The sequence below is a fragment of the Nerophis ophidion genome, linkage group LG13 (genome assembly GCF_033978795.1).
Source record: "Nerophis ophidion isolate RoL-2023_Sa linkage group LG13, RoL_Noph_v1.0, whole genome shotgun sequence".
NCBI classification, from domain to species: Eukaryota; Metazoa; Chordata; class Actinopteri; order Syngnathiformes; family Syngnathidae; genus Nerophis; species Nerophis ophidion.
Genome location: NC_084623.1, coordinates 13,174,109 through 13,318,287, shown reverse-complemented (window position 1 = coordinate 13,318,287; position 144,179 = coordinate 13,174,109). Strand labels below are relative to the sequence as shown.

The 144,179-nt window shown below is 39.3% G+C and overlaps 2 protein-coding genes across 6 annotated transcripts; one reads left to right on the top strand and one right to left on the bottom strand.

Moving 5' to 3' along the window:
• The first annotated feature begins 1,627 nt into the window (after window positions 1-1,627).
• Window positions 1,628-32,863, top strand: LOC133564249 (uncharacterized). Its single transcript, XM_061918433.1, has 6 exons — window positions 1,628-3,952; window positions 7,856-7,957; window positions 22,787-22,843; window positions 24,919-25,011; window positions 28,457-28,642; window positions 28,721-32,863. Exons 1-6 carry the CDS (start codon window positions 1,886-1,888, stop codon window positions 28,847-28,849), a joined length of 2,634 nt encoding a protein of 877 aa, XP_061774417.1. The 5' UTR covers window positions 1,628-1,885; the 3' UTR covers window positions 28,850-32,863.
• A 13,693-nt stretch (window positions 32,864-46,556) lies between these two features.
• Window positions 46,557-140,548, bottom strand: LOC133564247 (obscurin-like protein 1). Of its 5 annotated transcripts, XM_061918428.1 has the most exons (25): window positions 140,240-140,548; window positions 135,567-135,600; window positions 130,941-132,036; window positions 119,368-119,637; window positions 116,860-117,120; window positions 116,460-116,771; window positions 116,123-116,389; window positions 114,819-115,094; window positions 114,393-114,668; window positions 82,400-82,675; window positions 82,015-82,287; window positions 79,891-80,166; window positions 79,538-79,813; window positions 79,116-79,391; window positions 78,761-79,036; window positions 75,973-76,242; window positions 75,588-75,854; window positions 75,194-75,463; window positions 71,700-71,966; window positions 64,946-65,212; window positions 57,553-57,665; window positions 54,370-54,523; window positions 48,883-49,044; window positions 47,771-47,875; window positions 46,557-47,692 (listed from the first exon to the last, which is right to left on the bottom strand). In XM_061918428.1, exons 3-25 carry the CDS (start codon window positions 131,953-131,955, stop codon window positions 47,406-47,408), a joined length of 6,492 nt encoding a protein of 2,163 aa, XP_061774412.1. In that variant the 5' UTR covers window positions 131,956-132,036; window positions 135,567-135,600; window positions 140,240-140,548; the 3' UTR covers window positions 46,557-47,405. The 5 variants fall into 5 exon arrangements, with proteins under 5 accessions (XP_061774412.1, XP_061774411.1, XP_061774413.1 ...); XM_061918427.1 differs by lacking the exon at window positions 135,567-135,600; XM_061918429.1 differs by lacking the exons at window positions 114,393-114,668; window positions 114,819-115,094; window positions 116,123-116,389; ... (4 more) ...; window positions 135,567-135,600; window positions 140,240-140,548 and adding exons at window positions 82,950-83,228; window positions 83,982-84,257; window positions 84,369-84,644; ... (2 more) ...; window positions 89,781-90,056; window positions 91,636-91,905.
• Window positions 140,549-144,179: the final 3,631 nt, after the last annotated feature.

Below are 144,179 nucleotides of genomic sequence, written 5' to 3'. Positions count from 1 at the left end.
CCAAAATCCTTTGTGCAAAACCACTTTTTCAGTCCGACGTGATGTTCCCCAACTTTTTTTTTTTTATTGACATCCAGCATCAGACATTTGTAACATATAATATAAACAAAAACATAATTTTTTTTGTCACCGATAGATTAAAACATTTTTTTTGTTTATATCCAGACAATGCCACCACTCCCCCCCAAAAAAGAAAGAGAAAAACAGCAAAAAAAATAAAAAAATAAAAAAACAACTAAAATAATAATACTAAGAAAAAATAAATAAACAGAATTTAAAAATAATAATGATAAATAAAATAAAAAAAATAAATAAAAGAAAGTGTATAAGCAGATAGTAAATAAATAAATAGAAAAAAACCATAAACATATAGGGGGTAATCTTTTTTTACAGAGTACAATCACTAATTTCGAGAAAGTAAAATCAGACCTACGGGGCTTTTTTCCAGTATGAAGTAAATTTCTCCAATTTACAATTAATAAAAGCCATTATTTTTTTCCATTCTATAAATGTCCATTGTGATTTCCATCCATAGCTTCAAAGCTGGGTTCTCCAGTGAGAGCCCCAAAAAGTGATCTTGTGTGGGGCAGACTGGCTTGTACATGCACCTGCATACTCACGCTGTGGCCATTTCTCATGCAAAGTAGTGTATAGTTCTGACTTAGACTCGCTAAAAACTACAACAAACCACGTAAAAAAGACCGCCCACAAAACATCGGAAAGCAGCTTTAAAACAGTCTGTAAAACATAATCTATGCAAAATTTTGACCAAAGAACCACCATTACATGTTATGTAGACCAGTGGTCCCCAACCACCGGGTTGCAGCCCGATACCGATTGGTACCGGGCCGCAGAATAATTTTTTATTCATTTTTATTTTAAAAAAAAATATATATATTTTTTTCTTTTAATTAAATCAACATAAAAAAACACAATATACACTTACAATTAGTGCACCAACCACAAAAACCTCCCTCTTTCATGACAAAAACCTCCCTTTTTCATGACAAAGAAAAAAAAATAAAAATAAATAAATAGGATAGGATCCCCCCCCACCGGGCCGCAGGACAAATTATTAAGCGTTGACCGGTCTACGGATACAAAAAGGTTGGGGACCACTGATGTAGACCACACGGGTGTATTTTAAATATGGGAAAAAAACATAATATGACACCTTGAAGAAACATTTTCATGACTACCGGTATTCCAAATGTGATTTTTTTAAAAATTGTCATTACTTTACAGGGCCCTGAAAGTCCATTTTAAAATTTCATGACTTTTCAGTTTTTATATGCCCTAAAAAAATGCCTAAGGAATGTCAACAGTGCTCAAAACTGTAAGTCCCATGGTTACTTAAACTCGCCTGTCACCCATGGATTCAACCAAACCTCTGCTACGAACTGTTCTATCATTTGGGAGTGGTTTGTTTGTGAACAACATCATAGGTAGCCAAGAAGTCCCAAGTTGTCATCTTCAGATTTATTTAATAGTAAAAACTTATATAGAGATGTGATATTTCAAAAGATATTCGTCACTTCTTTCCAAGCCCCCAAAATAAATGGCTCAGTCTAGTAAAAGTGGGGGTGGAGTCAAAGGCTCAGTTTTGGTTTGGAGAAGCCGTCATGTCCATGTGCACGGTGCTCCTGTTTCCCAGGGGAGCTGAGGTCTCACTCATCCCCTCCCACCATTGCTGAGGATATCCACTCTGCACGGACGCTTCACCAGCAAGTCATTTGGACTTTGAAAGTGCGGCAAGACCCCGATGCATTGGTTGGACCGTAAAGTCTGCGCAATTTTCATTTTTGTTAAACGAAACTGCTGATGTATCTGGAAAAAATCAGAGCAGACTGAAGTCTCTGGTGGAGGGACACCATCGACTGACAGCATGCTTGCGGTACAATTCCAGATTCCTGACTTAACAGAAGATTTAATCAACTCCTCACACGGAAGTGCTGACTTTGACTTAAGGGTCCTTGCAGAATTCTCTGGACAGATGATTGCCAGACAAGAAATGAACTCATCCAAACTTTGTATGGAACAATGTAGCGACTATGAAGATTTTACAGATGCCAGTAAACTCTGCACTTATTGCAAAGGAGACAGGTTTGGCCAGTATTCAGATATTGACACAATTTTGGAACACAACACAATCCTTGACAAAGCTTTAAGGTTAAATCGGCAAATAGAAGGAAGTGCTAAACTTTGTGAATGTTCTAAACCCTCTGTAACCTCTGAGCAGTGTGTTAATCACAGTTTAGCTCGGAATGACAGTTCTTGCCGCGAACACTGCACACAACAACAACCTGAGCCCACAGATTTCCCATCTGGATCTTTGGATTTAGTGGTAGGTAAATCCGATGTGAGGTGTGACGGTTTTAAGCAGGATGAAACCATTAATTGTAGGTCTGACAACACTGAGCACATGGCGTTGTCACAACAATACAAGCCCTCTGGTATGCGGTTGAAGTTCCTTGAGTCTTTGCCAGACTCATCAACTGAGGATGATGAGAAATACGAGACGGCCGGTTTCGCGCCTAACACTTTGGAGTCAGTGGATGATTCGGACCGTGGTGCTGAAATTTGTAAGTGTGATGACATCCAAAATCGTAGTATCACAGAGGACGATGTTGAGAGCTATTCAACAGATGGTTTCCAAGATGAGGATAATAGCAAAGAGAGGCGTACTTTATCAGAATATGTCAACTGTTTGCACTTACAAAAAGCACAGATGAAAGTTTATTATGACGAAAGGGAGGGACATGTGGACACTGACAGAACTTTTGAGTGGACTAGTCAGGCAGACGTGCCCAAAGATCACTATGATCTAAGGGGATATGAGGACTCCAACCAAGAGTATGAAACAAGCTGTAGGACATCAGAGCGGAACCACTCAGACAAAAACTTCAAAGGGTTTTTTGTCGAAGAAGATAGCTCCTCTGACTGCTCATCCTCTGAAAGTAAATCATTCAAGACTTGCCCTGAGGACTTTGAAAACTCCCTGGATTCATCGGGGGAATCCGAAAAAGCCCAGGAAGATTCAAGCGACGAACAGACCCAGTGGGAGTCCTTTGAGGAAGATGACGACATAGCACAGGGAAATGTGCGACGGCTTATGAATAACGAAAACAAAACCTCCACTTTTGATTTTGTTGTCGAAGACTACTTTGATTTTTTTGACATGGGGGACGATCGCCGCCCCGCTTTTACCCAACGGCATTACATCTCTTGCTTCGACGGCGGAGATATCCATGAGCGCCTGCGAGAGGAACAACTAAAAGAACACAAACACACGCCGAAGACGTTTAACGTGGAAGAAATCAATTCACGAGTGACTAATATGTGCTTTTGTTTTTCTGACAAGGCATGCGATGATATGTATGGTTGTCTGAGAAGGGACACCAAATGCAGGTTTTGCGAGTCAGAGCCCCGAGGTGAAGAACAGAAAACAAAACTTGATGATGATCTTTACAATGGGAATCATGTGAATAAGGACATAACTTCTGATGCCATACCATGTGAGTCTGCTACACTAAATGCATCTGAGATCTGCCCGACCCCCAAGGATGAAAACCATGCATGTGTGGACGGGGTTGAAGAATACTATGTCTATCAGATTCAAAGAATTCAGACATCACCAAAACAATCCCTAAATGAAGAGAAAACCATTACAAGATCATCACGGAGTGAAGATCCATTGGTTTCATCCCGGAACGAGTGTGTTGAAGTCCAAACTACCTGCTCCGCAAGAGAACAACGCCAAGACGCAAATGGAGATTCTGCGTCCAATGAAATTCCTAAAGAAGTGAGAGCAGATATTATTCACAGTGTGGTGTCAGAAGATCACAAAATTGAGGAAGGAGACACTTGGACCGAGGACTCAGATGAGGAAAACAGTGATAACGACTACTATGAACTCTGTGAATGCGAGTACTGCATACCACCGACAAAGCAGGTAAATACCCCTTTTTGACTTCAACAGCTTGTTTAATGAAAATCGCACTTACATCCTCCCCACTAGGACACCTTCACACCTTTAGTGTGAGTGCTGTGATATGTGTTCACGTTCAGCACACTTCCATTTCAAGGCATACGGTTGGAACAATCGGGCCAGAGCACTTTGCACAGGCACATGGGTGGAAAATTGGATTATTACAGCAGGATATAAGTTATTGGCCTAAATGCTCTGTATAAGTGTAGGTTAGCACGAATTAGGAGACGAAGCAGCACACTATAAATGGACTGCCGTTATTTTCGGACAATTAAAAGGCGCACTGCCGATGAGGGGGTCTGTTCAGGTCTATTTTCATACATAAGGTGCACCGGATTATAAGGCACATTAAAGAAGTCATATTATGATTTTTTTCTAAATTTAAAACACTATATTGTGGTTTACATTATATGTAATGGTGTTGTATAGATTATGTTTTAGAAACCATCCCCAAACCGCTTTCTGAGCGTCTCTTCAGGATGCGCCGTTTTTTGGGCTGTCTTACCAATGTCATGGTCATCTTTGTTGTAGCGGTGTAGCGTGCAAGGACGGGAGTGGAAGAAGTGGCAAAAAAGATGGAGCTTACTGTTTTAATTTACATTCAGACTTTTCTTAAATCCATAACTGAGCAACATTTCCTCATCCGTGGCTCAATAATACAACATCAATGCTCGGAAATGCGTCCCGTGGAAAAAATGTCCGACCGGGACCCTCTAATAACTAAAGTTCCGTGGGTGAATTCAGTAAAACCACAACAGTTTTTAGCTTTGATAGTTAGTCTACTGACAGATATAAATAAGAACTTGACGCTACTTTATATTACAAGTGGCAAAAGTGTAGAAGGTAGAGAAAAGGAAGAAGCTTATGACTACAATGGCGGACGCGCTCACACTTTCAGAACTTATGCAGATCCCAAATACACATCAGCAGGTACCAGAAGGAAACAAAATTTGGTTATGCATAATATTGCAAAACAAAATGCCTGATAATATGTCTGCTAAGAGGCGCCATTTTGGTGTGACAATACATCAAGCCGTGCAGCTTCAGAGCTTACCAAAGTCGTACTAAAAACATTTTGACAGATTTTTGAGCGCCGTGTGTAATGTTCTATATTTTCCAAGAGAACATTCAAAGTTTTGGTGTTGTTTACTGGCGTCATCTTACAGTTTACACATATCTCTTATGTATGACTGCCATCTACTGGTCACACTTATCATTAGACTATGTACGAAATGAAATAGTTTCGAGGTCGGTAAGCACAACCGAAATTATGCCGCACATTAGACGCACCGAGTTATTTGAGAACAGTAAATGATTTTAAGTGCGCCTTATATTCCGAAAAATACGGTACTTACACTTTAAATTGAACTATAAACACTGCTTCGTACATTACATGGCAGGGGTGTCCAAACTTTTTCCACTGAGGCACGCACACGTAAAAATTTAAGCATACGGTACCGTTTTAATATTTTTCATTTTTTCAAACCATAACAAAATATATGGATTTTGTTTGTTGTTTTACCTTTAGGGCTCCCGGGGACCATAAAAGGTCTAAGTCATTAAAATGTTAAAAACAAGTCAAAGTTTTAGTATCTTTTTTTATTTAACGCTTACAGTAAATCTCTACAGTATATCAACTTCAGGTTGATATAAAGTTAAAAAAAAAACAAAGTTTTTATGTCTTTTCTGCCTTTGTTTATTAATAATAAAACTGAAATATGCAGTATTTCCCCCACTGCCCAAAGCATTCAGAAAGCAATATTTGATGTGAATTAGATAAATAATGCAGGACACCGCTTATTTTAATGTATTATTATTTTTTAGGTATTACAGTGAAAAAATGAATAAAATCCCACTAAATATATTCGTTTTTTGTTTTTTTTAAACTTTCAACACTTAAGTGACGAGATTAACTTTAAATATATCTATTGATTTTATGTTTGAACAATAATTTTGCCTGTTTTATGCTCTTTTGTCAAAGAAAATGTTGGTGTATTTGTATGGAAAACACAATATATGTCACGCCTGTAAGTTATGTTTTGGTTTTGGTCATGCTATGTTTAGTTTTTGGACATTCAGTCACGTTTTGCACTTCCTGGTTTTGTTTGTTTCCATGCCAACTCATTAGTTTTCACCTGTCACGTCCCTGTTCTCAGCCTCACTCCTGTTTTCACTAATGATCATAGCTATTTAAGTCACTCTTTTTCTTGTCTTCGTCCTGGGATCTTCACACTCGCACACACGCTACCCATGCTGCACCTTCGTCACGCCCTCGTTTATCTGCTTCATGCCTTGCTACGCTGTTCATTTTGATCCACGTAAGTTTTGTATTTATGCCACAGTGCACTCTTTTGTTTCATGTCTTTAGTCTTGCCATCGTGCTGGTTAAGTTTATAGTTAAATTGTCTTTCATGCCATTGAGCAAGTGTTTTTGTTTTCCCTGTTTTGCATATATTATATAATTAAAACATGTACTCACGTCCACGCCTCGGTCGTGCTGATTCTCATCTGCGTCGAAGAAACAATCCATGTCCAAGCCAATTTATGAAAATATATGCAATATTTTTCAATCTATCAATCAATCAATGTTTATTTATATAGCCCCAAATCACAAATGTCTCAAAGGACTGCACAAATCATTACGACTACAACATCCTCGGAAGAACCCACAAAAGGGCAAGGAAAACTCACACCCAGTGGGCAGGGAGAATTCACATCCAGTGGGACGCCAGTGACAATGCTGACTATGAGAAACCTTGGAGAGGACCTCAGATGTGGGCAACCCCCCCCCTCTAGGGGACCGAAAGCAATGGATGTCGAGCGGGTCTAACATGATACTGTGAAAGTTCAATCCATAGTGGCTCCAACACAGCCGCAAGAGTTCAGTTCAAGCGGATCCAAGACAGCAGCCAGAGTCCCGTCCACAGGAAACCATCTCAAGCGGAGGCGGATCAGCAGCGTAGAGATGTCCCCAACCGATACAGGCGAGCGGTCCATCCTGGGTCTCGACTCTGGACAGCCAGTACTTCATCCATGGTCATCGGACCGGACCCCCTCCACAAGGGAGGGGGGGGACATAGGAGAAAGAAAAGAAGCGGCAGATCAACTGGTCTAAAAAGGAGGTCTATTTAAAGGCTAGAGTATACAGAAAACAGAAAACATTTTTTAAAGTGAAATATTTTAAATAATTAGAGCTTTGAATAGGTGAATAATTCATTATAACATTGTTTTTTTGTTAGTTTTTTTGGAGCAACGGCAAAAAAAAGAAAAAGAAAAATGTGAAGTGAATTATATTTATATAGCGCTTTTCTCTAGTGACTCATAGTGAAACCCAATATCTAAGTTACATTTCAACCAGTGTGGGTGGCACTGGGAGCAGGTGGGTAAAGTGTCTTGCCCAAGGACACAACGGCAGTAACTAGGATGATTGAAGCGGGAATCGAACCTGCAACCCTCAAGTTGCTGACACGGCCACTCTACCAACCGAGCTATGCCGCCCAAAATAGACAAAAGGAAAAAAAAAAACTTCCCTGCATGGCAGCTTTGTGTCAACATTGCAACTTTTTATCGTTAGATTTCACCTCATTCCACTTTTTGTAATGTTTTTTTTTTATTTTTTATTTTTGCAATTGCATTTTCAAAATGTGTAGCGGGCCGCAAATGGCCCCCCGGGCCGCGGTTTAGACACCCATGTTATATGGTATTACTTTCAATCTGTAGAGCATGTAACCGTTTTGACCATTTTGCTGACAAGTTAAGAAATGGAATAAAGTACCATTTTGCTTTTTTCTGGAAAAATCATGTGCATGTTTAAAATCTGTAATATTTTCCTGTCTAACATCTTGCGGTGTTGTTGTCCCCCCCTAGATATCAACAAAGCCACTGCTCCCACAGATGAAATCCAATGATACAGGGAAGATATGCGTAGTCATTGATTTGGATGAAACCTTAGTGCACAGCTCATTTACGGTAAGTCTTACTTTTCTGTTTATATTGTATCTGTGTTCATCGAACTCAAGGAATTTTATAGTGCATTACGATATCCTGAAGGTTGAGCATTTAATGTGTATAAATGAATGAATCATTCATGGAAAGTATGCCATGAATGAACTAAAAAAGGATTTGGAGAGTGCAGACCTCTGCCAGGCCCTATCTCCGAATAAACTCCGAAATGGGATTCCTTATCGTAGTTCTGATATATCTTAAATTAAATCCAGCCACAACTTTTTGAGCTATCTACAGTGTAATGGAATGAGAGAAATGCAGTGAAGCCTCTTGCCAGTCATCCACAAGTTGTAACGTAAAAGTAAAGTAATGTAATAAAAATTGTTCTGAGCCCTAGTTCCTAACTTATTCCATTTCTGACATTTCCTGAAAAGTTGATTTAGAATTCCCCCATAACTTTTTGAGCTATTATAGCAGAATTTGAGAAACTTGATTTGTCCCTGTGGGTGGAGGCGGAATCTCGAGCATACGTAGCCACTTGTTCCTTCTTTGACTGCGGACATTTCCTGGAAGGTGATTTACAATTTCCCCCATAACTTTTTGAGCTATCTATAACAAAAGTAAAGGAACACAGTTAAGCCTCTTGTGAGCCACTTGATTTGTCTCTGTGGGTGGAGGCGGAATCTCGAGCATAGGTAGCCACTTGTTCCTACTTTGATTGCCGACATTTCCTGGAAGTTGATTTACAGTTTCCCCCATAACTTTTTGAGCTATCTATAACAAAATTAAAAGAACACAGTTAAGCCTCTTGTGAGCCACTTGATTTGTCTCTGTGGGTGGAGGCAGAATCTCGAGCATACGTAGCCACTTGTTCCTTCTTTGACTGCGGACATTCCCTGGAAGTTGATTTATAATTTCCCCAACAACTTTTTGAGCTATCTATAACAAAATTAAAGGATCAAAGTTAAGCCTCTTGTGAGCCACTTGATTCGTCTCCGTGGGTGGAGGCGGAATCTCGAGCATACGTAGCCACTTGTTCCTCTTTTGATTGCGGACATTTCCTGGAAGTTGATTTATAATTTCCCCCATAACTTTTTGAGTTATCTGTAATATAATTAAAGGAACACAGTTAAGCCTCTTGTGAGCCACTTGATTTGTCTCTGTGGGTGGAGGCAGAATCTCGAGCATACGTACCCAATTGTTCCTTCTTTGACTGTGGACATTTCCTGGAAGTTGATTTAGAATTTCCCCCGTAACTTTTTGAGCTATCCATAATAAAATTAAAGGAACACAGTTAAGCCTCTTGTGAGCCACATGATTTGTCTCTGTGGGTGGAGGCGGAATCTCGAGCATACGTAGCCACTTGTTCCTACTTTGATTGCGGACATTTCCTGGAAGTTGATTTATAATTTCCCCAATAACTTTTTGAGCTATCTATAACAAAATTAAAGGAACACAGTTAAGCCACTTGTGAACCACTTGATTTGTCTCTGTGGGTGGAGGCGGAATCTCGAGCATACGTAGCCACTTGTTCCTACTTTGATTGCGGGCATTTCCTGGAAGGTGATTTATAATTTCCCCGATAACTTTTTGAGCTATGTATAACAAAATTAAAGGAACACAGTTAAGCTTCTTGTGAGCCACTTGATTTGTCTCTGTGGGTGGAGGCGGAATCTCGAGCATACGTAGCCACTTGTTCCTACTTTGATTGCCGACATTTCCTGGAAGTTGATTTAGAATTTCCCCCATAACTTTTTGAGCTATCTATAACAAAATTAAAGGAACACAGTTAAGCCTCTTGTGAGCCACTTGATTTGTCTCTGTGGGTGGAGGCGGAATCTCGAGCATATGTAGCCACTTGTTCCTACTTTGATTGCGGGCATTTCCTGGAAGTTGATTTACAATTTCCCCCATAACTTTTTGAGCTATCTATAACAAAATTAAAGGAACACAGTTAAGCCTCTTGTGAGCCACTTGATTTGTCTCTGTGGGTGGGGGCGGAATCTCGAGCATACGTACCCACTTGTTCCTACTTTGATTGCGGGCATTTCCTGGAAGTTGATTTATAATTTCCCCCATAACTTTTTGAGCTATCTATAACAAAATTAAAGGAACACAGTTAAGCCTCTTGTGAGCCACTTGATTTGTCTCTATGGGTGGAGGCGGAATCTCGAGCATATGTAGCCACTTGTTCCTACTTTGATTGACGACATTTCCTGGAAGTTGATTTATAATTTCCCCCATAAATTTTTGAGCTATCTATAACAAAATTAAAGGAACACAATTAAGCCTCTTGTGAGCCACTTGATCTGTCCCTGTGGGTGGAGGCGGAATCTCGAGCATACGTAGCCACTTGTTCCTTCTTTGACTGCGGACATTTCCTGGAAGTTGATTTACAATTTCCCCCATAACTTTTTGAGCTATCTATAACAGAATTAAAGAAACACAGTTAAGCCTCTTGTGAACCACTTGATTAGTCCCTGTGGGTGGAGGCGGAATCTCGAGCATACGTAGCCACTTGTTCCTTCTTTGATTGCCGACATTTCCTGGAAGTTGATTTACAATTTCCCCCATAACTTTTTGAGCTATCTATAACAAAATTAAAGGAACACAGTTAAGCCTCTTGTGAGCCACTTGATTTGTCTCTGTGGGTGGGGGCGGAATCTCGAGCATACGTAGCCACTTGTTCCTACTTTGATTGCGGGCATTTCCTGGAAGTTGATTTATAATTTCCCCCATAACTTTTTGAGCTATCTATAACAAAATTAAAGGAACACAGTTAAGCCTCTTGTGAGCCACTTGATTTGTCTCTGTGGGTGGAGGCGGAATCTCGAGCATATGTAGCCACTTGTTCCTACTTTGATTGACGACATTTCCTGGAAGTTGATTTATAATTTCCCCCATAAATTTTTGAGCTATCTATAACAAAATTAAAGGAACACAATTAAGCCTCTTGTGAGCCACTTGATCTGTCCCTGTGGGTGGAGGCGGAATCTCGAGCATACGTAGCCACTTGTTCCTTCTTTGACTGCGGACATTTCCTGGAAGTTGATTTACAATTTCCCCCATAACTTTTTGAGCTATCTATAACAAAATTAAAAGAACACAGTCAAGCCTCTTGTGAGCCACTTGATTTGTCTCTGTGGGTGGAGGTGGAATCTCGAGCATACGTAGCCACTTGTTCCTACTTTGATTGCCGACATTTCCTGGAAGTTGATTTATAATTTCCCCCATAACTTTTTGAGCTATCTATAACAAAATTAAAGGAACACAGTTAAGCCTCTTGTGAGCCACTTGATTTGTCTCTGTGGGTGGAGGCGGAATCTCGAGCATACGTAGCCACTTGTTCCTACTTTGACTGCGGACATTTCCTGGAAGGTGATTTATAATTTCCCCTATAACTTTTTGAGCTATCTATAACAAAATTAAAGGAACATAGTTAAGCCTCTTGTGAGCCACTTGATTTGTCTCTGTGGGTGGAGGCGGAATCTCGAGCATACGTAGCCACTTGGTCCTACTTTGATTGCGGGCATTTCCTGGAAGATGATTTATAATTTCCCCCATAACTTTTTGAGCTATCTATAGCAAAATTAAAGGAACACAGTTAAGCCTCTTGTGAGCCACTTGATTTGTCTCTGTGGGTGGAGGCGGAATCTTGACCATATGTAGCCACTTGTTCCTTCTTTGATTGCGGACATTTCCTGGAAGTTGATTTATAATTTTCCCAATAACTCTTTGAGCTATCTATAGCAGAATTAAAACAACACAGTCAAGCCTTTTGTGAGCCACTTGATTTGTCTCCGTGGGTGGAGGCGCAGTCTCGAGCATACGTAGCCACTTGTTCCTACTTTGGTTGCAGACATTTCCTGGAAGTTGATTTAGAATTTCCCACATAACTTTTTGAGCTATCCATAGCAGAATTAAAACAACACAGTGAAGCCTCTTGTGAGCCACTTGATTTGTCTCTGTGGGTGGAGGCGGAATCTTGAGCATAAGTAGCCACTTGTTCCTTCTTTGATCGCGGACATTTCCTGGAAGTTGATTTAGAATTTCCCCCATAACTTTGTGAGCTATCTATAACAAAATTAAAGGAACACAGTTAAGCCTCTTGTGAGCCACTTGATTTGTCTCTGTGGGTGGAGGCGGAATCTCGAGCATACGTAGCCACTTGTTCCTACTTTGAGTGCCGATATTTCCTGAAATCCGCCTATGACGTTTTGAGCTATTTACAGCAGAATGAAAGAAATTGAGTGTTTGGTGTGTTTTTAACACTATCTCACCTATGAAGGGTAATTTCTGTGTTCATACGAAAGCTATTTTTGGACATCCATTTATATAACTGAAGATTTTGCGTTGGAATTTTGTGAACTGGATTTTTTTTTTTTTACATCAAATTATACTGAAAATTTCATTGAATAAACATACATGAGCAAAACTTCAGTTTGTTAAAATACAGTGTTTAAAAATTCCGCGTGTAAAAAAAACTGAATTTCAGACACTGAATTTTTACATACTCATTGTTTTTGTATTGAATTTTTATACACACAACATTTTTTCTACACTGAATTATTTTTACAAAAATTTTTTACACTATGGATTTGTAAGCACACCAATTTTGCTTACAAATGTTTTGGGGGGCGTGCTTAAAAGGGGAGGAGTATATTTACAGCTATCCATCCATCCATTTCCTACCACTTATTCCCTTTGGGGTCGCGGGGGGCGCTGGTGCCTATCTCAGCTACAATCGGGCGGAAGGCGGTGTACACCCTGGACAAGTCCCCACCTCATTACAGTATGTGTAGAAATGTTTATTTATAATTGAATCACTTGTTTGTTTTTCAATAACTTTTTAGTTATTTTTATATCTTTTTTTCCCAAATAGTCCAAGAAAGACCACTACAAATGAGCAATATTGTGCACTGTTATACAATTTAATAAATCAGAAACTGATGACATAGTGCTGTATTTTACTTTTTTATCTTTTTTTTCCCAACCAAAAATGCTTTGCTCTGATCAGGGGGTACTTGAATTAAAAAAAAAATGTTCACAGGGGGTACATCTCTGGAAAAAATGATGAGAACCACTGCTCTAAAAGTCGTAGATGTTATTGTCACATATGGATGCACAGTATTGTCCTGTTTAAGAGTGTCACAACATTGCTGTTTACGGCAGACGAACTGCTTGACGGTCGACGAAAACGTGACTGCTGTTGTTGTGTGTTGTTGCCGCGCTGGGAGGACGTTAATGAAACTGCCTAACAATAAACCCACATAAGAAACCAAGAACTCGCCCTCGATCATTCTACAGTTATAACGTCATTGGGCAGGCACTCTGTTTGTATTGTGGGAAAGCCAACGCGAAAACAGGCTGTCGACACGTCACTCGGGTCCGCATGGAGCTGGAGGGGGCGTGGCCTCCAGCTCGGCCTGAATTTCAGGAGAAAATTTGTCCCTGGAGGTTTTCGGGAGAGTCTCCCGGAAAATCAGGGAGGGTTGGCAAGTATGACATGCGTTCATTCATAGTTTTAATGCCTTCATTGACAATCTACAATATAAATAGTCATGAAAATAAAGAAACCCCATTGAATGAGAAGGTGTGTCCAAACTTTTCTTGTACTGTAAATATCACTGATTTTTACTGTACTTCAGTGGGAAATACAACACAATAGAAACACAAAACTCCAGAAAGAAACTGCGGTATGTTTAAGCAAATGAAAGTGCAAACTCACCTGGAAGTTTGAAGCACTCCATTTATTTACCATATTCTTATTTAAATTGATGAGGGACTGGAGCCTAGCCTCAGACCTCTTCAGATTTTGAGTAGCCAGGCACAACGTGAGTTATTGCCAGCTGGCTTTGCTACATTATAGCTCAGATTAGTGACCCGACTTCTGTCTTGCTGACTCTGCAAATGAGACATCCAATCAATAACCCAATATTGATTCACAGTTGTGCAATCTAATTTCTAAATGGCAAACACCGCGCCATCCGAACAAATAACGGTGCCACTTCACATCGCTCGATGCCGAGCATCAGACAACAAATGTTGATGAATTATAAAAATGGTTTTAAAACAACTAGTAATTAACGCAATACAATGACCACAGGACAAGGGAGTGAATGCAATACGCCAACATGACATTTTGACTGCTTATACACAAGATAGTCAAAACCACAAGTTCTACTTTGCTTTAAAGGCCTACTGAAATGATATTTTCTTATTTAAACGGGGATAGCAGGTCCATTCTATGTGTCATACTTGATCATTTCGCGATATTGCCATATTTTTGATGAAAGGATTTAGTATAGAACATTGACAATACATTTTGCAACTTTTGGTGGCTAATAAAAAAGGCTTGCCTGTACCGGAAGTAGCAGACGCTGTGCGCGTGACGTCACGGGTTGCGGAGCTCCTCACATCTGAACATTGTTTACAATCATGGCCACCAGCAGCGAGAGCGATTCGGACCGAGAAAGCGACGATTTCCCCATTAATTTGAGCGAGGATGAAAGCTTCGTGGATGAGGAAAGTGAGAGTGAAGGACTAGAAAAAAAAAAAAAAGACGAGGGCAGTGGGAGCGATTCAGATGTTATTAGACACATTTACGAGTGAAGTGAATGATATTTATATAGCGCTTTTCTCAAGTGACTCATAGCGCTTTACATAGTGACACCCAATATCTAAGTTACATTTTTAAACCAGTGTGGGTGGCACTGGGAGCAGGTGGGTAAAGTGTATTGCCCAAGGACACAACGGCAGTGACTAGGATGGCACAAGCGGGAATCGAACCTGCAACCCTCAAGTTGCTGGCACGGCCACTCTACCAACCGAGCTATGCTGCCCCAGGATACTAGGATAATTCTGGAAAATCCCTTATCTGCTTATTGTGTTACTAGTGTTTTAGTGATATTATATGGTCGTACCTGTACAACCTGAAGGTAGGCCCTGCACCTTTCTTCAGCACCAGTCGACAAGTGGTGGCGATGCCCATCTCTGCCTTTCGCAAGGGACCCTCTTCGAAACACGATCTTTCGAAATGATCGCTACATAATACATTGTACTTTGTGTGTGTGTGTGTTTCAAACCAACCGTGTTCGCTTGATATCTCCGTTCCATAGTGAAGCTTGACTGTCATCTTTCGGGAATGTAAACCATGAAACACCGGCTGTGTTTGTGTTGCTAAAGCCGGCCGCAATACACCGCTTCCCACCTACAGCTTTCTTCTTTGATGTCTCCATTGTCCATTGAACAAATTGCAAAAGATTCAGCAACACAGATGTCCGGAATACTGTGGAATTTCGCAATGAAAACAGATGAGCTATTAGCTAGGAACGATGCTGGAACAAACTGTCCTCTACAATCCGTGACGTCACACGCACGCCTCATCATACCGAGACGTTTCAGCCAGATATTTCGGCGCGAAATTTAAAATTGCAATTTAGTAAAGTGGCATGTGTTGCAATGTTAATATTTCATCATTGATATATAAACTATCAGACTGCGTGGTCGGTAGTAGCGACTTTCAGTAGGCCTTTAATCAGAACTAGGGCTGTAAAAGATAATGCAATAATAATGTGTTAATTATAAGTTCCTTTAATGGCACTACTTCGCTTTCTCACCCTCGGGCCATTCCTTAGCATGGTACAATGTTGCTGTGTTGAAACCGATACCCATAACTTCCGATGTTACATTTTAAAGCATTTATCGTCCGATAATATCGGCAGTCCGATATTATCGACCATCTCTATTCACCATATGTAGGACATAATATGATTTAATTCATTGACTTCATTAGCAGTCCACATTGTGTGTTATTGCGTGAAACTGGCATCTAAACTTATTGTAGCTCCTCTTCTCTAAGCAAGTGCTCCAACAGCAGGAATACACATTCTGTATTCCTACAATATACATTGTTTTTTTTTTTTGTTTTTTTTTTTACAATTGTCATTAAAATCGTGTTTATGTCCTTTTTTTGTTGCGCTGTTTAAAAAAAAAAGTATATTGTTTAAAAAACATTTCATTAAAACAGTACACTGCAAAAACTGAAATCTAAGTAAGATTAAATATCTCAACTAAGGAGGATATTTGCTTATTTTCTGTCTGATAAGATAATTCCTCTCACAAATAGATTTTATGTTAAAGCAGGGGTCGGGAACCTTTTTTGGCTAAGAGAGCCAATAAGCCAAATATTTTCAAATGTATTTCCCTAAGAGCCATATAATATTTTTTTTAACGCTGAACACAACTAAACGCTTACATTTTTAAGTAGAACCAACATTTCCAGAGTATAATAGGGCTCTTATTCTTTGTAATGACATTGTTATTCTGTAGCTAACTGTGGAGGGGGCGTGGCCTGCGGGCCTGCAGCAAAGCAGGATGTTGCCAGGACCGGCCTCGAAATCAGCGACAGGTGCCTAGATGGCCCACCTGGGCCTTGTTATCTAATCACCTGTCGCTCTGTTATAAGCAGCAGCCAGGAGGAAAGACGGGGTTGGGGCTGGAGCCAGAGGGCGAACGAGGACGAAAGAGAAAAAGACAATTGCTAGAAAGCAACTGAGGGACTAATTGAAAAAAAATACAATATTTTAACCCTAAAACAGGCTCTCATGTCGGTGCTTGGTGGTCTGAAGAACCCCCAGGAGGGCAAGCCCAACACTAACCAATAATAAATAAATAACTTCTTACCATTAACGCAAGTTCTTGAACATAAAAATGCATGAGAATGTTTTATATTTTGAATGTTATTTTTAACACTGTGGAATTATTCATTACTTATCGTGTTAAGCAATGTCAGCTCAGATTCATCCGAGAGCCAGATGCAGTCATTAAAAGAGCCACATCTGGCTTTAGAGCCATAGGTTCCCTACCCCTGTGTTAGAGTGTTTTACTTGTTTTAAGGGTTTTGGTACTAAATGATCTCAGTAAGATATTACAGCTTGTTGCTGAGATTTGACGACCTATATTGAGTAAAACATGCTTGAAACTAGCATATCAATTGTTGCAAAGCTTTGTAATCAACACTCACAAGTATAAAACTACTTTTTTAAAGCAATATGTTTTTATTTCAAGCATGAAAAAAAAAAATCATGACTTTGACACAATTTTGTCTCATAATTAATACAGACGACAGCCAAATGGACTTTTGCTGTTTTATTTTCAATGAAAAAAATAGAAAATACATACTCGTATAGTAGTAAAGTTGTAAAGGGGCGGCATAACTCGGTTGGTAGAGCGGCCGTGCCAGCAACTTGAGGGTTGCAGGTTCGATTCCCGCTTCCGTCATCCTAGTCACTGCCGTTGTGTCCTTGGGCAAGACACTTTACCCACCTGCTCCCAGTGCCACCCACACTGGTTTAAATGTAACTTTAGATATTGGGTTTCACTATGTAAAAGTGCTTTGAGTCACTAGAGAAAAGCACTATATAAATATAATTCACATTAGTGAGAATATACTTATTTTAAGGTATTTTTGGGTTCATTGAGGTTAGCTAATTTTACTTGTTTTGGAAAGTCTTGACAAGCCACATTTTTTTGTTCTATTGGCAGATAATTATGGTTCGTTCAGATAAAATACCCCTAATTTTTGTATTTTTTTTTCTTGTTTTTGAACACTGACTTATTGCAGTGTTGTATAGGTATTAAAAATGTTTAAATTATCCGTCAAGGGTACACTTGTTAAAGGTGAAAAATTATATCTATCTGCAAATCTCGATTCATTTTGATTTAAAGTATGGACAAAATGTGATTAATTGTGAAAAAATGTTTTACTCGTTTGACAGCCCTAATCATAACCACACTGCAAAAAGTCAGTGTTTAAAAACAAGAAAAAAAAATACAAAAATGAGGGGTATTTTATTTGAACCAAGCAAAATTATCTGCCAATAGAACAAGAAAATTGGGCTTGTCAAGACTTTCCAAAACAATTAATTAAGTGCACTTTTCTTGGTAGAAAAAAAAAGACCGTTTTGCTCAATATGCTGAAAAATATTCTTAAATTAAGTAAATGCTAGTGTCATTATCTTGACATGATATGCGCTCGGCATCATGATTTTTTTTTCATGCTTGAAGTAAGAAAATATTACTTTAAAAAAGTAGTTTTATACTTGTGTTTGAGACAGTTTTGCAACAGTTGATATTCAAGTTTCAATCATGTTTTACACAATATAGGTCATAACATTTTGCTAGTTTTGGAAAGTCTTGACAAGCCCAATTTTCTTGTTATATTGGCAGATAATGTTGCTTGGTTCAAATAAAATACCCTTTTGTATTTGTATTTCTTGTTTTTGAACACCGACTTTTTGCAGTGTTGTATAGGTATTGAAAATGTTTAAATTATCCATCAAGGGTACACTTGTTAAAGGTGAAAAATTATATCTATCTGCAAATAATATCGATTCATTTTTATTTAAATTATGGACCAAATGTGATTAATTGTGAAAAAATGTTTTACTCGTTTGACAGCCATAATCATAAGTCAAAAAAAAAGTCTGTGTTCAAAAACAAGAAAAAAATACAAAAATTAGGGGTATTTTATTTGGACTTTGCAAAATTATCTGCTAATTGAACAAGAAAATTGGGCTTGTCAAGACTTTCCAAAACAATTAACATTAACTAACCTCAATGAACCCGAAAATACCTTAAAATAAGTATATTTTTAGTAATAACAAGTGCACTTTTCTTGGTAGAAAAAAAACACCTTTTTGCTCAATATGTTGAAAAATATTCTTAAATTAAGTAAATGCTGGTGTCATTATCTTGACATAAAGATATGCGCTCGGCATCATGATTTTTTTTTCATGCTTGAAGTAAGAAAATGTTACTTTAAAAAAGTAGTTTTATACTTGTGTTTGAGACAGTTTTGCAACAGTTGATATTCTAGTTTCAAGCATGTTTTACACAATATAGGTCATAACATTTTTGCTAGTTTTGGAAAGTCTTGACAAGCCAAATGTTCTTGTTATTTTGGCAGATAATGTTGCTTGGTTCAAATAAAATACCCTTTTGTATTTGTATTTCTTGTTTTTGAACACTTACTTTTTGCAGTGTTGTATAGGTATTAAAAATGTTTAAATTATCCGTCAAGGGTACACTTGTTAAAGGTGAAAAATTGTATCCATCTGCAAATAATATCGGTTCATTTTGATTTAAATTATGGAAAAAATGTTTTACTTGTTTGACAGCCATAATCATAAGTCAAAAAAAAAAAAAAAAGTCAGTGTTCAAAAACAAGAAAAAAAATACAAAAATTAGGGGTATTTTATTTGACCTTTGCAAAATTATCTGCTAATTGAACAAGAAAATTGGGCTTGTCAAGACTTTCCAAAACAATTAACATTAGCTAACCTCAATGAACCCCAAAATACCTTAAAATAAGTATATTCTCACTAATAACAAGTGCACTTTTCTTGGTAGAAAAAAAATGCCTTTTTGCTCAATATGCTGAAAAATATTCTCAAATTAAGTAAATGCTAGTGTCATTATCTTGACATAATGATATGCGCTCGGCATCATGATTTTTTTTTCATGCTTGAAGTAAGAAAATATTACTTTAAAAAAGTAGTTTTATACTTTGCAACAGTTGATATTCGAGTTTCAAGCATGTTTTACTCAATATAGGTCGTAAAATCTCAGCTACAAGCTGTAATATCTTAGATCATGTTGGACCAAAAGCCTTAAAACAAGTAAAACACTAATATAAAATATGCTTAGTGAGAAGAATTATCTTATCAGACAGAAAATAAGCAAATATCACCTTTATTTGAGATATTTAATCTTACTTAGATGTCACTTTTTGCAGTGCATGCATGCAGCTATAATATAACCCATTCTGACATTCACATCATTTGGTAAACTGGTTTATTCTTAATGTGTTGGTGTAAATATATGTAAGACCTTTGCATGAACCAAAGAGGTGTATCTTTTCATGCCATGATTTACCAAGCGAAGACATCAATTCTAAAAGTGAAGTCTGTGTCCCGTGAAATTATGTCATGGATTCCAAGTGAAATGTGGTTTAGATGTCACTGGATATATCTAAGACTGAGCCACGTGTGTGTTTACATGTGGCTTTAGACAAAGTAACTCACGTAACAACATTAATGGAGCAGTCAAACACAAATAAAAAAATACCAAAATCCGTCAAAATGTAACGCAACATTAACTCTGTTAGTTTTTTAAATCGCATCTCTGAGGAGATTATGGATTGCAAAAACAATTTAAAATGAGTGAAGTAGCAGTTTCCATGTGGTATATTGCTCCACACCAGCTACAAAGTTCCATGTATAGTTTTCAGGGTAATAAATTATCCATACTGGAATATGAATGTGAGGCCGATATCAACCCTTCGAGCTTGGTGGAATAAACTGATTAGACATTAAAAAAAAATCAGTTGACTTAGACGCATTTTTATGTAGGGTTTTTCACCATTTCCTGTTGTGGTTCATGACCAACGCACAGCATTTGTTTTATACGACATTGAACTGTAAATAATGGTACAATGTACAACAAAAGTTGAATTAATTATATTTCAAATAAATTGAAATCAATTTATCTGTGCTTATCTCCCACAAAACCATCATTTTAAAATATGACGTATGTCTTTTAAGAAGAAAAACATAAAATATATATATTTCAATAAAAAACAGTACATATATATATATACATGTCTTTCTCAAAGTCCTTTAATTCCTTGACTGTGGGTGTGTTTTTGGTAGATTCGAATCCGTAAGTTTCCTTTTGCCTTCCTTTTTGTTTCAGGGTGGAGGAAAAAAGGTGCTTTCCACCGCATCCTTCTTAGGAAGTGTTCCGTCTTTTCTATGAGTCTTTGCCTGTAGTCCTTCTGCGCGGGTATGGGAATGTTCTTCGTGGAGTATTCGATGCTGAATTTTTCCTTTTCGGATCGTCGTACAGTGCTTAACAAATGTAAATTTGGAGCGGGATATGTCTTGATTGGATTATCCAGAGAATAGTGCTCGATACCGTGGTAGAGCGTAAAAAGAGCAGAAAACGAAACATCATCTGGTACAACCCCCCATTCAGCAAAAACGTCTCAACCAATATCGGCCACAAGTTCCTCACTCTGATCGACAAACACTTCCCCAAAGGTAACACCCTAAGAAAAATATTCAACAAGAACAACATTAAATTGAGCTACAGCTGTATGAATAACATACAGCAAATCATTTCAAACCACAACAAAGCAATTGCAAAAGGACTGCCTACCCCCAGACTAAACGACTCTGAAACCAATAAGGAATGCAACTGTCGCAAGAAACCTGATTGCCCTCTCAACGGGGGATGCATACAAACATTAGTCGTTTAGCAAGCAAAGGTAACACGCAAAGACATTAACACATCCGACACGTGCGTAGGATTAACCGAAGGAGCGTTTAAAACCAGATGGAATAATCACAAGGCCTCCTTTAGAAACCAGACTTTGCGGAATTCTACAGAACTCAGCAAGCACATTTGGAACCTCAAAGACAATAATGTTGAATATTCAATAACATGGCAAATTCTTGCATCCAGCACACCTTACAACAGTGGTAATAAAAGATGCAACCTATGCTTAAAAGAGAAACTGTTTATTATATATCATCCAGACCTGTCATCCCTCAACAAGCGCAGTGAAATCATATCAACATGCCGTCACATGTAACACATGAGCCAATCACCATGCCCCTACGCCTGCCTGTACCCACCCACTCTGTGCCCTATATAAACCATTGTATGTGAATGCTTACATTAAAATCTCCTGATGATTGAGGGAACCCCTCATGAAACAGTTCTGTTGAGATGTAGTCTTGTTATTTTTCTCACACATACATATATATACACACACACACACACACATATATATATATATATATATATATATATATATATATATATATATATAAAATGCATGGTACAACAAAAAAAAAAAAACATGACTTTCTGTAGAAGTTAAGGAATTAGATTAATCAAGAAATTGATTCCTAAATGCAAAGTGCTAGTGTTAGCTAACTAACCCTGCTTTTTCAATCTGGGCAATCCCAAATATTATTTGTCGATCTTTAAGATGGAAACTGTAGCTGCCATTATGATGTGCAGTGATGTTTTGAAATGACCGTAATTCTTGAAATATAAAGAGTATTTTAATGGTTGGAATCTGCGCTTTTAGATTATATACTAGTTACTATGGTAATTTGATTAATTACTATGGCAATCTAAGTCACAGCAGTTCAGACGAGGCACCAAGCGGAGCGTTTCCACAGACTGTTTTCAGATCGGCCCGCCTGAAATACGGGTGTCAGGGACAGACGCGGAAGGAGATTTTTACAAAGTTCCAAAGCTTAGTGATATATCAGATTGTAGGTGGGGTTTTTTTTTACCCTTTACGTTCATATTTTGCCGTGTTTGTTGCATGTTTGTTGCGTTTGCTCGATTGAAAAATGTCAATCAAGAGGGGGTGCGACGTTCATTTGTTGTCAATATTCAGTGTTTTATCGTTCATAGTTAATATTGTAAATCCCACATTCTTTATTTTCGTGGATATTCTGGGTGTTTCATTTAGTAAAAAAAAGTAAAATTCCATTCCCTCTTTAAAGGCAGTCCGTCATAACGTTTTTAGCGGTCAATCAGACATCATAAACAGGGCCAGAGACACATTTTTTCTCTAAATTTGGACCTCTGAGTCAAAATAATTCCCCAGCCCTGGTCTAACATATACATAATCATATGGTGAGTTATTTAACAAATAAACATATTCACCACTGATTTGTTACCTCTGCTTGTTTTAAATATCTAATGAACAGTACTATATTTTAATCTCCATTAAAATGAATCAACACTTTTGTTTTTTTTCTTCAACAGCCAGTAAACAATGCAGATTTCATCACTCCAATTGACATTGATGGAGAAGTTCACCAGGTATGGTCCTTATTAACATATACATATATATGTATATGTATATATGTGTGTGTGTGTGTGTATATATATGTGTATGTATATGTATATATATGTGTGTGTGTATGTATATATATATGTATATGTATGTATATATGTGTATATGTATGTATGTATATATATGTGTGTGTATATATATATGTGTATATATATATATATGTGTGTATATGTATATGTATGTGTGTGTATATGTATGTGTGTGTGTATATGTATATATATGTGTGTGTATATGTATATATATGTGTGTGTATGTATATATATATGTGTGTATATGTATATATATGTGTGTGTATATATATGTGCATATATATATACATATGTTTATATATATATGTATATGTGTCTTGTGTCCAAATAAATGATTGCTTCAGTTTAGCAAAGAATAAGCCTGAGTCTTTGGATGGTTGTAAACAGCGTGCAGCTATTTCAGTGGCTAATGCCGCATGAAGTCCCACAGACATCACTGGCCATAAATCTCACACTGTGGTGTATATTATTCCCTAATTTGTACTGAGGAATTATATTGCATCACGGTAAATAGTCCCCATACAGCAGGGGTGTCTAAATCATTTTCGTCGGGGGTCACATCATAGTTACGACTGCCCTCAGAAGGATGCTTGGAACTGTAAAAAATAGATAAAATATATAATAATATATGTTATCATGTCACCCTCTACGCCTTAAAAATATAAAATGCTTATATTTACATTTAACAATCTACATCAACATTTTAAGAGTTTTTTTAAGTTAGTTTTTTCGAAAACAACAACAAAGTGCCACGTTTTGGATGAAATCAAACCAATTTATTGCACATGAACACTTGTGCTTTTCTGACTTATTTTATGACAAATATCAAGTTTTTTTCAGTAGTTTGTCGTTAAGTGTACAAACGAACAACATTTAGCGACAGTTTATGCTAAACAAAAATGTTTTTGTAACATTGTTAATCTATGACACTGCTAATACTAACTCAGGATTCTTATTTACACATCGATTCAGAATGTTCAAAAATCAATGTTTTTGTATTTTTTATACTATATATTCATATATTATATATATGTATACATATATAATTAATACATATATTTGTATATGTATGTAAATATATGTATATATATACATATATATGTATATATATGTATGTGTATATATATGTATGTATATATATATGTATATACATGCATATATACACTTATATATATATGTATATGTATATGTATATATATATATGTATATACATTTATATATAAATAAATACAGGGGCTATTTCATCCATATAAGCCTGTTTTGCAGGTTTCCCTGCTGTTCAGGGGAGTTTTCCTGACCTAACGTATATTCCGCTCTACCCTGGTATTGAGCACTGTATAACGGCTGAACCATAGTTACCTCGACTTTATATATATATATATATATGTATATGTATATGTATATGTATATGTATATATATGTATATGTATATATATATATATATATATGTATATATATGTATATAGGTATATATATATATATATATGTATATATATATATAGGTATATATATGTATATATATGTATGTATTTTATTTATTTATTTTTTTTTTTTCAAGACTACTTTTTAAAAAATACTTTGTCCAGGCCACGCCCTGCGATGAGGTAGCGACTTGTCCAGGGTGTACCCCGCCTTCCGCCCGATTGTAGCTGAGATAAGCGCCAGCGCCCCCCGCGACCCCAAAAGGGAATAAGCGGTAGAAAATGGATGGATGTCTAGGCCACCCCTATGCAATCCAAAACAGCTTTTCTAACCTGTAACCTCGTTTGAAAAAGTTTTATCGTAAATATTTTACAAAATGGCACATTGTGAAAATCGATTTGAATCGAGTTGCCACCCAAGGATTGGAATCGGATTGGATCGTTAGGTGCCCAAAGATTCACACCACTAATGTTAATGCATATCTTAAATAAAAAGTATTCAAGATGGTCAATTAGTACTGTTTGTCTGTATCAATAATGCTACAGACTGACGTTTTCACTTATTCCTCATCTTTTTGTCTTTCTACCCAGGTGTATGTGTCGAAGAGACCCCATGTTGATGAATTCCTCAAGCGGATGGGGGAGATGTTCGAATGCGTTTTATTCACCGCAAGCCTCTCAAAGGTTAGTTGGCTCTGAAACTGAGCTGTACAAAGTTGACTGGAAGGTGCGCGGCTAAGAACGTGGTCCACACCGTGAGGAATTCGGCAGCTGCTGTCGTAAAATCCGATGTTCAGAATTACTGGGGGTCCGTTTTGCGTGTTGGGGGGTTGTTGACTTACCATAAAACACCTCGCACACAAAGGGTACGGCTTACATAAATAATTCCAGGTCCAATTTTACAGTCAAGGGCAACGCTATAGGGCGCAAATAGCACTGAGAGCTGTTCAAAACATGTAGCCTTTTAAAAGATACTAAAGATAATTACTAATTGAACTTGTCAGAGAAATATTTATTGACTGCCGCTAAGTGCTGTCACTGATATGTTTGATGCCTTTAACTACGTGAGGGAAGCAAAACAGGGGCAGAACTTACTAAAGTTATTTTCATTTAATAGCAAAAATATCCAAATAAAATACTTTACAAAAAGACACTACATAATAATGGAATCTTCATCGATTGGAGCTTGTAGTTGGCTTATAAAAATGTAAAATAAAATGTGTCGATACTGAATTCGGCTCCACTTTTCCAAACACGCTAACTCAATGCTCATTTTCATGCTATCGATAAGATATTAGCGATTTCAACACCTGTAAATTTGGTAATGAAAAATACAACTAAGATGGTGTGCGCTAAGGACAATACTTATAGAACAAACACTTTTTAGAGCGCAACAAAAAACAAGACTGGCACCTCCAGCTTCATGCACTGCAAAAAGTCAGTGTTCAAAAACAAGAAAAAGAAATACAAAAATTTGTAGTATTTTATTTGAACTAAGCAAAATTATCTGCCAGTAGTGTGACGCTTGGGTGGCATCGTGGTGATGTTTTGTTCTCTCGTGGGTGCAGCGGAGATGGAACGCAGCGTGAAGGTAGGAATGATAACTTATTTGTACACTAAAGAACACTATAAAAGAAACTAAGAACAAAGGCACTTGCACAAAGGCACTTAGACAAAACAAACAGAAGGCATGTAAACTAGGGACATAAACAGTCTCAAAAGTAGATTACCACAATGCGGGAAGAGCGACGTCATCTGTTGCGTGGAAGCAAATAAGAGTCCGAGAACGAATGGCAAACAAAGGCAGTCTTAAATAAGGAGATAATCACAAATCAGGTGCGCGTAAGAAACAGAAAGCAAGTGACACTAATTGGGCAATTATGACAACGGAACAAAACGGGAAGTGCCACCAGGAACTAAGGACATCAAATAACAGAATGTGATGTACGAACAGAACAAAAACAGAACATGGCATGATCCAAGTCGTGGATCATGACAAATAGAACAAGAACATTTGGCTTGTCAAGACTTTCCAAAACAAGTAAAATTAGCTAACCTCAATGAACCCAAAAATACCTTAAAATAAGTATATTCTCACTAATAACAAGTGCACTTTTCTTGATAGAAAAAAAGTGACCATTTCGCTTTATGTTGAAAAATATTCTTGAATTAAGTAAATGCTAGTGCCATTATCTTGACATCATTGTTTTATTTTCCATGCTTGAAGTAAGAAATTATTACTTTAAAAAGTAGTTTTATACTTGTGAGTGTTAATGACACAGCTTTGCAACAGTTGATATTCTAGTTTCAAGCATGTTTTACTCAATATAGGCCAAAGCCCTTAAAACAAGTAAAACACTCCAACATAAAATCTGCTTTGTAAAAAGAATCTTCCCATCAGACCAAAAATAAGCAAATATCACTCTTATTTGGAATATTTCATTTTATTTGAATTCAGTTTTTGCAGAGTGGCTACTTCCAAGCAATGGCAACACACTCTAGCTTTTGCACCACTGCCATCTAATGTCTTGGAATTGCTACTGCGTGCAAAGCCTAGAATACAATACTCGCAAATGAAACTCAGAAGTTTAAGAAAACAACATAACTATAATGCTCACATAAAATGTTTTCCCCCTCAAAACTCAACAGTGCACTTTAATACCCGAGTCTTTGATTGATTGATTGATTGATTAATTGATTGAAACTTTTATTACAGTACATATTCCATACAATAGAGCAGGGGTAGGGAACCTATGGCTCTAGAGCCAGATGTGGCTCTTTTGATGACTGCATCTGGCTCTCAGATAAATCCTAGCTGGCATTGCTTAACACGATAAGTCAGTGTTTTTCAACCTTTTTTGAGCCAAAACACTTTTTTTTCATTAAAAAAATTCTGAGGCGCACCACCAGCAGAAAACATTAAAAAAAATTGTTCTCGCAATAGCTCTTGTCTCTATGTAGGTGTACTGTCAAGCCGTAACTTATTTTGAGTTTTTTCGGTGTTTTCTTGTGTGAGTTGCGCTCCTATTTTGGTGGCTTTTCTTCTTTTGTTGGTATTTTCCTGTCGCAGTTTCATGTCCTCCTTGAATGCTATTCATCGCGCGTGCTTTGTTTTTACAATCAAGACTATTTAAGTTGTGCGGACGCACTTCTTCTTTGTGTGGACATTGTTGATTGTCATGCCATGTACGGATGTACTTTGTGGACGCCGTCTGCTCCGCACACTGTAAGTCTTTGCTGTCGTCCAGCATTCTGTTTTTGTTTACTTTGCAGCCAGTTCGGTTTTAGTTTTGTTTTGCTTCAATGCCTTTTCTTAGCGGCACTCGCCTTTTTGTTTATTTTTAGTTTAAGTGTTGGATACCTTTTTACCTACATGCAGCCTCCCGCATTTTGTAATCACGACATACCATGTTCCCGACATCTACAAAAGCAATTAGCCACCTACTGACATGGAAGAGTATTACACATTTACTCTGCCGAGCACTACACAGCACAGACACTCAATAACAGCACATTTTTGAATTATAGTTATGGGTTTGCAAAAAATATTATCAACCCAATTAGGTGAATTTACATAAACTCTCACAGCGATAAGTAATGAATAATTCCGCTGGTAATCACAGTGTTAAAAATAACGTTCAAAATATAAAACATTATCATGCATTTTAATCCATCCCTCCGTTTTCAAGAAATCGCATTAATGGTAAGAACTATTTTATTAATTAGCTTCAGAATGACAATGTTATTAAAAGAAGAAGATACCTATTATATTCTTAAAATGTTGGTCTTACTTAAAAATGCACACATTTATTTGTATTCAGTGTTAAAAATTATTATATGGCTCTCTCGGACATACATTTTATAATATTTGGCTTTCATGGCTCTCTCAGCCAAAAAGGTTCCCGACCCCCGCAATAGACCAATAAATGGTAACACCCGAATACATTTTTCAATTTGTTTAAGTCGGGGTTAATCAATTCATGATAAAGGCGCCTAATGTACGGAACATTTCTGGTTTTGCTTACCGACCTCGAAGCTATTTTAGTTGGTATGTGGTGTAATGATAAGTGTGACCAGTAGGGTTGCCAACCCCCTGAAATAACCGGTAAGTTTCTTTCTGTGGCAACAGTACGCGGACCCCGTGTCGGACATCCTGGATAGATGCGGCGCTTTCCGGAGCCGTCTCTTCAGGGAGGCCTGCGTCTTTCACAAAGGGAACTATGTCAAAGACCTGAGTCACTTAGGGAGAGACCTCAACAAAGTCATCATCATCGACAATTCCCCGGCCTCCTACGTCTTCCACCCGGACAACGCGGTACGCTCTCCCCGAATTCCTTCTCTGCCATAAAGTTTTTCTCAACGTTTGCTTCCACCGTGTTGCTGAATCCTACAGGTTCCGGTGGGCTCCTGGTTTGATGACACGTCAGATAGCGAGCTCCTTGACCTCATCCCCTTCTTCGAAAGACTAAGCAGCGCCGACGACATTTACGATCTTCTCAAGGAACAGAAAGCTCTCGGATGAAAGAGGAATCGTGTGCAAGTTTTAACGCCGTGTCATTTGAGTGACATGGAAAGTTGAACAAGAATTTGTTTGCCTGCAACTTGCACCGGAGCGTGCGTATCTCAAGTTCTCTTTTCCGAGAAACTGGGAATCGAGTACAGACACGAGCCGAGAAAGCCCGAGGCAAGATGGTTATGCACCGGAAATTCCGGACTATAAGCCGCTACTTTATTCCTACACTTTGCAGACCGCGGCTTACAAAAATGGCGCAGCTGATTTATGGACTTTTCTCCACTGAAAGGCCACAATTCAAATAGTTAAAAAAAAAATTAAACAAGCTTCATCGTTTCTACTGGTACGGATTCTTTATTCATATCTCCAAGCAATGTTTGTAAGTTTTACAATATAACTAAAACAATTCATATTCACTAAAACGTCCCATTTGTGATGTCTGTCTCTCTTCTAAGAAACTGGAAATTGAGTACGAACACGGACCGAGAAAGCCCGAGGCGAGATGGTTGCATACCGGAAATTTTGGATTATAAGCTACAACTTTATTCCTACGCTTTGTACACTGCCGCCTACAAAACGGCGTGGCCGATTTATGGATTGTTCTTGACCGAAAGACCACAATACAAATAGTTTAAAAAATGTAAACGATCAAAGACAGGAGTGTTATTTCATTTGAAACGAGTTTTCTATTGCAGATGCTAAACTACCTTTCTGGTTAGACTGAACTTTCAACCGGAAGTAGAAGTGCCATTCCTTCTTTTAGTCATCCACACTATAGCTTCATCGTTTCTATTGGTTCGTATTCTTCACTTAAAACTCCAAGAAATGTTTAAGTTTTCCAATATAACTAAAACAATTCATACTTACTAAACCATCACACGTGTGATGTCTGTCTCTTTTCGAAGAAACTGGGAATCGAGTACAAACACGGACCGAGAAAGCCCGAGGCGAGATGGTTGCGTACCGGAAATTTCGGACTATAAGCTGCTACTTTATTCCTACGCTTTGTACACCGCGGCTTACAAAACGGCGTGGCCGATTTATGGATTGTTCTTGACCGAAAGACCACAATGCAAATAGTTTAAAACATTTAAACGATCAAAGACAGGAGTGTTATTTCATTTGATCTATTGCAGATGCTAAACTACCTTTCTGGTTAGACTGAACTTTCAACCGGAAGTAGAAGTGCCATTCCCTCTTTTAGTCATCCACACTATAGCTTCATCGTTTCTACTGGTTCGGGTTCTTCACTTATAACTCCAAGCAATGCTTGTAAGTTTTAAAATATAACTAAAACAATTCATACTTACTGAACCATCACATATGTGAGGTCTGTCTCTTTTCGAAGAAACTGGGAATCGAGTATAAACACGGACCGAGAAAGCCCGAAACTGGATATTGAGTACAAACACGGACCGAGAAAGCCCGAGGCGAGATGGTTGCGTACCGGAAATTTCGGACTATAAGCTGCTACTTTATTCCTACGCTTTGTACACTGCCGCCTACAAAACGGCGTGGCCGATTTATGGATTGTTCTTGACCGAAAGACCACAATACAAATAGTTTAAAAAATGTAAACGATCAAAGACAGGAGTGTTATTTCATTTAAAACAAGTTTTCTATTGCAGATGCTAAACTACCTTTCTGGTTAAACTGAACTTTCAACCGGAAGTAGAAGTGCCATTCCTTCTTTTAGTCATCCACACTATAGCTTCATAGTTTCTACTGGTTCGGGTTCTTCACTTATAACTCCAAGCAATGCTTGTAAGTTTTACAATATAACTAAAACAATTCATACTTACTAAACCATCACACGTGTGATGTCTGTCTCTTTTCGAAGAAACTGGGAATCGAGTACAAACACGGACCGAGAAAGCCCGAGGCGAGATGGTTGCGTACCGGAAATTTCGGACTATAAGCTGCTACTTTATTCCTACGCTTTGTACACCGCGGCTTACAAAACGGCGTGGCCGATTTATGGATTGTTCTTGACCGAAAGACCACAATGCAAATAGTTTAAAACATTTAAACGATCAAAGACAGGAGTGTTATTTCATTTGATCTATTGCAGATGCTAAACTACCTTTCTGGTTAGACTGAACTTTCAACCGGAAGTAGAAGTGCCATTCCCTCTTTTAGTCATCCACACTATAGCTTCATCGTTTCTACTGGTTCGGGTTCTTCACTTATAACTCCAAGCAATGCTTGTAAGTTTTAAAATATAACTAAAACAATTCATACTTACTGAACCATCACATATGTGATTTCTGTCTCTTTTCGAAGGAACTGGGAATCGAGTACAAACACGGACCGAGAAAGCCCGAGGCAAGATGGTTACGTACCGGAAATTCCACACTATAAGCCGCAACTTTATTCCTACGCGTCACACACCGTGGCTTACAAAAATGGCACGGCTGATTTACGGATTTTTCTCCACTGAAAGGCCAAAATTCAAATAGTTTTAAAAAAATCAAAGAAGCTTCATAGTTTCTACTGGTACGGATTCTTGACTTATAACTCCAAGCAATGTTTGTGAGTTTTACAATATAACTAAAACAATTCATACTTACTTAACCGTCACATGTGTGATGTCTGTCTCTTTTCGAAGAAACTGGGAATCGAGTACAAACATGGACCGAGAAAGTCTGAGGCAATATGTTACATACACAGAATTCCGGACTATAAGCTGCTACTTTATTCCTACGCTTTGTACACTGCCGCCTACAAAACGGCGTGGCAGATTTATGGATTGTTCTGCACCGAAAGACCACAATACAAATAGTTTAAAAAATGTAAACGATCAAAGACAGGAGTGTTATTTCATTTAAAACGAGTTTTCTATTGCAGATGCTAAACTACCTTTCTGGTTAGACTGAACTTTCAACCGGAAGTAGAAGTGCCATTCCTTTTTTTAGTCATCCACACTATAGCTTCATCGTTTCTACTGGTTCGGGTTCTTCACTTATAACTCCAAGCAATGCTTGTAAGTTTTACAATATAACTAAAACAATTCACACTTACTGAACCTTCACATATGTGAGGTCTGTCTCTTTTCGAAGAAACTGGGAATCGAGTACAAACACGGACCGAGAAAGCCCGAGGCAAGATGGTTGCGTACCGGAAATTTCGGACTATAAGCTGCTACTTCATTCCTACGCTTTGTACACTGCCGCCTACAAAACGGCGTGGCCGATTTATGGATTGTTCTTGACCGAAAGACCACAATGCAAATAGTTTAAAACATTTAAACGATCAAAGACAGGAGTGTTATTTCATTTAAAACAAGTTTTCTATTGCAAATGCTAAACTACCTTTCTGGTTAGACTGAACTTTCAACCGGAAGTAGAAGTGCCATTCCTTCTTCTAGTCATCCACACTATAGCTTCATCGTTTCTACTGGTTCGGGTTCTTCACTTATAACTCCAAGCAATGCTTGTAAGTTTTACAATATAACTAAAACAATTCACACTTACTGAACCTTCACATATGTGAGGTCTGTCTCTTTTCGAAGAAACTGGGAATCGAGTACAAACACGGACCGAGAAAGACCGAGGCAAGATGTTACGTAGCGGAAATTCTCGACTATGAGCCGCTACTTTATTCCTACGCTGCCCTTCTGTTTAGACTGAACTTTCAACCGGAGGTAGAAGTGCCATTCCCTCTTCTAGTCATCTACACTATATTTTCTTGTAATCAGACCATATTTACGGTATATTAGATGGAAATTTTACCTGACTTGACGGGTCTGCCTGGTTAACTTGAGCGAGGATGAAAGATTTCTGGATGAGGAAAATGAGAGTGAAGGGTTAGAAAAAAAGAAAAAGACTAGAGGGCAGTGGGAGCAATTCAGATGTTATTAGACTATTTTACTAGGATAATTCTGGAAAAATCCATTATCTGCTTATTGTGTTACTAGTGTTTTAGTGAGATTATATGGTCGTACCTGTACAACCTGAAGGTAGGCCCCGTAACTTTCTTCAGGTGGTGGCGATGCCCATCTCTGCCCTTCGCAAGGGACCCTCTTCGAAACACGATCTTTCGATATGATCGCTGCATAATACACTGTATTTTGTGTGTGTGGTCCAGTCCAACCGTGTTCGCTTGACCGCTCTGTTCCATAGTAAAGCTTGACTGTCATCTTTCCGGAATGTAAACAATGAAACACCGCCTGTGTTTGTGTTGCTAAAGCCGGCCGCAATGCACCGCTTCCCACCTACAGCTTTCTTCTTTGATGTCTCCATTGTTCATTGAACAAATTGCAAAAGATTCAGCAACACAGATGTCTAGAATGATGTGGAATTTCGCGATGAAAACAGACAAGCTAATAGCTGGGAACATCATACCGAGACGTTTCAGCCGGATATTTCGGCGCGAAATGTACAATTGCAATTTAGTAAACTGAAAAGGCCGTATTGGCATGTGTTACAATGTTAATATTTCATCATTGATATATAAACTATCAGACTGCGTGGTTGGTAGTAGTGGGTTTCAGTAGGCCTCTTAACAAACACAATAAAAAAAACAAAGAACTTAAACAATGAATGAGCTAAACAAGATAGTGAAAAAGCAATACGGTAGAAGGAGTCGAAAATAAAAAAAATAAATTACAAATTAAAATAATAAAAATAAAAGTTTGACACATTAAAAAAAAAAAAAAAAGAACGTCACTTTTTGCTACCAATCTGATACAAAAACCAGATTGAAAAAATGTATTGTCATTTTTTGTAACTCATTTATGTTTGCTCGGGGGTCAAGTGGGATACTGACAGGTATTGCAGATGGTAAAAATAAAAGTGAAAAATGTATGCGGCTCTTGACGGAGTTATTGCAATGCTTTATAGCAGTGGTCCCCAACCACCGGGCCGCAGAAGAATTTTTTATATAAAAAAAATAATAATAAAATGTTTTTCTTTTTTCTTTTATTAAATCAACATAAAAAACAAAATATACACTTACAATTCGTGCAAAAACCACAAAAACCTCCCTTTTTTCATGACAAAAACGTCCCTTTTTTATGACAAAGAAGGACACCACCCGCGGCCGCGGGAAAAATTATTAAGCGTTGACCGGTCCGCGGATACAAAAAGATTGGGGACCAACTGCTTTATAGTGCAAAAACTTTAAAAAAATATGTATTTTTGGAGCAGTTTGCGGTGTGGCAGTAGTTTATTTTTGTGACAATGAAGTGTATGTAAGAACTCGTTTGTGCATGTGGCTTTTAATACAAGCTGTAAAATAACTCCCAGCTGTTTGAATAAATCTTTGTAATTTGACATTCTTGATGCCTTGTTTTGTATTGGTTTTCTTTGTGACTTATTATATTCTTAATAGTGAAAATAGCGATATTAAGTGCATATTTCATTTAAAAGTTAAACTTTTTTTAAATTTTATTTTGTAGTTTTGAGGTTGTCCTTTGCTGTTAAATATCATTTGTTTTTTAGTATTTTGTTAATGGCTTCATTGAGAAACGTTTGCCATGTAGCACTCTGGTCTGATTTATTATCGGCCTTATTTGTGAATAATGCATTTTTGTGAACAATGACTACATTTTAAGTGAAGTATATACATGTGAGAATGTTATTACTTTTGTCATGATTAAAGTTTGTATCAATAAAACAAAAGTATCTTGGTCAGTGAATTCCTTTTTAAAATGATTATCATCATAATTGTATTCACAGCAATAATGTATAACATACAAACTATCATGACCTGGTAAAATTAAACTTAAAGTATGGACAATTGTCACACACACACCAGGTGTGGTGAAATTATTCCCTGAATTTGACCCATCCCCTTGTTCCACCCCCTGGGAGGTGAGGGGAGCAGTGAGCAGCGGCAGTGACCACGCCCGGGAATACTTTTTTAGTGATTTAACCCCCAATTCCAACTCCTTGATGCTGAGTGTCAATCAGGGAGATAATGGGTCCCATTTTTATATTTACTGCAGGACATTCCTTCTTTTTCTATGTTTAGTTGTTATTTCTTTCCTCCTTTTGGTTGCCACTTGTTGCTGAGTGAGCACACTTGTTGGTGTTCAGGACGCTCTAGTCAGAGAGCTTTATATACCAATCACAGCGTTCATTAGGCGCTGGATCGTTGCTTGCTACATGCAAAATGTTTTGTGTTGTTTACTTAGATTATGCCATTCGTAGAGGTTGCCCTCTAGTGGGTTCCTCGGACCAGCACACGCTGCCACGAGAGCCCAGATTTCCAGAAAAATGTTTTTCTGCTTCTGTCTCTCACTCCAACTTCAAACCCCATGTCTCATGCTGGCTGCTGCTAATAAAGGCGACAGGTGATTAGATAACAAGGCCCACCTGGGCCATCCACTCACCTGTCGCTGTCTTCGAGGCCGGTCCTGGCACACGCCGTTCCGCGGCAGGCTCGCAGGCCACACCCCCTCCACAGCCATGCTTAAGGACATGAATTGCTTTCGCTGTCATTGAAGTCAGTCTATTTGTTGCGATCCGTTACTCGGATCTTCACATTGTTTATTTTTCCATCTTTTTTTTGTTCTCCTTCTGACCCACTTACTTCCTGTTTAGTCCGTCACCGTGGTACTCATCAGCCCACCTGCTAGTCTCGGTCCCCGCACACCTGATACTAATTATCACCCTTCTATATAAGCCAGGCTTCTTTGTTTATTCTTTCTGGGTTCATAGTTTGCTCTCACGCAACTGTACGTTTGATCATTTGCTTTCACGCAATTATTTAAACTCATTTGTATACTCTAGCCTTTAAATAGACTCCCTTTTTAGACCAGTTGATCTGCCGTTTCTTTTCTTTTTCTTCTATGTCCCACTCTCCCTTGTGGAAGGGGTCCGGTCCGATCCGGTGGCCATGTACTGCTCGCCTGTGTATCGGCTGGGGACATCTCTGTGCTGCTGATCCGCCTCCGCTTGGGATGGTTTCCTGCTGGCTCCGCTGTGAACGGGACTCTCGCTGCTGTGTTGGATCCGCTTTGGACTGGACTCTCGCGACTGTGTTGTATCCATTGTGGATTGAACTTTCACAGTATCATGTTAGACCCGCTCGACATCCATTGCTTTCCTCCTCTCCAAGGTTCTCATAGTCATCATTGTCACCGATGTCCCACTGGGTGTGAGTTTTCCTTGCCCTTATGTGGGCCTACCGAGGATGTCGTAGTGGTTGGTGCAGCCCTTTGAGACACTAGTGATTTAGGGCTATATAAATAAACATTGATTGATTGATTGATTTATATTCCCGCTAGCTTCTCACGCTAAGCCCTTGAGTGTTTTTTCCAGTCCACACACTGATGATTTGTTTTTTTCCTTTTGTGCCTACGTGCCATTTTAGTTTGTCTATTTGTACCTCCTAGTTTTCCTACTAGCGTTTTTTGGTTTGCCTTTTTATTAGCTCCAGTGTTTCTGTTCAGAGCTCCTTTTCGTTATTAAGAATAAATTCGTTATTTCTTACCTCTTGCTGTATTCATGTCCATGCATCCACGAAGGGACATTTCCGGCAGTCTTTACACTATTCTTCAATTTAAGACTCTTTGTACCTGCACATGGTTTCCCCCGCTCTGCACTCTGGGATCACAAACACTGCCGTAATACTGTTAAACAAACAATTTAAACTGGTTCATATGTTTTGCTTTAAGTCATTATAGGATGTTTATTTATGCAGCATGAAATATATAACACACCAATCATACATCAGTTTGCTGATTCCAACGTATGTATAATTAAGTGTCAAAATAAAAGCCTCAGCATAAGCTCATGTTTTAATCACATTGTCACTATGGCTCGTGGTTCAAATATAACCTCTTTGACGATTATGCCCAATTAACTATCTACTTGTGCTTTGCTGAAAATTGAAAAAAAAAAAAAAAGGGAAAGTACGTTGACCAAAAGTACATTTATTTGTCGATATTTTTTAAATGACTCATTTTCAATCATTTGTGTATACCAGGGGTCTCAAACATGCGGCCCGCACTTTGATATGACAATTTAATGTAGGTGCGGCACGCGAGTTTAATATGAACGGAGCTTGACGACTCATACTTGCCAACGTTCCCAACGTCTCCATTGTCCAAACTGCAAAAGATTCAGCAACACAGACGTCCAAAATACTGTGGAATTTCGCGAAATTTAAAATTGCAATTTAGTAAACTAACCCGGCCGTATTGGCATGTGTTGCAATGTTAATATTTCATCATTGATATATAAACTATCAGACTGCCTGGTCGGTAGTAGTGGGTTTCAGTAGGCCTTTAGTGAATACTTAGGCCTACTACGCTACTGTATTCTAATGTAGGCCATTACGGTGGTACTTGCAGAGCCAAGCTTTTATCTAATCTTTGGGGGGGAAAAAAAGTTTGAGAACCACTGTACTAAACCATCCGTAAACATAACTCAGAGCTAACATTTATTCTCCCTTTAAATTTGACCTGTGATGATTTAAATCTACATTTTACACACTTCTTTGAGTGCACAGGACATACTTCGGTGTAAATTTTGCGTACATTTTTTTTTCTAGACACATTTATTGACGACAGCCAATTGACGGGCAACAATTTGAATGTCATCAGTCCGCAAGTTTGACCTTATTCTGCCAAAATAAACACTTTGCTAACAGTTTGAAAAAAACATCCAAATGGTCACAATCTATTGTTTATAAATTGTGATTTTTTTTTCCACAATAAATTAATGCTTGACGACAAACACTATTTTAGTAATCGATCTAAAGTTGAACGTCCAAAAGCTTTATTAACTAAGCCAGGTGATTACTGAATAGTCAAATAAAAAAAATAAAAATAAATACTCTCCCGCACGTTTCTATAGATCACATGTGCTCTTTCCAACCTGACCTACATACCTTTAACTCCCCGTACATTTTGGAAAATGTCACACTCTCCGTGCCAAAATGTTTACCCTATTTTTAAGTACTGCATGTAAGGCCAGATCACGCTTGACACCTTTTCACTATTTTCTGCCATTTTTACTAAGTATTCGCGTGACGTTTCTTCCCACATTGGAGTCAGCAAATAATCCTGCAAGACGTGTGGGATCCAACATGAACTGTATGATTATTGTGAATATAACTGGTTTTCATTGAGGGCCACATCTCAGTTACGGTTTGCCTCAGAGGGCCGTATTTAACAATAATTATTTTTTGAATATACATGTATAAATATATAGTAGATTAACAATATATTTTTTTGACATATGCTACAAAAAGAAAAAAAAAGAAAACATTTTACTTTAAAAATTGGCAGCTCAGTCACCAGAATTTTACAGTAAAAGCAGTGTTTTATTTTTATTTACAGCATATAGAAACATTGAATAAATGGAATGGAATGGAGAAACAAGACCACTGTTTTTAGCGGTAAAATTCATGCAAAAGAGCTGCTGTTTTTTTTTTTTTACCGTGAAATCTTGTTGTTTCAAAATTGTTTTAGTTTTTTTTTAATGCTTTAGTGCAGGGGTCCCCAAAATTTTGACTCGGGGGCCGCATTGGGTTACAAAAATGTGGTCAGGGGGCCGGGCTGTGTGTTATATATATATGTATATTCACATATATCTATACATATATATGTGTGTAAATGTATATGCATGAATATATATATATAGACACTATATATATATATATATATATATATATATATATGCATATATAGTCAAGGTTTCTGTGGTTTTATCCGTTATACAGTGCTCAATACCGGGGTAGAGCAGAATATACGTTAGATAAGGAAAAAACACAAGAGGCTATATCATCCCTACAAGCCTGTTAAATCCCCTGACGAGCAGGGAAACCTGCAAAACAGGCTTGTAGGGATGATATAGCCTCTTGTGTTTTTTTCCTGGCCTAATGTATATATATATATATATATATATATATGTGTGTATACAAAAAAAAAATATATATATATATATATAAATATATATATATATATATATGTGTGTATACAAAAAAAAAATATATATATATGTATGTATATGTATATATATATATATATATATATATATATATATATGTATGCATTCCAAGTGCAATGGGTAAATGCATCTTTAGACAATATGCTAGGAGACACCGAGAGTAACAAGCGGTACAAAATGAAAAAGAAAGGACAGATTGGAAAAAAATATTAATCCTAAAAAAAATATTTGTATCATTTTTTTAAAACTTGGGACTTCCCGCGTGCCGGATTTTGGACGCTATGGGGCGGTAATTTGGGGGACCCCTGATCTAAATCGTTTCACATAAATTTTTAAATGTACAAAAATAAATATTTTTGACACAAGTGGGCCTTCAAATAAATTCTGCTTGGGGCTCTAATTTAGTCAGGGACAATATATAATAAATAATAAATATAACTTCAAATGTTTAACGTTGTCAGTCTATCTGTGTTGGCCCTGCGATGTGGAAGCGACTTGTCCAGGGTGTACACGCTGAGATAGGCACCAGCGCCCCCCGCCACCCCAAAAGGGAATAAGCGGTAGGAAATGGATGGATGGATATACATATATATATATATATATATAGAGAGAGAGAGAGAGAAAATGTAATGATGTAATGTAAGGATTTTAAGTGCGCCTTAGTGCCTGAAAATTATGGTACATTAAAAAAATCATATTCCGACAATAAATATGCAATATTGCCTGAATATTTAGCTCATTTTAGAAAAGTTATTTTGCAAGTGGATAATATCCGGGGATTAACCCTGATTAAAAGTATCAATAAGTCAACAGCACTAGATGAAAAATAAGTCTATAAGCTACTGTATTCAAAATGTATGCAATTGTCCCTCATGCCAATTGTATTCTATTATTTTTAAGTACGTACTTATTTTCTTCCTAAAAATTTGTTCATAGTCACCCTAATCACGCATGAAAAGATTCATTTGCAGGAGGGTAAAGAAGGTCGTCATTTCTCAGTCTGCCGTTGCCATGGTGATTCGTACGATGAAGGCTCCAATGGCGATGGCTTTTTATTGTGGTCGACAACTCAGTATTGATTGAGCTTGACGAGTCGAAATTGAAGAGTTAAGGAACAGACTTTGGTGGCTGTGGATCGTTCTTTTGATGCCAAAGCAACTCCAAATATAATAATATTGTACGAACTCCGTTTCCATATGAGTTGGGAAATTGTGTTGGATGTAAATATAAATGGAATACAATGATTTGCAAATCATTTTCAACCCATATTCAGTTGAATATGCCACAAAGACAACATATTTGATGTTCAAACTGATAAACATTTTGTTGTTGTTGCAAATAATTATTAATTTTAGAATTTGATGCCAGCAACACGTGACAAAGAAGTTGGGAAAGGTGGCGATAAATACTGATAAAGTTGAGGAATGCTCATCAAACACTTATTTGGAACATCCCACAGGTGTGCAGGCTAATTGGGAACAGGTGGGTGCCATGATTGGGTATAAAAACAGCTTCCCAAAAAATGCTCAGTCTTTCACAAGAAAGGATGGGGCGAGGTACACCCCTTTGTCCACAACTGCGTGAGCAAATAGTCAAACAGTTTAAGAACAACGTTTCTCAAAGTGCAATTGCAAGAAATTTTGGGATTTCAACATCTACGGTCCATAATATCATCAAAAGGTTCAGAGAATCTGGAGAAATCACTCCACGTAAGCGGCATGGCCAGAAAACAACATTGAATGACCGTGACCTTTGATCCCTCAGACGGCACTGATTAAAAAAACGACATCAATCTCTAAAGGATATCACCACATGGGCTGAGGAACACTTCAGAAAACCACTGTCACTAAATACAGTTGGTCGCTACATCTGTAAGTGCAAGTTAAAGCTCTACTATGCAAAGCAAAAGCCATTTATCAACAACACCCGGAAACGGCGCCGGCTTCTCTGTGCCTGAAATCATCTAAGATGGACTGATGCAAAGTGGAAAAGTGTTCTGTGGTCTGACGAGTGCACATTTAAAATGATAAATGGGTTGTACTTGTATAGCGCTTTTCTACCTTCAAGGTACTCAAAGCGCTTTGACACTACTTCCACATTTACCCATTCACACACACATTCGCACACTGATGGAGGGAGCTGCCATGCAAGGCGCCAACCAGCACCCATCAGGAGCAAGGGTGAAGTGTCTTGCTCAGGACAACGGACGTGACGAGGTTGGTTCCAGGTGGGATTTGAACCAGTGACCCTCGGGTTGCGTACGGCCACTCTTCCACTGTGCCATGCCGTCCCTATTTCAAATTGTTTTTGGAAATGTTCGACATCATGTCATTTGGACCAAAGGGGAAGCGAACCATCCAGACTGTTATCGACGCAAGAATCCAAAGCCAGCATCTGTGATGGTATGGGGGTGCATTAGTGTCCAAGGCATGGGTAACTTACACATCTGTGAAGGCACCATTAATGCTGAAAGGTACATACAGGTTTTGGAACCACATATGCTGCCATCTAAGCGCTGTCTTTTTCATGGACGCCCCTGCTTATTTCAGCAAGACAACGCCAAGCCCCAATCAGCACGTGTTACAATAGCGTGGCTTTGTAAAAAAAGAATGCGGGTACTTTCCTGGCCCGCCTGCAGTCCAGACCTGTCTCCCATCGAAAATGTGTGGCGCATTATTAAAGCTTAAAATACGACTGAAGCTCTACATAAAACAAGAATGGGAAAGGATTCCACTTTCAAAGTTTCGACAATTAGTTTCCTCAGTTCCCAAACGTTTATTGAGTGTTGTTAAAAGAAAAGGTGATGTAACACAGTGGTGAACATGCCCTTTCCCAACTACTTTGGCACGTGTTGCAACCATGAAATTCTAAGTTAATCATTATTTGCAAAAAAAAAAATCTAGTTTATGAGTTTGAACATCAAATATCTTGTCTTTGTAGTGCATTCAACTGAATATGGGTTGAAAAGGATTTGCCAATCGTTGTATTCGGTTTATATTTACATCTAACACAATTTCCCAACTCATATGGAAACGAGGTTTGTAGATTCCTACTACAACAGGTCTGTCAGCTATGAAAGCCAGAATAGTTTATCATTTCACCCTGCAGGACTGTATATTGTACAATATTGTTGATTGTAGTGCGGACACAGTACCTCTTTATAAGAAATAGAGTAAAAAATCTCCTTCACTTACCCCTTAGATGCATCAAAATGACCCCACGGGTTCTTGTTCTTCAAAGTCTTTAAAACAAAGACTTGTAATATTTTCATATTCCAGGTATATTCCACATGACTACTTGTGTTTGGTGGCCATGTTGGAAAGAGAGTCACATGACTACTTGTGTTTGGTGGCCATGTTGGCAGGAGAGTCACATGAAATTTGACTCACACAAATACCGAAACATACAACACAAAACTTAACCAACCAGTATCATGCACCTGCCATTGTTTTTACATCAATAGAGTCAACCATAAGAATGTAAAATCTTCTAGATGTTACAGTATTTGGAATTACTGCATTAGTTTTATGTCGTCCTACAGTCTTTAGTGCAGGGGTCACCAACGCAGTGCCCGCGGGCACCAGGTCGCCCGTAAGGACCAGATGAGTCGCCCGCTGGCCTGTTCTAAAAATAGCTCAAATAGCAGCACTTACCAGTGAGCTGCCTCTATTTTGTAAATTGTATTTATTTACTAGCAAGCTGGTCTCGCTTTGCTTGACATTTTTAATTCTAAGAGAGAGAAAACTCAAATAGAATTTGAAAATCCAAGAAAATATTTTAAAGACTTGGTCTTCACTTGTTTGAATAAATTCTTTTTTTTTTTTTTTTTTTATAACTTTCAGACAATTTTAGAGAAAAAAATACAACCTTAAAAATGATTTTAGGATTTTTAAACACATATACCTTTTTACCTTTTAAATTCCTTCCTCTTCTTTCCTGACAATTTAAATCAATGTTCAAGTATTTATTTTTTATTGTAAAGAATAATTGATACATTTTAATTTAATTCTTCATTTTAGCTTTTGTTTTTTCGACGAAGAATATTTGTGAAATATGTATTCAAATTTGTGATTAAAATTCAAAAAAATGATTCTGGCAAATCTAGAAAATCTGTAGAATCAAATTTGGATCTTATTTCAAAGTATTTAGAATTTTATTTTAAATTTTTGTTCTGGAAAATCTAGAAGAAATAATGATTTGGTTTTTTTAGAAATATAGCTTGGTCCAATTTGTTATACATTTTAATAAAGTGCAAATTGGATTTTAACCTATTTAAAACATGTCATCAAAATTTTAAAATTAATCTTAATCAGGGAAAATGACTAATGAAGTTCCATAAATTTTTTTTTAAATTTTTTTCCAAAAAGATTCGAATTAGCTAGTTTTTCTCTTCATTTTTTTCGGTTGAATTTCGAATTTTAAAGAGTCGAAATTGAAGATAAACTGTGTTTCAAAATTTAATTTTAATTTTGTTTGTGTTTTCTCCTCTTTTAAACCGTTCAATTAAGTGTTTTTTTTCATAATTTATTCTCTACAAAAAAAAACCTTCCGTAAAAGGTAAAAAAAAATGTACAATGGAATGTCAGACAGCAAGACCCATTTTTTTTTATATATGTAGATTTATTAATTAAAGGTAAATTGAGCGAATTGGCTCTTTTTGGCAATTTATTTAAGTGTGTATCAAACTGGTAGCCCTTCGCATTAGTCAGTACCCAAGAAGTAGCTCTTGGTTTCAAAAAGGTTGGTGACCCCTGCTTTAGCGGATCAGATATTACCCTTTCCTGGGTGGCGATGAGGTGGCGACTTGTCCAGGGTGTACCCCGCCTACTGCCCGAATGCAGCTGAGATAGGCGCCAGCGACCCCAAGCGGTAGAAAAATGGATGGATGGATGGGTGGTGAGACTGCTGACATCAGATGTGTAAGTGGGACATTATTGACAGTCAAAGTTGCATCAGATGTGAAAGATGAAATCAAATGTGTAAGTGGGACATTATTGACAGTCACAGTGGCTCAGTGGCCTTGTGGTTAGAGTGTACTCCCTGTGATTGGTAGATCGTGAGTTCAAATCCTGTCCGAGTCATACCAAAGACTATAAAAATGCGACCTCATTTACTCAGCATCGAGGATTGGAATTGGGGGTTAAATCACCAAAATGATCCTCAAGTGCAGCAACCGCTGCTGCTCACTGCTCCCCTCAGCTCCCTGGGGGTGGAACAAGGGGATGGGTCAAATGCAGAGGGTAATTTCACCATACCTAGTGTGTGTGTGTGACTATCAATGGTACTGGACTTTTTTTTTAATTGACAGTCAAAGTTGCATCAGATGTGAAAGATGACTATAGGTGTATAAGTGGGACAGTATTGACAGTCAAAGTTGCATCAGGTATAAAAGATGACATCAGATGTGTAAGTGGGACATTATTGACAGTCAAAGTTGCATCAGATATAAAAGATGACATCAGATGTGTAAGTGGGACAGTATTGACAGTCAAAGTTGCATCAGATATAAAAGATGACATCAGATGTGTAAGTGGGACATTATTGACAGTCAAAGTTGCATCAGATGTAAAAGATGACATCAGATGTGTAAGTGGGACAGTATTGACAGTCAAAGTTGCATCAGATGTGAAAGATGACTTCAGGTGTGTAAGTGGGACATTATTGACAGTCAAAGTTGCATCAGATGTGAAAGATGACTTCAGGTGTGTGTAAGTGGGACATTATTGACAGTCAAAGTTGCATCATATGTGAAAGATGACTTCAGGTGTGTAAGTGGGACATTATTGACAGTCAAAGTTGCACCAGATGTAAAAGATGACATTAGATGTGTAAGTGGGACATTATTGACAGTAAAAGTTGCATCAGATGTGAAAGATGACTTTAGGTGTGTAAGTGGGACATTATTGACAGTCAAAGTTGCATCTGATGTAAAAGATGACATCAGATAAGTAAGAGGGACAGTCAGAGTTTCAAAGTATTAAAGGTTCTTAGAAGATTCCATAGGAACTGCTTGATGTCACTATTGACCCCACTTGTGGAAGAGTGGGGTAGTGATACAAAAACTTTGTTAAAATTAATGAAAAAATTCATAAAAATGCAAAATGGCCTCATGACACTAACATGTTTTATGAGGAATACATGAAATATAAGAATATCCCAACTCTTGGTTTTAATGGTTTTGAAAATTAACAACCCATTTTATTGCAAAACACATTGTAGTGTAGGTATTGGTAGCTTCATGGAATGCCACATCCTCCACATTTTGCATCTTTCTCCACATCAGCAAACATTGAGCTGTGTTATGTCAGGGAAGGAGAAGCATTGTGTATAGTTTTAATAGCTCATAAGTTAACAGTTCCATTTCAGCACAGCCACGCTACACAAATAAAACCTTTGATAAGGCTGACATCTAGTGGTTTACAAAAGAATAGTCTTGCAGCTATGGAACATAAAGTCCATGCATCACTTTGCTATCCAACGTTTTACCATACCACAAGTAGAAAATTAGGAAAACTTGGAATTATAAAAGTGTATACTTACAATATATATATATGTTTTAAAGTTTTTTAGTATTTTTTTTTTTAATGGTGGCTATGATGATGGAGAACCCTCCGTTTTTCTAACATTGTAAAAATTTGCAGAATAAATATCATATTTCAACATTTCTGTTAACGAAGATTTGCGTCAACCTGTGACTCACAGTCATTTTGATAGTAGGCTAATATTTACATCATGTGTTGCCTTTGTTATAAGGCTTATATTGTTGCGGCACACGCGCAGTCAGCGTCTTCCTCCGCTGCGGGACCACCTAGAGGACCCGCTGACAGCGCCCCCGCTCACGCTGAGCGCAGCACGCCCATCCAGCGACAAGCCTGCGCTCACTCACCAATCTGCTCACCTGGTACTGATGAGGGCAAGCTCAATAAAGGACCAGTGGACCCAAGGATCGGCACAGGAACTAAATTCTCATATGGTGAACCATAAGCGAAGCTTGATGCTCTATTTTTGTTTCCTCTCCGTGGCTTGATGTGTCCTTTGTCTTCTCCCGTGTTTCAGCAGTGTTTTCCTTCCGTTCCCCTGGATTTTCGACTGCCTCCCTCGTTCCTCGACTCCTCGCTCGCCCCTGGGCTCTGACGTCTCTCTCTCGCCCCTGATCCTGCCTCCCCCATGGACTTCCTCGTTCCTTCGCTCTCGTCAACACTTTGGTAACACACACTTCAGTTAATTTACACACTTAGTCTTACACCATACACTCTTGAGTTTTTGTCACACTCCATTATATAGTTCAGTAGTATTGTTTAGTATTCTTATATATACATTGACTATATATATAATACATTTATGAACATTACTGCCATCTGGTGTCCGTTTGCCGTCACTCCCTTTGTTAAACCATAACATATATAAATGTTAGACCCCTGCTCTAACATTTAACAATGTAGAATACAATTTACTTAAATTTAAAGGACAACAATGAATATTCAAAAGAAGAAAGGTCATATGCAGTTCCATTCAATAATTACCATCTTTTTAAACTCCCTTCGTATCCATCCATACCGCTTGTCCCATTTGGGTTCACTGGAGACTATCTCAGCTGCATTCGAGCGGAATATCTCTCCCCTATTCCTTTCTCCTACGGCGTAATTATGCAAATGAGGCGATGATGTCATTTAGCGACTTTTAGGACGGCCAATAGCTACTTTCCTTATTGAGGAGTTGGCAACACTGGCCATGAAATTGTAAAATAAATATGTATTAGGGGGATGGCATATATTTCTAGAATGACTCTTTTCATCAAAAATGTTGGAACAATGAGATTGTATAAAAAAAAGTATTTATTTTTTGTCAATAAACCACTTGTTACACTTCCTCCAAATTGGCGTATCAGCGTTTGGGGACGTTCCAAACTCCCATCCGCCCACGAAATGAAAGAAAATACAGTGAAGCCAACATATTTTACATTCGACTTAACATTGTACTGAAATGTGTGTAAATATTTGGCTCTTCATAATATAATAATGCAATTTAATTTTTCCACGATGACATAGTGGCCCGTGTAAAAGGCTGTTAGGCTCTTTATATACGGTATGCACATATTTGTATCAATGTATATAAGACAACTACTGAGTTCATGTTAAATGTCTAAAGAAGGCGGGGCAATGTTATTTCTAACAGTATGTTCGTCCCAGTTTCAAAGTCGGTAGCAAACATGGCGTCCTGTTCTCACGTGAAGAGCTTTTGACCAATCATAGAGAGTTTGGTCAGAGGATCTCCTAAATGATTGGTCCAAAAGCCCCTAATGTGACTATAGGCGTCATGTTAGCTACTAACTTTAAATCTGAGTTGACCATACTCGCTCTACACGGCTCTGATTTCTAACTTTGACCACGTTATTTTCATATTTCATGTGTTACTTCAACAGAGAAAGCAATGCTGTGTTATTTGGAGGAATTCAGAGTACACCAGTATAGTACAGTAACAACTATTTCAACATGCACAGGCCCCTTCGGTAGGTACACCCACACAATGCCAAAAATACTCTTTAAAGGAACTAAATAAAGAAACAAATATATTACAGACATATGTCAGTATTCTATAGTGCAGTTACACTGTGTATGTATATATATATATATATATATATATATATATATATATATATACATCAATTAATCATGATTAGTCTTACGTTCCACGGTAAGTTTTGCAGAACATGTATATTCCCCGACCTGCATACTGTAGGTGCCTTCGTCAGCTACCGCCACCTGTTGGATGATTAGCTTGCGATAGCCTCCCTCGCTGCTGATCTCGAAGCGTTCCGAAGGCAAGATGACGTTACTCCCTTTGTACCATCGAATACTACATCTCGGGTTGGACACGGTGCAGTCCAAGACCACTCGGCTCGTCTCCGGAACGGTCTTATCCTGCAGGGGTTTCACAATGCTGACGGGAATCTCTGGAAAAAGACGGCGCTGCGTTTAGACATTTTGAAGCTACAAAAGCTGGGGTAGGACTGAGAGTTGTATTGTTTTACCTGTTACTTTCAGCTGAGCCACAGAGTGCACATGTCTGGCCACAAATTTAATCTCACCACAGTCCTCGGGCCGCACATTGCACATTAGGAGAAAGTGTTTGGTCCCTGAAAACATACAATAATCACTTGTACTGTTAGTAATTAACCCTATCACAGACGTGATGACACAAAAATGCCCAATGGTGGTTCCCAGATTTCATGGACCAATCGCGTATAGCTTCACAAGGCATATCAAATGTGGTGTTACTCCTATTTCCTTGATGACAATTTTACATCATATTGTTCGAAGGAAACAATTGAGATATATTGGTAAATAGGCTATTGTTTATTTATTCAGCTTTTTTCTGTTTCCCTCACCCTAACTCTAACCAACTCCTAACTTGGACAACCATTCTTTAGATCATGCCAGGGTAATTAGTTTGACTTGAGGGGCTAACTTTTACGAAAAAAGGGTGCTGTGGGCTATATCTGATTTTTAGGAACACGAATACAAAGCCTCACAATAATGTCTGATTGAATGCTAAAAACGTGGACAGACCGCCTGAAAAAACAGACAGTTTTTTGTTTTTTTTACTGAATGAGAATGTACATGTAGATAAAGAATGTGGGATTTACAATATTAACTATGAACGATAAAACATTGAATATTGACAACACATGAACATCACACACCCTCTTGATCGAAATATTTTACAATCAAGCGAAACGCAACGAAAATGCAACAAACACAGCAAAATATGAACACAAATGGTAAAAAAGCCACACCTACAATCTGATACATCTGATACATCACTAAGCTTTAGAACTTTCTTGTAAAAATCTCCTTCCGCGTCTGTCTCTGAAACCCTCATTTCAAGCTGGCCGCTCTGGAAACACTCTGTGGAAACGCTCCCCGCCCGCACTGCTTGGTGCCTCGTCTGAGCTGCTGTGACTGTAACTAATTAGATTACCATAGTAACTAGTATATCATGCAAAAGCACAGATTCTAACCATTGAAATACTTTGTATAGTTCAAAGACTTATGGTCATTAGAAAACATCACTGCACATCATAATGGCAGCTACAGTTTCCATCTTAAAGATCTAAAATAATGAACCAAAATGTACACAAACCTTCCTGGCGGATCTTGATGGTACTAGTTTGTTGTATCATCTCCCTGTTCTTGTACCATTCCCCCGGCACATCATCCAGAGAGATCTCACATACAAATACAGCATTCTGATCTTCCAGGATGCTGACGTCCTCCAGGGCTTGCAGGATCTCCAGCTCTCGTTCTGTCAATACATATGTCGAACACTCATTTACGGTTATAATGAAAATGTGTGGTTCCTGTTCAATTCCCTGAAATGCATGTGCTATATTTGCAGTTTGCAAACCACAATAGCCCTTGACTTACACATGACTGATCAGCGTTACTGTGATGATTGTAAATTCCCAGCAGATGGCAGTGTTGGGCTGCATTGCAACGTTCAAGTTTTGTTAGCATTGACACAACACACCCAAGTGTACCGTATTTTTCGGATTATAAATCACAGTTTTTTTCATAGTCTGGCCGGGGGTGCGACATATACTCGGGAGCGACTTATATGTGAAATTATATACACATTACCGTAAAATATTAAATAATATTATTTATCTCATTCGCAGAAGAGACGAAGAAAATGTCAGCAATCGTCACACACGTCAGCAACCGTCACACACACGTCAACCAATAAGAATTCGGCGGGGGAGGGTCATGGCAGAAGTGCATTGTGGGTCATGGAATGCTAACTGCTATATGCTACTGCCGTAGCTATTAAAATGGATAATTTCAATGTTGGCGGTAACTTATAAAAACTGAGAAGGGCTGAACAAAAATGGCACTGAAAATGAGATCATGTACTGCAGATTACAAGCTGGACATAGTGAAATATGCAGCAGAAAACGACAAGAGGAAGCGGCGCATACCTTTTGGAGTTGGCAGAGTTGTTTAGAAGCGACATCGAGGAAGAAGATTTCATGGGGTTTATCGATTAGGAGTGGCAGATTGTTTGGTAAACGTATAGCATGTTCTATACGTTATAGTTATTTGAATGACTCTTACCATAATATGTTACGTAAACATACCAGGCACCTTCTCAGTTGGTTATTTATGCGTTGGTTATTCAGCCTGTTGTTCACTATTCTTTATTTATTTCAAATTGCCTTTCAAATGTCTATTCTTGGTGATGGATTTTATCAAATAAATTTCCCCCAAAAATGCGACGTATATATGTTTTTTTCCTTCTTTATGATACATTTTCGGCCGGTGCGACATATACTCGATTTATAATCCGAAAAAACGGTATATTGTTTGTAAATACTTTTTGAAAACATCGTTCTAACAAAACATTGCATTTAGAAGAAAGTTTCACTCAAAGTTGACTTCAATAACTTGCAAAAATGTACCTTTAATCATATGAGTTTGGAACGCAATATTTGGCGGCAATGTCAACTACTACTTTAATTAAATTTCTATCTCTGTCTAGGCGAGGACTCGAACTCGCTTTTCCACGGCAGATGGAGCTGCTGGCAGCACGCTTGGACATGCCCCTGCTCGAGCTGGGCGCAGCACGCCCACACAGCGACAAGGCTGCAGACAATTGATCATCAGCACACCTGGTCTTGACAAGAGGGATTGGCCTAAAAGCCAGCGGACCCAAGACACTTTCACCAGAACGTCGCCAAGCTCCCTGAGTAAGCATCACGTCTGGCACCCCTCCCTCGTTTCTTGCTCGCCGTCTTTGTGTTCTTCCTCGCTCCCGTTTTGATGTCCTTTGTGTCTTCCTCAGTGTCTTCCCAGTTGCCTGTGATCGTGTCTCGCCTCACGACTTCCTTCCGGATCTCTGCTTGCCTCCTTCGATCCACGACCCCTGCTTTGACACGGACATCGTTGCCTCTCTCCAGCCCCCGACTGCTTGCTTCCCCGCTGACTGCCTCTTCGCCTTGTCCCTTGGATTCGGCACGCGCCGACAACATCCTCTGGTAAAAATCACATTAATTCCACACATCGTCCGCACCCATTCACTTGTAGTAGCATACACACCCCACACATTCATCAAAGGTTTAAATAAACCTGGTAAACTGCAGTTCCGCCTTGGTGTTGCCTCCTTCCCTTTGACACATACACAACAATCTCATCCATAATCACCTCTATATATCTGTGTTGTTGAATTTGTTTGTTGGTCTTTGTTGATGGCGAAATTTAATCGGTCAACAAGCTCATTGATTTGCAATTTACATCAGAGGTTGTACCTTCACCATTTATGGTGGGAAGTGGGTATGTAGTGGGATATGAGGCGGACCTTGCATATTGCAGGTGAAGAGTGTACGCAGGTTTGGGAATGCATGTTGTTAATTAGTCTGAATAATTTTGTGCATTCACTATTTTCGGGTTACGTGTGTGGACAAGTATTCCAATGCACATTTTTATAAATCAAACATCTGATGTATTATTATGTCAATATGTTCATGTCCTTTGAATTGGACTGGTCAGAGGTCACTTGTAAAAAAAACACACCTGCAGATAGCAGAATGCCATTATAGCCCATGTACTGTAAACTACATCTGATGCTTGAAATATATTGATACAGTACATTAGTACATCACTTTCGCCCCATTTTTCGTTTTTTGACATTTGCCTCTTATGGCATAAAGTTAAAGTAGTCTGTCAACATGCCTTTGGGTGTTTTACTGTGTCTCTGGATATTAATCTTGGTTTCTATGGCTGTTGGATCAGACAGTATTTACGGGGGGCGATTTATATTGCATCCAATTATGCTCTGAAGCTCAAAGAGTTTCATTAGGTCTTCTTGTCGAACAGTCAGACGCGTTGTCTGACTGGAAGAAACTGAAAAGTACATCTGTAAGATGCCAATAGTCATTAAGTCAAACTAGAACCTGAACAAAGTTGTTTCTGGTGAAGGCACGATACACCGGCAAGAAATCTGCGTTCAAAGGACTCCGGCTTATTAGTGATTCCCAAAGCCCAAAAAAAGTCTGCGGGCTATAGAGCTTTTTCATTTCGGGCTCCAGTACTCTGGAATGCCTTCCCGGTAACAGTTCGAGATGCCACCTCAGTAGAAGCATTTAAGTCTCACCTTAAAACTCATTTGTATACTCTAGCCTTTAAATAGACTCCCTTTTTAGACCAGTTGATCTGCCGTTTCTTTTATTTTTCTTCTATGTCCCACTCTCCCTTGTGGAAGGGGTCCGGTCCGATCCGGTGGCCATGTACTGCTTGCCTGTGTATCGGCTGGGGACATCTCTGCGCTGCTGATCCGCCTCCGCTTGGGATGGTTTCCTGCTGGCTCCGCCGTGAACGGGACTCTCGCTGCTGTGTTGGATCCGCTTTGGACTAGACTCTCGCGACTGTGTTGGATCCATTATAGATTGAACTTTCACAGTATCATGTTAGACCCGCTCGACATCCATTGCTTTCCTCCTCTCCAAGGTTCTCATAGTCATCATTGTCACCGATGTCCCACTGGGTGTGAGTTTTCCTTGCCCTTATGTGGGCCTACCGAGGATGTCGTAGTGGTTTGTGCAGCCCTTTGAGACACTAGTGATTTAGGGCTATATAAGTAAACATTGATTGATTGATTGATTGAACTATCCAGGGAAGCTCTGGTCCTACAGTATTCTTCTTGATTATCAGAAATCAAGATATTCAGGTTTCCCCTCTTTTTAGCCTCCCGGCAGCCTTTTGGCCGATGGAGACCGGCTGCTGGGTCTCTGCCACACCAGAGTCCATTTGGAGAGACTGGAGGAGATGCAGATGAAGAGACAGGGCTGCGGAGCTAGCATTGAGCACCAGGACGGACAGGCTTCACAGTGTCTTGGCTGAATGAGCAGGTATCGGACACTTGAGTTTTCTAAGACGCATCCTCGCTCATCCATGCGGACTGGATACTGGCCGAGTTAGTGAGCGGCCGAGAGTGGAGTCGGCTCTTTTAGTTGCTTTGTTGGGTCTGCTCCTGTCTCTGGCCATGCGCCCTCCACCCCAGCAGACGATGGCGTGGTACACCGCAGAGTCCAACACAGTGTATATGTTTCTTTTACTTTTTATTCATAGCTGTATGTATGGAATACAGAGCACTGGTGGAGGACTTTGTCACATGGTGTGGAAAGAACCACCTCCAGCTCAATATGACGAAGACCAAGGAGCTGGTTGTGGACCTGGGAAGGAGGAGGAGTACTCCGGCAATCCCTGTTTCGATCAGGGGGGTCGATGTGGACATGGTTGAGGATTATAAATACCTCGGAGTACACATCGACAACAAGCTGAATGGGTCAAAACACGCTGAGGCCCTCTACAAGAAGGGACAGAGCCGCCTCTACTTCCTCAGGAGGCTAGGCTCCTTCAACGTCTGTACAAAGATGTTGAAGATGTTCTACGAGTCGGTGGTGGCGGGCGCCTTCTTGTACGCCGTAGCCTGCTGGGGCGGCGGGCTGAGAGCGAGGGACGCTAACAGACTGGACAAGCTGGTAGAGAAGGCCAGTAACGTGGTGGGAGTGAAGCTGGACTCTGGCGGTGGTGTCAGAGAGGAGAAATCTAGCAAAACTCCTCGCTATTATGGACAACACCAACCACCCACTACACTCGGACTTTGCGGAGAGAATGAGCATGTTCAGTGGAAGGCTCAGACTCCCAAAATGTAACACGGAAAAACACAGGCGGTCCTTCATACCGACAGCCATCAGACTGTATAATGTATATGTTCCTTCTTAACTGCACTTAAATGTAGAACATATGTAGAATATATTTATATTATTGTGAGCGAACTGTGGTGCTGAATTTCCCCCAGGGATCAATAAAGTACTTTCTATTCTATTCTATTCTATTCTATTCTATTCTATTGTATGTAGAAGTGGCTGGTTGCATCAGCTCTGCTCCTTTAATGTCTTTAATGTCCTTTGATGTTTGATGCTCTTACATGTGTGTTTACCTGTAGCTCAGCTTTTCTGTAAGTTGGCAGACCCGTCAGCGATCCTGTTTCTGTCTCCCTGTAATGTTTGTCTGATCTTGAATGGGATTGTGCTGAAAATGTTTATTTCCCTTCTGGGATTAATAAAATATTTCTGATTTTGTTATACTTTCGAGTCCGTTGGTGTTTGTTGAATTTACATCGGCAGTTTTTTTAAGAAATAGTGTTATTGTTAGTGTGTAATGATGGGTTGGTAGATGTTAACATTGTCACCTCACGAGGAGATGGTTCTGTTTAATCCACCCTTCTGTGTAGAGTTCACAAGTGTAAACTCATTGCCTGCATGTTCTAAGTTAATCCTCAGAACCAAAACAAGCAAGTTGGTTAATTTTAGACAACATGCTCTATGTCGAGGGTGAAGTGTGAAAGGGAAGGCTGTCATCATTTTATAATGGCCCCATCATTGCCTGGTACTGTATTATTTCTGGGTTTTAACCTTGTCTCTCAGATTTATCAACTGGAATAGGCTCTTGCCTGCACAGGAGAAGCGATATAGATCCTGGAGGGATGGAGATTGGTTTCCAATTTTTTGTAAATCAACCGGATACCTTCTTGACAATACCTAATTGGTTATTTAACAACAGCAGGCTTTACCATAGACCTCCACTGTGCAGCATGTCGTCACGTCTCCGGTGTCACAGGTGTACACGCCAGAATCACAGACATGGCATTTTGTAATCTGAAGAAATCGCTTCCGTCCAACTGAATAAATGCGTACGTTTTTGCCGGGCTTCACCTCGCTGCCATTCTGAAGAAGAAAACAAAACAACAGTTAATAAAATGAAATGGAATTGTTCACCAACAACTTCAGGGCATATGTGACTGAACAGCGATGACTTTGTAGAATAACCCTAATGACTTTTTTTTTCATTGCTCCAATTTAACTCATCTTGAGGGATACGACATGATTTGATTCAAGAACTTTAAATATCAAAACAGTAACTTTTTTCTTATTTTTATTTTTTTATCCAAAACTGCAGCCCATTGACTGTGTGAAATAAACATATGGTTAGCAAACAATAGAACTTAATTCATTTATGGGTTTATTTCTGGCAGAAAAAAATCGAGGATAAGTATATGGAAACAAGTTGATTCTAAATACAATTTCAATTTCTCAAAAATAAAAGCAGTTCTATAACATTGACCTAAACCTTTTCTCCGTTTCTATAGGTAGTAAATAATAATAACCATCTTGTACTGTGTTCAAGTTAAATTGGAAATAGTTAAACCTGGTAGGTTTCTTTCTGGCACTCATCAAAGGCAGACACTTTTCCATTCCCCTCTCCCTGATCTTTCCTGCTTGCTCTTTTGTTTTGTCTTGTCTTAACTTTCTTCTATCGTCTTTTTGCACTGCTCTCTAAAATATTCCCTGGAGGACAGTGCAGCGAAGACGCAACAAACTCCTGCCCTGTCCACACCTTTGACACACAATGTATGTTTGCATACTGTTGTGCGTTGGGAAAGGTTTTTTTCCTGGTCTCTAACAAAAAAATACTTTGTTGTACTTTTTAAGCGCAATGACAATAAAGTGATGTCCTATCCTATCCTATTCTGAAAAATACAAAACCTAAATACGTCCACCCCATTAAAAAAACACCATAATGTGGGCCAGTCAATATAAATGTGTAGTTATTACAAATTCATATTACTAACCCACAAAAGTAGGCCAAATAGCATGCTGGCAAAAGCTGAGGGTTTTCACACAGCTCTACTCCTGCAGGAATGCTGCAAGAAATAATGGGGCATTTGGCATTTAGTCAGTAACCTATCAAGGACATCCGTTTTGCCAAAAGCCAAAGTGTTTAGCTGGACCACAAATGTGGGCTGCGAATTGTAAGTCGAGGAACGGTCTTACCTCCTTGTAGCTGTTTTGGACTCTTATTTGCTTTTTCCCTGTGTGTGGTAGTTTGGGTCCTGTCATGTGCTTTTATTTTGTAAGTTTCACATCCTCGTGCCGTGCCGCCTGATTAGCAACTGAAACACACCTTTGCCCGGTTGCCAATCCGTCTCCTATTTGTTATGCCTAATCCTCTGCTGTGCGAAAGCTCTGTTTTTCCTTTTGTTGCTGTTTGATCAGTACGAGAAGATCTGTCTTGTCCTTCTCTTTTTGCACTCGCCTTCTTGTGTTCCGATCTCTCACTCGCTCCTGAGTGTGTTTCTTTAGTTTATTAAATAGTTTTATTTTAGTTACCATCGTGCTTCAACTTGGGGTCACATCATTAAAGATGCCTCCATACTCCTGACAAATGGTTTGCATTTAATTAGTATTAAACATGCTAAACAAGAAAATTGATATGAACCTTATAATACTGGCACTGCAAATTATTTATATCTACAGAAAATAGTAGGGGGTTTTCTAAGTGGGAGTTAGGCTGCCAGTAGGAGGTGCCAGAGGACTTCAGCAGAGACACAAAAACTTGAGGAAAAATGAAGAACATACCCTGCACAGTCCCTTCAGTTACCGTAGTTTACGGACTATAAGGCACACCTAAAATCATTTTTTTCCCCAAAACTCGACAGTGTGCCTTATAATTCGGTGCGCCTAATGTACGGAATAATTCTGATTTTGCTTACCGACCTCGAAACAATTTTATTTGGTACATTGTGTAATGATAAGTGTGACCAGTAGATGGCTGTCAAACATAAGCGATATGTGTAGACTGCACTATGATGGCAATATGACTCAAGTAAACAACACCAACATTTTATACGTTCCGTCTATAACTTGTTTTAGTACGACTTTGGTAAGCTATGAAGCCGCACCGCTTGATGGATTGTCGGCGCATTAAACATTTGAGTATTATTATGGTGTGTGTATAAGGTAAGAAATATTATCTGGTGTTTTGAATCGCAATATTATGTAAACGCAACTTTTCTCACGTTCTGGTACCTGCTGATCTGTATTTGGGATCTGCATAAATCCTGAAAAATTGCGCACGTCTGCCTTTGATGTCCGTGGCGACTCCGTAGTCGATAAGCTTCTTCTTTTTCTCTATCATCTTGTTATGGGACATCATCCTCCGCTGTTGCCATTTGTAATATAAAGTAATGTAAAGGTCTTACTTATATCTGTCAGTAAACTCGCCATGAAAATGCTAAACAAATACCGGTGTAGTGAGATTACATTATTCACCCAAGCGACTTTAGTTAGAGAATTCCGGTTGGACGTTTTTTCACGGGACACATTTCCTTGTTGTTGTTTCCGGATGAGGAGATGCTGCTCTGTTATTGATTTAAGTAAAGTCTGAATGTCATTAAAACAGTTTGCTCCATCTTACCTTTACATGTTATGTAGACCACAAGAAAGTGTTATCAATTTAGCAAAAAATAGATAATAATATGACACCTTTAATGCGCCCTATAATCCGGTGCACCTTATATATGAAAAAACATCAACAATAGACCATTCATCGACAGTGCGATTTATAATCCGGTGCGCCCTGTGGTACGGAAAATACAATACTTGTCAATATGCCCAATCCAAAGTAAATCAAATTCCGGTGTGAAAAGAGACCTTCACAAAATATGCTTTAGAAAATATTTTTGTAATAAGAAGGGCAGACCCCAAGTGCATTTTATAATATATGTGTGGCAGAGTGAGCCTGCCCACTGTGCCACACTTTGATAACCTGCAATACCTTTGCAAACATGATTTGATGTTGAGAAATGTCCACCAGAAGGGACAACTTGCTAAGGAGTTAATCAATGAAGTTTGATCTAGGACTAAAAATGGATACGTAATTTAACAATTATTTACGCTCCTAAGTATGGACTTGCCTTCATCCATTTCACGTCCACATTGTGCCTTGAAAGCTCACACTCGATGGAGAGTGTTGATGCCGCAGGGAATTTCTGGTCCTCTAGTTTTCTCAAAATTGTCACTGGATGCTCTGGCAGGGAAAAGACAGGTAAAGTGAGGCAAATGAAAATAATTGATGTTTTTTGTCCTCCACAAATTCAAAAATGAAAAATGTTCAACTCTGCTGGTCGACAGGGGTGGACAATGCTAAAGCTTAACCTATTTTACTATAACACTCTATAAGGTTACTATAGACCCAAACCTGGGGGAACTTGGGAGAAACGTGGAACACTGCTAAAGCTTAACCTATTTTCTTATAACAATCTATAAGGTTACTATACATAAGGTCTGTATGGTTCGCTTCCCCTTTGGTCCGGATGACACAATGCGAAATATTTTCAAAAACAATTTGAAATGTGGACTCGTCAGACCACAAAACACTTTTCCACTTTGCATCAGTCCATCTTAGATGATCCCTGGCCCAGAGAAGCCGGTGGCGTTTCTGGATGTTGTTGATAAATGGCTTTCGCTTTGCATACTAGAGCTTTAACTTGCACTTAAAAATGTAGCGACGAACTGTATTTAGTGACACGGATTTTCTGAAGTGTTCCTGAGCCCATGTGGTGATATCCTTTAGAGATTGATGCCGGTTTTGATACAGTGCCGTCTGAGGGATCGAAGGTCACGGTCATTCAATGTTGGTTTCCCGCTATGCCGCTTACGTGGAGTGATTTCTGCAGATTCTCTGAACCATTTGATGATATTATGGACCGTCGATGTTGAAATCCCTAAATTTCTTGTAATTGCATATGGGGAAATGTTGTTCTTAAACTGTTTGACTATTTGCTCACGCAGTTGTGGACAAAGGGGTGTACCTCGCCCCATTCTTTATTGTGAAAGACTGAGCATTTTTTGGGAAGCTGTTTTTATACCCAATCATGGCACCCACCTGTTCCCAATCAGCCTGCACACCTGTGGGATGTTCCATATAAGTGTTTGATGAGCATTCCTCAACTTTATCAGTATTAATTGCCACCTTTTTCCAACTTCTTTGTCACGTGTTGCTGGGATCAAATTCTAAAGTTAATGATTATTTGCAACAAAAAAAATGTTTATCAGTTTGAACATCAAATATGTTGTCTTTGTAGCATATTCAACTGAATATGGGTTGAAAATGATTTGCAAATCCTTGTATTCCGTTTATATTTACATCTAACACAATTTCCCAACTCATATGGAAACAGGGTTCGTATAACAATCTATAAGGTTACTATAGACCCCCATCCCTCCCACCACCACCACCACCGCAGACACACACTATCTGCTTTCCTTTGTAGTTCACGTATTCATTCACATTTATGTATTGTTGTATTGTATTACTGAAGTTATTATTGCTCATCAATAGTTTTTTTATTGGAATTTGTATTGCTCCATTTGTAGTGCAATAATGCTCATTGACAGTGATGTGTTATTAATATCTACTTCATTAACTGGTTTGTTGTTAGAATTTTCATTATTAAATTTGAATATATTGTATTTGATGATGTTGCTGTTTTTGTCGTAGTTGTCCTTCTGTCTCTTCCCCTTTCATCTGCGCAATTTCTATCCGTCTTCTTTCTATCCCCTCCTGGCTGTGCCAAACATTAATATTAATTAATTCAATAAAGTAAAATACAAATAAGGCAACAAGAGCAGTATCCCACACTTCTATTTTGAAAAATAAATCTTTATAGCATATCAACATCAACAATATGATTTGCCTAAGTGTCTGGATTATTGCAGTTGAAACTAATTTATGCATTACAGCAACCATTGCTTGTATTGATCAAAAGTTGAGTATGGCAGAGGTAGACTGTATGCCAGGGTTATTCAACTAGCATCCCGTGTGCCAAATCTGGCCCGAAAATGACACCATATCAGCCCCTGACTTTTACTCAAAACTTGGTAGACAAATATTTTTGCATCAAATTCCTAAAAACTCTAGACTCCCTTCATGTATAGAGGAACTTGGGTCACTTTAAACACATTGGCAGATCTTTGGATTGATATTTTAACTTTTCTAGCAAACATATACAGTAACACGGGGCGGTATAGCTCGGTTGGTAGAGTGGCCATGCCAGCAACTTGAGGGTTGCAGGTTCGATTCCCGCTTCCGCCATCCTAGTCACTGCCGTTGTGTCCTTGGGCAAGACACTTTACCCACCTGCTCCCAGTGCCACCCACACTGGTTTAAATGTAACTTAGATATTGGGTTTCACTATGTAAAGCGCTTTGAGTCACTAGAGAAAAGCGCTGTATAAATATAATTCACACTCACAACACTGGGGTCCAAACTTGTGATTTACATAACTGAGGTGTTGCTCAGGGCACCCCTTCAAGTCCTCTCCTTTTTGGCTAAGACACATTTTTTTTTCATAATGTGATTTACAGTATGGAACTAAGGTGTCCCTGCACCTTGTTTACTTCAGATACAGTCAGTAGTCATTTGTTCAACTTATGCCAGTGGTGTTCCTCAAGGTTCAATTTTAAGTCCTCTCTTCTTCATCATTTTGGCTACTTAACTGGTGGCCCGTGAGTTCAGCACAAACAAACTTGTGACCTGCGGTGATATCCTTTACACACTGATGTTAGTTTTTGATGCAGTACTGCCTGACGGATCGAAGGTCACAGGCATTTAATGTTGGTTTTTGGCCTTGTCGCTTACGTGCAGTGATTTCTCCAAATTTTCTGAACTTTTTGATGATATTACGGACCGTAGATGGTGAAATCCCTAAATTCCTTGCAATAGCTCGTTGAGAAATGTTCTTCTTAAACTCATCGGCAATTTGCTTGTTTGTGAGTGACTAGGTATTTCATGGAAGCTGCTTTTATACTCAATCATGGCACCCACCTGTTCCCAATTAGCCTGTTCATGTGTGGGATGTTCCAAGTAAGTGTTTGGTGAGCATTTCTCAACTTTCTTAGTCGTTTTTGCTACTTCTACCATCTTTTTTGAAACATGCTGCAGGCATCAAATTCCAAATGAGCTAATATTCACAAAAAAATAACAAAGTTTATCAGTTCAAACGTTAAGTATCTTGTATTTGCAGTCTATTCAACTGAAAATAGGTTGAAAAGGATTTGCAAATCATTGTATTCTGTTTTTATTCACGATTTACACAATGTGCCAACTTCACTGGTTTTGGGTTTTGTATATATAAACACACAATTTTATCTTTTTTGTTGTTTATCCTTGTTTTCTTATTTTTGTTTATCTTTGCAGTGGTATGTCTTAATACCAGCCCTAGCATGAGAGTTACCATTTTTACCAGAGCATGGAACAGCAAAAAATTAACTAAAATACAGCTTTTTAATCAGCATTATCAATAAGCATACTAGGACAATTCCCTGCTGACCAAAATATATCTATTCAGTTAAGTTATACATTCTTGACTCTGGTGACATTGTGATTCTGTTGTCATCATCTGGATGAAATTCTGAACCCCGAGCTCACAAGAATGAATACCGAGTGACCTGGCAGTGAGCTGATTATTTTTACAGCATGAGGTTAAACTAACAGCTGACAGAGAAGACTGAGCAAAGCTTCTGTTTTACATTGGGTCATGCAAGGCTATTTTGTGTTGGGACCGTGAGCCGGGATAAAGGCAACAGTAGCCGGGCCAAAGTGCCACTCCATTCTGTTATCACGCCCCCGTCGTCTGTCATTTGATACGCTCTGTGTGGACGACTTTTGTCGCCAATATAAGTTATCGAGACCTATTTATTTACCCCCACCATTGATATATTTTTAATTATGCAGCGTGTGCTCATTCATTACGTTTAATTTACATGTAACTTTTGCTATAGTGAGAAAAATAAAATAACGTTGACCACACGGGGGCAGCACGGCGGAACAGGGGTTGGTGCATCTTCCTCACAATACGAAGGTCCTGAGTAGTCCTGGGTTCAATCCCGAGCTCGGGATCTTTCTGTGTGGAGTTTGCATGGGGATAGGTTGATTGGCAACACTAAATTGACCCTAGTGTGTGAGTGTGAATGTTGTCTGTCTATCTGTGTTGACACAGCGATGAGGTGGCAACTTGTCCAGGGTGTACGCCGCCTTCCGCCCGAATGCAGCTGAGATAGGCTTCAGCGACCCCAAAAGGGACAAGCGGTAGAAAAATGGATGGATGGATGACCACACGGACAGACCAACATTTTTTGACTAATAATATGCGGTTTTATGCTGATATATTGATACCGTTTATACTATATCTTTATGTTCTAATATTGATGCCTCAATCAAAATATTGATACCTTAGTAATCGTATTTCCTTGAATTAGTGCCGGGGCGGTAATTAATTTAAAACCTCTTCTCACTCCGGCGCTTATCAAAGGCATGTGGTAAATTTAGGCCTCCGCTGATAAATTTGAGTGTGATGTAAGGATACCATCATGAAAAGCACATTTAATAAAAAAAACATTATGTAGCATAAAAAATGCTACAACACTCAGTCACCGTATGTAAGTACCCAAAATAAAGACTAGACATACATAGAAATTCAATCGGATCAGAAACATTGGAGGAAATGAGATTAACACCCAATGCTAACCGCCCATAGAAAATACATGGGTACGGCTAGTAGCTACTATGAGCAAACAAATTCACTTACCAACTCGGTTTAATATCTTAACATCGCCACACTCTCTCATCGCAACTCGGCCCTGATGGTCGGCACCTATAAGTTTACATTAGTTGTAAACTGTTGGACGGTTGTTTTTACGATATGCAGGCAAACGACATCTTTAAAACATACCGGCTTCAGATGTCCCCAGGCTTAGCCACCGCACCTTGCAGCCATTTTGGAACACTGGATTATATAGAGCGAGTCACGTGAGCGCCTGTGTTATGCTCGCGAGATTAGACGTGGAAACGGCACAGGTAATATGAGGGGATGCCACTAGAGGAATAATGGCTTATTTCCCACCCGTGTTACACACTCGTGACGTGACGAGTTTGACCCAGCGGTAAAACTATGCATATGCTAATTATTCTGCAAAACGAGTTTGACCCGGCGGTTAACCGAGGCAAGCGCTAATTATTTTGCTAAACAAGTTTGACCTGGCAGTAATTCTAACAATGCGCTAATTCTAAGCCTGCGCAAATTATTTAGCAAAACGAGTTTGACCCGGCGGTAAAACGAGGCATGCGGATAATTTATACCCGGCGGCAATTCAAGGAAATACGGTATTTGAAATAACGTCCATTATTAACAGGAACACAGTGTAAAGTAACTAAATCTTCCATCTGTCCGGATAGAAAGGGAACCAGAGGGTGTCTTCCAACTGCCGTGGGATCACACGCCCCAGCCTTCTCGGTAAGGTCTATTTAGGTGTACTGGAGAAGAGGCTACGTCGGATAGTCGAACCCTCGGATTCAGGAGGAACAGTGTGGTTTTTGTCTTGTTCGTGGAACTGTGAACCAACTCTACACTGTCTGCAGGATCCTTGAGGGCGTATGGAAGTAAGTCCATACATATGGACTTGGAGAAGGCATTCGACCATGTCCTGCAGGGAAGAACTGTGGAGAGTGCTCAAAGAGTATGGGGTATTAGACCGCCTGTACTTGATGGTCCGCTCCCTGTATGATCGGTGTCAAAGCTTAGTCCGCATTGCCGGCAGTAATTCAACACGTTTCCAGTGAGGGTTGAACTCTGCCAGAGGGTATGGGGGTATTGGACCGCCTGTACGTAATGGTCCGCTCCCTGTATGATCAGTGTCAAAGCTTAGTCTGCATTGCCGGCAGTAATTCAAGCCGTTGACCAGTGAGTGTTGGACTCTGCCAGAGTGTATGGGGGTATTGGACCGCCTGTACGTGATGGTCCGCTCCCTGTATGATCAATGTCAAAGCTTAGTCCGCATTGCCGGCAGTAATTCAAGCCATTTCCAGTAAGGGTTGGACTCTGCCAGGGCTGCACTTTATCACCGGTTCCTTTTTTATTCTATAGTGTTTTTATTCATACATGTATTTATTTGACAGGGACAGTACAATTAAACATTGCTAGCTATAGGTAACCAACGTCAAAGTACATAATACTTATAGCCACGGGCTAATTTGGAACCCTTGTACCTAGTTAGGGTTTTAAAAAAAGATGAGAGAAGTGTAAAACATACAAAAGGATTAAGACAAGTATAAAAATAAAAACACTTTGAAATTAATTGGCCCCATTTGTCCATGCTACACCCAGTTCTAGTGCTCACACTTCTGATTTTCTTTAAGCCACTTATTCAGTTTTGTGGAGAAAAGTTTAATATCCGACTGTGACTTTGACTCTAACTGAGAACGCAGACTGACCCAGAGTCATCCGGCACTTTTTCACTCTACAGCTCCCACCCACTGCAGGCCCGAGTCTGCACACCTTCACAACTGTATGTTTGTATTTCTTGACACATTACATCAGGGGCTAATCCATTATGACACTTAAATATAGCTTTTAAAAATGACAAATGTATAAAATTATCAAAACTCATCATGTTATATTTTTGGGTAATATGGCAGTGACGATGCTTCATTGGTTTTTGGTCAAATATCTTTACTGTTTTGTTTATTTTGTTTATATAATGACAACAGAGGCTTCACTACACATCTCGTGGTCTGTCCCCAGACCATGGCACAATAAGACATATGGGATACAATCATTGCACGCATGTAAACTTGTGCAGCTTGAACAGATAAACAAGTTCTAATAAGCTTAGGGTCCAAAATAACACCCAAATATTAAAATTCCTTTACCTGCTCTATTTTATTTTGATTAATGTTGACCTGAATGTTATTCAATGATTGTTTCTTCAATGAGGAGAACATTGAGACTGATTTGTTATGATTTAGGGGCTAAACAGTTATTTTGAAGCCATGTTGATATTTACAGTCCAATAAAACTGCTTACGAGGAAACTTGTTATAAGCCCCACCCACAGGCACCTGCCCCTCATGCTAAAACAGTCATTATTTAGATACCGTAAAAAAAAAACAGTACTGAAACCGGAAAAAAAATAAAACAAAATTGTAAAAAAGTGAAGCAATCATAAAACACTTTGAAACAAATAAAAACAATAAAAGCGTACAAACATATAAATAAAGTAAAATTCATAGTTTGTGAACCCGTTCTCAAACAATGGCAATAAAAACTAATCTGATTCTGAATATTGCCATCGAAAACATCCACCAGATACATTGTATTTTGTCAATGTTATTCGTTCACAAAATGTCATATGCATAGGTGGATTATTAACATTTTGTGAGTGCAAACATACAACAGCAAACTTAATTTAGAGTTTTACTGAAAATTTGAGAAAATAAAACATTGATGAGGTATATCTAGAAATGACTTACCCTTGACGACAAGCTTTGCTGATGTCCTCAGATTATCCACACAGCACATGAAGGTGGCAGTGTCTTCCACTGAGAGGTTTGAAATAGTCAAGCTGTGGACTTGTCCCTTGGCGCTCATTCGAAAGTGATTTGATGGCTTAAGCTGGATTCCATTTCTCCACCAGGTGCTGGGCACGCTGGGATGTGACAGTTCAACTTCAAAGGAGATGGTTTCTCTCTCCATGGTTTTTACGTCAGTCAAGCCTTTCTTGATTGTGATTTTTCGACCTGTATGGAAAAGTTGAAACGTCAAATACCATCAGAGAACCGTAGTATGCACAAAGTAGTAAAACAAAAGGTACGTTTAAAGTTGCAAAGACTGATTTTATTGGTAAGCGTGAGCAGGCACTGTGGCTATAGTGAGCAGTATTTATACTGAACAAAAACATAAACACAACACTTTTGTTTTAGCTCCCATTTTTCAGGAGTTGAACTCAAATACCTCTCAGAAATATTTGTTGATGAGCATTTCTACTTTGCCAAGATAATCCATCCCACGTCAGAGGTGTGGCATATCAAGATGCTGATTAAACAGCATTATTGCACAGGTGTGCCAAAGGCTACCCACAATAAAAAAAAAAAGACTCTGAAATGTCTAGTTTTTCTTTACTGGGGTTTAGGGCATACTTGCCAACCCTCCCGGATTTTCCGGGAGACTCCCGAAATTCAGCGCCTCTCCCGGAAACCTCCCGGGACAAATTTTCTGCGGAAAATCTCCCGAAATTCAGGCGGAGCTGGAGGCCACGCCTCCTCCAGCTCCATGCGGACCTGAGTGACGTCCGCTTTCCCACAATATAAACAGAGAGCCTGCCCAATGACGCTATAACTGTAGAATGATCGATGGCGAGTTCTTGGTTTCTTATGTGGGTTTATTGTTAGGCAGTTTCATTAACGTCCTCCCAGCGCAGTAACAACACACAACAACAGCAGTCACGTTTCCGTCTACCATAAAGCAGTTCGTCTGCCGTAAACAGCAATGTTATGACACTCTTAAACAGGACAATACTGCCATCTACTGCACATGCATATGTGACAGTATAATCTACGGCAGGGGTCACCAACCGTTTTGAAACCAAGAGCTTACTTCTCGGGTACTGATTAATGCGAAGGGCTACCAGTTTGATACACACTTAAATAAATTGCCAGAAATAGTCATTTTGCTCAATTTACCTTTACTCTATGTTATCATTAATAATTAATGCTATTTATCTTTGTGGAAACACTGATCAACCAAATCATTTCTCACAATAAATATATATTTTTGATGTCATGTTTTAACTTTTCTAGCTGTAAATATCCTCCTCCCCTCTTAACCACGCCCCCAACCACACCACGCCCCCACCCCCACCTCCTGGAATCGGAGGTCTCAAGGTTGGCAAGTATGGTTTAGGTTTGAGATCAGAAAAGCAGTTTGTATCTGGTGTGACCATCCTTTGCATCAAACAGTGCAACACATCTCCTTCGCATAGAGTTGCTCAGGTGGCCGGTGGAATGTTCGTCCACTCATTTTCAATGGATCCACGGCATCCCTAACATGCTTAATGGGTGTTGTGTCCGGTGAGTGTGCTGGCCATGCAAGAACAGGGATGTTTTCAGATTCTAGGAATTGTGTAGTCTTGCAACATGGGGCCGTGTATTGTCAAGTTGCAACATGAGGTGATGGTCCAGGGTGAATGGCAAAACAATGGGCCTCAGGATCTCGTCCCGGTATCAAAATGCCATAAATATAATGCACTTGCATTCGTTGTCCATAACATACGCCTGCCCGAACCATAACTCCAACCCCACAATCGGCCACTTGATTCACAACGTTGACATTAGCAAACTACTCTCCCAAACATCTGCCCTGAACAGTGAAAACCGGGATTCAGCCGGGAAGAAAACACCTCTTCAACGTGCCAGACACCATCGAATGTGAGCATTTGTCCACTCAAGTCAGTTACAACAACAAACTGCAGTCAGGTCGGGACCCCAATGAGGAAGATGAGCATGCAGTTTCTGACAGTTGTGCAGAAATTATTTGGTTATGCAAACCAATTGTTGAAGCAGCTATCCGGGTGGCTATTCTCAGACGATCATTAAGGAGCACATGCTGGATGTGGAGGTCCTGGGCTGGTGTGGTTACACATTTGTGAGGCCGGTTGGATGTGCTGCCAAATTTTCGGCTTATGGTCGAGAAGTGAACATTCAATTCACAGACAACAGCTCTGGAGGACATTCCTGCTGACTGCATGCTCTCTCAAAACTTGCGACATCTGTGGCATTGTGCTGTGTGATAAAACTGCACATTTCAGAGGGACCTTTTATTGTGCGCAGCCTAAGGCGAACCTGTGCAATAATCGTGTTGTTTATTCAACGTCTTGATATGCTACACCCGTGAGGTGGGATGGATTATCTTGCTAAATAAGAAGTGCTCAGTAACACAGATTTGTGAACAATATTTAAGAGGAATAGGTCTTTTAAGTAATAGTAAACGTTTTAGATGTTGAGTTCAACTCATGAAAAATGGAAGCAAAAACAAAAGTGTTATGTTTATAGTTTTCTTCAGTGTTTCCACACACAAAAGTAGTCTGATTTATCCAATAATTCGACTCACAATAAGCATTCTACAACCAATGGAAACACCTTAATCTAATTGTGTTTGGCTTTTAAAAAATTGGACTAACACACTATATTATGCGATTGAAAAACAGTTCTCTCGAGTGGGTGTGTGCCGCTGGCAGGGACCCTTTGTATCGCGCATGTGCCAGTCGCAACGTGGGGAATACAACCCGGAAGCAGATCCCATTCCTTCAAAATTTAGTCAACCACTGGAATGAAAAGGATTCTGTATGTTTGCTTGACAAATTGTTTAAAAATGTAACTCTTTGAGAAACCAGACTGTAGGACATTCGATTATGGCGATTGACATAAAAGTCAACTTTGAAACTGTCAACATTTTCAATTACTTCAAACATATACAAACTCCGTTTCCATATGAGTTGGGAAATTGTGTTAGATGTAAATATAAACAGAATCCAATTGAATGCACTATAAAGACAAGATATTTGATGTTCAAACTCATTAACTTTATTTTTTTTTTTGCAAATAATAATTAAATTAGAATTTCATGGCTGCAACACTTGTCAAAGTAGTTGGGAAAGGGCATGTTCACCACTGTGTTACATCACCTTTTCTTTTAACAACACTCAATAAACGTTTGGGAACTGAGGAAACTAATTATTGAAGCTTTGAAAGTGGAATTCTTTCCCATTCTTGTTTTATGTAGAGCTTCAGTCGTTCAACAGTCCAGGTTCTCCGCTGTCGTATTTTACGCTCTATAATGCGCCACACATTTTTGATGGGAGACACGTCTGGACTGCAGGCAGGCCAGGAAAGTACCCGCACTCTTATTTTACGAAGCCATGCTGTTGTAACACTTTTCTTGCTGAAATAAGCATGATAACGTTGCTTGGATGACAACATATGTTGCTCCAGAACCTGTATGGACCTTTCAGCATTAATGGTGCCTTCACAGATGTGTAAGTTACCCATGCCTTGGGCACTAATACACCCCCATATCATCAGATGCTGGCTTTTGAACTTTGCGCCTATAACAATCCAAATGGTTATTTTCCTCTTTGTTCTAGAGGACAACACGTCCTCTGTTTTCAAATATAATTTGAAATGTGGACTCGTCATACCATAGAGCATCTTTGTACTTTGCATCTTAGGTGAGCTCGGGCCCAGCCAGGATATTGTTGATAAATGGGTTTGGCTTTTGGTAGAGTTTTAACTTGCACTTGCAGATGTAGTTACTGACAGTGGTTTTATGAAGTGTTCCTGAGCCCATGTGGTTATATCCTTTACACACTGATGTCAGTTTTTGATGCTGTACCGCCTGAGGGGTCAAAAGTCCGTAATATCATCGCTTACATGCAGTGATTTCTCCAGATTCACTGAACCTTTTGATGATTTTACGGACTGTAGATGGTAAAATCCCTAAATTCCTTGCAATAGCTCGTTGAGAAATGTTGTTCTAAAACTGTTCGACAATTTGCTTACAAAGTGGTGACCCTCGCCCCATCCTTGTTTGTGAATTATTAGCATTTCATGGAAGCTGCTTTTATACCCAATCATGGCACCCACCTGTTCCCAATTAGCCTGCACACCTGTGGGATGTTCCATATAAGTGTTTGATGAGCATTCCTCACCTTTATCAGTATTTATTGCCACCTTTCCCAACTTCTTTGTCACGTTTTGCTGGCATCAAATTCTAAAGTTAATGATTATTTGCAAAAAAAAAATGTTTATCAGTTTCAACATCAAATATGTTGTCTTTGTAGCATATTCAACTAAATATGGGTTGAAAATGATTTGCAAGTCATTGTATTCCGTGTATATTTACAGCTAACACAATTTCCCAACTCATATGGAAACGGGGTTTGTACAACCATTCCCTGTGAAAAAAAGGAGTTTTATTGTGGCGACCCGATGACAACAACCTTAGTTTTGAAGGCCAGTGTGTAAATTTAGAAGCAATGAGAGGAGATCCAAATTCATTGAAGGTGCCAGCAGCCTGAGCAGCCTAAGGTCCTGACTCTCCCCTTCCCATCCCTACTAGTGATGAAAGAACAGCCCTTAAAGGCCTACTGAAACCAACTACTATCGACCAGGCAGTCTAAAAGTTTATATATCAATGATGAAATCTTAACATTGCAACACATGCCAATACGGCTGGTTTAGTTTACTAAGTTGCAATTTTAAATTTCGCGCGGAAGTATCATGCTAAAACGTCGCGGTGTGATGACGTGTGCGCAACGACGCATTGTAGAGGACATTTTGTTCCAGCACTGTTCACAGCTATAAGCCGTCTCTTTTCATCGCATAATTCCACAGTATTATGGACATCTGTGTTGGTGAATCTTTTGCAATTTGTTCAATGAATAATAGAGACGTCAAAGAAGAAAGCTGTAGGTGGGAAGCGGTGTATTGCGGCCGCCTTTAGCAACACAAACACAGCGTTAGTGCGTCTGCCTCACAATACGAAGTTCTTGCAATCCTGGGTTCAAATCCAGGCTCGGGATCTTTCTGTGTGGAGTTTGCATGTTCTCCCCGTGAATGCGTGGGTTCCCTCCGGGTACTCCGGCTTCCTCCCACTTCCAAAGACATGCACCTGGGGATAGGTTGATTGGCAACACTAAATTGGCCCTAGTGTGTGAATGTGAGTGTGAATGTTGTCTGTCTATCTGTGTTGGCTCTGCGATGAGGTGGCGACTTGTCCAGGGTGTACCCTGCCTTCCGCCCGATTGTAGCTGAGATAGGCGCCAGCGCCCCCCGCGACCCCGAAAGGGAATAAGCGGTTGAAAATGGATGGATGGATGGATGGAACACAGCCAGTGTTTCATTGTTTACATTCCCGGAAGATGACGGTGAAGCTTTACTATGGAACAGAGCGGTCAAGCGAACACGGTTGGATAGGACCACACACACAAAGTACAATGTATTATGCAGCGATCATTTCGAAAGATCGTGTTTCGAAGAGGGGCTCTTGCGAAAGGCAGAGATGGGCATTGCCACCACCCGTCAACTGGTGCTGAAGAAAGGTGCGGGGCCGACCTTCAGGTTGTACAGGTACGACCATATAAATGGTAAATGGGTTGTACTTGTATAGCGCTTTTCTACCCCTTTTTAAGGAGCCCATAGCGCTTTGACAGTATTTCCACATTCGCCAATTCACAAACATTCACACACTGACGGCGGGAGCTGCCATGCAAGGCGCTCACCAGGACCCATCAGGAGCAAGGGTGAAGTGTCTTGCCCAAGGACACAACAGACGTGACTCGGATGGTAGAAGGTGGGGATTGAACCAGTAACCCTCAGATTGCTGGCACGGCCACTCTACCAACTTCGCCACGCCACACCTATAATCTCACTAAAACACTAATAACACAATAAGCAGATAAGGGATTTTACAGAACTATCCTAGTAAATGTGTCTAATAACATCTGAATCGCTCCCACTGTATAGTCTTTTTTTTCTAGTCCTTCACTCTCACTTTCCTCATCCACGAATCTTTCATCCTCTCTCAAATTAATGGGGAAATCGTTGCTTTCTCGGTCCGAATCGCTCTCGCTGCTGGTGGCCTTGATTGTAAACAATGTTCAGATGTGAGGAACTCCACAACCCATGACGTCATATCGTCTGCTACTTCTGGCACAGGCAAGGCTTTTTTATTAGCGACCAAAAGTTGCGAACGTTATCGTCGATGTTCTCTACTAAATCCTTTCAGCAAAAATATGGCAATATTGCGAAATGATCAATTATGACACATAGAATGGACCCGTTTTAATAAGAAAAGCTCATTTTAGTCGGCCTTTAATTCACTTTTTGGTCAGAAGATCACAGAAATATGCAATATATTTTTTTTTTTTTTTTTTAAATATGAATTTTAAGAAAATATTTGAAGGTACTTGTAATCGTCATGTGGCTGGTTTACTTTAGTGGACAAGCTTGTTGTTTCTTATGATCCACAAAAACAGTGACATTGCCCTCAAAGTTTAATTCTGCAGGGTGGCAGGCAGCTGTCCGTTGCCATCATGTTGCAGTACGAATGCAGCGCCAGTCCTCAGTCGCTCATATTACTCTTACTCAGTTTGAATTGAACTTGCTTTACGACAAAACTGACGTAGGTGTCATCAGCAACGGCGGTAAACAAACAACATGGCATACTCACGTTCCACAGTGAGCTGGGCTTGCGTGCGGTCATGAAGGGTCTCACAGCTATAGGTGCTCTGGTCAGACTTGGCGAGTTTGTGGATAGTGAGGCTGTGCTTAGGGCCCTTGTGTTTCAGGGTGTACTTGGGCCCCGGGTGGATCAGAACTCCTTGCCTCATCCACTGCACTTCACTTGAATCTAGGCTCACCTCCACTTCCAGTGTTGCCTCACTGTTTTCCTCGCATGTAAGCGGTGCCATTTTCTTGGTGAACATCACCTGTTGTTCTAAAAGCAAACAAATAGAATGGACAACTTGATAGCTGCATCGGTCACATTAATAGATACCGTTTGACACGGCACACTCGGAAACCACACCCCGGCAAAGTGAAACGCAATATATGCCGAACAAATTCAGCAATGTACTGTGTGGTGCAAATTCAAGTAGAGCGCATATGCTGAAAGCTCTCAGGAATCTGACTCTCCAACTATGCCAAACCACGTGTCTCTGTCAGTTACCAGTCTGAGGTTAACAGGAGAAGCTGCTAAGCACTAGCCATCAAAGGCACCTTTTCAACAATTTTAAATTGTCTGATAGGCTCATTATTTAGATTAGATTAGATAGAAAAGATAGTACTTTATTTATTCCTTCACATGAGGTCCTCATAGTCATCATTGTCACTGGCGTCCTACTGGGTGTGAGGTTTCCTTGCCCTTATGTGGGTTCTTCCGAGGATGTCAGAGTCGTAGTGGTTTGTACAGTCCTTTGAGACATTTGTGATTTAGGGCTATATAAATAAACACTGATTGATTGATTGATTGATTCATTCATTCATTCATTCATTGATTTCTGACTGTTGGACATTACAAACAAAAGCCTGAGTTTTTATGAACAATCAAACCCTGACGACACTACAATTTGAAGCATAAACATGTGTGGGAAAGTTTACTTCGGTGACAACCTCAAAGTTTTGAAATCAGTCAAAAATGTCAAGCAGCTAAAATGCTGAGTGTTTTGCATTATACCGATGGGGCTTGGTAGTGGATTTAAATGGGTTTAATTTTGTATTGTTTACTACTTAGACATTTTTTATAATAGCTGCAAAGTTCAATAAGCAAGTAATATAGTTGGGTGATATAAATTAATGATAGGCCTGCAAATCATCTGCAAAAACTTAGTCATGCACCAAATTTACTACTGTTGTCCATAACATGGTTGCCTGTTAACAATGAATAAACTTGAAGATAGTTGAAAACAACTCAGAGATGTATCGCGGGCCAACCTTCTTATTAAACTTGTGACGTCACACAAACCAGACCGAAGACGCCGGCAGGCCGCACTTGGCCACCCCTAATCCTGTATAACAGTTATTTTCAAAGGCTTGCCTCCCGTACTTAACTTCAGGCTAGGCTAAGCTAGCTTCAGCTACATGTTAAAGCTTAGTTCAGCCTTACAAGTGCTGGCTTTTGACAGTGTAGTTAAGCAAATGTCAACAAAAAAATCTAATTATTGTATAACACGTTGGTCATCTGCAAGCAAAATTACACTGAGGCCATTGGAAACTTTGCTCAAGCAATCGCTCAAAATCCTTGACCGAAAACCACAACATCACCATCAATGTTTAGTTCTCCAAAAATATAGATAGTTAAACTTAGCTAACATACAAAGACTATCATCAATACGAATAGCCCATTGAATCCTAAATAACACTGCACCAGCGCCACTTAAGCACTTTGTCCAGTTTACATCTGCTGTGACAACTAGAAACACACGAGCCTCCACCAGGGGGCAGTGTAGCGTACCCAGATGTAAAACATCTTTTGCACAATCAGCCTTTTCATATCAAGCCACAAAGGAATGGAACGACCTCACAACAAACTTTAAAAGTTGAACAGATTACTCTTTATTTACAATTGAAGTTAAAAAGTGTCTTTGGAGCCATCAAAGCTGCTCACACGGTCACTAAGGTGGCCACTGTGTTTGACAGATCAACTTAATGTGTATCATATTTATCCATGACAGCATTTTTGTTGTAAATTGTGAGGTGTGTCTGTTAAAATCATTTTTTTTTTTTTACAAATGATGACAGATGTGAACAAGAGCATGTATTGTAATTATGTGATGATGTAAATGAGATGTGGTTGTATTGTATATTAAGTATGTGTCCGTGAAAGGGCACTTTATGACTTTTCTTAATTTGATTACGTGATATGATATGATTTTCTTGTGATAATTTTATTGATGATTTTTGTATCCCTTTAAATTAGGTCGCCAGGGACTGCAGATGGAAATGAGCTATTTAGCTATAATCTGGTACAGAACATATCTGTCTTTGAGCTTAATGTTTTTGTGCACTGTCCCTTCAAATGAATACTAAACTATAAACAAAAAAGTCAAACAAGCGGCCACAATGACCATTAAACAATGTCGTGGTAAACTCAAGAGAATGACCGGTGTAATGTTTCTTGGATGGAAGTCAACATACCGTATTTCCTTGAATAGCCGCCGGGCATGTGATATGCGCCTGCGTTGATTTACGGCCGGGCAAAACTCTCTCCCCAAATTAATAAGCGCATGCTTACTTTTACCACCGGGTCATAATTGTGACGTCACGAGTGACCCTTCCCCTGCCGTCATTTGAAAACGGCGGAGGAGTTATATCCTTGTACTGTGTGTAAACCAGGGGTCTTGTTCCACAGCCATGCAGATCACACTAATAGTTGTGATATAAAACAACTTCAACATTCTTAATAATATGCGCCACACTCTGTGAACCCACACCAAACACATCTCTGGAGAACATATGCCCTGCAACACACCACAAACGCAATGTTGAGGTAGGCGGGGTTGGGGGCGCGTGGATAATAGCCAAGAGTCACAGATACACGGAATTATGGGTAATTTTTATGTTGCGTTTATAATGTGCCACAGAGCCAAAACTCTCCAGAAATGTGCTTGGTGAGGGTTCACAGAGTGTGGCGCATATTAGTAAGAGTTTTAAAGTTGTTTATATCACGAACATCATCGTAAAAGGTATGGCTGTTGACCAAATATGCATTGCAATCTCGTAAAAGAAGCAGCGAGATGCATGCGTCCAGCCGGCATGCACACATCATGGTGTAAAAGTGAGCGCCATGACATGCTGCAGAGCAGTGGTCCCTAACCACCGGGCCAAGGACGCAGAATTATTTTATATATATATATTTTTTTTTAATCACACTCAATTTTTTACTGCATGCCATTGGTAAGCGCAGGGGTGAGAAGAGGTTTTACACTTATTAGCGCCTGCTCACTTTTACCGCATGCTTTGAATAAGCGCAGGATTGAGAAGAGGTTTTAAATTAATAAGCGCCCCGGCGGCTATTCAAGGAAATACGGTGTTCAACATTGCCACATTATGGGGTTGAGGCAATAATTGAAAAAAAAAAAATAATAGTAACAGCCACGGACGCATGTGATGACGACAAATGCATTATATTACCGACAATATTATGTTGATGGACAGAACACTCACCTTGAACCTGGAGTTCGCCCTTTGATACCAATCCCTCTGCATCAGCTGTCACTATGCCGCTATCTGAAACCATGCAGTTATGGATACAGAGCATGTGGCATAGTCCATTGCTGGAAACAACAGTGCGCTCCTTCATGGCTACCTGTTTGCCATTCAGGCACCACACCAATTTAACGTCTTCTGGTGAGATCATGCACTTAAATACTGCATCTTCTCCTTCACAAACAGTAACGCTGTGAAGTTCCCCTATGAATTCCACAACTCGGGGAGCTGAAAGTAAAGCAATCAGTCAGTCATTTTGAATTGGCAAACATTTCTCAGATGACAAATGACCTATTCATTCCCCCTCCCATAAACATTCATCTATGAACTTCAATGATGGACATTTACTTACTGTTAACCGAGACAACAGCTGAGGTTCTGTCATCTGTGCTTTCGCAGGCGTATTCACCAGCGTCATCATCCAATAGTTCATGGACAGTAAAACTTCGCTCCCGACCTTGTGCCCTTATTCTGTAACGAGGACTTGGCAAGATTTCTTGGCCATCCTTCAGCCACTGGACATCTCCTTTTGGCTTATTGATCTCACATCGTAATGTGAGGCTACCGCCTTTCAAACACTCAACGTTCTCCAGCAGTCGGATAAATTTCACCTTCATTTCTGATTAGGGGGATATAGAATATCATTTTAGAGAAGTTACCTTGGAGACAGTTATCATTAAGGAATTAGATATTGTGAAATCAGGGGCTCATTTTGATTGGGGGTGTCAAATTCTTACCTTTGACAAAAAGACTAAAATACATCTCATCTGTGCTTGCATCACAGACATAGTCTCCAGAATCTGACAGCTGCAGGGGATTAATAGTGAGCTTGTGGGTATTGCCCTCACTGGAGATGTGAATGTTGTCCTTGTTCAGTAGTTGGCCATCTTTCAGCCACCGCACATTAGCTTTGTCTTGGTTCACCACAGTGCATAGTGTTGTACTCTCATTTTCATAGGCAAAGATTTTATTATTTGCCTTTTTATTCACAAACTTTACCGGTACTTCTGTGGGTTAAGAAATACAATATAAAAAAAAACTATTATTAAATTTCACATTGTCGAATTAAAAATAAATCTATTTATACCCCTGCCAGGCGGTTATGTAATCGTTGCACTTGGTTTGTCTGTTGCCAACATAATCAAAAAAAAACTTTGTAAAACTTTCAGAAAAGGTCTACAATAGGATAAGGAACAACTGATTACAATTTAGGCCTAATCCGGATCATTTCTACAATGGTACTTTCAGGGCCGCAACTAGACAAATACCGAGGTCAACATTTGGTTGTCCAAGCTTTGAAAGGCTGAAATCAGGCGTATCCCAGCACCATATAAACCAGGGGTCACCAACGCCAGGTAGCCCGTAAGGACCAGATGAGTAGCCCGCTGGCCTGTTCTAAAAATAGCTCAAATAGCAGCACTTACCAGTGAGCTGCCTCTATTTTATTAAATTGTATTTATTTACTAACAAGCTGGTCTCGCTTTGCTCGACATTTTTCATTCTAAGAGAGACAAAACTCAAATAGAATTTTAAAATCCAAGAAAATATTTTAAAGACTTGGTCTTCACTTGTTTAAATAAATTCATTTATTTTTTTACTTTGCTTCTTATAACTTTCAGAAAGACAATTTTAGAGAAAAAATACAACCTTAAAAATGATTTTAGGATTTTTAAACACATATACCTTTTTACCTTTTAAATTCCTTCCTCTCCTTTCCTGACAATTTAAATCAATGTTCAAGTATTTTTATTTATTTATTGTATGTATTTATTTATAATAAAGACATTTTAATTTAATTCTTCATTTTAGCTTCTGCTTTTTCGCCAAATAATATTTCTGAAATATTTCTTCAAACTTATTATGATTAAAATTCAAAAAAATTATTCTGGCAAATCTAGAAAATCTGTAGAATCAAATTTAAATCTTATTTCAAAATCTTTTGAATTTCTTTTAAATTTTTTGTTCTGGAAAATCTATAAGAAATAATGATTTGTCTTTGTTAGAAATATAGCTTGGTCCAATTTGTTATATATTATAACAAAGTGCAGATTGGATTTTAGCCTATTTAAAACATTTCATCAAAATTCTAAAATTAATCTTAATCAGGAAAAATTACTAATGATTTTCCATTAATAATTTTTTAATTTTTTTTTTCAAAAAGATTTGAATTAGCTAGTTTTTCTCTATTTTTTTCGGTTAAATTTTGAATTTTAAAGAGTCGAAATTGAAGATAAACTATTTTTCAAAATTTTATTTTCATTTTTTTCGTGTTTTCTCCTCTTTTAAACCGTTCAATTAAGTGTTTTTTTCATCATTTATTCTCTACAAAAAACGTTCCGTAAAAGGAAAAAAAATGTACGACGGAATGACGGACAGAAATACCCATTTTTTATATATATATAGATTTATTCATTAAAGGTAAATTGAGCAAATTGGCTATTTCTGGCAATTTATTTAAGTGTGTATCAAACTGGTAGCCCTTCACATTAATCAGTACCCAAAAAGTAGCTCTTGGTTTCTAAAAGGTTGGTGACCCCTGATATAAACAATAATAACTTTTATTGACAGAATGATTACATTTTATATCATCTAACATATTTGAAAACCAGCAGGATTTTGTAACAGTTCACATTTGTTTTAATATGCTGCAGCTTAGCATATTAAACAATTTTAACATCATTAAAACATACATTTAAAAACCGTACCAGAATTCCTTCCACAATCAGGTTTGGGACCCAAGACCTCTTTCTTTGCAAAGCAAGGGGATGAATACAGAGGACATGACCTCGCTGTCCTCAATGGTAGTTACGGCCATGGGTACATTATGTTTATGTTACAACCCTCTACTTCTTCAAGTGTGTGCTAGCGGCGCCGCCTCCACCCACAGAGACAAAGACAGTCTTCACACCGTATCTTTAATATTGGTATAAATAGTTCAAAAAGTTATAGGCGTATCTAGTTTCCACTTTCAAGACATGTAATACATAAATAACAATAGAAACAAGTGATTACATTTTGGGGTGAGCCGGATCACAATCTAGATTCAAGACTTTTTGACTACTGCAGGGGTAGGGAACCTATGGCTCTAGAGCCAGATGTGGCTATTTTGATGACCGCATCTGGCTCTCAGATAAATCTTAGCTGACATTGCTTAACACGATAAGTAATGAATAATTCTGCAGTTAATCACGATGTTAAAAATAACTTTAACATTCTCAAGCATTTTAATCCATCCAACAATTTTCTACCGCACCTGTTCAAGAAATAACAATGTTGTTCAAAATAATTAGAGACTTATTATACTTTAAAAATGTTGGTTTTAATTCAAAAATGCACGCACTTAATTGTATTCAGTGTTAAAAAAATATGATATGGCTCTTAGGGAAATACGTTTTAAAATATTTGGCTTTCATGGCTCTCTCAGCCAAAAAGGTTCCCGACCCCTGGACTATTGGGAGGTAAGGTCTGGCAGAGGTCTGTGCTTTCTAGTTTCTATTATGATATTTGCAAATATATTGTACTTACCTTGGACCTTAACAATTGTGATCAGTTTGTCATCTATGGCATCACAAACATATTTTCCAGAGTCTGATGGCTCAAGACCAGAGAGAACAAGCTTCCTCATGACGTCATGGCTGTAAATTTTGACACGAGTGTCTGGTTTCAATATCTTGCCATTCCATAGCCACTGAACAGTGGCGTTGGGCCGAGACACCTCACACTCTAAAATAAGTTCTTCTCCTGTAAGTAATATATGATGCTCTGGGTGGCCAGAATTTCCAATGATCCTAGCTGGAGGCTCTAAACAAAAACAAATAGTCAATCAATGTCTTTCTGCTCAAATAAAAATTTTTGCAATCCTAATTATTAACACAAATACCTGCAACAGTGATATGGAACACCATTTTATCATCCAGTGCATCACAAGTGTACTCTCCTGAATCATCGAGCGAGGCGTTTAGGACTACCAATGAACGGAAAACACCCTGCTCTTCACTACAGTATTGCTCACTGTCATCAATTGGCTGATCATTTTTGTACCAGCGGACGGATGCGTTTGCCCTGGATAGTTCACATACTAGAATAATGTCATCAGACACTAAAAATTGCTTTTCGGTTTTTGCTTCTGTTTTTCCAATAATTCTTACAGGCAACTCTGAAAACGAACAAGAAAAGACACGGCCAAACGTTAAACAATAAATAAATGATCCTGTTTCCTACAGAAACAAGTCAACAATGCACATCCAAACATGATAAAGCAGTTCGGGCTAACTGTTAGGTTTAACTTTTCATATGACCTACCTTGCACTTTTACATGGAAATCCATGACATCATCTTTTGCATCACAGACATATATTCCTGCATCTTCTAGTGTTAGTGAGTGAACTTTTAATTGACGCAATACACCATCTTCAACTATGGTGACAGTTGCTAAACCTTCCACTTCTTCTCCATTCTTCTTCCAGAAAACTACAGCATTAGGTCTGGATACCTCACAGTCCAAAACCAAGGTTTCTCCAACCACTTTTTCCAGCCTGCTCAATGTCTTTCGTGGACGAACAAAGCGGACAGGAGGCTCTGTAAATGTCAAAAAGTGATGTGAGACACGGTTACACACTGAAAGGTTTCCTGTCACAGCTTTCTGATTTCCTTACCGGCTATATTTACAAAGAATGTCATGGAGTCATCTATTGTGTCACAGACATATTCTGCAGAATCTTTAATAGTTGTTTCAGGTATAATAAGCCTTCTGTAGACTCCATCCACCTCTAGTATGAGGTTGTCGCTCTCCTCTACTTCAAGTCCGTCTCGATACCAACGGACCACTGCATGCGGTCGTGAGATCTCACAGCTCAGAACCATCCTCTCTGATGTTTGTTGGCACAGTTCCATTTGAGACTGACTTGGCGACACAATCCGTACTGGAGGTTCTATAAATGGACATAACTCCATTAGTGCCATTGCTACAAGTTTTCTATTCAGATTACAGATAATATGACGTATACTGTTATCTGTCAGTATCGTTTGACTCCAGTTAATGGATCTGGAATGAGTACAATATAAAGCCAAACTATGAGAAGTCACTGCCTTTAGGATATTTTGTGGTAATTCGTCATAAAATTAAAGCATAATATTATACTAAGAACTTATGTAAACATTATTTTAGCTTCTGGTAGCTTACGAGTACCTGTTGGAGCCCCCTGATACAAACTATATAAAGACATTCATTACTAGTGCTGTGGGTTTATCCTTTGTAGAGTGAGCAAATTACTGAATGCAATCAACGTTCACTGTGGGGCAGTATAGCTCGGTTGGTAGAGCGGCCGTGCCAGCAACTTGAAGGTTGCAGGTTCGATCCCCGCTTCCACCATCCTAGTCTCTGCGGTTGTGTCCTTGGGCAAGACACTTTACCCACCTGCTCCCAGTGCCACCCACGCTGGTTTAAATGTAACTTAGATATTGGGTTTCACCATGTAAAGTGCTGTGAGTCACTTGAGAAAAGCGCTATATAAATATAATTCACTTCACTTTTTGGATTTCCTTACACAGCATGCATAAAAGCATTGGAGTGAAAGAATAAGAGTTATATGTTAAATATGCACAATACGCTCTGCATGTTTTGTTACAATTATTACATCGTAGGGCCTGTATACAATCAATAAACACAGTATACCGTAAGCTAATTTTGGAAAAATTATGTACATGTTATCATACAACTCTTATTCTTAAGGGCCGTTGCTATAGTTATTATTAATTGTGCTGAGGTGGTATTTTTCTTTGACTGTGCAAAGCTGGAAATCCAAAAGATTGCAAGCCAGTCTAGTATCAGTGTCTGTGTCCAGGAACGGCTTGCTTATTGCCAAGGCCGAACACTGCAGTGATGCAGACAGAGGAGAGACAAGGCGATATCACCAGTGTCAACACATTTGCATTTCTTGTATAATCATATATTGTGTCTAACTGGAGCTGTCGAGATTACCCCTTTCCCTCAGCGACAGCTTCAGTGATGTACCCAGGGACTTCCCAAATAAATAGAGGAGGGCCGTGGGTTAGACTTTAAAGTGAAGTTTGGATCTGTAACTAGATTACTGCCCAAATAACGCCTCCTCAATTGAGCAAAATTTAACTGTATCTCTGCATGATTCCTTGCTTTTCATCTGTTTTAATAGATTTCATCAGTGTTTGAACCTGACTACTGATTACCCTAATCTTTTTTGGTCATTCTACTCACTCACCACATACATTCACATGCAGTTTTTTTTTAATGCATCATATGGAGGAATTTTAGTCATTTTTAATTGGTAATGTTAGGGCATCTAGGACTGATTTTTTTTCTTGTATCTGTGGTGGTGTAAAGAAATAAAATCACATTGCATGAAACCTATCAAAGTCCATATTGTTTATATGCCAAATCTATCTTTTAAAACTTGCATATAAAGTTAAAGTACCACTGATAGTTACACACACTAGGTGTGGTGAAATTACCCTCTGCCTTTGACCCATCCCCTTGTTCCACACCCTGGGAGGCGAGGGGAGCAGCAGCTCTGGCTGGGCTCGGGAATTATTTTGGTGATTTAACCCCCAATTCCAACCCACGATGCTCAGTGCCAAGCAGGGAGGTCTCATTTTTATAGTCTTTGGTATGACTCGGCCGGGTTTGAACTCACGACTTACAGATCTCAGGGCGGACACTCAAACTACAAGGCCACTGAGCAGGTTTTACATACAGTACAACATTCAAACAATGCATGCACAACATGCAAAGTCATGGTTCTTACCTGTAATACCGAGGTTAAAGAATATTGAATCATCCGCTGTATCGCAGACGTATTCTCCAGAATCCTCGACTCCACATGTCAGAATCTTCAGTCGTCTATAAGGACCTTCTATCTTTAGCTTAATGTTCTCGCTGTCCTGGAGCTTTTGGCCATCTTTGTACCAGCTCACTATGCCATTCGAACGCGAGAGTTCACAGCTGAGAATAATTTCCTCGGGTACATGCCGGTCAAGGTGGACATCTTCCTTCGGGTAAATTATCATTACCGGAGGTTCTGTAAGAGATTGATAGGAAATATGCACTCAGTCAACTTGCTGTTCTGTACATTTTACGTACTGATAATTTTCGCATCTTGCAAATTAGGTTCAGAAAAGCTCTTCCCTTACCTCGTATGTTCACCTTAAACATTATTGTGTTATCTCCTGCACGACATGTGTACGTGCCCGAGTCCGAGAGTTGGGCTGAAAGGATTGAGAGAGTTCTTTGGGTGCCTTCTGCTTGCATTGTTATATTGTCGTTTGAGTGGACTTCAGCTCCATCTTTGTACCACTTGACAACTCCATCAACCTGTGAGACCTGGCATGACAGATCGAGTTGGGATTTTTCCACAGCGCTCTTGAAAAGCTCCTCCTCCGGGATGTTTGCAAATGTCAACGGTGGTGCTGCAGAGTACGGACATAACAAATGTTTACACTTGACAGACCGACTCTTTCTTGAAGCGTATATTCACTGCACCTGCATGGCTGTTAAGACATGCAGACTTCAAGATTTTTTCATTAACTGTATTACCACTCCACAAAAAAATTAGAAATGAATGTTAATGACATTTGAAGCACAGTGAGAAGGGTGATACATGTGATGTATTAGAGCGTTTTGACGTATGATTACACTTTTGCGGGTATTAGAGGTCGTGACCAGAAAAACTAAGCTTATCACCTTCCACCTGCGTATCGCAAGCGTTGGAATGTGACCCATCATCAGTTTTACGACTGTTCTCCCCAGACAATGAGACTGCTGAGTCCACATCAGGTGTCGTTGTACAGACTTCAGAATTGATCTTTGTTCCTGATTGCGTAAAGAGATTTTTTCCATCCTTACCCAAGCAATTCTTGCCCATAGAGTCTGAGACCTCACAATGGGTTGTGTCTGGGTTGCCTGCTTCAATACAATAGGTTGTGTCTGGGTTGCTTGCTTCAACAGACTGCCTTGCCTTAACTTCCGGGAAAGCTGAGAATCAAATCAATGCTTCAAGGATTTTGGTTCATTCAACATTAAATTAATAAGTTTTGCAGCTCGAGATCTGCATCAGCCAGCATCTTTTCAATGCTTGTTCTCACTATTATCTCAGAACAAAAAGCTTAATAATTTGCAGAAATATGCCATAAGTAATGTCATCAGATCAATACATTTACTTTGAAATATTTATCAGCTATGTAACCAATTTCAAATAATCATACATTATACTACCAGAACCAACTGACTAAATTACATCTTTATGCTCGGGTTTTTTGCTGTATGATGCAGTTCAGATAGCATGCAATCCTTTTTTTCTGAGATTTTGAGTTAAAACCAGGGTTTAAGAAAACAGTTAGATCAAACCAAACCAAACTTCAGGCAATACGAGTGAAAACAACAAGGACACTCGACGTTTTCCCTTCTAGGACACAATGTAATAGGTGTAAGGGGTTTTAACTTGATAGTAGGGTTATTATAACTAAAATGTTCTTTTACCATCTGGTTTGTGACCTTTGGGTTTAAAATAATTAATGAGGTACATTTGAAATTTTAACGTAATCCTGTATTTGTTGATGATTTAGCTTGGAAAAATAAATATCTCACAGTGTTCTTCATGTGTCCACAAGAAGTAGTTCGTTAATTTCTAGTGTGTGTACCTTTGTAGTGATCTAAGTTGTTTAAAGTGTAAAAAATTAAAGAAAAGGTAAATGATTTTAAAAATACATAAATCACCTGCGACATCCACCTTGAATTCTATGTGATCATCTGCAGAATCACAGCGGTAAACCCCAGCATGTCTGACTTCTGCGGCTTTAATAACCAATGCTCTCAATTTTTCTTCTTTATGGAGTTCGTAATCACTCTTTGGAGACAGGTCTTCTCCATCCTTGTGCCACTGGACCTGGGCAGTTGGCTCTGAGACTTCACACTGCACCCTAACCGGGCAGCCTGCCTCTACCAATTTGTTTTTTTCTTTGTCTGGAATGGCTGCAAACTTTACAGGAGCAGCTGGTAGGTGGAAAAGATTGTGAGCAAAATCAATCATATGGTAAGGGATTATTAATAATTATACACCTTTAGGTACATTAAACTTCTCAAACCTAAAGACAAAGAAATCACCTTGGATCTCCACGTGGAATGTAACAACATCTTCAGCGAGTTTACAGCTGTAGAGGCCCGTGTCTGACATCTTAGCTGAATGAATGATCAATTTTCTGAGGCTGCCACCTCTTTTCATGTCAAGACCCGTTTTGCAAAAAAGTTCTGTATCATTTTTAAACCAGGAAACCTGGGCTCCAGGATCCAATACCTCACATTGGAGGATAATTGGAAAACCGACTGCAACCATTCTGTATTTTTCTGATTGCGGGACTGGCGTAAATTGTGGCAGTCGGCCTAAGGGAAGAGAACAATTGAGTTGACAGTACAACCTCCAGAAAGTCTTACCTTGGATGAAGAGGTGTGTGGTAACACAAGATATCAAGAAAGAAACTGATCACCTTTTACATCCACTTTGAATGTAACAGTATCATTCGCTGTTGCACAGTGGTAAACACCACTTTGTGTGTTGTCAGCTGAAGGGATGAAAAGTGTTCGTCTTCGACCCTCTGTCTGGATCTCCAGATTATCTTGTGGTTGTAGTTTGATCCCATCCTTGTACCAGTCAACGTTAGCATCAGAATCCTGGGCAAGCTCACAGTTGAGGATAATGGCATTGCCTTCTTGAAACGTCTTATTCCTTTCTGCCTCTTTGACCTCTGAGAACTTTGTGGGAAGAGCTATAGAGTTAAGATATTGCAAGAAAAAGAGAATCTTAATACATAGAAATATGAGTATTGAGTATCCATGTAATTCCAAAAGATTTCAAGAAACAGCAGTAAGCTACAGAGAGCAGCAATACAAACCATGCAATCAGTAATTGACTTGACAGGTGTGCAGGAGTCAAATATATGCATTAATCACAGGTAAAAGTACACTGCCTGCAAGCAACCAAAAAAAGGACTCTAATCAAAACAGACATAATGTTCCTGATAAGGTTTTTAATCTTCCATATATTTAAAAAATATGGCTGATAACAAGATTACTCCTTGATTTACTGGTAGACGAATAAGAAAGTCAGCAGCAAGATTTGACGTTTTCTCACAATATGCAGACAAAGATGTTGTTTTTCTGTTTAGTTTTTTTTTAAAGAAATGTCACTGCTGTCAACATGGAACCACAATTCCAGGATCCCGGAGAGAAAGAATACATTTTATATGCAAAGGGAGAAATCATTATTATACACCCTCCACATAAACATGACAACAGAGACAAATCCAGAACCAAAGTATTAGAGGGGAACGGCACTATAAAAAAAAAAAATTGTATCCATCGTTCACTTTTCTTATGAGACAAGAACACACACTGTGCCTGTGTTTAAATTGTACAAAACTTTTTAACAAGAAGCGGTTAACAATGCAAGTAGTGGGATTCTGCATTGTAGGTTTCAATGGTTAAAGTATAGAAACTGTAAGCAATATTTTGGTAGAAGAAAATGAATGGACAATGTTGTGAGTTCGGTTGAAAACATGAAAACATTCTGTTCCAGATAGTTAACAGTGCAAGGCCAGTTCAAGTTCCGAGCATCACCTTTTACTTCCACAGTGAACTGGATGTCGTCATCCTTCGACTCACAACGGTATACGCCAGAATCAACCACTTTGGCGGATGGAATAACTACATTTTTCAAGTTTTCCTTTGACTGGATGTCTATTCCACCTCGAGGTAGGAGCTGTGTTCCATCTTTATACCATGTGACTTGTCCACTGGGGTCTGACAGCTCACACTGCAGAGCAATGGGGCAGCCGGCCATGACTGCCTTTGTCTGGTCAGCCTTTGATACGGCTGAAAACTTCTGAAGTGGAACTAAAGGACGGAATGCAAAACGCAATTAGATTTGAAAAGGGTATTTTTAGGTTCCATTTTTTTTTCAGGCATGTTTTTAGGTATGTGAGGTATTGTTTCACCTTTACATGTTTTAATTGTCACCTGTAGTCTTCACCTGGGACGTCACAGGTGAAGACTGCAGGTCTGAAATAAGAAACTAAAACTATATTAAATAAGAAGACAGAATATACCTTTTCGGTTTTACTGGTATCAACTCAATCAATTAAAAGGAAATTGCACTTTTTTTGGAATTTTTCCTATTGTACGAAATCATTATGATTGCGAACGACGATGGGTGGATTTTTTTTCTTATGCATTCCAAATTGTAAATAAAAGTCAGCAAATGGAAGCATACAATCCAATAAATAACCATTCACAAACCGCCAACAATACACCATTTACATTTCGTAGTTTGAATAATAACCAAGTATTAGGGACGGCGTGGTGCTGTTGGAAGAGTGGCCGTGCCAGCAACCTTAGGGTTCTTGGTCCAATCCCCGCCTTCTACCAACCTCGTGTCATAACGGGGAGAGGGGGGGTGGGTTTCGCAGCTTGCTGCGAAGTTTGTTCTCCCTGGTTGCAAACGGACTTTTCCGGACAAAGATAGCAAGTGTGAACCTATTCACTAATCTACTACAAAATAACAGGCAAAAACTGTCTTAACTGTGGCATGGAATAAACAAAAGACTTACTGTGGTATGAAACAAATAAAGTAGAAAAAAACTTGGAATAGGACATGGAACGAGCAGCATGAACTAAGTCTGAAACTGTGGCATGAAAAGAGCCATAACACCAGGCCGACTGACTGGCAAAGAGAGGCTTAAAAAAAAGTCTTTTAATCAGAGCAGGTGCGTGTCTGAACACTAACGGCAGGTGAAACTAATGAGTCGCTATGGTAATTAAACAAACAAAGGAGCGAAAACAGGAACTAAAAGAGTTCAAAACTAACAAAAAAATAACAAAAACATAATCCAGACCACAGATCACGAAACCTCGTAACGTCCATCGAGTCCTTGAGCAAGACACTTCACCCTTGCTCCTGATGAGTCGGGGTTAGGGCCTTGCATGGCAGCTCCCGCCATCAGTTTATGAATGTGTGTGTGAATGAGTGAATGTGGAAATAGTCTCAAAGCGCTTTGGGTACTTTGAAGTTAGAAACGCGCTATACAAGTATAACCCATTTACCATTAGCGACATTGTTATTACAAGCGCTAACGCAGACAAACTATTTATAGCGGCAATGTGATCACTTCCTGTGTGCCAATGTTTACATCATCTGCTGCTTTCTCGCTTCCTTGCTCCCTGTAATGTTATTGCAGATCATAAATCGTGCCTCTCACCTGGACAGAATATTTCTAAGTATTCTGACAAGTTGGTACACTTTGACAGACATTTAGGACCCACAACTGGCAAAGACGACACAAAAAGTCACCCCTAACCCCTTTTTTCGTGAGGATTATGAGACATTCTTCATCTAAATATGAATATATAAACATCCCAGCAGTCGGCATCCTAATGACAGCAGACCTAATAAAGTAAGTGACATTTTATTATGTTTGTTGGCTTTCATGACGTCTAGAGTGAGTCATAATCAGTGATGAAGATTAAAAAAAGAACAAGTTGTGATGCGTTTTTGTAAATTAATTGGTGCATGCCCAAAATGATCAAAGTACGTTTTTTTTTTTACAAATGTGCTTGATAATACATTACATATATATACTTACATCATGTATTTAAAAAAAATAAATGGAGGTGTTTGAATGTGTTTTAAAGGGCTTTTTTGATCGCGCTATTTTATGAATTAAAATGCAAAAAGTAAACAGATAACATCCATCGCCATGTCTCTTATCATGATTGTGAACGAAAGGCAAAATTACAAAATAAATTTCTCCTTTAAGGCTTTCAAGAAAAAATATATACAGGACTGTCTCAGAAAATTTGAATATTGTGATAAAGTCCTTTATTTTCTGTAATGCAACTAAAAACATGAAAATGTCATACATTCTGGATTCATTACACATCAACTGAAATTTTGCAAGCCTTTTATTATTTTAATATTGCTGATTATGGCATACAGCTTTTTTTACTTGGTCTGAGGAAATATTCTATTTTTTTGAGATAGGATTTTTGAGTTTTCTTAAGCTGTATGCCATAATCAAAAATATTAAAATAATAAAAGGCTTGCAATATTTCAGTTAATGTGTAATGAATCCAGAATATATGACATTTTCATGTTTAGTAAATAAAGGACTTCATTACAATATTCTAATTTTCTGAGACAGTCCTGTATATATATACTGTATATAAAGTTATACAAATAAAATATCACCATGTACCTAGTTGAACATTTGGCATTTTGAAAACTCACTCAGCTTCTCACTTGATGCAATCAAGAAAACGATGCAAATAAATACTGTACATAGATATTCCCACCCAAGTCATTTGCTTATTGCTTATGGTCCAAACACTAATACATTTAGACTAACATAAATTAGATGATCAATTTGGTAAATGGGGTGTTATTTTTTTATTTTAAAGACATAAAAAAAGGAATGTCACTGCAACTAACTGCTGTTTTTACGATGCTTCCCCCCCAAAAAACCCACAAACAGTAAACCAATCAAGCAATGTAATTACACTGCTGGTACGCAAGACATTAGTACAAGTTCCCAAAAGTTGTGTGCCATGATTGCCCTGAGTTATATGATTATTTATTTGTTTTGAGTTATCATGCTAATACAAGCAGGGTAGCGAACCAGTTCAGCATTAATGTATGCTTTTGGGGTTCTGGTCAGTCCATCCAGCAAAAGGTGAACAATCTCAGTCTTGTGTAGGTCTACAATCTTGTCCTTAAGGTCCTTTGGTAGCACCTTGGGTTTGTCTATGGTTGTGGAGAGGTGTGAATGGAAAAAGACGGTTTGAAATGATATTTTTTCTTCAACATTCTGTCCGTCAGCTACAATACATTTTGCACCAAAAATATAGACTGTTTATGTCTTTGTAAGATTGTAAACATACAAATCAGCATGTATCAAAGACTTACGTCCCTTACCATATTGGCAGGCTTCAATGATTAAGTAGAAAAACTGTAAGCTATATTTAAGGTAAAGGAAATTAATAACAATATTGTGGGATTGGTTGAAACCAGGGCTTCACGGTGGAAGAGGGGTTAGTGCGTCTGCCTCACAATACGAAGGTCCTGCAGTCCTGGGTTCAAATCCAGGCTTGGGATCTTTCTGTGTGGAGTTTGCATGTTCTCCCCGTGAATGCGTGGGTTCCCTCCGGGTACTCCGGCTTCCTCCCACTTCCAAAGACATGCACCTGGGGATAGGTTGATTGGCAACACTAAATTGGCCCTAGTGTGTGAATGTGAGTGTGAATGTTGTCTGTCTATCTGTGTTGGTCCTGCGATGAGGTGGCGACTTGTCCAGGGTGTACCCCGCCTTCCGCCCGATTGTAGCTGAGATAGGCGCCAGCGCCCCCCGCGACCCCGAAAGGGAATAAGCGGTAGAAAATGGATGGATGGATGGTTGAAACCAGGAACACATTCTGTTCCAGTTAGTTAATAGTGCAAAACTAGTTAAAAGTTACAAATCAGAGCATCACCTTTTGCTTCCACAGCATACTGGACGTTGTCATTCTTTGACTCACAACAAAATACGCCAGAATCAGCCACCTTGGCAGACGAGATAACTAGATTCCTCAAGTTTTCCTTTGACTGGATGGCTATTCCACTTTGAGGTAAGAGCTGTGTTCCATTTTTGAACCGTGTGACTTGTCCACTGGGGTCTGACAGCTCACACTGCAGAGCAATGGGGCAGCCGGCCATGACTGCCTTTGTCTGGTCAGCTTTTGATACAGCTGAAAACTTCCGAAGTGGAACTAGAGGATAAAATGCAAAACGCAATTAGATTTGATAAGGGTATGTTTAGTTTCCATTGTTTTCCAGACATGATGTTAAGTATGTCAGGTATTGTTTCACCTTTACACGTTTTGTCACCTGCAGTCTCCACCTGTTACATCAAAGGTGAAGACTGCAGGCCTGAAATTAAGAAACTATTAAATTCGAAGACAGAATTAACCTATTCGGTTTCACTAGTACCAACGAAATCACTTAAAGTAATCCAAAAAAAAATACTGTTCCTACAGCATTAAATTATCCAATGAGCATAATTGAATATTTGGCATTTTGAAAACTAACTCAGCTTCTCATTTGACGCAATCAATGCAATTTTGCAAATAAGTACTGTATATGATTCCCATTCAATATTTAAGTCATTGTTTTGCTTACGGTCCAAACACTTATACATTTAAACTAACACAAGTTGGATAATTAAGTTAGTAAATGGGGTGTTATTTGTTATTTTTAATGACACAAAATGAATGTTACAGCCTTGCGACAAGGCGGCGACTTGTCTAGGGTGTACACTACCCTGCGCCCGATTGTAGCTGAGATAGGCTCCAGCGCCCCCCGCGACCCCAAAAGGGAATAAGCGGTAGAAAATGGATGGATGGATGAATGTTACAACAACAACCTGCTGTTTTTACCATTGTTTCCCCCACAAAAACCCAAAAACAGCTTACCAATCAATTGAAATGTTGCTCAATGACTAGTAAAAGGTACAAAAGACTTTTAGCATGTAATTACGCTGCTGGTACGCAAGACATTAGTACAAGCTTCCAATGGTAGTGTGTCATGAATGCGCTGAGGGGTAGCGAACCAGTTCAGCAGATATATGTTTTTGACTTCAGGGCAGTTCATCCAGCAAGAGGTGAACAATCTATTTAGACCTATTTTTGGAGAGTTGTTTTCTATTCGTAGCTACTGGATGACTGCCCCTTGCTCAAGCTACTCATAAGGGAGTGTGCGGGAAAGTCAAAATAGTTTAAGGAAGACTGGGCGTTGTTACAAGCAGAAGAGAAGAAGGGGGCACAAGAGCTAAAGTCTCAGGGAGAAGGCAGGAAAAATTCAGCAAAGGACATTGTCCGAGTTATTCCAACCCATGTGAATGGATTTCTTTGTCCACCCCAGGACACTAATAATATTATCTCCTTCGTTAAACATGTGCATACAAACAATCCGCTTTAGGAAAGTTCATCTATTCTATTTCCATTTTTGATTTTATATACTCAATTTATATAACTAACAATAAACAATCAACATAAAGTTAAAATAAATCCCGAATAAATAGGAGCAGAAAGAAGTATAAACTTCTAACATCTGCCTTGCTCTGTTAGATGCACAGAACCATGTACCTTATAATCAGCATAGATCCAAAACCTATTTCCCTTACCATGTATGCATATGTTTCAATGATTAGTTAGAGAAACGTTAAGCGATATTTAAGGATTTAAGGCAAATAAATTGACAAAATTGTGAGTTTGGCTGAAAACATGAACACTTTCTGTTCCAGGTAGTTAGTAGTGCAAGGCCAGTTAAAGTTACAAATCAAAGAATCACCTTTTACTTGCACAGTGAACTGGATGTCGTCATCCTTCGACTCACAACGGTATTCGCCAGAATCCGCCACCTTGGTAGATGGGATAACTAGACTTCTCAAGTTTTTCTTTGACTGGATGTCAATTCCACTTTGAGGTCGGAGCCGTGATCCATCTTTGTACCATGTGACTTTTCCACTAGGGTCTGACAGCTCACACTGCAGAGCAATGGGGCAGCCGGCCATGACTGTCTTTGTCTGGTCAGCCTCTGATACAGCTGAAAACTTCTGAAGTGGAACTAAAGGGTGGAATGCAAAATGCAATTAGAATTGAAAACTGTATTTTTAGTTTCCATTTTTTACCAGACATGTTTTTAGGTATGTCAGGTACAGTTTATCAATCAATGAAAATGTTGCTCAAGGCCTAGCTAAAGGTACAAAAGACTTTTAGCGTGTAATAACACTGCTGTTACGCAAGACATTAGTACAAGCTTCCAATGGTAGTGTGTCATGATTCCGCTGAGTTATGTGATTATTTATTTGTTTGGGGTTATCATGTATACAAGTGGGGAGGTGAACCAGATCAGCATCAATAGGTTTTCGGGTTCAGGGCAAGGTGAACACTTATTTTTTTTTACACACTAAGGGGAAATAGGTATGTCTAATTAACCAAACTTGGCTTAGTACTTTTGTTTGGAAACCCTTGTTGGCAAGAACAGAGGTTCAACGTTTCCTGTCGCTGGTCATCAGGGTTGCATAGGTTTCAGGAGTGACTTTGGTCAAAGAAACAGACCCAAAGCAGAATAATTCCACCATTTCCTAAGAGCTCAATGTTGGTCTCATATGATTACATCACATTCTCCCAAGTTTGGTTGGATTTATTTAGATACTCACTGGCAAACCTTAGACAGGAAGGTATTCGGCAAGATCTCAATCCATTGCAGTATAGTGTGTTACTCATGTTTTTTTCAGTTAATGTAGTCCCAACTCATTTGATATCTCCATCTGGCTGTTTCGAGTAATTCTGGACTGGTCACTCACTTTTTTCACAATCATCCTTATAGAATGAAGTGAAATTCTTGAATTACACACTCGGGCTTTAGCTCTAACTGTTATGTTGTATTTCTTTGTGATGAATTATTCCATTTTAGTGGTCTCTTTCTCACCAGGTCTTTCACCCTTTCCAATCTTGTGTCGTTCTAAAATCTTGGCCCTAAGGTCCTTTGATAGCACTTTGGTCTTGTCTATGGTGATGGAGAGGTTTAAATGGAAATTGACTGTTTGAAATGTTATGGGTTATTTTCAACTTATGTCTGTCAGTTACAATGCATTTTGCATCAAAAATGTAGTGTACATGTATTTGTAAGATAGTAAACTTAAAAATAAGCATGGATCAAATACTTATTTCGCCTGTGGTATCTGCATATGCACTGTAGGTTTCAATGATTAAGTAGAACAACCGTAAGCAATAATTTAGTAGAAGCCGATGAAATGACAATATTGTTAGTTTGGTTGAAAACATGAACACTTTCTGTTCCAGGTAGTTAATAGTGCAAGGCCAGTTAAAGTTACAAATCAAAACATCACCTTTTACTTCCACAGTGAACTGGATGTCATCATCCTTCGACTCACAACAATATACGCCAGAATCAGTCACCTTGGCAGATGGAATAACTAGAATTCTCAAGTTTTCCTTTGACTGGATGTCTATTCCACTTCGAGGTAGGAGCAGTGATCCATCTTTATACCATGTGACTTGTCCACTGGGGTCTGACAGCTCACACTGCAGAGCAATGGGGCAGCCGGCCATGACTGCCTTTGTCTGGTCAGCCATTGATACGGCTGAAAACTTCTGAAGTGGAACTAAAGGACGGAATGCAAAACGCAATTAGATTTGAAAATTGTATTTTTAGTTTCCCTTTTTTTCCAGACATGTTTTTAGGGATGTCAGGTATTGTTTCACCTTTGCATGTTTTAATTGTCAACAGCAGTCTTCACCTGCAACGTCACAGGTGAAGACTACTGGTCTGAAAATAAGAAACTAAAAATACATTCAGAGGACAGAATAAACCTATTTGGGTTGACTGGTACCTACTAAGTCACTTAAAGCAATTAAGAATAAATACTGTTCTACAGCACCCAAGACATTAGTACAAGCTTCCAATGGTAGTGTGTCATGACTGCGCTAAGTTATGTGATTACTTATTTGTTTGGAGTTATCATGTTAAAACAAGCGGGGTAGTAAACCAGTCCAGCATTAGTATGTTTTTGGGTTCAGAAACGTCCATCCAGCAAAAAGTGAACAATTTTCTTTGTCCTATATTTGGATGGATGTTTTCCATTTGTAGCTACTGGAAGACTGCCTCTTGCGAAAGCTACTCATAAGGGAGTGTGCAGGAAATTCAAAAGAGTTTAAGGAAGATGGGGCGTTGTTACAAGCAGGAGTGAAAATGGGGGCACAAGAGTTGAAGTCTCAGGGGAAAATCAAGAAAAAGTCTGTGTTATTCCAACCCATGTGGATGGATCTTTTTGAGCACCCCAAGACACCATTAATATTATCTTCATCGTTAAACATGTGGATACGAATATTAAGCCTAAGGTAAGTTCACCTTTTCCATTTCCATTGTTGTTTTTGTTTTAATAACAAACAAAAAACAATCAACATAGCGTTAAAATAAATCATGAATGAAAAGGAGCCGAAAGAAGTATAAACCTATAACATTTGCCCCCCTCTGTTTAATGCACAGACTTTTACCTTAAAATCTTAGAAGAGATTTGCGTGACTTCAGAGAGAACACTGACGCTTTGTCAAAGATCTGACTTCCAGCATGACAATAACTCCAAACATAAAACCAAGGCAATAAAAGAGTGGCCGAGCTAGAGACCTGAGTGCTGCAGGTTCGCTCCCCGTCTCTTGACATCCAAATACTGTCATAGCATCTCAATATTAGAGACAACATAAATCTCCTGAGGCCGTCAATTGGAGCCTGCCATGCCTCAAGTTTGATTACCTTACTTGTAATGACTGATATAAACCTATCACCTTTTTCAAAGATGACTTCTACAGTTTTTCTAACTCTCCCTCTGGTAGTTGCCCTTTTGTACTGTATATATTAAAATTTGGCATTAGAGGGACATTAAACTCAAATGTTAAGTCCAAAAGCACTTGTTTTTCTATGGACCTTTTAAATCATAGTTATAAGGGTCTAGTAAGCTCGGTGTGTAGTTCTCCACTGGAAGTTGAAAGAGTTCAGCATTACCAATAAGGAGAATTACAGCAGGGAAAATACATTTTTGATCTGATTTTTTTAAGCTTATCCATTTACAAACATATGGACAGCCCAGAATTGTTATGGCAAATTCACTGTAACCCAAACAAACACTTTGTAAAAAAAAATGATTCAAAATATAATGGCTATACAATTATCAATATTTCTTCAGAATCTGTTTTATTGGCCAAGTATGTTTAACACACTAAGGGGATAGAGGTATTTCTAATTAACCAAACTTGGCTTAGTACTTTGGTGTGGAAACCCTTGTTGGCAAGAACAGAGGTTCAACGTTTCCTGTCGCTGGTCATCAGGGTTGCATAGGTTTCAGGAGTGACTTTGGTCAAAGAAACAGACCCAAAGCAGAATGTTTCCACCTTTTCCGAAGAGCTCAATGTTGGTCACATCTGACTACATCACATTACTCATATTTTTCTCTGTGATTGTAGTCCCAACTCCCTTGGTATCTCCATCTAACTCTTTTGTAGTAATTCTGGGCTGGTCCCTCAATTTTCTCAAAATTATCCTTACCGAATGAAATTCAATTCTTGAATTACACTCTCTGGCACCAGCTCTTCTTCCATTGGGATGAATTATATCATCTGTTGGTCTCTTTCTCACCAGGTCTATAACCATTTCCAGTCTTAGGCAGGTCTAAAATATTGCCCCTAAAGTCCTGTGATAGCACTCTGGTTTTGTCTATGATGATGGAGAGGTTTGAATGGAAATTGACTGTTTAAAATGTTATGGGTTATTTTTAAGTCATGTCCGTCAGTTACAATGAATTTAACATCAAAAATATGGACTGTGCATGTCTTTGGAAGATAGTAAACTTAAAAATCAGGATGGATCAAAGACTTATTTCCCCTGCCTTATCTGCATATGTACTGTAGATTTCAATGATTAAGTAGAGCAACTGTAAGCAATATTTTGGTAGAAGCAAATGAATTGACAATATTGTGAGTTTGGTTGAAAACATGAACATTTTCTGTTCCAGGTAGTTAATATTGCAAGGCCAGTTAAAGTTACAAATCAAAACATCACCTTTTACTTCCACAGTGAACTGGATGTTGTCATCCTTCGACTCACAACAGTACATGCCAGAATCAGCCACCTTGGCAGATGGAATAATTAGACTTCTCAAGTTTTCCTTTGACTGGATGTCTATTCCACTTCGAGGTAAAAGCTGTGTTCCATCTTTGTACCATGTGACTTGTCCACTGGGGTCTGACAGCTCACACTGCAGAGCAATGGGGCAGCCGGCCATGACTGACTTTGTCTGGTCGGCCTCTGATACAGCTGAAAACTTCTGAAGTGGAACTAAAGAATGGAATGCAAAACGCAGTTAGACTAGAAAAGGATATTTTTAGTTTCCATTTTTTTTTCAGACATGTTTTTAGGGATGTCAGGTATTGTTTCACCTTTACATGTTGTAATTGTCACCTGCAACTTCACAGGTGACATGAGCACAATTGAACATTTGGTATTTTGAAAATTAACTCAGCTCCTCATTTGATGCAGCAGATAAAATGTTGTAAAAAAGGTACTGTACATAAAGATTCCCACCCAATGTTTAAGTCGATGCTTTGCGCATTGCTTAAGGTCCAAACACTAATACATTAGGACTAACACAAGTTGGATTATGAAGTTAGTAAATGGGGTGTTATTTGTTATTATTAATGACATAAAAGGAATGTTACAGCAACCAACTGCTGTTTTTACGATGTTTTTCCCCCAGAAAACCGACAAAGAGTTTACCAATCATTCAAAATGTTGCATTATGCCTAGTATAAGGTACAAAATACTTTTAGCATGTAATTACACTGCTGGTACACAAGAGATTAGTACAAGCTTCCAATGCTGGTGTGCCATGATTACTCAAAGTTATCTGATTATTTATCTGTTTGGAGTTATCAAGTGGGGTAGCAAACCAGTTCACCATCAATATGTTTTTGGGTTCAGGGCAGTCCATCCAGTAAAAGGTGAACGATCTATTACCCCTTGCTCAAGCTACTCATAAGGGAATGTGCAGGAATGTCAAAAGAGTTTAGGGAAGACTGGGTGTTGTTACAAGCAGGAGGAGTAATTCTGGACTGGTCCCTGACTTTTCTCATAATCGTCCTTACCGAATGAAATTAAATTTTTGAATTACACACTCGGGCACCAGCTCTTCTTCCATTGCGATTAGTTATTCAATCTGGTGGTCTCTATCTCACCAGGCCTATAACCCTTTCCAGTCATAGGTAGGTCTAAAATATTGTCCCTAAAGTCCTGTGACAGCACTTTGGTGACAGTCTATGGTGATGGAGAGGTTTGAATGGAAATTGACTGTTTTAAATGTTATGGGTTATTTTTAAGTCATGTCTGTCAGTTACAATAAATTTAACATCAAAATTATGGACTGTGCGTGTCTTTGTAAGATAGTGAACTTAAAAATCAGGATGGATCAAAGACTTATTTCCCCTTCCGTATCTGTATATGTACTGTAGATTTCAATGATTAAGTAGAGCAACTGTAAGCAATATTTTGGTAGAAGCAAATGAATTGACAATATTGTGAGTTTGGTTGAAAAAATGAACATTTTCTGTTCCAGGTAGTTAATAGTGCAAGGCCAGTTAAAGTTACAAATCAAAACATCACCTTTTACTTCCACAGTGAACTGGATGTTGTCATCCTTCGACTCACAACAGTACATGCCAGAATCAGCCACCTTGGCAGATGGAATAATTAGACTTCTCAAGTTTTCCTTTGACTGGATGTCTATTCCACTTTGAGGTAGGAGTCGTGATCCATCTTTGTACCATGTGACTTGTCCACTAGGGTCTGACAGCTCACACTGCAGAGCAATGGGGCAGCCGGCCATGACTGTCTTTGTCTGGTCAGCCGCTGATACAGCTGAAAACTTCTGAAGTGGAACTAAAGAATGAAATGCAAAACGCAGTTAGATTTGAAAAGGGTATTTTTAGTTTCCATTTTTTTCCAGACATGTTTTTAGGAATGTCAGGTATTGTTTCACCTTTTCATGTTTTAATTGTCACCTGCAACTTCACAAGTGACAAGAGCATAATTCAACATTTGGCATTTTTAAAAGTTACTCAGCTTCTCGTTTGATGCAGTACATAAAATGTTGTAAAAAGATACTGTACATAAAGATTCCCACCCAATGTTTTGGTCGATGCGTCACGTATTACTTATGGTCCAAGCACTAATACATTAGCACTAACGCAAGTTGGATTATGGAGTTAGTAAATGGGGTGTTATTTGTTATTATTGATGACATAAAAGGAATGTTACAGCAACCAACTGCTGTTTTTACGATGTTTTCCCCCAGAAAACCGACAAAGAGTTTACCAATCATTCAAAATGTTGCATTATGCCTAGTATAAGATAAAAAAGACTTTTAACGTGTAATTACACTGCTGGTACGCAAGCGATTAGTACAAGCTTCCAATGCTGGTGTGCCATGATTACGCAAAGTTATCTGATTACTTATCTGTTTGGAGTAAGTGGGGTAGCAAACCAGTTCAGCATCAATATGTCTTTGGGTTCAGGGCAGTCCATCCAGTAAAAGGTGAACGATCTATTACCCCTTGCTCAAGCTACTCATAAGGGAATGTGCAGGAAATTCAAAAGAGTTTAGGGAAGACTTGGTGTTGTTACAAGCAGGAGGAGTAATTCTGGACTGGTCCCTCACTTTTCTCATAATCGTCCTTACCGAATGAAGTGAAATTCTTGAATTACACACTCGGGCACCAGCTCTTCTTCCATTGCGATTAGTTATTCAATCTGGTGGTCTCTATCTCACCAGGCCTATAGCCCTTTCCAGTCATAGGTAGGTCTAAAATATTGTCCCTAAAGTCCTGTGATAGCACTTTGGTCTTGTCTATGGTGATGGAGAGGTTTGAATGCAAATTGACTGGTTTAAATGTTATGGGTTATTTTTAACTCATGTCTGTCAGTTACAATAAATTTAACATCAAAATGATGGACTGTGCATGTCTTTGTAAGATAGTAAACTTAAAAATCAGGATGGATCAAAGACTTATTTCCCCTTCCGTATCTGCATATGTACTGTAAGTTTCAATGATTAAGTAGAGCAACTGTAAGCAATATTTTGGTAGAAGCAAATGAATTGACAATATTGTGAGTTTGGTTGAAAACATGAACATTTTCTGTTCCAAGATGTTAATAGTGCAAGGCCAGTTAAAGTTACAAATCAAAACATCACCTTTTACTTCCACAGTGAACTGGATGTTGTCATCCTTCGACTCACAACAGTACATGCCAGAATCAGCCACCTTGGCAGATGGAATAATTAGACTTCTCAAGTTTTCCTTTGACTGGATGTCTATTCCACTTCGAGGTAAAAGCTGTGTTCCATCTTTGTACCATGTGACTTGTCCACTGGGGTCTGACAGCTCACACTGCAGAGCAATGGGGCAGCCGGCCATGACTGTCTTTGTCTGGTCAGCCTCTGATACAGCTGAAAATTTCTGAAGTGGAACTAAAGAATGGAATGCAAAACACAGTTAGATTTGAAAAGGGTATTTTTAGTTTCTATTTTTTTTCCATGCATGTTTTTAGGGATGTCAGGTATTGTTTCACCTTTACATGTTTTAATTGTCACCTGCGACTTCACAGGTGACATGAGCACAATTGAACATTTGGTATTTTTGTAAAGTAACTCAGCTCCTCGTTTGATGCAGTAGATAAAATGTTGTAAAAAAGTACTGCACAAAAAGATTCCCACCCAATATTTAAGTCGATGCTTTGCGCATTGCTTAAGGTCCAAACACTAATACATTAGGACTAACACAAGTTGGGTTATGAAGTTAGTAAATGGGGTGTTATTTGTTATTATTAATGATATAAAAGGAATGTTGCAGCAACCAACTGCTGTTTTTACGATGTTTTTCCCCCAGAAAACCGACAAAGAGTTTACCAATCATTCAAAATGTTCCATTATGCCTAGTATAAGGTACAAAAGACTTTTGGCGCGTAATTACACTGCTGGTACGCAAGAGATTAGTACATTCTTCCAATGCTGGTGTGCCATGATTACGCAAAGTTGTCTGATTATTTATCTGTTTGGAGTTATCAAGTGGGGTAGCAAATCAGTTCAGCATCAATATGTTTCTGGGTTCAGGGCAGTCCTTCCAGTAAAATGTGAACAATCTATTACCCCTTGCTCAAGCTACTCATAAGGGAATATGCAGGAAAGTCAAAAGAGTTTAGTGAAGACTGGGTGTTGTTACAAGCAGTAGGAGTAATTCTGAGCTGGTCCTTCACCTTTCTCATAATCATCCTTACCGAACGAAGTGAAATTCTTAAATTACACACTCGGGCACCAACTCTTCTTCCATTGGGATTAGTTATTCAATCCGGTGGTCTCTTTCTCACCAGGCCTATAACTTTTTCCAGTCATAGGTAGGTCTAAAATATTGTCCCTAAAGTCCTGTGATAACACTTTGGTCTTGTCTATGGTGATGGAGAGGTTTGAATGGAAATTGACTGTTTTAAATGTTATGGGTTATTTTTAACTCATGTCTGTCAGTTACAATAAATTTGACATCAAAACTATGGACTGTGCATGTCTTTGGAAGATAGTAAACTTAAAAATCTGCATGGATCAAAGACTTATTTCCCCTTCCGTATCTGCATATGTACTGTAGGTTTCAATGATTAAGTAGAGCAATTGTAAGCAATATTTTGGTAGAAGCAAATGAATTGACAATATTAAGAGTTTGGTTGAAAACATGAACATTTTCTGTTCCAGGTAGTTAATATTGCAAGGCCAGTTAAAGTTACAAATCAAAACATCACCTTTTACTTCCACAGTGAACTGGATGTTGTCATCTTTCGACTCACAACAGTACATGCCAGAATCAGCCACCTTGGCAGATGGAATAATTAGACTTCTCAAGTTTTCCTTTGACTGGATGTCTATTCCACTTCGAGGTAAAAGCTGTGTTCCATCTTTGTACCATGTGACTTGTCCACTGGGGTCTGACAGCTCACACTGCAGAGCAATGGGGCAGCCGGCCATGACTGTCTTTGTCTGGTCAGCCTCTGATACAGCTGAAAACTTCTGAAGTGGAACTAAAGAATGGAATGCAAAACACAGTTAGATTTGAAAAGGGTATTTTTAGTTTCTATTTTTTTTCCGTGCATGTTTTTAGGGATGTAAGGTATTGTTTCACCTCTACATGTTTTAATTGTCACCTGCAACTTCACAGGTGACACTAGCACGATTGAACATTTGGTATTTTGAAAAGTAACTCAGCTCCTCATTTGATGCAGCAGATAAAATGTTGTAAAAAAGGTACTGTACATAAAGATTCCCACCCAATGTTTAAGTCGATGGTTTGCGCATTGCTTAAGGTCCAAACACTAATACATTAGCCATAACGCAAGTGCAACCAAATGCTGTTTTTACGATGTTTTTCCCCCAGAAAATGGACAAACAGTTTACCAATCATTCAAAAATTTTGCATTACGCCTAGTATAAGGTACAAAAGAATTTTAGCGTGTAATTACACTGCTGGTACACAAGAGATTAGTACAAGCTTCCAATGCTGGTGTGCCATGATTACGCGGTTATCTGATTATTTATCTGTTTGGAGTTATCAAGTGGGGTAGCAAACCAGTTCACCATCAATATGTTTTTGGGTTCAGGGCAGTAAATCCAGCAAAAGGTGAACGATCTATTACCCCTTGCTCAAGCTACTCATAAGAGAATGTTCAGGAAAGTCAAAAGAGTTTAGTGAAGACTGGGTGTTGTTACAAGCAGTAGGAGTAATTCTGGACTGGTCCCTCACTTTTCTCATAATCATCCTTACCGAATGAAGTGAAATTCTTGAATTACACACTCGGGCACCAGTTCTTCTTCCATAGCGATTAGTTATTCAATCTGGCGGTCTCAATCTCACCAGGCCTATAACCATTTCCAGTCATAGGTAGGTCTAAAATATTGTCCCTAAACTCCTGTGATAGCACTTTGGTCTTGTCTATGGTGATGGAGAGGTTTGAATGCAAATTGACTGTTTTAAATGTTATGGGTTATTTTTAACTCATGTCTGTCAGTTACAATAAATTTAATATCAAAATGATGGACTGTGCATGTCTTTGTAAGATAGTAAACTTAAAAATCAGGATGGATCAAAGACTTATTTCCCCTTCCGTATCTGCATATGTACTGTAAGTTTCAATGATTAAGTAGAGCAACTGTAAGCAATATTTTGGTAGAAGCAAATGAATTGACAATACTGTGAGTTTGGTTGAAAACATGAACATTTTCTGTTCCAAGATGTTAATATTGCAAGGCCAGTTAAAGTTACAAATCAAAACATCACCTTTTACTTCCACAGTGAACTGGATGTTGTCATCCTTCGACTCACAACAGTACATGCCAGAATCAGCCACCTTGGCAGATGGAATAATTAGACTTCTCAAGTTTTCCTTTGACTGGATGTCTATTCCACTTCGAGGTAAAAGCTGTGTTCCATCTTTGTACCATGTGACTTGTCCACTAGGGTCTGACAGCTCACACTGCAGAGCAATGGGGCAGCCGGCCATGACTGTCTTTGTCTGGTCAGCCGCTGATACAGCTGAAAACTTCTGAAGTGGAACTAAAGAATGGAATGCAAAACGCAGTCAGACTTGAAAAGGGTATTTTTAGTTTCCATTTTTTTCCAGGCATGTTTTTAGGGATGTCAGGTATTGTTTCACCTTTACATGTTTTAATTGTCACCTGCGACTTCACAGGTGACACTAGCACAATTGAACATTTGGTATTTTGAAAAGTAACTCAGCTCCTCATTTGATGCAGTAGATAAAAGGTTGTAAAAAAGGTGCTGTACATAAAGATTCCCACCTAATGTTTAAGTTGATGGTTTGCGCATTGCTTAAGGTCCAAACACTAATACATTAGGACTAACAAAAGTTGGATTATGAAGTTAGTAAATGGGGTGTTATTCGTTATTATTAATGACATAAAAGGAATGTTGCAGCAACCAATTGCTGTTTTTACGATGTTTTTCCCCCAGAAAACCGACAAAGAGTTTACCAATCATTCAAAATGTTGCATTATGCCTAGTATAAGGTACAAAACACTTTTAGCGTGTAATTACACTGCTGGTACGCAAGAGATTAGTACAAGCTTCCAATGCTGGTTATTTGTTATTATTAATGACATAAAAGGAATGTTACAGCAACCAACTGCTGTTTTTACGATGTTTTTCCCCCAGAAAACCGACAAAGAGTTTACCATTCATTCAAAATGTTGCATTATGCCTAGTATAATGTACAAAATGCTTTTAGCATGTAATTTCACTGCTGGTACGCAAGAGATTAGTACAAGCTTCCAATGCTGATGTGCCATGATTACGCGAAGTTATCTGATTATTTATCTGTTAGGAGTTATCAAGTGGGGTAGCAAACCAGTTCAGCATCAATATGTTTTTGGGTTTAGGGCAGTTCATCCAGTGAAAGGTGAACAATCTATTACCCTTTGCTCAAACTACTCATAAGGGAATGTGCAGGAAAGTCAAAAGAGTTTAGGGAAGACTGGGTGTTGTTACAAGCAGGAGGAGTACTTCTGAGCTGGTCCCGTACTTTTCTCATAATCATCCTTACCGAATGAAGTGAAATTCTTGAATTACACACTCGGGCACCAGTTCTTCTTCCATTGCGATTAGTTATTCAATCTGGTGGTCTCTATCTCACCAGGCCTATAACCCTTTCCAGTCATAGGTAAGTCTAAAATATTGTTCATAAAGTCCTGTGATAGCACTTTGGTCTTGTCTATGGTGATGGAGAGGTTTGAATGGAAATTGACCATTTTAAATGGTATGGGTTATTTTTAACTCATGTCTGTCAGTTACAATAAATTTAACATCAAACATATGGACTGTGCATGTTTTGTAAGATAGTAAACTTAAAAATCAGGATGGATTAAAGACTTATTTCCCCTTCCGTATCTGCATATGTACTGTAGGTTTCAATGATTAAGTAGATCAATTGTCCATCCATCCATCCATCATCTTCAGCTTATCCGAGGTCGGGTCGCGGGGGCAGCAGCCTAAGCAGGGAAGCCCAGACTTCCCCATCTCCAGCCACTTCGTCTAGCTCTTCCCGGGGGATCCCGAGGCGTTCCCAGGCCAGCCGGGAGACATAGTCTTCCCAACGTGTCCTGGGTCTTCCCCGTGGCCTCCTACCAGCTGGACGTGCCCTAAACACATCCCTAGGGAGGCGTTCGGGTGGCATCCTGACCAGATGCCCGAACCACCTCATCTGGCTCCTCTCGATGTGGAGGAGCAGCGGCTTTACGTTGAGTTCCTCCCGGATGGCAGAGCTTCTCACCCTATCTCTAAGGGAGAGACCCGCCACCCGGCGGAGGAAACTCATTTCGGCCGCTTGTACCCGTGATCTTATCCTTTCGGTCATGACCCAAAGCTCATGACCATAGGTGAGGATGGGAACGTAGATCGACCGGTAAATTGAGAGCTTTGCCTTCCGGCTCAGCTCCTTCTTCACCACAACGGATCGATACAACGTCCGCATTACTGAAGACGCCGCACCGATCCGCCTGTCGATCTCACGATCCACTCTTCTCCCACTCGTGAACAAGACTCCTAGGTACTTGAACTCCTCCACTTGGGGCAGGGTCTCCTCCCCAACCCGGAGATGGCACTCCACCCTTTTCCGGGCGAGAACCATGGACTCGGACTTGGAGGTGCTGATTCTCATTCCGGTCGCTTCACACTCGGCTGCGAACCGATCCAGTGAGAGCTGAAGATCCCGGCCAGATGAAGCCGTCAGGACTACATCATCTGCAAAAAGCAGAGACCTGATCCCGTGGCCACCAAACCGGAACCCCTCAACGCCTTGGCTGCGCCTAGAAATTCTGTCCATAAAAGTTATGAACAGAATCGGTGACAAAGGACAGCCTTGGCGGAGTCCAACCCTCACTGGAAACGTGTCCGACTTACTGCCAGCAATGCGAACCAAGCTCTGACACTGATCATACAGGGAGCGGACTGCCACAATAAAACAGTCCGATACCCCATACTCTCTGAGCACTCCCCACAGGACTTCCCAAGGGACACGGTCGAATGCCTTCTCCAAGTCCACAAAGCACATGTAGACTGGTTGGGCAAACTCCCATGCACCCTCAAGAACCCTGCCGAGAGTATAGAGCTGGTCCACAGTTCCACGACCAGGACGAAAACCACACTGTTCCTCCTAAATCCGAGGTTCGACTATCCGGCGAAGCCTCCTCTCCAGTACACCTGAATAAACCTTACCGGGAAGGCTGAGGAGTGTGATCCCACGATAGTTGGAACACACCCTCCGGTCCCTCTTCTTAAAGAGAGGGACCACCACCCCGGTCTGCCAATCCAGAGGTACCGCCTCCGATGTCCACGCGATGTTGCAGAGTCTTGTCAACCAAGACAGCCCCACAGCATCCAGAGCCTTAAGGAACTCCGGGCGGATCTCATCCACCCCCGGGGCATTGCCGCCGAGGAGCTTTTTAACTACCTCAGCGACCTCGGCCCCAGAAATAGGAGAGTCCACTACAGATTCCCCAGGCACCGCTTCCTCAAAGAAAGACGTGTTGGTGGGATTGAGGAGGTCTTCGAAGTATTCCCTCCACCGATCCACAACATCCGCAGTCAAAGTCAGCAGAACACCATCCGCACCATACACGGTGTTGATAGTGCACTGCTTCCCCTTCCTGAGGCGCCGTATGGTGGTCCAGAATCGCTTCGAAGCCGTCCGGAAGTCGTTTTCCATGGCTTCCCCGAACTCTTCCCATGTCCGAGTTTTTGCCTCCGCGACCGCTAAAGCTGCACACCGCTTGGCCCGTCGGTACCCGATCAATTATAAGCAATATTTTGGCAGAAGCAAATTAATTGACAATATTGTGAGTTTGGTTGAAAATATGAACATTTTCTGTTCCAAGTAGTTAGTAGTGCAAGGCCAGTTAAAGTTACAAATCAAAACATCACCTTTTACTTCCACAGTGAACTGGATGTCGTCATCCTTCGACTCACAACAGTACATGCCAGAATCAACCACCTTGGCAGATGGAATTATTAGACTTCTCAAGTTTTCCTTTGACTGGATGTCTATTCCACTTCGAGGTAAAAGCTGTGTTCCATCTTTGTACCATGTGACTTGTCCACTGGGGTCTGACAGCTCACACTGCAGAGCAATGGGGCAGCCGGCCATGACTGTCTTTGTCTGGTCAGCCTCTGATACAGCTGAAAACTTCTGAAGTGGAACTAAAGAATGGAATGCAAAACGCAGTTAGATTTGAAAAGGGTATTTTTAGTTTCCATTTTTTTTCAGGCATGATTTTAGGGATGTCAGGTATTGTTTCACCTTTACATGCTTTAATTGTCACCAGTAGTCTTCACCTGTGACATCACAGGTGAAGACTGCTGGTCTGAAAATAAGAAACTAAAAATACATTCAGAGGACAGAATAAACCTATTCGGGTTGATTGGTACCAACTAAATCACTTAAAGCAATTACGAAAAAAAATACTGTTCTACAGGATTAAAATATCCCTATGAACATACAGTAATTGAACTTTTGGCATTTTGAAAACTAACTCAGCTTCTCCTTTGATGCAAGATTCCCACCCTTTGTTTAAGTTGATGCTTTGGGTATTCCTTATGGTCCAAACACTAGTACAGCTAAACTAACACAAGATGGATTATGAAGTTGGTAAATGGGGTATTCTTTGTTATTGACACATAATGAATGTTACAGCAACCACCTGCTGTTTTTACAATGTTTTACCCCAGAAAACTGACAAACAGTTTACCAATCAATCAAAATGTTGCTGAATGCCTAGTAAAAGGTACACAAATACTTTTAGCGTGTAATTACATTGCTGGTACGCAAGACATTAGTACAAGCTTCCAATGCTGGTGTGTCATGATTCCGCTAAATAATGTGATTATTTATCTGTTTGGAGTTATCAAGCGGGGTAGCGAATAACTTCAGCATTAATGTGTCTGTTCCAGGTAGTTATTAGTGCAAGGGTAGTTAAAGTTACAAATCAAAACATCACCTTTTACTTCCACAGTGAACTGGATGTCGTCATCCTTCGACTCACAACAGTATACGCCAGAATCAACCACCTTGGCAGTCGGAATAACTAGATTTCTCAAGTTGTCCTTAGACTGGATGTCTATTCCACCTTGAGGTAGGAGCTGTGTTCCATCTTTATACCATGTGACTTGTCCACTGGGGTCTGACAGCTCACACTGCAGAGCAATGGGGAAGCCTGCCATGACTGCCTTTGTCTGGTCAGCCTCTGATACAGCTGAAAACTTCTGAAGTGGAACTAAAGGATGGAATGCAAAATGCAATTAGATTTGAAAAGGATACGTTTAGTTAAACATTTTTTCCAGACATGATTTTAAGTCTGTCAGGTGGTGTTTTACCTTTATATGTTTGAACTGTCACCTAGAGCAGGGGTAGGGAACCTATGGCTCGCGAGCCTGATGTGGCTCTTTTGATGACTGCATCTGGCTCTCGGATAAATCTGAGCTGACATTGCTTAACACGATAAGTAATGAATAATTCCACTTGTAATCACAGTGTTAAAAATAACGTTCAAAATATAAAACATTCTCCTGCATTTTTAATCCATCCATCCATTTTCTACCGCACCTGTTCAAGAAGTTGCGTTAAAGGTAAGAAGTAATTTATTTATTATTGGTTACTGTGGGGTTTTCCCTCCTGGGGGGTTTTCAGACCACCAAGCACCAACATGAGAGCCTGTTTCAGGGTTACAATATTGTTTTATTTTTCAATTAGTCTCTCAGTTGCTTTCCAACAATTGTCTTTTTCTCTTTCGTTCTCGCTCGCGCTCTAGCTCCAGCCCCAGCCCCAACCCCGTCTCTCCTCCTGGCTGCTGCTTATAATAGAGCGACAGATGATTCGATAAAAAGGCCCAGGTGGGCCATCTACACACCTGTCGCTGATTTCAAGGCCGATCCTGGCAACACTTCGCTTCGCTGCACGCCCGCAGGCCACGCCCCCTCCACATTTAGCTTCAGAATAACAATGTTATTACAAAGAATAAGAGACCTATTATACTCTAAAAATGTTGGTCTTACTTAAAAATGCTCATGTTTAGTTGTGTTCAGTGTCAAAAAAATATTATATGGCTCTTAAGTAAATACATTTTAAAATATTTGGCTTCTTGGCTCTTTCAGTCAAAAAGGTTCCCGACCCCTGACCTAGAGTCTTCATCTGAAGATTGCAGGTGACAGTCAAAACATGTCAAGATTAAACGTCATCTAATATACAGTGAGACATGTCCGGGGGGAAAAGAAACTAAACGTATATTCAATTAGAAGACAGAATTAACCTGTTTGGTTTTACTGGTTTTAACTAAATCACTTACAGCATTAGCAATATCTCTTTGAACATTAATGAACATTTTAGAAACTCACTCAGCTTCTCTTTTATTGCACTTAATACACTTTTGCAAATGAGTACTGTATATAAAGAGTCCCATCCAATGTTTAAGTCGATGTATGACAAAATGTAAATACTTGTGGAAAAACAGCCCAACTATAAAATTGCTTATTGTCCAAACACCAGTACATTTCGACTAAGCCAAGTTGGATTAACAAGTTGGTAAATGGTGTGTTATTTGTTATTTTTAACGAAGTAACATGAATTTTATAGCAACCAGCTGCTGTTTTACAATGTTCCCCCGAGAAAAGCCACGGACAGCTAACCAAACAATCAATATGTTCTCCAAAGCCTAGTAAGAGGTACAACATAATTTTAGCATGTTATTACACTGCTGGTACGCAAGACATTAGTACAAGTTTCATATGGTGGTGTGCCACGATTGCGTTTAGTAGTATGGTTATCTGTTTGGAGTTAGCATGCTATTACAAGTGGGCTAGGGAGATCAGTGCAGTTCATCCAGCAGAAGGTAATCAACCAATTTTGTCTTATTTTTAGATAATTGTTTTCCATTTGTAGTAACCGGATGTCTGCCCCATTGCACAAATTATTTATGAGGGGGTGTGCAAGAAAATCCAAAGAGGTTAAGGAAGACTGGGCATTGTTACAAGCAGGGGAGAATACGGGGCCACAAGAGCAAAAGTCTCAGGAAGAAGTCAAGAAAAAGTCAGCAAAACAAAGCATTGTCCGAAATATTCCAAACCTTGTGATAATAACAAAGCACATTACACATATGCTATCACGATGGAAGTCTATTTGAAGATCGGACTAAAACAATGTGTCACCTTTGGCTTCCACTTGAAACTGCACTGTATCGTCTGTTGTCTTGCAGCCATGAACCTCTGCATCGGACTGTGAGGCCGAATGTAAAGCCACTTCGCTTATGGAACCATCTACCAGCATGTCTTGCCCAGCATGTTCATGTAGTTTTACGCCATCCTTGTCCGAAGTAACTTCCGAATTAGGATTTGATGCTTCACTCCACAGCACTGTGGGCTCGTCAACTTCCACTGACTTCTCCGTTACAGTCGGACATGGTGTCGGCATTGTCACAGCTAGAGCTGGAGATGTTTTGAGGTACATCAAGAGAAGATTGCATCACTATTTTTGAATCAACAAAACAACTGTTTGAAGAAACTCAAAAAGAAATTCAAAATAGATATTGTAATCAAAATATATCGAGAGTTGCAATCAGAAGTTTACATAGCGACGCCATGGGCACGAATGTCATATTAATTACAGACCTAATGACTTATTTGAACCTTTTTTTTTACCAAAGTGAAATATAAGCTGTATAATCATTTGATTATAAAGCGTACATCAGTGCACGTCAACGTGTATGCTCTCGAACCTAAGAACAATGTACCAATTGTCAAGCGTATTAGTGCTAACTTCCTTCTTTGTGGCTCTCAAAGGAGGACTACCTCCAAATTCTTTACGTTCGCTGAAACCGTTGAACCATTTGTGTGTTTCTAAAGATCATCAATCTATTAGAACTAGTTATGCAAAAGATGAAGCAAGCTAACATGAATCTCCTGAAATGGCCTTCTTTAAGCAATGACCTCAAATCTATTGTACGTTCGCAAACTACGCCTAAAAGCTGGGTCCAGGCCAGAAACGTCCGGATGGCTACAAAAAGCATCTAGTTGAAGTAAAACTGGCTAAGGTACATTTAAAATAAAAATGTTGTTTTTGTTGTATAAACACTTGACTCTGGAAAAAATGGTTCAAATAAACATTAAAGGCCAGGCAATGTATATGAGATTCAAACGTATGTATAAACTTTTGAACGCAACTGCATGTAAAGTATTTATTTGTATTTATTCGAGCTTTATTCAATTTGGTTGATCTTTCTCATATTAGGATTTCTGTGTTTGCTCATATTCTCCTCAGATTATCAATTAAATGTTCACATTGGATAATTGTTTTTGTTTCATTTAAGTAAATACTTAAATAATTAAGTGTAGACACTCAAGCTGGCAAAAACTTCATTTTGTAAAGAAGTGCTATTTTTTTTTTGGTAATGATAACCATTTAAATCACCTTCAACAGCCACCTTAATTGCAGCGACACTGTTGAGACTCTCAAATGTCCTTGGTGGATAACACTCTGATGGGACACGGGATGTCTGCTTGGAACAGGTGGAACCTGAAAACTGCCTTGAAGATTTCTTCCCATAGTTTAGTGTGCTGTATATTTGGTCCTTAGCAGTATCTGTATTGCGATGACAATCTCTCTGGACTGTTGTTTCCAGCAAGGATGGATATTGTTTGGTAAACAGAGCTGGTTCTGTTTGCAAGATCTCCTCCGGTTTGACAGATGGTGTTTGGAAATTGGAATGCCCCCTTGATTGCACAAAATCTGGTTGTACAGAGTCATGCAGTTCCGTAAAACATGTAGAGTCAGGTGTATATTTTGTTGTTGCAGAGACAGTTGGTCTATCCAGCTGGCTATTTACCTCTTCAGATTGGTAAAAATCAGTCTGTATCAAGTCCCTTGGTTTGTCTGCGTAGACTGTCATAGTTTGGATGCAATTAAGAAGATTATTTGTCATTATGACTGGCCTTTCTGTGGAATTGCAGAGCTCCTCTGCTTGAACGGTTGTGGAGCTATAACGTTTCTCAGGGTGGGGGATTTTTTCAGACTTACTGAACCTGTCTAATGGAACAGCTGCAGGCTTTAAATCCTTAATAAAATGCCTTGATTTAGGATTTGAAATCGTTTGCTTGTGACCTAATTCTGACAGGACAGCCATCTGTGCTGAGCTATTATGCTCTTCTAATTGGGCAGTTTCAGTCTTGAGCTTATATTCCTTTGATTGAACACATGTTCTCTGTTGAAAACTCCCAACATCTGATGGGGCAACTGGTTGCAAGGAAGCCATAAACTGTTCAGAAATGGGTGTCTCTTCTGGTTCCTGTGTGTGGAAAAATGATTTCTCTCCTTGGGATTCTGTGAGATGTTTAGTTTGGTAGTACATGTCACGTTTCGTGATAGATGGCTTTATTAAGTTGCAGTTAGATGGAGATTTGGTATTTACTGCTTGTTGGTTGTTAAGCTCTTTTTGATCTTTTGTTAAAATCGGGCTGGGGATATTTTCAGGATTTGACAGTGTTGTCTTGTGGCTGGAATGTTCTTCATATGTCCTGGTATCTCCACTCTTGTTGAAAATGCCGGACTTGGACTTTGGGAAAAGGCAGTCCTCAAAACAAGCTCCTTCCTTCTGCTCTTGTTCAGAGGCAAACCTTGGCAGTGTAGCTATAAGCAGAAAGGTTTTCAGTGGTTGTTGGTCTCAGTGTTTCTTCTCATAACACAATTTCATTGACATCATTGTGTGGGTTAGGATGAAGTTAAGCTGCAATCCATTGCAAAGACAAACAAGATGGTCGACCAGCTTTGGTCTGAAATCAAACTTATAGTTCCCCCTTATAGACTATAGCATTAACATTTACACAAAACACTGATACTTACTTATATATTTGAAGAAGTATATTGCATTCCTTTATAAGAGTTTGTTGTCATTGCAACAGGATAAAAGTTTGTGGCTGTAAGATGAATGAGAGGCTCTGGCGATGTATAACACATGGAATGAGCTCAAAGATTGTAAGCAGCATTTTGAGAGCAAATATGTTTGTTACAGTTAATAAAGTAATGAAAAACACAACATACAGTACAACAGATGTTAGTTGAGGCAACTACTCAACCACTAAACACCCGCACACTTGTTCAAGAGCACAAACTGCACAAAGTAATATGAAACCAGAAAGGACAAGATGGCGAAAAGCAATTTTCATCAAATCGTGTGCTTCAGATTGATGAACCAACCAACCAACTAACAACTATTGTTAATGGCGTATATGGGTTGGGTTAACATGGATGACTGATGATGAGATACATAAAATCACCTTTGACATCCGCAGTGATTTGGACTGATGCGTCAGAAACCTCATCAATTTCATCCCCATAGTGACACTGCTTTGCTGTTTGGACAAAGCCAAAGAGAAAACAATGAGCTTGGTCATATCCTGTGACGCAAAGACAAAATACTTCAATTGTAAACTTGCACGTAAGATGAGTAAAAACACCTTTTGTTTCCTCATTTAACGGAGCGCCAGATGTTTCACAGCTAAAACTTGCATCACCAGGCAAGTCAAATATGACTGGAGATGGAAAGACTTGGACGCTGCTCTTAGGTTCGGAAATCGTATCCATTTTTGCGTGGACTGGGGTTCCGTCTTTGTACCAACAAGCTTTGGCAATGGGATCGGAAATCTCAAATTGTTGAACAATTGGGCAAGGCACTTCAGTAGACTCAGCTCTCTGGACATCTAGGCCATTTGTCACAGCTGGAACTATGGACAATCATTTTGGAGTGGAGTATTATAATTTCAAGTCATTGCGGTGTTCTGATATCAGTTTTGGATAACAATAACAAACAAGAAGCAACTAACACAGGAAAAAGCTGCTTGATATTGGGTCAAACGACACATACAAAAAGAGAAGAGATAAATAAATCACCTTGATTGTTTACAACTAATGGAGCAACATCATCTGCTGTTGCAAGATAGTATGATCCAGAATTTGAAGGATGAGTTGGTTCAATGACAAGAGTCTTCTTGTTGGCTTCTTGTTCCAAACTTAAGTTTGTCACTTCAGCCTTCTGCAGTGACACCTGCCCAACAGGGTTTGAAATCTCAAACGATTGCTCACTGGGACAAGGTGCCTCAAGTGATTGTGTCTCCATACACTTCGGTGAGGGTGACACTGGCACCGTTGGAGCTAAAGGCAATAATTCAAATTATAAATGTGGATAAACAGTACAGGTCCTTACTCTGATCAACTCTGCTCAACTGTCTGTAAAAAAACGTCTTTGGATATAGATTAGTAAAACAATACATTATCAAAATGTTACAAAAACAAGGAAGACACAGACCGATACATTAAATGTTAGTTGGTCCTAGTTTAAAGACAGTCTGCCAAATTGCTCTAGGATTTAGATATTCATTTATAATCACCTCGAATATCCACATTGACAGGGAGAGGGTCATCACAGTTGTACTGCTCTGAATGCCCAAGTTCTGCAGGGACAATGAGTTGGCCTAATGTGCCATTAGTTGGTATGTCCAACTCTTCATGTGGGAAGAGCTGTATGCCATCTGTACAGCATTGTGCAGGAAAAGTGGAGTCTGCAATCTCACTTTCCAGCCCCAAAGGTTCGCCCATTTTGAAGGACTTGGTTCTCTCAACGTCAACATCAGTGCATGACATCACTGGCACGGCTAGCATTAGAGATTCAGAAATCTAAATCAATACCTTCACAAAGAAACTACTAAGAAGAGTATGAAGTTGCTGTCAAGTCATACATTTATATGTTATGCCATTTGGTATTGTTTTTTGCTTAACAACATAATAGGTGTTTGAGTTCAAGGGATGTCATGCAGTTGCGTACTACACATAAAAGAAAGGGTGAGGTTCAAACATTTGGGCAAAAGAAAAGAGGTCACCTTTTATCTCCACTTGAAAGTCCGTGGTGTCATCTTTGGTTGTACGTCGATACGCACCAGAGTGGCCCAGCTCTGTAGACTGAACAACTAATGTCTTTGTGTTTTCTTCTGAAGAGATTTCTAAATCTGAGTCTGCAATGAGTTGGGTTTCATCCTTGAACCAGCAAACAGGATCAGAAACCTCACACTGGAGTACAACAGGACTCCTTGCTTCAGTCTGTTTTGTCTTCATCTCTTCAGCAATTGTGCAGAACTTCACAGGTGGAGCTACAGATATAGTTAAACCAATATCTAATGTCAAACTTATGTAAACATCAAGACCACTGTAAATTAATGTTAGCAATTAGTTCAACTTAAAAACTTACACTCAATCAAGTAATACTTAATGCAGAAACTGGTTACAGTTAAGCAACAGCTTCCAATACTAGTGTTGTGAGAGTTAGGTGCTTTGCATATTAAATATAGGATGCATTGAAAAAAATACGGCCAAAAGTAAAAAGAAATCACCTTTGATGTTCAGACTGAATGTGACAGCGTCACCCTTTGTCTTGCAGCAGTACAACCCCGTGTGGTAAAAGTCCGCTGATGGAATAACCAACTTCCTCACCAAGCCATCGGTTTGAATATCTACTCCACTTTGAGGAAAGATCTTTGCCCCATCTTTGTACCAGTGCACCTGGGCATCCTGGTCTGACAGCTCACATTGTAAAATAATAGGGCTGCCGGCGTAGATGGTTTTGTTCCTCTCGGCTTCAGGAATTGCTGAAAACCTCCCAGATGGAGCTACGGATATTTGAATAATTTCAACTTTTTAGGGTTAAATAAGACAGTAATTTATATTTCAAAAGAGGAATACTGCAATTCATTTTCCATTTAAGCCGTTTAAAAATACATTTGCTGCAACACTAAGACATAAGAACGTCTCAAACTTACCCTCTACTTCCACATTGAACCTGATGACGTCATCGATGGCATCACAGCAATACACTCCTGAATGTGAGAATTCTGCTGACTGAATGACAATTCTCCTCATGGTACCCTCCGATTGGATATGAAGACCGTCTGTTGTTTGTAATTCGGCCCCATTCTTATACCAATTCACTGGAGTTACAGGGTCTGAGAGCTCACAGTAGAGCACGATCGGGTTCCCAATTTCTACAAATTTGTTTCGATCCATTTCTGACATTGGTGAAAACTTGACGAGAGGAGCTGCACATTAGAAAAAAAATCCATGAGGATTAATAATTTTCTATTAATCAAATATCATTTGATACAGTGGGGCAAAAAAGTATTGTCAGCCACCGATTGTGCAAGTTCTCCCACTTAAAATGATGACAGAGGTTTGTAATTTTCATCATAGGTACACTTCAACTGTGACGGAAAGAAGGCAAAAAAAAATTCAGGAATTCACATTGTATGAATTTTAAAGAATTTATTTGTAAATTATGGTGGAAAATAAGTCTTCGGTCAACCATTCAAAGCTCTCACTGATGAAAGGAGGTTTTGGCTCAAAATCTCACGATACATGGCCCCATTCATTCTTTCCTTAACACGGATCAATTGTCCTGTCCCCTAAGCAGAAAAACAGCCCCAAAGCATGATGTTTCGACCCCCATGCTTCCCAGTAGGTATGGTGTTCTTGGGATGCAACTAAGTATTCTTCCTCCTCCAAACACGACGAGTTGAGTTTATACCAAAAAGTTCTATTTTGGTTTCATCTGACCACGTCGACATTCTCCCAATTCTCTACTGTATCATCCATGTATCCATTTTGGTATAAACTCAACTGGTCGTGTTTGGAGGAAGAAGAATACTGAGTTGCATACCAAGAACACCGGACCTACTGTGAAGCGTGGTGGTGGAAACATCATGCTTTGGGGCTGTTTTTCTGCTAAGGGGACAGGACGATTGATCCGTGTTAAGGAAAGAATGAATGGGGCCATGTATCGTGAGATTTTGAGCCAAAACCTCCTTCCATCAGTAGGAGCTTTGAATGGTTCACCAAATACTTATTTTCCACCATAATTTACAAATAAATTCTTTAAAATTCATACAATGTGAATTCCTGGATTTTTTTTCACATTCTGTTTTTCACAGTTGAAGTGTACCTATGATGAAAATTACAAACCTCTGTTGTCATTTTAAGTAGGAGAACTTTCACAATAAGTGGCTGACTAAATACTTTTTTGCCGCACTGTATGTTTGTATCTGTTCAATGGAAAACAACACCAACATACCTTGAATATACAGTGCTGCTGAATCCCGAATGCCATACGCAATAAATGTTATTTCGGCTCCATTTTCTGTGTCTCGAACTCCTTGAATCCGAAGAGACTGATGTGTTCTCGAGCGACGCATGGAAAAACGTTCATCATCCTGAAGTTGTGTACCATTTAAAAACCACGATCCAATAACAGAAGCAGATAACTCAATAGAAAAGACTGCGTCTTGTCCTTCTGGCACCAGTGCGTCCTGCAAGGGGGCTTGTATTCTGGCTACTGGAACTGGAATAGGTATAGATTCAAGCAGTTAAAAATGTTTAAGTACGGCATGAATTAATTGATCTCAACTTACCCAAGTGAACTGCTCTGGGGAACTCCACGTTGTTGCTCTTTCCATATTTGTTGACACTACAAATACGAAATCGATAATCGGCTTCACATGGCACACTATCTCCAAGGATCTCCACTGAGGTAGCTGAGTCAGTGGTGAGACACTGTAGCCACTCCTGTGAACCGGTGCCAACTTCCTGTCGCTCCAATACATAGCCTGATGGAGGGTTCTTCCGTGAGTCCTGAGCTGGAGTCCATGAGAGGAGTGCTGCGTTTGCCCGTTCTGTATTGATCTGGACTCCAACTGGACAACTCGGAGGACAGTTTTTGGCCGCTGAAAGTAGACCGTGAAAAATGTTACAATACTGGTAGTAATATTCTATTTGTATTGATATACAGTACTGCGGTTTATTGGGACATACCCTTCACTCTTAGTTGAGAGGAAGTCTTAGATCTGCCAACCAAAAATATCACATGGCCGGAATCTTTGGGCATCGTATTAACAAAGACAAGAATATGAGTTCGGCCAAAGGATTTCAGGATGGTCTGATGTGTTTCACGCAGCTCAACACCATCTTTGTACCAGTGTATATCCATCTCTTCTTTTTCCACCTCAACGCAAAAAGCTGCATTTTCCCCTTCCAAAACATCCACTTTCCTTGGAAGCTTCCGCAAAATTGGACCTGAAAGGACACAGATTGAAAATGACCTACAGTTGAAGCAATCATACAAACTAAAGAAAAAACTGTACAGTCAGACGTTTGGGCTTGAATGTGGATTTTTTGTGCACTTTTTCTGAATAGAATATTTTTCAATATTATTCATTAAAGACAAGAACTACATTTTTTACCTTATTTAGGATTTCCTCTCCTTTTATACATGGTCAGAATTATACAGTACTGTAAATACAGATGAAAGATTTTTCAAACAGAAGGAACGATCTGACCAATACACTACGGCTGTGTTTCCCACGATAGTATCGAGTTGTAGTTGTAAAGTTTCAAAAGCGGGGTATACTGTAACTTTGTCTTTCATTTAACAGTAGAGTAGATTTAGGCCTTGAAAAGTTTGGTGCTATACAGTATTATTTTACCTGATTTGGAACTACTTTGGAACCTCTATTTACGAACCCTTCTATTTCCGAGCTTTCCGATTTCAGAACTTTTAGATCGAGCTAAATGAGCCTCAGTGTGCGAACCATGTCTCTGTGTACGTAAACTTTATTCATTAAATGTGTTCTGCCTTCAGGCAAAAAGTAGGCGCAGGATTTTATTGAGGCAGAGTCCTCCATATCCCAAGCTGCACAATGCAGTGCATGAGGGTTGTACGGCATTAGTATAGGACCGCGATACTAATTAATCATATTTTGGTACTATACAGCCTCTGATAATACAGAAATTAAAATGCAGATTAATAAGAGTTTACAGAGAGAATACTATAACTGGAATACAACATCTGTTGGGCCAGTCACTGCCAGGCATGGATGAAGGGGAAAATGGATAGATCCATAAATCGGTAGTGTTAATACCAAAGGTAGTATCAGTCAGTATATTATCAATCCCAGAGTAATTAATGTAGATCGATTTTATTATCCCAAAATATATTTATTTAAATCCTTCTTGTTAAGTTTACAAACTGAGGTATAAGGCCATGGAAACAGGACAAAATGATGTACAGTAAATTAGTTATTAGCTATTGACTTGGATTTGCGCAAGTGATGGTATGTAATGAAAGGAAAATGAGTTGTGTTGATATTTTGAAACTGGCCTAAGAAGCACTCAGAAAGAATGAATTAAAAAAGTACAGGTATTACATGCGATTAATTTTACTGATGGATGATCGGTATCGGAACTTCTAGCACAGGTGTGTCAAACGTCCAGGTTTCATCCGGCGGGATGAGTTTGCTAAGTAAAAAAATCAGCCAAAATTTCTTAAAGAAAGAAACCGCTGCTCTAAATGTGTCCACTAAATGTCGCAATAGCAATTATTTGTATCTTTGTCGATGATGCTATATGTGTAAAACAAAATAAACCACGTGATGTTTGTGCACCATTCAAGGAAAATGAGCAAACTACAAAAATAACATCCTGTAATTTGATTTTGATATTATTTTTGTATTTGAATAGATTGAAAATTAACACCGATGAGTTGACTGTTGAATATTATCACAAAACTTATTCAGGAAGTATACATAAGGACAAATAAAGAAATAATACTACTAACCGCAACAGTATGATTTGTACATTTTCAGAATGTGCTTGGTTTATTTTTAAACAAAGAAAGCATTCTGAAGATGTCTTTATTTTTAAATTATCGTGCCGTGATTTTACCAGTCTGGCCCACTTGAGAGTAGATTTTTCTCCATGTGGCCTCCGATCTAAAATGAGTTTGAAACCCCTGTTGTAACATAAAACCCTGATCGGAATATCCCTATCACATAACTAACACATATTCAACATAATATGTTTTAATGTTTTTATGAGGTTTTCAAAATAAAGTTTCTGAAAGTGTATTCCTGTGGAAAAAAAACTTTATAATATTCATTTTTGAAGTCCAAAGGATTGATCTTTAAATACTGGCTGAAAATAGCCCTGTGTGAATATCATTGGGAATTTTTTACCATGTCTCTTAAAACAATTGGAATCAAATCGAAAAGATGAACCGGAATCAGTATCGTCCGAATAAACAGAAGTTGCCGTTTCTAAGTCTTTTATGTCATGTAACACAGTGAAAATATTATTATGGAGGGGATAATCATAACCAGGTTCTGGCTGCCAATGGAGTTTCCCAACCAGGTGGTATCACAGGATAGCATTTCAGGATGATATACAGTAGTGTATTTTTATGAATAGAGTAGTTAGAGTGGAGCCATATAATTATGTGGTGTTGAAGATTCCTTTCAGATCCAATTATCTGATCTTACGGTTTACCTTTCACTGCTACCTCAGCAATGCTTCTCCCACCATCAGGCATCTCACAAAGATAAATCCCGTCATCATCTACTCCGATGTCACGGATCGTTAGTCGGCGTTTTGTTCCCCACTCCTCCATTCCATATTTGGCTCCTGGCTGTAGTCGTCGATCCTCCAGATACCATGTGATTGGAACGGAGTCTTCTGGAACTTCGCACTCCAAAACAGCCAAGTCCTGCTCCCATACTTCGAGATCAATGAGGGGCTGTTTGAACCGCACAAGAGGCTCTGGCACAGTGGAGGAAAAAAAATACATATTTGTTTAAACCAAAGTCCTCTTTGCTGATGTGTGATAAAGTCCTACCAGACTTCCTGTACATGGCATTCCTGGGTAGCAAACAAGATGAGCAAAATGATGAGACAAGGATGTGGAATGGGATGATCATTAACACATTGAGGGTGTTAGATTGGAAATAAAGTGTTCGTAACTGACACCATCAGTCTGTAGCAGACAGTTGCAAACCAAAGAACGAATCAGAACGCACTCACCCGTTGTGCAAAGCCCCTTCATTGAATTGTCCAATTAAATCTCAATTCATAAATAGCTAACAACATCTTTTTTGTCAAACTTGGACTATGGCGTGGGTTGTTTTCCCGAGGTGCAAAGCGAATGGAGTGGAAACGGCGATGGCGTGAAGGTAAAGACATCTTTATTTTAACACTAAAGCTAAAAACAGGAACTGTTACGATCCGCTACACGGATCGTTTATTGTTTTGCTTTTTGATATGTTTTGATCATGTTTGGACTCTGCCGATCCCTTCAGTTGTTCATTTCCTTGTTTATATTCGTCACCATGGTTTCATAATCTGTTTTCACCTGCACTGGTGCCAGGCGCACACCTGTTCGTAATTATGATTTTGTATTTAAGCCCGCCTGCTACCATGTTCCGCCTGGTTGGTTTGTTAGCACCACGCAACAGTTACGCGAGTTTTGTCTGTTTGTATTTCAGCCTGCTAAGTTTTAGCTTAGCTTCTCCGCGCTCGGCTCGCGCTGTTGTTGGACTTTTGAACTCTGCCTTTGCTAACGATTAGCATTTCCCTGTCCGTGCTAAGGCACACCTATAATTTAGATCCTTTGTCAAGTTTTCTTTTGTAATTTTATATTAAAACCTGTTCCTACCTTCATCCTGCTTGTTTTGGTCCCATGCATCTCTGAGGTGGCCCTCCTCGTGCATCCACGATGCAGCGCTCACGTAAAAGGAACAAACCAAAGGCGCGCACAATGGCGGTACAAAAACTGGGCTATGAAAACAAAAGACTAGCACAAAGGCAATTAACTATGAACTATAAACAAAAACCTACATGACATGGAACTGTGAACGAGACATGGATCTTTGCAAGGTGCGTAACAGGTGGTAGATATGAGAAGGAGATGATGTTGCCAGGCTGACTACCTGGTAACTGTGGCTTAAATAATGAACATGATAAGTGCAAGCAAGTGTGAGACAAGAAGACAGGGGCGTGACATGAAGACAAGGTGAAAGCTAATGAGTTGGCATGGTAACGAAAACAAACCAGGAAGTGCAAAACAGGAACTGAGTGTCCAAAGAACAAAACCGAACACGACCAAAACATAACATGATCCATAGGCGAGACAAATTTGAAGTTGACTTGGAATCTACCAATTTCATTGTTACAATTGAAGGAAGTCCAAAGTGTTTTTTGTTTTGAAATACCTACAGTATTTACAAGACTAGATGTATAACAGTAACGTGCGGTCAGGGCAGGTAAAATCATGGACAAATCAAAAATTACGAAAGAAAATAAATGTATAAATCAGTGATCGGCCACTCAAAACGTTGAAGGAGCTATATTGCACCAAAAATACAAAAATCTAATTTGTCTGAAGCCGCAAAAAATTAAGAGCTGTTTATAAGTCTTATGATGAAGACAACACATGATATAAGTGTCTTTATTAGCTATAATAGCCTTCTATCAAAATGGCAATGTGTCACGCGAAATGTTGAAATGTGAAGTGAATTATATTTATATAGCGCTGTTCTCTAGTGACTCAAAGCGCTTTACATAGTGAAAACCCAATATTTAAGTTCCATTTGAACCAGTGTGGGTGGCACTGGGAGCAGGTGGGTAAAGTGTCTTGCCCAAGAACACAACGGCAGTGACTAGGATGGTGAAAGCGGGGATCGAACCTGGAACCCTCAAGTTGCTACCAACCGAGCTGTACCGCCCCCAATCTAATATTTTTTTACAACATTAGAAACCATTAGTAAATCAGGGGCTACTCAGAATGTGAGATAACTCCTGGAAATTACTGGCTTTTTAACGGCCAAAGGTAAATATGTGTGTGTCCAAGTTGAAGGAAACGGCAGGTTGTCTTCTTTTGATAGATTTAATACAATCTTTGGCAAGCTAGGTAATGTTTGCTGTGGTCTGGAACAACATGGCACACAAACTGTCTGAAATTCAGCCGATATTACATACAGATAATGTGTCATGAGACATGCAAAACTAAATTATGTACAAAGAGGATAAAAGTAGAGGATATTAAATAAGCTCATATATACCTACAAATGAGGCATAATGATGCACTTATTATTTTATTATTTGACTTATTTTTTGTGTCTGGTTTTGTATTTGTTTTCTATCATCCTGTGAAGTGTATATTACTTTTTTTTGTTTGGTTTGTACTTATTGAAGTTTTGCACTTGCTGTGTTTTATTTTTTGTTTTCATTATATTTGGACATATTTGTTTAGTTTGTATGCTATCCATTAAGTAAGACAACGTATTATATTGAAGGGGGCAGGAAAATATAAGATTTTCTTCATCCTGTTCCTTCTCAGGCATTGGTGTGTAAATGTGTGTTTAGTTGTTGAGGTTTAATCGTCTTTTGATCAAAGATCCACATCAATGAAGGAGATAAATAAAACTGAACTGAACTGAGCCTAAATAGCATGTTAGCATGGATTAGCTTGCGGTCATGCCCTGACCAAATATGCCTGATTCGCACTCCAAACAGATCAATAACATCAACAAAGCGCACTTTTGGGCATTCACGCACAGTATAATACGTTTGGTGGACAAAATGAGACGAAGAAAGAGTGGAAGATTTTACCTGTAAACAAACTGTTGCGTCACAGTACACACCGTGGCGAGTTCAAGAACCGCCGAAATTAGTAGGAGAAAACGATGTTCACTCTCATCAGTGAAGCATACACACACACATTAAACAGTGGGCTTTCTAACAATTGGGAAGGTTTGTGTCATTTTTATCCTCAAACAAAAAAAATAAAAACAAAAACAAATGTTTTTCCCCCATCTTTTTCCATTTTCAATTTTTTTTTTAAAAATGCTCCAGGGAGCCACTAGGGCGGCACTAAAAAGCCGCATGCCTATAAATATGTCTATAAATATTTTTCAATTCAATTGTGTTAACATCCATCCATCCATCCATCCATCCATCCATTTCCAACCGCTTATTCCCTTTTGGGGTCGCGGGGGGCGCTGGCGCCTATCTCAGCTACAATCGGGCGGAAGGCGGGGTACACCCTGGACAAGTCGCCATCTCATCGTGTTAACTTGTTTCTGTATATGATTCAAATCATTCATAACATGTAAAAATCTGAGAATTTGCACTTTTCCTGATCAAAAAAAAAAGTTAGCGGTGCTCTGATTCTGTGACACGTGGTGACCTTCACAAGGCTGCCCGTGTTGGAGGCGAGCGTCCTGACTACTGAACTAAAAGAGTGGTCATGCGCCCATTACAAAAGAGATACCGTATATTTATAGACATAATTATTTTTTAATTATGGATTCTATATTTGCTTTGTTCCCGTCTGTTGAGTTTACGTACAGAAACATTGTTACAACTTTTACTTCCTTTAATTCAGGGGTGTCCAAAGTGCAGCCCGGGGGCCATTTGCGGCCCGCAGGTAATTTTTTTAACGACCCCACGGCACATTTTAAAAATACGATTGGAACATTTTTCAAACGTAAAAAGTGATATAAAAGAGCAAACGGGTGAAATGTAACAAGAAAATGTTGCGATATTTACTCTAATAACACAAAGCTGCCATGCAGGCTGTTTCTTTCTTTAAAAAATAATAATGAATCAAAACCAATGTCATCATGAATTATTGACCTATTCAAGGCTCCAATTACGTCACGTAAAATTTTCCACTTTGAGATATTTTTGGGGGGAAAATGTTGCATATTTTGTGTTTGCCATATAAAAAACTGAGCTGTTTTTTTTAAGAAGGGGCCTAAAATGAACAAACAAAAAACATAAACAACAATAATACTTATAATTGAAGTGGATCTCGAGATTATTGTGTTAAAAGTAAACATTACAAAAAATTTATCATTTGTTTTCTAACACTTTAATGAGTAGGACCCCTTTTGGATCCCTAATAATTTTAGTGTGATTTGTTTTTTAATGTCATTGCTCAAAAAATTATAATTAATAAAATCAATAGTGTTATGAGTTTTTGACATTTTTAATGCTCCAATTACTATATAATTTCAAATATTCCACTTAAAAAAAATATTGGGTGAAAATATTGCATATTTTGTGTTTTTTCCATTAAAAAACATTTTTTTTGTGACGAAAAGAGCATACAACTTAAATCTTTAAAATCATTATATTGACAGATAGACCTAATGTTGATCTAGAGCATGGGTGTCAAAATCTGGCCCGCCATGTAATTTTTTTGGGCCCTTGAGACATTATTAAATTAACATTAGAGCTGGCCCGCCGGTATTATACAGCGATGGTGCATTCACCGCTAATTGTAATACTTGCCAACCCTCAGGATTTTCTCAGGTGACTCCCGAATTTCAGTCAACTTTACTATAAGAAATGTGAAGAGTTTGGGAACAACAGCAACCAAGTGGTAGGCCACAAAAACTGACAGAGCGGGGTCAGCGGATGCTGAAGCGCATTGTGCAAAGACTTTCTGCACAGTCAGTTGCTACAGAGCTCCAAACTTCATGTGACCTTTCAATTAGCATACATCACCAAGTCCAATGCAAAGCGTGGGAAGCAGTGGTGTAAAACACGTTGCCATTGGACTCTAGAGCAGTGGAGACACCTTATCTGGAGTGATGAATCACACTTTTCCCATTTGGCAATCTGATGGACCAGTCTGGGTTTGGAGGTTTCCAGGAGAACGCTACATTTCGGACTGCATTGTGCCAAGTGTGAAATTTGGTGGAGGAGGAATTATGGTGTGGGGTTGTTTTTCAGGAGTTGGGTTTGGCCCCTTAGTTCCAGTGAAAGGAACTTTAAATGCTCCAGGATACCAAAACATTTTGGACAATTCCATGGGATGGCACTTCAAGTTCATATGTGAGTAAAGGCAATATAGTGTATCTGCGGCCTATAGTCCGATATGGATAATAGGCTGTAAAATAAGATTTTCGTCTAAAATTCAGCGGGTGCGGCATATATCCAGTGCGCTCTACAGTCCATAAAATACGGTAGCGTTTTTTAAGGTAGAAAAAGTCGCAAATGTGCACGTTGTTTTGTTCACTTTAATGAAAGACGGTATTGCCTCTATAAGTACCTTGAATTCACTTTAGAATACTCCCTGTAAAAGTGCTAGCACACATCCATTTGACGTTATTGACACCTCGTGACCAGTCAGTGTAGACTACTACATTTCACCCTCTGTTTATTTCTCTTTTTTAAAAAGTGACGTATGTTTATATAGCGCTTTTTCTCTAGTGACTCAAAGCGCTTTCCATAGTGAAACCCAATATCTAAGTTACATTTAAACCAGTGTGGGTGGCCCTGGGAGCATGTGGGTAAAGTGTATTGCCCAAGGACACAACAGCAGTGACAAGGATGGCGGAAGCGGGTTTCGAACCTGCAACCCTCAAGTTGCTGGCACGGCCGCTCTACCAACCGAGCCAAAGATTTGACTTGATTGTTAACAATTGTCATAATCTTACATAGCAGGTTTCACTATGAACATCCTTATTCAATGACAGCCCTAAGACAAATAATAATACACTGTAGGTAAGGTTGTATTTTTGCCTCATTCCTGTGAGAATCCTGTGTGTGACTGAAGCATTAAGGAAGGGGACTATCCAGCACTAGCTGCAGTGTGCTCAATAAACCAGCAGGTAGCATCTGTGAGCAGATAAAACTGTATCAACGCTTTCTCTTTCGGACTTATCAGGCCAGTAGTGCATTTTTCATTCAAAAAATTTTTCAATCTAACCCAGACCCACTGTATATATATTTTTTATTGTTATTGTTTCATTTTATACTTTTATATATGCTATTTTTTTGTCATGAAAAGGGATGCTGTGCTTTACGCGCCTCCCATGATGATTGCACATCTCTTCATTAAAAAGGCTTAGTGGCCACATGCGTGGACAGCAGTTTTTTGCTCTTATTTCCAAAATGGTGTACACTACTGAATTGGGGTCTTATGGCCGCTTATGTGGACACCTATTATGTCTATATCATACAATGGAAGTTGAAAAAAAAAAGTGTAAAAATAAGAATTAGCATGTCACTAAACAAAGCTCACATTTGTGTACGTATACACCAAGGGTCGGCAACCCAAAATGTTGAAAGAGCCATAATGGACCAAAAATACAAAAACAAATCAGTCTGGAGCCGCAAAAAATTAAAAGCCATATTACATACAGATAGTGAGATATAAATTGAATTATGAGGACTTAGAAGAACTAAATGAGCTCAGATATAGCTACAATTGAGGCATAATGATGCAATATGGACATACAGCTAGCCTAAATAGTATGTTAGCATCGATTAGCTTGCAGTTACGCAGTGACCAAATATGTCTGATTAGCACTCCACATAAGTCAATAACACCAACAAAACTCACCTTTGTGCATTCATGCACAATGTTAAAGGTTTGGTGGACAAAATGAGACACGTCTCAAAACACGTCTTAGAAAGTCGGAGAAAGTTATACATGTTAAGGACCTCCAAAATTAGTAGGACAAAACAGCGCTCACCAGATACTCGAATCAGTGAAGCATGTTTATTATAAACAGTGCGCTTTATAACAATTAGGGAGGTTTATGTCATGTTTGTCCTCCTACATAAACCATATTAAAACAAAAAATATGTTTTTTTTCCCCCTCATCTTTTTCCATTTTTCATATATTTTTGAAAAAGCTCCAGAGAGCCACTAAGACGGCTTTAAAGAGCCACATGTGGCTCCAGCGCCGCGGGTTGCCGACCCCCGGGGTAGACTATCTTAGTTTTTATTCTAATTAGGGTCCAATAAGCCTAAATGGCAAAGAAAAATAAAAAAAACATGTAAACAAACAGCTTGGGCCTTAAGAGGTTAAAGGCCTACTGAAATTAGATTTTCTTATTTAAACGGGGATAGCAGGTCCATCCTATGTGTCATACTTGATCATTTTGCGATATAGCCATATTTTTGCTGAAAGGATTTAGTAGAGAACATCGACGATAAAGTTCGCAACTTTTGGTCGCTAACAAAAAAGCCTTGCCTTTACCGGAAGTATGTGCACGTGACGTCACCGGTGTGAGGGCTCCTCACGTTGTTTATAATGTGAGCCACCAGCAGTAAGAGCAATTCGGACCGAGAAAGCGACAATTTCCCCATTAATTTGAGTGAGGATGAAAGATTCGTGGATGAGGATATTGATAGTGAAGGACTAGAAAAAAAATAATAATAAAATAAAATAAAATAAAAAGCGATGGCTCAGGGCGGCGGCAGTGTGAGCGTTTCAGATGTAATTAAAAACATTTACTAGGATAATTCTGGAAGATCCCTTATCTGCTTATTGTTTTAATAGTGTTTTAGTGAGATTGTAAAGACATACCTCAAAGTCGGATGGCTGCGGTGAACACGCAGTGTCTCAGAGAGAAACCGAGGAGCCAAGCTCACAGCTGCCTTTTTGACAGCTACTGCAGGAGGACGCATAATCCACTGATGTCTCCGGTAAGATATATATATCAAAATTTTCCCATCCAAAAACATGCTGGTTGACGTAGAGAAACATGTTTTCTTGACCACTCTGTGGTAAAGCTTCACAACAAACAAAGAAACACCGGCTGTGTCTCGGTGCTAAAGGCAGCTGCAATACACCGCTTTCCACCAACAACATTGTTCTTTATAGTCTCCATTATTAATTTAACAAATTGCAAAAGATTCAGAAACACAGATGTCCAAATTACTGTGTTATTATGCGATGAAAAGAGACGACTTTTAGCCATAAGTGGTGCTGGGCTAATATGTCACCTCCAACCAATAACGTCACAAACACACGGCATCATTCCGCTACGTCAGGGGTAGGGAACGTATGGCTCGGGAGCCAGATGTGGCTCTTTTGATGACTGCATCTGTCTCTCGGATAAATCTGAGCTGATGTTGCTTAAAACGATAAGTAATCAATTATTTCACTTGTAATCACAGTGTTAAAAATAATGTTCAAAATATAAAACATTCTCATGCATTTTTAATCCATCCATCCGTTCAAGAAGTTGCGTTAATGGTAAGAAGTTATTTAGTTATTATTGGTTAGTGTGGGGCTTGCCCTCCTGGGGGTTCTTCAGACCATTAAGCACCCACATGAGAGCCCTTTTCGGGGTTACATTATTGTTTTATTTTTCAATAAGTCTCTCAGTTGCTTTCCAGCAATTGTATTTCCTGCCCCAACCCCATCTCTCCTCTTGGCTGTTGCTTATAACAGAGCGACAGGTGATTAGATAACATGGTACAGGTGGGGCTTTTATGCACCTGTCGCTGCAGGCCCGCAGGCCACGCCCCCTCCACAGTTCGCTTCAGAGTAACAATGTTATTACAAAGAATAAGAGACCTATTATACTCTAGAAATGTTGGTCTTACTTAAAAATGCACGCGTTTGGTTGTGTTCAGTGTTAAAAAAAAAATATTATATGGCTCTTACGGAAATACATTTTAAAATATTTGGCTTTTCGGCTCTCTGAGCCAAAAAGGTTCCCGACCCCTGCGCTACGTTTTCAACAAGAAACTCCGCGGGAAATTTAAAATTGCAATTTAGTAAACTAAACCGGCAGTATTGGCATGTGTTGCAATGCTTATATTTTATCATTGCTATATAAACTATCAGACTGCGTGGTCGGTAATAGTGGGTTTCAGTAGGCCTTTAAGTGTGTTTAATGAGGTAGGCTTGTAAGCATGACATCATTATCTTGAATAAATCGACAATAAAGTGCAGAAAAATGGAAAGCGTAGGTGAGCTGAAAGGTGCCTGTTGCTGCTGACCTTTTACAGAGAGGCAGTGCGGCTAAAAGGTTTTTAAAGCCAAAAGAAAATGAGAAAGAACAAAGGGCGGCGCATGGAATGTTGTGTTTAGATAAAGATAATGACCACAAATGGTTTTCAGTTGTTACCCCATAATTAGATGGCAGAAATATGTATTAGGCCTGAGTGTATTATTCTCTTGCAGTGAATTTTGAAAGCATTCACAGTGCTTCATTTTTTCCACATTTTATTATATTGTACCTTATTCTAAAATAAAATACATACTTTTTTGTCCTCATAATTCCACAGACAATTCCCCACAATGACAATGTGAAAGTTTTTAGTTTTTTTTTTTAATTTAGCAAATTTTCACCAGGTCGGGGGTTGGGGGTGGGGCGTGGTTGGGGGCGTGGTTAAGAGGGGAGGAGTATATTTACAGCTATCCATCCATCCATTTCCTACCGCTTATTCCCTTTGGGGTAACGGGGGGCGCTGGTGCCTATCTCAGCTACAACCGGGCGGAAGGCGGTGTACACCCTAGACAAGTCTCCACCTCGTCGCAGTATGTGTAGAAATCTTTATTTATAATTGAATCACTTGTTTATTTTTCAACAAGTTTTTAGTTATTTTTGTATATCTGTTTTTCCAAATAGTTCAAGAAAGACCACTACAAATGAGCAATATTTTGCACTGTTATACAATTTAATAAATCAGAAACTGATGACATAGTGCTGTATTTTACTTCTTTATCTTTTTTTTTTTCAACCAAAAATGCTTTGGTCTGATTAGGGCAGGGGTCGGGAACCTTTTTGGCTGAGAGAGCCATGAAAGCCAAATATTTGAAAATGTATTTCCATGAGAGCCACATAATATTTTTTAACACTGAATACAACTAAATGCGTGCATTTTTAAGTAAGACCGACATTTTTAGAGTAAATTAAGTCTCTTATTATTTTTAATAACATTTTCATTCCGAAGTTAACCAATAATAAATAAAATACTTCTTACCATTAATGCGACTTTTGAACAGGCGCAGTAGAAAACGAATGGATGGATTAAAATGCATGAGCATGTTTTATATTTTGAACTCTATTTTTAACACTGTGATTACCAGCGGAATTGTTCATTACTTATCACTTTAAGCAATGTCAGCTAAGATTTATCTGAAAGCCTGATAGAGTCATCAAAAGAGCCGCATCTGGGTCGAGAGCCATAGGTTCCCTACCGCTGGATTAGGGGGTACTTGAATTAAAAACATGTTCACAGGGGGTACATCTCTGAAAAACGGTTGAGAACCACTGCTCTAACAGCCGTAGATGTTATTGTCACATATGCATGCACAGTAAATGGCAGTATTGTCCTGTTTAAGAGTGTCACAACATTGCTGTTTACGGTAGACGAAAACGTGACTGCTGTTGTTGTGTGTTGTTGCCGCGCTAGGAGGACGTTAATGAAACTGCCTAACAATTAGATAGATTAGATAGTACTTTATTTATTCCGTCAGGAGAGTTCCTTCAGGAAAATTACAATTTTCAGCACAATCCCATTCAAGATCAGACAAACATTAAAGGGAGACAGAACAGGATCGCTGACGGGTCTGCCGGCTTCCAGCGCCCCTTACAAAAAAAGACGAGATACAGGTAAACAAGGGGGGGGGATAGAAGATTAAAATAAAATCTAAAAAAAATCCCAATAAACCCACATAAGAAACCAAGACCTCGCCCTCGATCAGTCTACAATTATAATGTCATTGGGCAGGAACTCTGTTTATATTGTGGGAAAGCGGACGTGAAAACAGGCTGTCGACACGTCACTCGGGTCCGCATGGAGCTGGAGGGGGCGTGGCCCCCAGCTCCGTCTGAATTTCGGGAGAAAATTTGTCCCGGGAGGTTTTCGGGAGAGGCGCTGAATTTCGGGAGTCTCCCAGAAAATCCGGGAGGGTTGGAGAGTACGCACATCACTGAAGTCCTGGGTGAGAAACGCACAGCCCGCTACTGGTTCTCAGTGTGTGCTTTGAGTTTGGACTTCTAAGAAATATGATCCCCATCCTTCTCTTTCTCTCTCTCCGTCTCCCACTGCTTCCACAAGCTCGGTGACTTTGCAGACATTACACTGCTGCTGGAATATACCTCATGAGCTCAGTGTACCTTCTTGGACGCATCACACTGATGTCATTCCAGCATCAAATGAAAGGAAATCCTATCCAAGGACTCGACACCACACACACGCACACATCCCTCTCAATCTTTACCGGCTGACAGCAGGTCTAAATTAACTTTCTGACTGGTGTGTAATATGCTTCAGTAAATAATATCTCAAAGTAATCTTGACTTACCCTTTACTGCGAGGTGCACCGCACTGAGGGTTTGGCCCGCTGTATTGGACGCCGCACAAACGTAGACTCCGTTATCCTTCTGCTTGCAGTACCGAACCTTGAGTGTAAAGTATCCTTCTCTATCTTCGTATAACAAATAACGCCTTCCAGATAGTATGAGCCGTCCATCCTTTCTCCAAATGATTTCGGGTTTGGGTTTTCCAGTCACAAAACAACGGAATTTTGCATGTTTGCCCTCTGTCACGGCAAACATCTTCACCCTGGTCGACATGGTCGTCGTTTCGTCTTTGTGTTGATTGGACAGCTGCCTGCTGCTCCTGTGCTTTCCTTGATGAGCTTTCCTGTGGCCGTTGGCGTAGCCGTTCCGGTTCCCGTCGTCCTCGTGTCCGGGGCCCGCGTCGACAAGCAGCACGGCTCCTGCCAGTGCTTCCCCGGACTCGTTCCGCGCCTTACATGTGTATACGCCGCCATCCGGCGCACGAGTCTTAGAGATCTTGAGCTGGAACCAGCCGCCATCCTGGTAACTCACACTGTAGTGAGTGCTTTCAAATATTTCGCTGAGTTTCCTGCCGTCCTTCTCCCAGGTAACTTCGGGTCGCGGGTTCCCCCAGAGCTTACAGGAGAAGACTGCGTCTTCTCCGCGTCCAACACGAGTGGATAAGGGTTTGATGAGGAATCGTGGTTTGTTCTCCTCTCTTAACTCTATCTCTTGCGCCTCACCCTCCACCTTCAGTGTGGCAGCTGCGTATGTTTCGCCAATGCTGTTTTTGGCTTTGCATATGTACTGACCGCTATCCTCTATGGCCACTGCAGGTATGATCAGGTTGTAAACGTTTCCATCCTCAAAGACTCTGTATCGTCCTTGCAGGTCGATCTTTTCATTGTTCCTCTCCCATAAAACCGCAGGTCTGGGATCACCACCGATCTGACACTTCAGGACCGCATCGGCTCCGCTCTGCACCACCACCGGTCTGGGATAGGCCAGGAAGCGCGGTGCACCACCAAACACATCCATGTTTGCTCCGTCAGCCTCGTTTCAGGACAGCCCAACTATTCACAGGCAACCGGAACAGTCCCGATCCTTCAATGGAAATTTCTAAAAGAAAAAGAAAAAATGTTAAATGGAGTAGTTTTATATACAGTGGAACCTCAAATTAAAAGCGCCTCTATATGCAAACTCTTTGATTTACAAACTTTTAGTCCGTGCCTGTCATGATCCGTAGTCCAGATCATGTTTTTGTTATGTTCTGTTAGTTTAAAGGCCTACTGAAATGAGATTTTCTTATTTAAAGGGGAACATTATCACCAGACCTATGTAACCGTCAATATATACCTTGATGGTGCAGAAAAAACACTATCTATTTTTTTAACCGATTTCCGAACTCTAAATGGGTGAATTTTGGCGAATTAAACGCCTTTCTGTTAATCGCGCTGGAGGCGATGATGTCAGAATGTGACGTCACCGAGGTAACACACCCACCATTTTCATTTTCAACACATTACAAACACCGGGTCTCAGCTCTGTTATTTTCATCTTTTTTGACTATTTTTTGGAACCTTGGAGACATCATGCCTCGACGGTGTGTTGTCGGAGGGTGTAACAACACTAACAGGGAGCGATTCAAGTTGCACCACTGGCCCGAAGATGCGAAAGTGTCTGCCGCCAGACCCCCATTGAATGTGCCAGAGTGTCTCCACATTTGACCGGCGATGCTTAGGCAGACATGGCACAGAGATGTATGGATAACCTGCAGATGCATTTGCAACGATAGTCAACGAAATCACAAAGGTGAGTTTTGTTGATGTTGACTGCCAACTAATCGATGCTAACATGCTACGCTAATCAATGCTAACATGCTATTTACCGGCGGTGCTAAAGCAGACATGGAACAGAGATGTATGGATAACCTGTAGATGCATTTGCAACTATATTACGTTTCCTTCCACCCACATTTAATGCGAAAAAAAACACTTACCAATCGACGGATGTAAGTTGCTCCAGTGTCACAAGATGCAAAAGGCGATGCTAACGCAGCTATTCGGCCATGCTATGGCTATGAATAGCGTCAATAGCTATTCGCTCAATAGCTTCAGTTTCTTCTTCAATATTTTCGTACTCCAACCATCTGTTTCAATACATGCGTAATCTGTTGAATCGCTTAAGTCGCTGAAATCCGAGTTTGAATCCGAGCTAATATCACTATATCTTGCTGTGGTATTCCCATTGTTTGTTTACATTGGCAGCACTGTATGACGTCACAGGGAAATGGCCAGTGTCTTCGCAGAGAGACGAAAATAAGGCACTTTACAGCTTTATTTAGGGATATACCGAGACCGGTAAAATTTAGAAAAAAAATTCAAAAAATACAACAAGCCACTGGGAACTGATTTTTATTGTTTTTAACCCTTTTGAAATTGTGATAATGTTCCCCTTTAAAACGGGGATAGCAGGTCCATTCTATGTGTCATACTTGATCATTTCGCAATATTGCCATATTTTTGCTGAAAGGCTTTAGTAGAGAACATCGACGATAAAGTTTGCAACTTTTAGTCGCTAATAAAAAAGCCTTGCCTTTACCGGAAGTAGCAGACGATGACATCACCGGTGTGAGGGCTCCTCACTTCCTCAAATTGTTTATAATGTGAGCCTCCAGCAGCAAGAGCTATTCGGATTAAGAAAGCGACAATTTCCCCATTAATTTGAGCGAGGATGAAAGATTCGTGGGTGAGGTAGTAGTGGGTTTCATTAGGCCTTTATTGATTAAAGGCCTACTGAAACCCACTACTACCGACCACGCAGTCTGATAGTTTATATATCAATGATGAAATATTAACATTGCAACACATGCCAATACGGCTGGTTTAGTTTACTAAATTCCATCCATCCATCCATCCATTTTCTACCGCTTATTCCCTTTCGGGGTCGCGGGGGGCGCTGGCCTCTATCTCAGCTACAATCGGGCGGAAGGCAGGGTACACCCTGGACAAGTCGCCACCTCATCGCAGGGCCAACACAGATAGACAGACAACATTCACACTCACATTCACACACTAGGGCCAATTTAGTGTTGCCAATCAACCTATCCCCAGGTGCATATCTTTGGAGGTGGGAGGAAGCCGGAGTACCCGGAGGGAACCCACGCATTCACGGGGAGAACATGCAAACTCCACACAGAAAGATCCCGAGCCTGGATTTGAACCCAGGGCTGCAGGACCTTCGTATTGTGAGGCAGACGCACTAACCCCTCTGCCACCGTGAAGCCCAGTTTACTAAATTACAGTTTTAAATTTCCCGCGGAGTTTCCTGTTGAAAACGTTGCGGAATGATGACGCTTGTTTGTGACGTTATTGGTTGGAGGGGACATATTAGCCCATCACCACTTGTGGCTAAAAGTCGTCTCTTTTCATTGCATAATTACACAGTATTTTGGACATCTGTGTTGCTGAATCTTTTGCAATTTGTTCAATTAATAATGGAGAAGTCAAAGTAGAAAGATGGAGGTGGGAAACTTCTAGCCTTTAGCCACACAAACACACGGTGTGTCCTTGTTTAAAATTCCCAGAGGTGAAGCTTTACTATGGATCAGAGCGGTCAAGCAAACATGAATCCCGACTACATGTCGACTGGCAGTTTTTGGTGAGAAAATTGTGGAAATAAGTCGCCTCTGTCGTGCTGCAGCTGCCGTGACTTCCCTCAGGGACTGGCGTCAACACACCCGTGGACACACCCCTCCGACTATCACGTACTATTTAACTCACTAAAACACTAGCAACACAATAGAAAGATAAGTGATTTCCCAGAATTATCATAGTAAATGTGTCTAAAAACATCTGAATCGCTCCCAATGCAATAGCCTTTTTTTTTTTTTCTCTAGTCCGTCACTCTAAATTTCCTCATCCACAAATCTTTCATCCTCGCTCAAATTAATGGGGAAATTGTCGCTTTCTCGGTCCGAATAGCTCTTGCTGCTGGAGGCTCGCATTATAAACAATGTGAGGATGCGAGGAGCCCTACAACCTCTGCTACTTCTAGTAAAGGCAATTCTTTTTTATTATCGACCAAAAGTTGCGAACTTTATCGTCGATGTTCTCTACTAAATCCTTTCAACAAAAATATGGCAATATCGCGAAATGATCAAGTACGACACACAGAATGGACCTGCTATCCCCGTTTAAATAAGAAAATCTCATTTCAGTAGGCCTTTAACTCCATTAGTTCCTGTTTTTTGTGCACTCTTGTTTGTTTTGGTTGCCATGGTTGCATATGATTTTCACCTGCCGCTGGTGTTTGGACGCTCACCTGGCTCTAATCAAGACACTATTTAAACCGCCTTTGCCAGTCAGTCGGCCTGGTGTCGTTGCTGGTTTCAGGTCTGTTTCCTTAGTCATGCTATTGGTTTCATGCCACAGTTTCAGGTTGTGCTATTCCATAGTTATTTTAGTTGTTCATGCCACAGTAAGTCTTGTTTGTTCTATGTCCATAGTTAATGCTTAGTGTTAGCGTCTATGTTTCCTGTGTTAGGTTTTTTGTTCTTTAGTCTCTCGTGCTAATGGCAAGTTTCCTTTTGTTTTAGTTCCTGTCTTTTGTGATGTGTTGGATTGATTAATTAATAAATATGTTCCTACCTGCAAGCCTTGTCCGGAATAGTCCGTTTGCATCCTGGGAGAACAAACCTTGCAGTTAGCTGCGAAAACCACGTCGTGACAGTGCCAAATGTAAACGGATAATGTCTCTTTGAACAAACTCTTCATTCATTAATTTTTTATTTCGTCTGCAAGCAAAATGCAGGCCTTAACTTTTTAGTGAGGAGGCGGAGCCCTCCACGTCACTTGCTGCACATTGTAGTACACTACCAGTTTCGTTTCTGCTCTGGCCCCCTCTGCTACGTGGAGATGTTTTTAGGGGGCCAATAGATGACGCGCTAGCTGTTCAAAGTCGGGACCCCAGGGTGGACTACTCATATGTGCATCAGTTGGGGACGTCTCTATGCGGCTGACTTGTCTCCACTCAAGATGATCCCCTGCTGGCCTCACTATGGACTGGACTCTCACACTATTAGTTAGATCCACTATGGACTGGACTCTCACACTATTAACCAGATCCACTCCCCACATCTATGGTCCCCTCCAAGGTTTCTCATTGTATCCCATTGGGTTGAGTTTTTTCTTGCCCTGATGTGGGATCTGAGCCAAGGGTGTCGTTGTGGCTTGTGCAGCCCTTTGAGACACTTGTGATTAAGGGCTATATGAATAAACTTTGATTGATTGACTTACGACTCAGTGGTCGAGCATGTATGCCTTTTGTCTGTGCTTTCTTTTTTAAACTTTTGACAAGTTTTAGCTCAGGGGTCGGGAACCTTTTTGGCTGACAGAGCCATACAAGCCAAATATTTTTAAAATAATTTCCGTGAGAGCCATATAATTATTATTTTTTTTAACACTGAATACAACTACATGCGTGCATTTTTAAGTAAGACCAACATTTTTAGAGTATAATAAGTCTGTCACTTTTTAATAACATTGTTATTCTGAGGCTAACCAAAAATAAATAAAATGTTTCTTACCATTAATGGGACTTCTTGAACAGGTGTGGTAGAAACCGGATGGATGGATGAAAATGCATGAGAATGTTTTATATTTTGAACGTTATTTTTGACACTGTGATTACCAGTGGAATTATTCATTACTTATCGTGTTAAGCTAAGATTTATCTATGAGCCAGGTGCAGTCATCAAAAGAGCCACATCTGGCTCTAGAGCCATAGGTTCCCTACCCCTTTTTTAGCTATTTTGCCAACTCAATGGGTCCCAAAATCTTAACAGATCAGCATGTAAAGAAGGAGGGAATTGCTGTGGGGTTAAAAAAAAGACGTATTACGAGGAGTACATTAATGGCGCTCTGAAGTATGGAATAATTGACGAAGCAGGCTTTGTACTATAATTGTGATGGGATATGACTTTTATGGAAAACGATGCCAGAGCAGACTTATTTCACAGGGGGGGAAATACACTACTGTTGTACCATACACTAGGGTTGTATGGTACAACACTACTAGTATAGTATCGCAGTACTAATGAATCAAAAACGGTACTATACCTTTTTTTTTAACTGGCTGTTGGTGGTTTTACATGCAGAGGAGCATGTTCGGCAGCGCACAATCACAGAGTACTTAAAAGCAGACACAGTGTGTAGACAGAAAAGGGAGAACGGCCTTCATAAGTCTTGTCATTGTCCGAAGGAATGGAGAATTCAACACTGAATCTGAATTTCACTGTTATTGATATATATTTTTATTCTCAATAGACAATAGTTTATATCTTGGCAACGGCGCAATTTTTATCATTTATCCTTTCATCTTTGTCTTTTGGAAAATAGTGTTTTGCTGGTTTTTAGTAGGATGTGCAGAAGTCAACGTTAAAGGCAAGTACATGTTTTTTAAGGACATTACCAGCATTCTCTTGAGTTCTGTGATCGGCTCCTTCCATGATTTCTAAATGGATTGCTTTGCCTAGTACACACTGGAAGTAAAACCTACGATTACAAAACGGTCCAAAAATTAAAGATAAAGGTGAAGTTATAACACTGAAATGCCCTCAGCAGGAGGTGCTTTAAGACATGGCTAGCTAGCTAGCAGCTAACTTCCATCCGCGGTCGGCAGTGTTTAGGCTACTTCTGAATCACTAATCATCATCTCCATGGTGATAAATAAAGTAAGTTTCTTACAAGTATCATACCTGCAGGACGAGGAATTGCTAAACATGTTTCACTACACACGGTAGGGGGATACATTAGCTCACAGGTGTCACCGCTAATGAATGATATGGGTGGAGCTACACCTAACATCCACTGTAATGATACCAAGTAAAATAGCATATGTAGTCGATACTACTATGAATACATTAATTTTTTTTTTTTTTTTTTTTTTTAAATCATAATATCTCAACAGTCGAACAATTGAAAAAAACTAAATTTGATGATCCTTCCATCCATCACTTTTAAAGCCCTGCCTCCATCCACCTCCTCAGGGTCGGACTCCGAGGCGTTTCCATGCCTACCCCAGGACCTCTGTTATTCAAAGTCATCGACCGTTCAATTAGGATTACAAACCAAGATCCTTATGATCCAACCTGGATCTGCTTTGTGCAGAAACTCGCATCGAAACTGACTACAGGTTGGGTCAAAAGGATCTTGGTTTGTAATCCTAAATCAGGGGTCGGGAACCTTTTTGGTTGAGAGCCAAAAAGCCAAATATTTCAAAACGTATTTCCGTAAGAGCCATATATTATTTTTTTTAACACTGAAAACAACTAAACGCGTGCAATTTTAAGTAAGACCAACATTTCTAGGGTATAAGAGGTCTATTATTCTTTGTAATAACATTGTTATTCTGAAACTAACTGCGGAGGGGGCATGGCCTGCGGGCCTGCAGCGAACTGGGGTGTGCCTGGACAGGCCTCAAAATCAGCGACAGGTGCGTAGATGGTCCACCTGGGCCTTGATATCTAATCACCTGTTGCTCTGTTATAAGCAGCAGCCAGGAGGAGAACCGGGGTTGGGGCTGGAGCCAGAGCGCGAGCGAGAACGAAAGAGAAAAACACAATTGCTGGAAAGCAACTGAGAGACTTATTGAAAAATAAAACAATATTGTAACCCTGAAACAGGCTCTCCTTTCGGTGCTTGGTGGTCTAAAGAACGCCCAGAGGGGCAAGCCCCACACTAACCAATAATAAATAAATAACTTCTTATCATTACGCAACTTCTAGAACAGGTGCGGTAGAAAACGGATGGATGGAATAAAAATGCATGAGAATGTTTTATAATTTGAACATTATTTTTAACACTGCGATTACAAGTGGAATTATTCATTACTTATCATGTTAAGCAATGTCAGCTCAGATTTATCCGAGAGCCAGATCCATCCATCCATCCATCATCTTCCGCTTATCCGAGGTCGGGTCGCGGGGGCAGCAGCCTAAGCAGGGAAGCCCAGACTTCCCTCTCTCCAGCCACTTCGTCCAGCTCTTCCCGGGGGATCCCGAAGCGTTCCCAGGCCAGCCGGGAGACATAGTCTTCCCAACGTGTCCTGGGTCTTCCCCGTGGCCTCCTACCAGTTGGACGTGCCCTAAACACCTCCCTAGGGAAGCGTTCGGGTGGCATCCTGACCAGATGCCTGAACCACCTCATCTGGCCAGATGTAGTCATCTGGCCAGACTACATCTGGCCGAGAGCCAGATGTAGTCATCAAAAGAGCCACATCTGGCTCACGGGCCATAGGTTCCCTACCCCTGTCCTAATTGAACGGTCGATGACTTTGAATAACAGAGGTCTTGGGGTAAGCATTGGAAACACCTCGGAGTCCGACCCTGAGGAGGTGGCTGGAGGCAGGGCTTAAAGCTTGATGCGAGTTTCTGCACAACGCGGATAGCACGACTATCAGGCCTAATTGAATTAGTTTTTTCTGCGTGGCAGAAAAAACAAACGCACGCCAGTGAGGTGGACGGTTCCTTGGTCCGATTACACCGGCAGCCAGTACAGCTGGTGCTGTATTTCAGTGGGAAAGTGCTTAAAATAGTTCAAACTAAATAAAGACCTGCGAGATACGATGTGTCAGGTATCACAAAGAAGGTTTCTGAAACACGCGTGCTCACACAATCAGAGGGTGAAGTCACAGTATGCCCACCCATGAGATCTCACAGTTCGAATATATGCCGGGCCTTCATAAGTCTTGTCATTGTCCGAAGGAATGGAGAATTCAACACTGAATTTGAAGTTTTCTGTTATTAATATATTTTTTATTTTTATTCTCAATAGACAATAGTTTATATCTTGGCAACGGCACAATTTTTATCATTTATCCTTTCACCTTTGTCTTTTGGAAAATAATGTTTTGCTGGTTTTTAGTAGGATGTGCAGAAGTCAACGTCTAAAGGCAAGTACATTTTTTCTAAGGACAATACCAGCATTCTCTTGAGTTCTGTGACCGACTCCTTCCATGATTTCTAAATGGATTTCTCTGCCAAGAACATACTGGAAGTAAAACCTATGATTACAAATAATACCAGGTCTAGTTTGTACATCTGCTGAATATTTTCTTGTATGTACTTGCAGTGCACATGAATACTCAAGCCTGGTGTTAGGTTTACAGTGCAACATGGCATACTGACACGGTATGGACTTCAATATTCCCACTGGTGTTTTTAAAGAAAGAAGATTGGCCCCCTTGTGTTTAAATGTCTGATTTAATTGAAATGACCCCTGCCCCTTGTGAATGTGTGCTGTGTACCCCTCGGATGACCTACCTCGCCTCAGTTGCCAACAGCGATCGTCAACATACATTCCGCAGTTGCAATCAGTCTTTGAGCTAAGAGGCAATACCACCGGTCTCCTGAAGGCTGAGTAACGTCCCAAGTCGACGTCAAACGCAGATACATGTTTTCTTCAAAGCCACCCTCTTTGAAGTTTTCTGTTTGGTCGGTACCCAAACGTCCGTATCCTCGGCGGTCTCCGCTTTGGCAGGTTCAGAACGGTTCCCCCCCGATCTCTCTGCGGCGCTCAGCCCTCAGACAGCCCAAGTGTCATTGTCCGTGGAATACTGTTAAATGCTTTTGCAGCTGCTGCTGTCCCCTAAAAATACTGGCAGCCTCGATGACAGCAGGGAAGATAAGTGCGGCACTTCCACTCACTTCCCAGTAGGGGCTAAAGATAGTGGCTGGGGTGCATTGAAAATGAACTTCCGGTCTTTTTTCCACAATCATATCACTTAGTTACAAGAGTTTGAAGGAAAATGAATTATTTTCAAGACAAATGATCCTCCCTGCTTACAAAATAATGTAATATTATTGACTTAGTGAATGGGTAAATGTGGAAGTAGTGTCAAAGCGCTTTGAGTACCTTGAAGGTAGAAAAGCGCTATACAAGTACAACCCATTTATCATTATATAAGTAAGCAGACACATGAATTGCAATGGGTTAGAACAGGGGTGTATACAGTGTGGCCCAGGAGGCCTTTGCAGCCCAGATCTCGACATTTGTTGGTCTGCATCTTATTGTCTGAAGAAATACAAACGTAATGTAATGAGAAAAAGCCGAAAAGTTAATATTATGAAATAATATGAATCAATCACGGGCTTCACGGTGGAAGAGGGGTTAATGTGTCTGCCTCACAATACGAAGGTCCTGCAGTCCTGGGTTCAAATCCAGGCTCGGGATCTTTCTGTGTGGAGTTTGCATGTTCTCCCCGTGAATGCGTGGGTTCCCTCCGGGTACTCCGGCTTCCTCCCACCTCCAAAGACATGCACCTGGGGATAGGTTGATTGGCAACACTAAATTGGCCCTAGTGTGTGAATGTGAGTGTGAGTGTTGTCTGTCTATCTGTGTTGGCCCTGCGATGAGGTGGCAACTTGTCCAGGGTATACCCTGCCTTCCGCCCGATTGTAGCTGAGATAGGCGCCAGCGCCCCCCGCGACCCCGAAAGGGAATAAGCGGTAGAAAATGGATGGATGGATGGATGGAATTTAGTAAACTAAACCAGCCGTATTGGCATGTGTTCCAATGTTAATATTTCATCATTGATATATAAACTATCAGACTGCGTGGTCGGTAGTAGTGGGTTTCAGTAGGCCTTTAATCAATAAAGGCCTAACCCTAACCCTAACCCTAATTAATATAAAAATGTTCCCTGAAAAATACAGTATTTGGTTGTTTAGGTTTTTTTGTTGTTTTCAGTAACAAAAGGGCCGATTATAGTGAAGTGAATTATATTTATATAGTGCTTTTTCTCTACCAATTTACCAATTTTTTTTTCATATTTTACTTCATGTATTGGTAATGTATAAATACAATAATTGAAAGAAAACTTGCTAAAATATGTGATTTTCAACTAATTAAATCAATAAATATATATTTTTTCAAAATATAACAATTGATTTTAATTATTGTATTTATATATTACCAATACATGAAGTAAAATATGAAAAAAAGGTAATTTTATTACGATTAATATTTATTTTTATTGCGTTTAAAAAATAATAATTATATATATATATATATATATATATATATATATATATATATATATATATATATATGTTTTTATGAATTAAAAATCATTTTTTAACAAAACAATTATATTTTTAATAAAACATAATAATATTAATATAATGTATGGCTGCACGTTAATTAATATAAAAATGTTCCCTGAAAAATACATTATTTTTTGGTTTCAGTAACAAAAGGGCCTATCATAGTGAAGTGAATTATATTTATATAGCGCTTTTTCTCTACCAATATACCAAAACATTTTTCATATTTTGCTTCATTTATTGGTAATGTATAAATACAATAATTGAAAGAAAACTTGCTAAAATATGTGATTTTCAACTAATTAAATCAATAAATATATATTTTTTCAAAATATAACAATTGAAAAACTATATAATTATTGATTTAATTAGTTGAAAATTTGTTGAAAAATCACATATTTTAGCAAGTTTTCTCTCAATTATTGTATGTATATATTACCAATACATGAAGTAAAATATGAAAAAAAAAATTGGTAATTTTATTAGGATTAATATTTATTTTTATTGCGTTTAAAAATACATACATATATATATATATATATATATATATATATATATATATATATATATATATATATATATTTTGTTTTTTTTGTTTTTATGAATTAAAAATATTTTATTTTTAACAAAACAATTATATTTTTAATAAAACATAAAAATATTAATATAATGTATGGCTGCACGTTAATTAATATAAAAATGTTCCCTGAAAAATACATTATTTCGTTGTTTAGGGTTTTTTTTGGTTTCTGTAACAAAAGGGCCTATTATATGTGAAGTGAATTATATTTATATAGCGCTTTTTCTCTACTGACCAAATATCTAAGTTACATTTAAACCAGTGACTTAAAGGCAACTATGATGATAACTCCTGTGAAAAGTGACTGAGTACATTTAGAGGTTGAATATGCGATCCGTGTAAAGGTGAAAAACTGCTCTCCATGCATTTTCCAGACATTTGCACCTTTTTCTTTTCCAAGACATTGGAATGTGAGCCAGGCAGACAATGGCAAGGTTTCAGGCGTGTTCAGACAGCAGCCTGAAGGCCTGCGGCTGAAGCGTCCATTACAGCAAAGTCTGCAGGACAGAAGCAAAGCTGCTGAAACGAATGTCCTCGCAGGCAAGTAAAGCCCTCATGGCTGCAAGGTTCATGAAAGAATGTGGAACTATTTATGCTTGTTTATAGTCAAAACCTGCACTAATTTATCACACAGAACAGTTAAAAATAAGCATTTTCTGCCAAGCGAGACGAAAAAGAATGGAGGTAATTATTGAGACAGTATAATTTATTTTTGTTTTTTAAATATAATGTGAATTAATGGTACAGGGAATAAAACTAAATCTCTATTAAGAGCAATGTATATACCTCAGTATTTTCTTATGTATACTGTGACTTTTATTTGCAACATTGCCCTCTGCTGGCCATTTTGTGTGAGTGCATTAAACAAACTACCTTTTGAATGTTTTTTGATAATATCCATTCATATTTTTTTTTGTACCCCTTGTCCCTTTTTTTGTGATAAATCCTATTTGGTATCTATTTCAATATCAAGTAAATACAGGACGATACCAATACCGATACCAATGCATGTACAATTATTACTCAAAAAAAAAAAAAGTTTTGGCGTTTTGCCTTTCTTTTGTTCATCAACTTTATAATCTGTCGCTACCCCTGGTATCGATGATATCAAAATTGGTGTTGATTTCAATATCAAGTAAATACAGAACGATACCGATACAGATCCTTTATTTTACTAAGAACATAAAATAATTTTGTCATGTTTCCTTTCATTTTTTTAAATCAAAATTATATATTTTTTGCCTCTTTGGTGTCGATAGTATCAATATTGGTATCGATTTTAATATCCAGTAAATAAAGAAGGATACCGATACGGATACCGACCCTTACTTTTACTAAGAATATAAAATCATTTCGTCGTGTTTCCTTTCATTTTTTGTTCATCAACCTTTGATGTCGACAGTATGAATATTGATATCGATTTCAATATCAAGTTAATACAGGGAGATATCGATAGTGATGCATATACAATCTTTACTCAAATTAAAAAAAAAGGTCCTGATCCTTTTTTTTTTTTACTAAAAACCTTACGTAATTTTTGGTTTTTCTTTTTATTATTTTTTTAAAATCAAAATTATA

Excerpts from the sequence above, each read along its gene's own strand:
- LOC133564247 (XM_061918428.1), bottom strand. The coding sequence starts at position 131,955 with ATGGATGTGTTTGGTGGTGCACCGCGCTTCCTGGCCTATCCCAGACCG. Across the intron at positions 119,638-130,940 it reads GGTGCACCTCGCAGTAAAGG|AGCCTCTTGTGCGGTTCAAA; the intron begins GTAAGTCAAGAT and ends CCACTGTGCCAG. Across the intron at positions 80,167-82,014 it reads CTTTAACCTCGGTATTACAG|AACCTCCAGTACGGATTGTG; the intron begins GTAAGAACCATG and ends GTCCATTTATAG.
- LOC133564249 (XM_061918433.1), top strand. The coding sequence starts at position 1,886 with ATGCTTGCGGTACAATTCCAGATTCCTGACTTAACAGAAGATTTAATC. Across the intron at positions 7,958-22,786 it reads TAGTGCACAGCTCATTTACG|CCAGTAAACAATGCAGATTT; the intron begins GTAAGTCTTACT and ends TTTCTTCAACAG. Across the intron at positions 22,844-24,918 it reads TTGATGGAGAAGTTCACCAG|GTGTATGTGTCGAAGAGACC; the intron begins GTATGGTCCTTA and ends CTTTCTACCCAG.